At 34.4% G+C, this 144,179-nt stretch overlaps 12 protein-coding genes, 1 long non-coding RNA gene, 1 other non-coding gene and 1 pseudogene across 38 annotated transcripts in view; 9 read left to right on the top strand and 6 right to left on the bottom strand.

Moving 5' to 3' along the window:
• The window catches only part of LOC100527354 (homeobox domain-containing protein), a 4,705-nt gene extending 3,943 nt beyond the window's left edge, over positions 1–762 (bottom strand). For 4 of the 7 annotated variants that reach the window (XM_041011794.1, XM_041011797.1, XM_041011792.1 and 1 more), the window contains exons 1-2: positions 574–762; positions 372–451 (exon numbers count right to left, since the gene is read on the bottom strand). The gene's annotated coding sequence lies outside the window, so the exon portion shown is untranslated. Of the gene's footprint in view, positions 286–371; positions 452–573 lie in introns of those variants that run through there. The other 3 variants (XM_014763117.3, XM_014763118.3, XM_041011795.1) reach the window with 2 other exon arrangements.
• A 4,559-nt stretch (positions 763–5,321) lies between these two features.
• On the top strand, positions 5,322–5,393 carry TRNAC-GCA (transfer RNA cysteine (anticodon GCA)). The gene has a single exon. It is a non-coding gene; the product is annotated as a tRNA-Cys (tRNA).
• Positions 5,394–11,015: 5,622 nt separating this feature from the next.
• Positions 11,016–14,022, bottom strand: LOC112998784 (uncharacterized). 2 transcript variants are annotated; one of them, XM_041011789.1, is made up of 2 exons: positions 13,890–14,022; positions 11,016–13,457 (listed from the first exon to the last, which is right to left on the bottom strand). In XM_041011789.1, exon 2 carries the CDS (start codon positions 13,064–13,066, stop codon positions 12,452–12,454), a length of 615 nt encoding a protein of 204 aa, XP_040867723.1. In that variant the 5' UTR covers positions 13,067–13,457; positions 13,890–14,022; the 3' UTR covers positions 11,016–12,451. The 2 variants fall into 2 exon arrangements, with proteins under 2 accessions (XP_040867723.1, XP_025980914.1); XM_026125129.2 differs by lacking the exon at positions 13,890–14,022 and having other exon boundaries at positions 11,016–12,418; positions 12,541–13,685.
• Positions 13,730–17,067, top strand: LOC112998782 (uncharacterized). Of its 2 annotated transcripts, none has more exons than XM_026125126.2 (2): positions 13,730–15,002; positions 15,152–17,067. In XM_026125126.2, the coding sequence occupies exons 1-2, from the start codon at positions 14,480–14,482 to the stop codon at positions 15,184–15,186; spliced, it is 558 nt and encodes a 185-aa protein (XP_025980911.1). In that variant the 5' UTR covers positions 13,730–14,479; the 3' UTR covers positions 15,187–17,067. The 2 variants fall into 2 exon arrangements, with proteins under 2 accessions (XP_025980911.1, XP_025980910.1); XM_026125125.2 differs by having other exon boundaries at positions 13,730–15,008.
• Positions 17,068–17,362: 295 nt separating this feature from the next.
• On the top strand, positions 17,363–19,247 carry LOC102659564 (uncharacterized mitochondrial protein AtMg00810-like). The gene is made up of 2 exons (XM_006575759.1): positions 17,363–17,675; positions 19,093–19,247. The coding sequence occupies exons 1-2, from the start codon at positions 17,363–17,365 to the stop codon at positions 19,245–19,247; spliced, it is 468 nt and encodes a 155-aa protein (XP_006575822.1).
• A 12,448-nt stretch (positions 19,248–31,695) lies between these two features.
• On the top strand, positions 31,696–34,193 carry LOC100785926 (THO complex subunit 4B). Of its 2 annotated transcripts, none has more exons than XM_003518605.5 (4): positions 31,696–31,980; positions 32,074–32,205; positions 33,082–33,335; positions 33,735–34,193. In XM_003518605.5, the coding sequence occupies exons 1-4, from the start codon at positions 31,855–31,857 to the stop codon at positions 34,003–34,005; spliced, it is 783 nt and encodes a 260-aa protein (XP_003518653.1). In that variant the 5' UTR covers positions 31,696–31,854; the 3' UTR covers positions 34,006–34,193. The 2 variants fall into 2 exon arrangements, with proteins under 2 accessions (XP_003518653.1, XP_025980909.1); XM_026125124.1 differs by having other exon boundaries at positions 31,709–31,980; positions 32,056–32,205.
• A 17,695-nt stretch (positions 34,194–51,888) lies between these two features.
• LOC100791584 (uncharacterized) lies at positions 51,889–69,179 on the bottom strand. Of its 3 annotated transcripts, none has more exons than XM_026125116.2 (18): positions 68,720–69,179; positions 67,238–67,317; positions 66,655–66,705; positions 65,214–65,744; positions 64,817–65,074; positions 64,050–64,115; positions 63,238–63,417; positions 62,214–62,265; positions 61,845–62,129; positions 60,013–60,123; positions 59,538–59,726; positions 58,659–58,934; positions 57,434–58,057; positions 55,866–56,365; positions 55,704–55,764; positions 55,552–55,620; positions 52,477–53,153; positions 51,889–52,296 (listed from the first exon to the last, which is right to left on the bottom strand). In XM_026125116.2, the coding sequence occupies exons 1-17, from the start codon at positions 68,921–68,923 to the stop codon at positions 53,067–53,069; spliced, it is 3,624 nt and encodes a 1,207-aa protein (XP_025980901.1). In that variant the 5' UTR covers positions 68,924–69,179; the 3' UTR covers positions 51,889–52,296; positions 52,477–53,066. The 3 variants fall into 3 exon arrangements, with proteins under 3 accessions (XP_025980901.1, XP_006574860.1, XP_040867721.1); XM_006574797.4 differs by having other exon boundaries at positions 52,576–53,153; XM_041011787.1 differs by having other exon boundaries at positions 51,889–52,225; positions 52,576–53,153.
• A 4,925-nt stretch (positions 69,180–74,104) lies between these two features.
• Positions 74,105–82,610, bottom strand: LOC100791059 (phospholipase D gamma 1). Its single transcript, XM_003519977.5, has 10 exons — positions 80,456–82,610; positions 79,617–79,730; positions 78,865–79,059; positions 78,100–78,348; positions 77,922–77,990; positions 77,654–77,801; positions 76,888–77,036; positions 76,206–76,385; positions 75,607–75,804; positions 74,105–75,032 (listed from the first exon to the last, which is right to left on the bottom strand). The coding sequence occupies exons 1-10, from the start codon at positions 82,178–82,180 to the stop codon at positions 74,739–74,741; spliced, it is 3,321 nt and encodes a 1,106-aa protein (XP_003520025.1). The 5' UTR covers positions 82,181–82,610; the 3' UTR covers positions 74,105–74,738.
• Positions 82,611–83,457: 847 nt separating this feature from the next.
• LOC100790535 (subtilisin-like protease SBT1.1) lies at positions 83,458–89,933 on the bottom strand (annotated as a pseudogene).
• Positions 89,934–90,638: 705 nt separating this feature from the next.
• Positions 90,639–93,726, bottom strand: LOC100790006 (subtilisin-like protease SBT1.1). The gene is made up of 2 exons (XM_006574795.4): positions 93,687–93,726; positions 90,639–93,193 (listed from the first exon to the last, which is right to left on the bottom strand). The coding sequence occupies exon 2, from the start codon at positions 93,186–93,188 to the stop codon at positions 90,870–90,872; it is 2,319 nt and encodes a 772-aa protein (XP_006574858.1). The 5' UTR covers positions 93,189–93,193; positions 93,687–93,726; the 3' UTR covers positions 90,639–90,869.
• A 16,761-nt stretch (positions 93,727–110,487) lies between these two features.
• On the top strand, positions 110,488–117,104 carry LOC106795546 (uncharacterized). 12 transcript variants are annotated; one of them, XR_005889560.1, is made up of 15 exons: positions 110,490–110,656; positions 110,725–110,942; positions 111,197–111,364; positions 111,452–111,511; positions 111,614–111,746; positions 112,073–112,259; positions 112,752–113,505; positions 113,598–113,805; positions 114,016–114,121; positions 114,720–114,988; positions 115,253–115,357; positions 115,526–115,600; positions 115,708–115,765; positions 115,968–116,048; positions 116,959–117,104. It is a non-coding gene; the product is annotated as an uncharacterized lncRNA (long non-coding RNA). The 12 variants fall into 12 exon arrangements; XR_001384305.2 differs by lacking the exon at positions 116,959–117,104 and adding an exon at positions 116,189–116,431; XR_001384310.2 differs by lacking the exon at positions 116,959–117,104 and having other exon boundaries at positions 111,474–111,511; positions 115,968–116,431.
• Positions 117,105–119,329: 2,225 nt separating this feature from the next.
• On the top strand, positions 119,330–120,095 carry LOC121173219 (uncharacterized). Its single transcript, XM_041007628.1, has 2 exons — positions 119,330–119,647; positions 119,733–120,095. The coding sequence occupies exons 1-2, from the start codon at positions 119,330–119,332 to the stop codon at positions 120,093–120,095; spliced, it is 681 nt and encodes a 226-aa protein (XP_040863562.1).
• Positions 119,491–121,326, top strand: LOC121173218 (protein MAIN-LIKE 1-like). Its single transcript, XM_041007622.1, has 3 exons — positions 119,491–120,392; positions 120,473–121,069; positions 121,144–121,326. Exons 1-3 carry the CDS (start codon positions 120,135–120,137, stop codon positions 121,324–121,326), a joined length of 1,038 nt encoding a protein of 345 aa, XP_040863556.1. The 5' UTR covers positions 119,491–120,134.
• Positions 121,327–125,371: 4,045 nt separating this feature from the next.
• LOC100789474 (heat shock cognate 70 kDa protein 2) lies at positions 125,372–128,074 on the top strand. Its single transcript, XM_006574794.3, has 2 exons — positions 125,372–125,499; positions 126,107–128,074. The coding sequence occupies exons 1-2, from the start codon at positions 125,475–125,477 to the stop codon at positions 127,840–127,842; spliced, it is 1,761 nt and encodes a 586-aa protein (XP_006574857.1). The 5' UTR covers positions 125,372–125,474; the 3' UTR covers positions 127,843–128,074.
• A 7,693-nt stretch (positions 128,075–135,767) lies between these two features.
• On the top strand, positions 135,768–137,791 carry LOC100784512 (uncharacterized). Of its 3 annotated transcripts, none has more exons than XM_006574792.4 (2): positions 135,768–135,962; positions 136,717–137,791. In XM_006574792.4, exon 2 carries the CDS (start codon positions 136,812–136,814, stop codon positions 137,505–137,507), a length of 696 nt encoding a protein of 231 aa, XP_006574855.1. In that variant the 5' UTR covers positions 135,768–135,962; positions 136,717–136,811; the 3' UTR covers positions 137,508–137,791. The 3 variants fall into 3 exon arrangements, with proteins under 3 accessions (XP_006574855.1, XP_006574856.1, XP_006574854.1); XM_006574793.4 differs by lacking the exon at positions 135,768–135,962 and adding an exon at positions 135,970–136,288; XM_006574791.4 differs by lacking the exon at positions 135,768–135,962 and having other exon boundaries at positions 135,970–137,791.
• Positions 137,792–144,179: the final 6,388 nt, after the last annotated feature.

Below are 144,179 nucleotides of genomic sequence, written 5' to 3'. Positions count from 1 at the left end.
ATAACCAATAAAAAAAGTTTATTACGAATCCACCAACTGGCATCGAAATCTCATTTGACGAAAAGCAAGTAATAATCACGAAAAATCAATGAAATAAACAAACAAGAGGAGAGCGAAGAGAGACAGAAGCAAACAATAACAGAATCATACGAAAAAATATTAAACATAAACAAAGGACGAAAATCAAATAAAGCAATCGAACAAGACAAACGAAATAAAAAAGAAAGAAAAGGAAAAAAGTTCATTGGATCTAGAAACCACACAATCATTACAAAATAAAATACATATATATATATATATATATATATATATATATATATATAGAGAGAGAGAGAGAGAGAGAGAGAGAGATTAAGAGAAGAGCACGTAACTGGTTGGATAAATCGATTAAAATGCAGCAACGAATTACGCTGTGAATGCCTTCAATCAACCAAAAACAAACGCAAAGAATCTGAAAATTTTAAAATAAATAATAATCAAAAACCGAAAATTAAAAATGATACAGAAGAGAATGAATCGAACGCTGCATCAACGATACGAAGGTGAAGAAGAAGAAGAAGAAATCACGCTTACAGATACGAAGGGGAAGAGAAAACGCGTTGTTTTTGTGAGAAGGGGGAACGGATGCAAAGCAATAGCAAAACCCTAGAAATCGAAGAGAGCGATTGTGTTGTTTGAAGGTAATTCAGAAAGAGGGTGTTGCCTGTGGGTTGAATGGTCCCGTAAAGGTGCGAATTAACAAAATCCTTGATATACGCCAGGGGATTCTATCTCTTATTTCCTTATATATTTAGGATTTTTTTCATATTTTTAATTTCCATACTTTTTAACATTTGTGATTTATTTCTTATATATTTAGGATTTTTTCAGTTTGATATTATTTCTTATTTTCTATTATTTTGTAATTAGTTTTCTAAATTAGCTAAAATTATTAGCATAAATAAGGATAAGATTTTTTATATATAAAAAAAATAATGAGAATAAGCATATCCTGGTTGAAATCCAAACTAGGTTTTTATTTGTTTGATGTATAAGATAAATATTTTTTATATTTCAAAAAATTAAACATTTCTAATGTCAAGTGAACAATTGAAAAGGAATGTAAATTATTATAGAAAATTAGATAAGTAGTAAGAAGTCGTAATATTTGTTACTATTTATTAATTTTTTTAATTGAAGTGATAAAGTATTTTATGAGTTTAATTTAATTTTTTTATTTATAATTTGAAAATCGTATATGTTTTTTTCATTTTATGACTTTGAAGTCTTAAATTTTTTTATATATATTTTACGATTTTGAAATCATAGTTTTTTTGTAAAGTTTTTGTTTTAGATTTTTTTTTACTTGTATTTTCTTTGATTTTGCTTTCAATTTTTTTAAAAAATTGTAAATAATTTTATTTAGCTAATTATTAAATAAGTATTTTTAATTTTACTTATTATTATTTTTATTTAATATCTTGTATATATTTTTTATATGATTTTGTTTAATATGCTATATATATTTTTAATATTGTTTTATTTAAAATATTGTATATGTTTTTTTAATATTATTTTATTTAATATATTTTGTATATTTAAAATTTAGATAATTTTTTAATAATGTTATTGAATTTGATTTGTTTTGTAAATGAAATAAAAAAAAACTAACATAATGTTATTCAATATTTTTTAAAAATATTTGTTTTATTTAAAATACTTAAACTTTAAAAAACAAAAATTTTAAAACAAATTTTAAAATAATTTTTTACTAATATTAACTTATAATTTATGAAATAATATTATTTATTTTGTATAAAGAAATTTATTATTAACAACATCTAATAATTTAGTAATAAAAGTAGTTGTTAAATTAAAAACAACATGATACATTAATATAAAATGAACAATATAAATTAAAGAGAAACATAAAAAATAAAAATTATATTAGTTGTTTATTTGTTTGCATGAACAGTTATTACGATTATGTTATTCACTTCCACGCAATGAACATTTTTTAGACTTATTTAAAATTGGTTCGTCCTATATGAGTAGTGGTTGACATTTTCTCTTTACTTTCAAGGGAATGAAAGTTATGTGAATAAACTTTGAAAATGGTTTTCAACTTGCATAGATGGTCAACAAAGTCATCATAATCACATGACCATTCGTTTGCATGCCATTACTCATCAACCAAATTGCATATTTGTAATTTCTTGAACCTTAAGCTCTCATATTCTTCAAACATACATGCGAACATAATGCAATGTTGCAATATGTCGATTTTTGTTATCATGACATATACATCTTTAGAGTACCTATGTCCTTTCTTTATCATATTCATGATTTTCATACGCATGAATTATTTATTTTATAAAATATTTAATGATTTTCATGTCATTAGTACCAATGTCTTGCCTTTTTATTTCTTTTAAAAACAAATCAAATTCAATAACATTATCAAAAAATTATTTAAATTTTAAATATACAAATATATTCAATAAAAAATATTCAAAAAATATATACAATATTTTAAATAAAATAATATTAAAAAAATATGCAACATATTAAATAAAATCATATACAAAATATTAAATAAAATTAATAATAGGTAAAATTAAAATATTTATTTAATAATTAAATAAATAAAATTATTTACAATTTTTTAAAAAAATTGAAAGCAAAACAAAAGAAAATATAGGTAAATAAAAAACCTAAAACAAAAAACTTTACTAGGAAAAAAACAAAAAATTATGACTTCAAAGTTATAAAATATAAATAAAAAAAAAACTTACAACTACACAATCGTAAAAAAAAACATAATATATATATATATATATATATATATATATATATATATATATATAACTTTAAAGTCATAAATAAAAAAATTAAACTCAAATCATAAAAAAAATTTATAATTTCATTATAAAAATAAAAAATTAATAAATTATAACAGATATTATTATTCTAACTCAAAAGTCACATACACATGTTAGAATTTACTGTATTAAAATGTACCCATATGAAAAAAGAAAAAAGATTTGTCCTCATTTGTTTAAAAAGCCTTCTCTGCCCTCATCTCGGTCGCGTCTCTCTAATCTATCATTTGAATTCTCGCGCTTAAATGCTAATTACCTTGTTAGTCAAATACTCAGGTGTCCTCATCTTATTTTTAAACTTCCTAAAGAGACTGCAGAAGACTAGCTTCCTCACTTGCTCGAATAAAATGTTTTTTCTTTTTACATGATTCACTGAATAAAATGTATTAATTATTATAATTTTTTAACATTATTTTTAATTTGTATAGATAAAAAATATTCTTAGCAAGAAATTTAAATGGATTCTATATGAAAAAGATAAAGAGTTTTTAATATATGCTTATTCTTTCCGTGGTTTTTTTAGATTTCACGATATAAGAACATATTATTTTAAAAAAATAATTTCAAGATTAAAAAATTATTAAATATCTTTAAAAATAATTAGATCAAATGTCACTTACTTCTTTTGTTAAAATTCTTAGTATACATTTTTGGTAGCAAAGAAATGGAAGGAAACTAAGGGGAAAAGAAATGAAAAACAAATGAGAAATGAGCCTTGTTTGATAGAGTAGAAATAGATAGAGATTAAAAAAAAAATGTAGGTTTCACTTTGTTATTTTCTCGCTCAATTATGTGAAAATGTCACAATGAAAATGTTTATAAATTACTTTTGAAATCGTAAAAAATGGTGACCGAAAGCATTTGTTATTAGTTTGACGTATTACGAACATTTTTAAAGTACTATATATAATTTTTGGTTAAATTCTATTTTTAATTCTTTCAGTTTTTCAAATTCATGATTTTGATCTCTTGTATTTTAATTGTAACATTTTATCTTTCTAATCTTGTAGATTAATAATTTTGGTCCTCTAAATAGATTATTAATAAATAATTATGATTAAATAAGTTACTAAATTAATTATAAATTAATCAAAATTATTTATTATTAAAAAATTGAATAAATAATAATAATAATAATTTTTCACAAACATTGTATTTCTCATCTTCTTTGCAACACACTTCTTCTTTCTATCTTCATTGTCACACTTGAATCCACCCACAATAACATCACATTAAGATTAATAGTCATTTATTAAATTTTTTAAAATTTTATTATTAATTTAATATCTCTAATAATCACAATTATTAAGTTATTATCTATAAAAAGATCAAAATCGTAAATTTATAAAATTAAAAAGATCAAATATTACAATTAAAAATCAACAAAATTAAAATCATGATTTGAAAAACTTGCGAGAACAAAATTCAATTTAACCTTAATTTTTTCTTTAAAAAAAGTCAATCAATTTTGGTTGTTAAAAGAAAGTCAATTAATTGTCAACCCTTAATAATATATTTTAATTTTTAATCAATCTTGTAATATTTTATTTATTTATTTATTTATTTATTTATTATTTCACTCAAGTCAAATACTCCTAAATTTAATCTTATTTTTTCCATATTTTCGTCCACATTATTTCTCTTCTTATTTTCATCCACTTTTTTTTTCTCTCTTGCCAAATAAGCTATTAGATTAAAAAAATGTACTAATAAGTTGAACTCTTTGCTTTGAACACTAAGCTAGAAAATCTATGAATTTGGCCTCTTACCTTTTTTTCATTTTTTTTTTTACTTTTTTCTTTTGTGCTAAAGAGGTTGGATATAAACAGATAATCCAATTTGAAAATCCTTAGGTGAATTACAAGATACCAACACTTCTTTGAAAATGTATTACAATTTGATAATCCAACTTTTCACATTTCCTTAATGTTCTTTGTAGTTATATCAATTTTTTTTAAAAAAAATAGATGTAATATTTCAATATTAAGGATATGTTCTTAACTTGGGCCGATCATAGAGCTCGATTTTAGGTAATGATATAAAATTAAAAATTAAAAATATCAAATTAAAGCATGCAACTATTAAGAGAGTAAGTATTACAAAAATACTATTTATGTCAAAAAAAAATTACAAAAATTCTAAAAATTTACTTATAGATGAAAGTTCTTTTTCATAAGCGCGTGACAGGTAATATTTAAATTTTATACTTCTCTTTTTGTTAATATATATTTTATAAGTCTCATTTATTTAATATTTTTTATTTTTTTATAAATAAAAAATAAAATACCAGACCAAAATGTAAATATCAACTTAAAAATTCGACACGGCAAATTCATTTTCATTATCTCTAGTCACATTGATACAACTCAGTATAAATTGGTGTTTACAACTGAATTTGTAGATCACATTGTCAATTGTATTTATATTTTAATATATTTTAACAGAAAAATTAACAACAAAGGGTCCATAGCTCAGTGGTAGAGCATTTGACTGCAGATCAAGAGGTCACCGGTTCGAACCCGGTTGGGCCCTTATTCATTTCTAATTTTTTTCTTTACTTTTATTTTGTGGGTAAATTTTTCCAATTTTTTTCTTTACTTTTATTTTGTGGGTAAACTTTTCCAATTTTTTTCTTTACTTTTATTTTGTTGGTAACCCTTTCCACGCTTTTGTGCCTCACTACGTAAACGAACACGAACACTTTGGTTCCTCTACTATTCTCAACCATAATTCAAACAACGGGGGAGTAATGATCTAAGGAAAACACGTACCATATAAAATCACAGATTAGAACATTTTCTCGAACACGAACCAATTTATTGGAATTAGACAACAGGTATTAAAATCACAAATAATGAAATAAATGTTAGTTTTTAGCAATAAAATATATAAATTAAAATATAAAAAATGCGTTTGAAATGTTTAGTTAAAAAAAACATACTAAATTAGTTTGGTAACATCTAGTAATGATTAAAATAATTAAGGAAGCTAAAAATTTCTTTTCATTGAATTTCTATTTAGAAAAAAGATTTAATTGTAAAAATAGTCCTTCCTATTTATCTGAACTTACTAAATTAATTTTCTTATATTTTGATTCACTATTAGATTTTTTTTTTCAAATTAACTATTTAAGTCCCTAAAGTTAAAATTAAATATTAACCGTCACATGTTAATATGTTATTATGTGTCATTATGTAAATGAGATGTTGTCTTGCTATTTCTTCGTGACAGCATGTTTTTGGCGAAGCTAATCAAGCTATAGATGCACTTTTAAGTATGGTCTGTCTATAGACACTAGTTGTATATTTAATGTTAATCTGTCCTTTATCATTTTAAAAGTTATTGTTGATGTAGCTTCCACGGTCTTTTTTAGAGGCTTTTAATATATCTCACAAGAGGATTTCCCTCCCTGCATCACCAAAGAAAAGGATGATTCTGCTTCCAATAATGAAACTCGAACTTATAATATTAAAGTAACTTTACAAAAAAAAAATCATCAAAAAGATAAAAAGAAATTACCTTGAGAACAGAAAAGGCAATTTTGACTATCTGTGTTCGAAGTCAAGTTTTGATTTTGAACATGTATTTTCTAATTTTCACATCAAATTCGTATGAAAACGCAAAAGCTATAAATTCTTGATTTAAATTGGACGTCGATACATGGTTGAAAACACAGAAACAGGCACCCACTAAAATTTTGGATGATAATTTGTTAACATATTAAAGGATTAATTGAAAACTGGATCTGACTGATAAAATGATACTTGTATTTTAATCCGAAGTTTCTTATTAAGAGGGTAATTATGAACTACATTGCGCATTAGTAGCTTATACAAAGTATTATGTTGGGTTTTTTGGACTTCTTTTCTATGTGGAGAAAATATCTAAAATGAGAATATAAGTAAGTCTCACTTATTTGAGTAAGTCTCACTTATTTGAGTGGAGGGGATGAGATTAGAGATTGAGAGGAACTCATTTGAGAGTAAAAAAGTAATTACAAATCATTGAGAGAGAAAGAAAAAGAGAGAAAATTATTGTGATTTTCGCATATCACTAGAGAACGTTTTTCAGATTACAAATGCGGATTCGTTCACCGTTGGATCAGGCTGATTTTTGGATAACAAGTTCTACGCGCGTGATACTTCAAATTATTCAGTTGAATCGGGTAAAAGATATCTTGAGAAAGATAAGTGTTTCACATTATCTACTCTATATTTTGAGATTTTATCTTCTTATCTCTATTAACAAGTAAGACTTTGTTTTGATTCGACCATTTGTAGCACGTTTTAGTGCACTCGTTGAAGGTTCTCTTGTATCTTTAGTGAAGTTATTTCTTTGGTCTGGATGACCCATGATTTTTATTGAAAGATTTTTCATGTTAACAAGTGTCTCTGTTTTCTTTACTTTCTATTTTGCGTTCTATATTTTATCCACAGGTTCTTAGAAGGGAAATTTATATTCATTGCTTATTATTTTTATTATAAAGTTTATTATTATATTGAGAGTAAATAGGCATTTTGGTCCCTGACTTTTGACCCCTTTTGCAAATTAGTCCCTATCTTTTTAAAATGTAAAAAATAGTTATTATCTTTGCATAAGTTTTGCAAAATAGTCTTTGTCGTTAAATTTAAAAATAACGTCGTTAGTGAGGTGCATTGTTGGAAATTTTTAGTGCCACATAGACTATCCAATGTGACAAATTATCCCAAATTGTGACACGTAGACTGTACTTTGATGTAAAATTTAAAAAGTTGTCAAATATTTTCTTCTTCACTTACTTCTTCTTCCACAAATTAGGGTTTCTAAAGCTTCTCTCTATGCCCTTTTTTACTTTTAGTGCCTTCTTTACGAAATATTTCACACACAGAGACATGTACTTTTGTAGCCAAATTTCATGGAAAAACTAACCAATGAAAAAATAACGATCCAGATAATAATAGGTAACATTGTTTTTCCTCTATCCATGTAACACTTGCAAGTCAACCAGATATTTAATGACTGTTAGGCAATTGGCCTAATTAACCTTGTATTCAACTAAACAAAAGAGAATGTAGGTGCTACCATTAAGTTCCAAAGCATATTCGTATGTAGGAATTTCATCCTTAGAAACAATTGAAAAAGAACACCTGCCATGTCACAACAAAAGCACAAAAAGTTTAAAATTTCAGCCAATATCTTGATATATTTTTACATACAACACAGTCCTTTTAGAATACCTAAAATCACCTCCACAAAATCTACAGTCTGCCAGTAAATTATGTTGGGCTGGTATTCGAATACTGCTTTGCTTTATGTATATAATTATTCATTGAGTCATAGTCATATGAATTTATGCATTTAGAAGCATCAAAGCTTTAGAAACCCTAATTTGAGGAAGAAAGAAGCAAGTGAAGAAGAAAATATTTGATAACTTTTTAAATTTTGCATGAAAGTACAGTCTACGTGTTACAATCTGAGACAATTTGCCACGTTGGATAGTTTATGTAGCACTAAAATTGCCAAAATGCATCTCATTAACGGCGTTACTTTTAAATTTAACGGCAAAGACTATTTTGCAAAACTTATGTAAAGATAGAGACTATTTTTTACATTTAAAAAAGATAGAGACTAATTTACAAAATGAGTCAAAAGTCAGAGACCAAAATACCTATTTACTCTCCTACATTTTGGAAACTGTCAAGCTCAGGAATTGTCGTATTATCATTTTAGATAGGTGCTAACTCTGACATACTAGCATTAACCCCCTCCCCCCCCTTCAATGACTATTTTTTAAAATTTCCACTAATGCTGGTTCTCAACTAGAAAAAAACTAACCTTTAATCTTGTTCTTTTTTTTTGGCTCGTGTCACTTTAATTAAAAAAATTGTAGTGTATGACCGTGTGCTAATCCCGTGTATAACTTGTATAGGAAAAAAAGACAACGCGTTGTCATCTCACAAAAAGGGTGAGAGAAGGAATCAGAAGAATAACACCAACCACGGTATCTGTGGTAACGGTCTACAAAATTCAATGTCCAAAATGTGATACCACCATGCCCAGCATAATAACGGGGAGGAAAAATGCTAGCAACTCAATTTTGAGACTCAATTTTGACACTCTTTTTCAACACTATCGGATAAAACCTCATGTTGGTCATATAGAGGAATAAGTTTGTAACTTTTATTTGGACTAGCGTGAGTTACTAGGGAGTTGAACGGGAATTCAGATTCAACGAACTTCACATGCCGAGAGGTGTAGATCCTTCCTGTTGTGGGATCGAGACACAAATATGCATGTTGATCAGCCGAGTAACCTACAAAAACACACATAGGAGACTTTGGTGCAAGTTTATGGTTAGCATATGGTTTAATCCAGGGAAAACACAAACATCCAAAACACTTTAACTTATGATAATCCGGACTAATGTTGAGCAATTTAGAATAGGGTGATTGGTACCCAAGAATTGGAGTTGGGAGGCGATTTATGAGATAAGCGGCGGTGGTCATGGCGTGAGGCCAATAGGTGAGGGGCAAGCCCGAGTGATGGAGAAGAGAGAGACCGGTTTCAGCAATGTGACGATTCCGGCGTTCTGAAATTCCATTATGTTCAGGTGTATGAGGTGGCGTTGTATGATGACTTATACCACGATTGAGTAAAAAAGGGCGAAGACCAATATATTCGCCACCATTGTCTGTGTAAAGAATTTTTATTTTGTGATGATAGAAATTTTCAACTAGCGATTTAAATTTGGGAAATATAGTTTGCACATCAGATTTTCGTTTCATTGGATATAGCCAAATATAGCGAGTAAAATGATCAACAAACATGCAATAATAGCGAAGACCATCAATTGATAAAATAGGAGAAGTCCAGACATCAGAGAAAATTATTTCTAATGGATAACAAGATTTAAGAGTGGATTCATGGAATGGAAGTTTATGACTTTTGCTAATTTGACACGAGTTACAATCGGATTGCGGAAATTTATTAGAGCCTAAGGAAAAATGTTTCTGAACAAATTTGAAAATAGAAGATGAAGGGTGCCCAAGCCTATGATGCCATGATGCAGAGGATTCTGTTCGAACCGTGTGGACGGAGGGTGAGGTGGCGGGCCAGAGATAGAGTCCATCCACACATGAGCCTTTATGGGTTGTGTGACCCGTCTGCAAGTCCTTCACATAAAAAGAGTTTGGCAGGAAAACAATAACAGAGTTGGTTTGTTGGGTAAGTTTAGAGACAGAGATTATTTTTTGTTTCATGGAAGGAACACACAAAGCATTAGACAAGGATAAATCATTAAGTAAAAGTGTTCCAGAATGAGTGATGTTTAAACCTGAACCATTACCCATAAACAGTGAGTCAGGACCAGTGTACGGATGATGAAGCGCCAGATTATCGAGATCATTGGTTACGTGATGTGTCGCTCCACTGTCAAACAGAAAATCATGTTGCGATGGGCCGGCAGTTGCAGTATTGACCTGAACCTGTCCAGTGTGAGCCGAAGAGTTACGAGGTGGCGGTGGGACACTAGGATGCTGCTGCTGGAAGGTTTTGCACTGAGAAAGAACATGACCTTTGATGTTGCACCACTGACAGCGGCCGAGAAAAGGTTTGCGAGATGCTTTGGCATAGGTGTTTTTGAGAAGGATCCAGAGATCATGCGAGGTCTTGGTTTGAGACACCAGGGAGGCCACTTCATTAGAGAGAGTGGTGAGGAGAGCACCATATATAAGGCGGTCCTGTCGACGCCAGGTTTGGTAAGCAGGATTCTGAGTTGTTACCGGGAGTGATGCAGTGGTGGGGATCGTTTCCGACGGAGTCGGCGTCGAAGATGTTGGAGCGGTGAGGATCGTTTCTGACGGCGCAGGAAAAGATCCATCTGGATATTGGAGGAGATCATAGCCATCAAGGAGAGCTTCAACTTGTTGTTTCCAATTAGGATAATTGTTGTGAAGAAGTTTGGTGACATTGGTGAAAGTGATGCAAGCAAGGGGTTTGGATGGCTCATGGGGGTTGGGAATGAAGGAGTTGTTGTCGGCCATGGGAGGCAAGGGTGGGGAATGACGTCCTTAATTGAAGAAATAGGGAATGGGTGGATCGTTTAGGCTGATACCATATAGAGGAATAAGTTTGTAACTTTTATTGATAAATTTGATATTAGTTTACAGTGATATATATACAAGTGAACAGCCCTAATATGTAGTGAATCAAGCTACCAATCTCCTAATAATTCTCAACAAATCAGAATTGAAAATAATAGATTTACACAGATTTGCACGGCTAAATAATTATTATGATTGATAGGTCATACTTGTATAGGGATTGGGTTCGAGTTATTTAGTGATGCCAACACAAGATTTCACCTAATAACAATAAAATGTTCAAAAGTGTCAACGAGTAAGTTACCAGCATTCCCCAATTATGGTGGAATGGCCTTCACATGTCTTAGTACTATTCTGTTTCCCATTTTTGTGTGTAGGATCGGGCATGCACCAGTGAAGTAGGCTAACATCAATTATAAGAAAACGGGGAGGTGGGGGATGGAAAACAAAAGGTGAGATGGCAAAAACAGAAAAGATTCACTGTTCCTATAAAGTTTCATAACCTATAATTTGTTTGTGCCTGCACCTAAAAACTCACCAGACATTGCCAATGTACTCATACCTTATATACCTTCCAGAACAAAAGTTCGATATAGGTTCAACTCTCAAACACCTGAAATTTCTTTGTCATTAGAACTGCTTCCAAAAGGTGGAAATATTGTATGATTCGAACAAATTTCCCGTGAGCAATTATGTTGATCCTACCAACCTGACTTTCAATCGGTTCCTAAATCTTTAGTTAACAAAGTTCAATACCCCTTTGTTTTGCTGCATCAACAACATCTTTTCCATCTCCACTGATCATATACAGCTAATAGAAGGATTTCCACAACATGATAGAAAATGGGTACACTGATAGAGCCCTTCTATAAAATCTGTCACATATTGTCTCAATGCCCATAGAATTGTGCAAAAGCTCTGCAGCTTCCACCCAGACATATTCAGGTGGTATTGGCATGGCATCCAAAATTGCATTTAGCAGGCTTGAACAAGCCCAAAACCATAGACTGGCTGAGTTTGAGTCAGAATTGTATTCCTTGGTTAGTAGCTTGCAAACAACAATAGCTAATGGGAAGTTGTGAGGAACAACCTCCATAATGGCTTCAACAAAATCCACCAGATGTTTGGGGTCACTAACAGTTTGTGGTAAAATAGATGAACCAAACCATAACTGAAGTATCAAATTTAGCAGAGAACAGTCAAATGAAACTGGACTTAATATGGCTGCACTCTTGGCTTCTTGATGCTGTCAACAAATTTTCTGGTCAACACCTTGGGAACTAGCAATGCTTGAGAGGAACCATCAGCATACAACTCCAAATTCTTCTTGATGGCACCATCAGAACCATCCTCCTTCAAGCTCCACGCATCATAAACCAGAAACATTACATATGTCTTTATACATTGCTCTAAACCTCCAAAACTAGCAGTACTCTTAGCCTTGTCCAAAGCAATGCATGCTGCTGTTTTATCATTCTGTAAAAAATTATAGAAAGACAGATTAAGAAATCAAAACATCATATCTATCTGTTTATGATCATAACTGGATCTGTCTGAAACAGATTTTGAATCCAATCCCAGGGAGCCACAAGAATTACCATCATCAGTGATCTCCATCCCTCCATTTGGGAGATTTTGTACTTGTACTTGCCAAATAGATTTGAACCACCAGATTGTAATTGCTTTTGCCAGATCAATTCTTCGATTGTGGATAGCATTTTCAATGTACTGATTCCAGATGCACTGGATTCCAGGAACTTCTATTGACCATCTGTTAATGGCTTCCTCAAATCCCATGAAACTATCAACATTAATATCCTGTTTCTGTATAAGAGCTGATGCCAGGACCAATTCTATGCAGGAAGGATACTGCTCAACATATTTATCCAGCAAATCTCTAAAGCATTCTTTGTTATCAAGGGCAGCCATGCATCTGAGATGATTGAGAGCAAAAAGTTGAGCAGACCTGAGATTAACTTCACTTTTTACAGATTCACGATAGACAAAAGAATCAATAGATTCAATAGCTGTTTCCACAAGTTTAATAGCCATCTTCAGATAAACTGACAAAGGGCCATTCATTATCAAGGAGACCTTTCTCTGATTCAAACTTCTGAACAGCATCAGGCAGTCTCCTGTAAATAACTAAGTAAACACAACAAACCCAGAATACACATTTGTCAGAAACAGTTAAGCAATTGAGTATTTCTAAGAGTGACAGATGATGAGACTCATTGGATTTTGTTGTAGTAGAGAATATTCCATAACTTCTTTCAATGGCCTTCTCAACATTCCCTGACATGCATAAGCAATGCATCATTTGTAAAAACAGGTCTAAGATGCATGCACTTTCATGTATTATGCCCTAGGGACTGGCAGATGTATGTTGGCAGAGCACTGAGAGAGCAGAATCATAGGCAACCAATCGGTCAGCAAGCTTCCCCCGACTATTGATGTACATGAGCCACAGTACATAAGATTCTTCACAGAGCTTAACCTGGAAAACAACAGTTGACTGTTTTCACAGCACAAATTCAGTTCTCAAAAGGAAGGAATAACATGCTAACAAAAAGTTAAAAAAGGATTAAAGTAGAGACCAAAAAGATAACAAACAAGAATTATAGATGATTGCGGAAATTGGACAGAATCATGCGATTTTGATTGTACAACTATAGTTAGGATTTGTTATAATTTCTTTCCTTTCTTAGTTACAACAATTATAGGGATTTGGGTTCTTGATTTTTAGCTCTAAATTAGTGTACAGAATAACCCTATTTATACACACCATTGTACCTTTTTCAAACATAGAAAAATACACTTCATTTTTCTATATGGTATCAGAGCTCGATCTGATACTTCCCTAAACCTAGCATTGGTCCTACCATGGAAAGGGAGAAAACAGAAAACGCAACCAAAGGGGAGACTGACATGTTGCTAACCAGCTCACCTGAAGGGATTGCTCTCCCTATCACATGCCACAAACTGAATGGGCAAAAATTCATCCAATGGGAGAGGTCAATCCGCATCTTCCTCCAAGGAAAAGGAAAGGGAAGGTATATCTCGGGTGACCCCAAACAACCAGAAAAGAGGGATTCCAACCTTCAAAAATGGCAACTAGAAAACAGTTTGGTGATGTCGTGGCTTCTCAATACCATGACAAATGAAATTGGGGAGAACTTCATGTATTATGACACCGCAAAGGAGATATGGAATGCAATGAAGACAACACTTCTGCCATATTTGAGATCAAGAGCCTGCTCCTGACCTGCGACAGGGAGAAAAATTAGTCACTGAATTTTTCAACACCTTGAGTAGATACTAGCAGCAATTGGATACCTACGAAGGAATGGAATGGAAGTGTCCAGATGACAAAAGAAATATAGAGAGTTGGTGGAAAAGGACAGAATCTACAAATTTCTTTTGGGGCTTAATAGGGACCTTGATGAAGTACGTGGAAGAGTACTTGGAACCAAACCAGATCCAAAATTACGGGAAGTATTCTCAGAAGTAAGAAGAGAAGAGAGTAGAAGAAAATTTATGCTAGGGAACATTACGCTAGCCCCATACATTGAAAACTCAGCATTGGCATCAGGAGGGAATCAGACCCGTCCACCACAGAAGAAGAACCGCCCCTGGTGTGATCATTGCAGGAAACTAGGCCACACCAAGGAAACCTGCTGGGACATCCATGGTAAACCACTAGATGCAAAGTCATTCCGGAATAAGGAAACTAGAGGCAACACAACTTATAACACTTCTCAAGAAGGAGAGGTAAGTTCTGATCCAAGTCCCTTTAGCAGGGAACAAATAGAATCCCTGCAGAAACTTCTCCAACAAACCTTGTTGAGCACAAGGAAACCTACTAGTACAACAAAAGTAGCTCAGAAAGGTAATTTTTCACATACTTTAAACACCTCCAAAGGAAAAAGAAGATCCTGGATTATAGACTCTAGAGCTTCAGATCACATGACTGGAGACATAACTGTTTTTGACAACTATTCTCCATGTCATGAACACTCTACAGTTCGGATAGCAGACGATACACTCTCAAAAGTTGTTGGTAAAGGTTCAGTTGTGATTTTAGAACATATCACTTTAAATTTTGTACTTTATGTACCCAAACTTGACTGCAACTTGCTGTTCATCAGCAAATTGATAAATGATTTGAACTGTGTCACTAAATTTTCCCATAATGTGTGTGTTTTTCAGATTTTGAGGTCGGGAAAGACGATTGGCAGTGCTGAAGAATGTGATGGGCTCTATCTTCTTCAGGTTAAAGATTCCAATAAGAAACCCGAAGCTAATTCATGTATAGTGATCCCTTCAAAAAGTGAAGAGTCTGTAATGTTGTGGCACTATAGATTAGGCCACCTAAATTTTATGTATTTGAAAAAAATGTTCCCATCATTATTCAATAAAAGACTAAGAAATTTTCATTGTGAAACTTGTCAATTATCCAAGCATACTAGGAGCACTTACCCCCCACAACCTTACAAACCTTCCTAACCATTCTCGCTAATTCATAGTGATGTATTGGGACCATCAAGAGCCAGCAATATTATCGGCTCTAGATGGTTTTTGACGTTCATTGATGACCACACAAGAGTCACATGGGTGTTTCTTATGAAGGAAAAGTCAGAAGTAGGACAAATATTAGAGATTTTTCATACAATGGTGCAAACACAATTCCAGACCAACATTAAGGTATTGAGAATAGATAATGGTCGTGAATACTATAATTCCATGCTGAATTTCTACCTACAGAAAAATGGAATTGTGCATCAGAGTTCATGTGTAGACACTCCACAACAGAATGGAGTGGCGGAGAGGAAAAATAGACACCTACTGGAAGTGACGAGATCACTGATGTTGGCCACAAATGTACCAAAACAATTTTGGGGAGAAGTTGTATTGTCCGCAACCTATCTCATAAACAGAGTGCCTTCTAGTGTCCTTAATTTCAACACCCCTCACACAGTCCTTCAGACCACCTACCCAACCAACAAAAGCCTCACCTCAATTCCCTTGAAAGTGTTTGGTTGTTCATATTTTGTTCGCAACCTAGACCCACACCGTAGTAAACTTGATCCCAACTCCATCAAAAGCATATTCCTAGGATACTCACCTCACCAAAAGGGGTAAAAGTGCTACTCTCCCACAACCAGAAAATTCTATCATACAATGGATGTGACATTTTTCGAGCATCGGCCTTACTATCCCAAAGTTGGCATTCAAGGGGAGAAGATGCCAGTTTTGACTGACATGACAGAATTCCAACTTTTAGACTTAGAAAAGGATGAGATGGCTGCACCTTTGGAGACTACAGAAACTGCTCCTGCAGAACCAGAGATTGAAGAAACTATATCAGCAGTACTAACAGAAATTGCTTCTGCGAAACCAGAAGAAGCTCAACCAAGGAGTCAAGATCAAAACTGGAGGGTTTACGTTAGAAAAAGGAGAAACCAGAAGGCGGTAAAGCCAATCATAGTTTCAATGTAGATCCATGAATCTGACCAGGCTCCTGAAAATGAAATTCCCACAGGTAACTCTATTCCTATCTCTGAATCTATTCATACTAATACAAGTAACTTGGATATGCCTATTGCCTTGAGAAAAGGGGTGAGAACCTGCACTCAACACCCCATTGAAAAATATATATCCTATGGAAAATTATCATAGGGATACAAGGCTTTTGTAGCATTGCTTGATAGCACTCATGTCCCAAGAAACATTCAGGAAGCTTTCCAACATCCTAAATGGACTACAACAGTGAATGAAGAGTTTCAAGCATTGGCAAAGAATAACACCTGGGAGATCACTACTCTACCTAAAGGAAAAAGACTAGTTGGATGCAAGTGGATTTTTACTATCAAGTACAATGTTGATAGTAGTATAAACCGGTACAAAGCCAAGTTAGTGGCAAAAGGATTCACCCAATCATATGGGGTGGACTATGAAGAAACCTTTGCACCAGTAGCCAAACTCAACTCAGTTTGAGTTATTTTGTCATTGGCAGTAAACCTGGATTGGCCCTTGCACCAGCTGGATATCAAAAATGTCTTCCTAAATGGCGAGTTGGAAGAGGAAGTGGACATACAGATTCCTCCAGGTTGTGAAGCAGCCAACACCTCAAATAAGGTATGCAAACTCCGGAAGTCATTGTATGGTCTTAAGCAATCTCTAAGAGCTTGGTTTGAGAGGCTGACCCGAGCTGTCAAGAAAGAGGGGTTCACCCAATGTCAGTCAGATCACACAATGTTTGTTAAACACTCATTGGAAGGGAAGGTAACACTATTTATCGTCTATGTTGATGACATTGTAATCACGGGAGACGACCATAACCAAATCAATCCCTTGAAGAGTTTTCTGGCTAGAGAATTTGAGGTAAAAAATTTGGGGTAGCTTAAGTATTTTCTAGGGATGGAAGTGGCTCGAACAAAGCATGGGATCTATATGTCTCAAAGGAAGTACACCCTAGATCTACTCCAAGAAATAGGGATGCTTGGGTGCAAGGAAGCCAACACCCCTATAGAACCAACCAATCAGAACAACTTTGAAGATGATAGTCCTCCATCTGATAAAACCAGGTACCAAAGTCTGGTTGGAAAATTAATCTACTTGACACATACCAGGCCGGACATTGGTTTTGCAGTAAGTATGGCAAGTCGCCATATGTCAAATCCCACAGATGTTCATGAGAAAGCTATGAGGAGAATCCTACAATACCTTAAAGGTACCCTAGGCAAAGGTCTCTACTTCAAGAAAAACTCAGACAAGGGCATTGAAGTATATACAAACTTGGATTGGTGTTAGAACTATTGACAAGTACACCAATTTGTTCAAGTAGTAATTAAAATGGTAAGACCGAGTATCGTATCAACAGAGAATTTCTTGTACTTCAATGACGCATATTCAGTTTGTAAACAATGTTTAATTGTAGTAAAGTGAAATGAAGCAGCTCATTCATGTCATCAAGTGAACTGTAACAATTTTTCTCAACTTAAGAACAAATGCTAGAAATAAACGCTGAGTTGTGAGATGAAACAAATACCGAGGTGGATATGTCGGAGAGTATTCTACTGAACTTTTTCTTGATGTGACTAATGAAGTTTTTTTCTATCTAACATTATCCTAATGTTCTTTGCACTGTCAAACTTACTCTAACTGCAATATCTCACATGAAAGAGCCTAGCCCTCCTAGTTTCATTCTTGATTCCTCAACAAATTCAGTCTAAGCGAGCCGCATTATGGATTAGATGCAATTTCTACTAGATTACTTCACACTATTCCTAGAAACGAAGGCTTCAAGCTGTTCTACCAAGTTCTAAGGACTAAAAGCATTTCCCAACACTTAAATCCTAACAAAGCATATAAATGGATGATCAAGTCATAAATATGATAAGTAACCACAGATAGAAGCAGAGAACACTAGCAAATAATATTAAATAGATAGTTAGAGTTTTTACATCAAGAGTGCTCAGTGGAAAAACTCCTCAACAATGAAGTGTTTAGTCCTCCATTAGCATGGAGAGCTCAATACAAGGCTAAAAACAAGATTGAAATGGAATGGTGAAGTGAAAGTATGAAGAAAGCAGCTTCCTTTCCTTCCCTCAGCCTTGATGCTCCGTTTTCTTCTCTCCTACGCTACATGTGCCCCCTAGTTTCCCTTTCTCTTCCAGCTTTAAAGACTTTTGGGTTTCTTAGATTAAGAATGCATGCTTAGCAAGCATGTCTCGCTGAGCTAGAGTTAGTGACTGGGCGCTTAGTGGATGTGGACGCGCTAAGCGTGAGAAGCGACAAAGGTTTCGCTGGGCGAGCTGGCTGTGCCCTTAGCGCGCTGCTATCTGACTTTACATTCTCTAGGGTTCTTCTCTCATTGGGCGAGCTGGCTTCCTCGCTAAGCGGATTAGCCTCGCTTAGCTAGTCTGGCTCGCTGAGCGAGCTCTTTAACAACACTTCCAAATCTTCCTTTCTTAAACCTGAAAATCCAAATATTAACAATCTCAATCATCAAAATGAAGCCTCCACTGTGTAAAACTCAAACAAAATCAGTTATTTACAAATCTTACACAAGAAACCATAAAATTAGAGGCACATTGCTACTTTTTAATGCATTTTGTACTCTTGAATAGCAATTATCAATTGGGCAGGTTGTGCTTTTGACAGGAAATCAACTACTGGTTATTGCACCTTTGTGTGGGAGAATCTGGTAACTTGGAGGAGCAAGAAGCAGTCCATGGTAGCTAGGAGTAGTGCAGAAGCCGAACTAAGAGTCATGGCACATGACATTTGCGAAGGAATTTGACTGAAGAGGATTTGGAAGAAATCAGGATTCCCACCTACTCTACAATGAAGATACTATGTGACAACAGAGCTGCCATAAGCATGGCCAAAAATCCAGTTCATCATGATCGAACAAAACATATAGAGATTGACAAACATTTCATTAAGAAAAAAATTGACCAAGACATTATAGTTGTTACCCATGTTCCATCATGTAACCAAACAGCAGACATCCTAACTAAAGCTCTTCCAAGACACTCATATGAGGACATTAGAACCAATTTGGGAATGATAAATATCTATCACCCAGGTTGAGGGGGTGTAGATGATTGTGGAAATTAGACAGAATCATGTGATTCTAATTGTACAACTATAATTAGGATTTGCTATTATTTATTTTCTTTCTTAGTTACAACAATTATAGAGATTTTGGTTCCTGATTTTTAGCTCTAAATTAGTGTACAAAATCAGTCTTGTAACCCTATTTATACACACCATTGTACCTTCTCAAACATAGAAAAATACAGTTCATTTTTCTATAAGAATTGCATTGAATTCTCTCATAATGGCCCACTTTCCTACTAAGACTATTTGTCCAGAAAGATTTTTAATTCATCCATTCACACCCATCACTACATGAATATACTTGCCAGCGACCAGTTTTTATAAAATGATAGACTGGTTCCAACAATTTATCAATTTAAAATAATGGGCCAAAATAGTTCTGCTGTACAACTCGGTTTTCCTTATGATATTTAAAGTAATGGACAACATGTATTTTAGACTAGTGTTTTTACTTCTATGTGCAAAAAATAGAAGCAAGTAGGAGAGGGACTAGTTATTACACAAACCAAACCACAAGACCTAAAAGGTAATTCATAAAGTCTCTAGATTTCCTGAGTTTACCATCAATAACAATATTCTCAAAAACTCTTCAGATGAAATATTCTCCAGGGCACACTCCACATAAAAGTAGGAGCAAAGAAAAACATACCGCAGACAAGAACATGTCATCCTTTTCATTTGGCTTCAAATTTCCATAGTAAATCAGTAGATAAACAAACCAGAGTACCACAGATGATGGATCATTGTCCAGAGCTTTTGACAGCACAGACAGAGCCTGAAAAATCCAAATTTTGAGATGAAGATCGATGGACAAATCGTAACACTAACCATCCAGACAGTGCATATACAACTGTTACCTTTCTTACACCCTGCAATTTATTAATTTCCTGGTTGAGAATAAGAAGAGCCATCTCAACAACTTGTTCACTATCAGCCGTAGCCTGCTTAATTTGATTCTAAGTATTTATCCAATAAATAAAGGGGAAGTTAGCATGAATAAAGAAATACAAAGAAACCATAAATTTGAACTAAGTTATGCAAGCCAGATTAATCAAGATGCGTCGACCAGGGCAATTGTTAAATACATGTTATAGCCATTAGCCAATAAGAGGAAAAGGAAGTTCTTGATAAAACTGGTGGGGAGAAAGAACTCCTTATACAAAACAAATACTTTCCCACTCCAAAGTTCTCAAATTAACTCATTTAAAGTTCCTAGAAATATAATCACGACTAGAAACTCTTTGGCTATTTCATTAAGTTACACAAAAAGCCAACATATTGTATGTACATGCACTGGCATGCACAGGTACAGAAAATATAAGAATGGTTATATTTCAAATCTTAAATTTAAAAAAGTGGACCATTGAAATATTCAAAACCATAATCTCATAGCTAGCATGGGAGTGTGACACTAGAAAGAAGCACAAAAGGTATAAGAAAAAAAAGAACTAGATTTTCTGGCATCTGACATAGAATCCACTAAGTAGAAACTTTGAATTTACCAAAACAAAAGGAATTTTCTTGGAATAATATAGATTGCTATAAAAATAAAAGTTTTACAAATAGTTGGTCCCTCTACAGGCACCATAAAACTTCTTGGCAGGCATGCACTTTTCCAGGACTTCTCAATAAACCATCAGAAGTATAACCAAAAATAAAATCCTAAAAATGATTCTACAAAACCAAAATTAAATCATTAAAAATCAAACTAGAATTACAGTTGACCCATTTTGCTCACTTCTGCATAGTGATAACCTTGGAGCCTCGAACTGAAACATAATTAAAGAGATAAAAATGGAAAACTAATAGAAGTGTACTAAACAAGGGAAAAAACAATAGTTAAAAGTAACAAATCCCTGCTCCATTTCTCCAGTGAAAAGAAGATAATTGTATGTTACATGCCCCATGGACCTCTATGCGTTCATCACCACCATGCAATAATGGACCATCAGCAGGTAAATCATTTCCAATCAGATTTGATGTAGCTAAAGTAAGGGTGAAATGCTTCTGCCAACATTGAGCATTTCTATGTGCCACAACAGGTTTATAGGCAAATTGATCTGCTTTCAGAGTATCTAAACCAACAAGGTAAGTTGGCAGAATCGTAGCTTTGTGACACTTGGGAACTTTTGCCACACCATTACAGTTTTAGTTGCTTAACTAGTGCCAACTCCCAATATCTAGTACTCTTAAATAATTGCGAGATGGGTTCATTTGGATTTCATACTAAACTACTAAAACTACTAATTGACATGCGAAAATGGCTTCTTTATTCTCTACCATTGACTATTAGTGATGTGCCATCATTTTCTTCTATTTTCTAAACCCTTTTTGCACCATTTTAATTATTGATTGGTCTTAATTGTCAATTAATTAGGCAGTTTTATAATTTGGGCTCATTTAGCTAATTTGATGTTTTTAATCTAATTTCAGGAATTAATGAAACATTGGGCTTACTCCGGATTTTGGTTGTGGACTTGAAGAGGGCAAATAAAGCAGCGCTTACCTTAGTTAATTTCTAATTAGGAAATTTCGCAATTTTATTTTATGTTGTTCAGTGTTTATTTCGTTTTGGGCCAGAGTATTGTAATAGGGCCCAGTGACTTTGAGTGACTCTTTTTAAATAGTTGCCTTGGGATTCGTGCAAGGCATTCTATTCTGTTATGCTATTCATTATTCAGAGCTTTGTTTTAGGGTTTTTCGTTTCTCTGTTTTGCTGCTTCTGAGTTCGTAATGCAATTTTACGTTTTCTGCTTCTAATTACAATTTCGTTCTTGCTTCTTCTTTTACTCTCATTTACGTTTCTGTTCCATTTTACATTTCTGTTCGTTTACGTTTCTGTTCATTTACGTTTCCGTTCATTTACGTTTCTGCTTCATGTTTCAATTGCGTTTTCTGTTTGAATCCATGGAAGGCTAGATTTTCTGGTGTTGTTTCCTTTTGAGGACGAAGCCCAACTCTCTTTGAGGTTTCGCTTGTAATGTGGTTTCCTGGCAGTTTTCCCTTCACCAGTTATCCCAATTTCGTGAATATTAATCAGTGCACGCTTCGTGTTCGATTAATTGCCTCTGAGCCTAACTTGCGTTCATGCTTAATGGACGAAGGGCTAACTGGTGTATGTGGTGCCTAATAACGTATTGAAAACCCTAAGTTGATTTTCGCTTAGTAAATTGAAATAGGGTTGGATTAAGTGGTTGATTGTTAGGGACGAATTCTCCATAACCCAGGATAAGAGAGTGGCTTCTGAATCAGAGGAAACAACCCGTTTTTAATATTAGTAGTTTCGTATTCCATTTTATTTGTTCTGCTCTTTAATTACCAAACAACCAAACCCCCCCCCCCCATCGTTACTGTTACTGCCAGCATATTATGAACATTTGGCTTGTCACTGCTCGTTGGGAAACGACCTAGGATCACTTCCTAGTTACTGCATTTTCATGTTTATTTGATTCGGGTACGGCCTCGATCAATTAGCTATGAGCAGATGTTAATATTGGTAAATGGAATTCCATTACAAATTATGAAGTATGATTTTATTTTGATATCAGCTGCTTTGCAATAGTTTCTGATATATTATTAAGATTTCTTTTCTGAAGACATTGTTATACACTATTTTGGTAGATTGTCAAGGTAGATTACCATTGCATCAACAGCAAGAAAAAAATTCATTATATAAAAAATTAACTATATTTGTTTTATTCAATGAAATTATCTTTAAAATATATTTCATTTGATTGAATATCAAATTCTAATATATGATAGTTTAGGACAAAATTATCTTTTTTGAAATTATCTAAATTTGTTAATGAGTGTGAAATAATTTATTTCACTTATAAATAAGACCAGATGTATAAAATGTACAATCATGAGGGAGAAAGAGAAGAAAGAAAACAATTTGAAATGTAAAAATTTGGTCTGGCAAACGCATACAATAAATCATGACATGTTATCAGACTGACCAACCATTCTTAGGTCCATATGCAACGTATTATTTTACTATTTCATTGTAATTATAATTTTTTATTAACTACCAAAACTTGTCGTTTTGTCAATGGAAATAAAAGGCATTAGAAGTTGGTGGCTCCCAAAGATGTGTGGGGTGTATGCAATTATTAATAACAAGATGAGGTATCATAAGGAAAGAGAGAACTAAAACAACTCAGAGAAAAATGATCAGCTGCAGCTCTTGCTTTATTCATCAATGGCGGAAGCTTATATACATGAGATGTAAGGTTGTTATAACCGAAAGCTAACTAACCTAACTAACTTCTCCATAACCAACTTAACCAACCTAACTAATGCTGTTAAGAGCCCCCCTCAAGCTGGGAATGGATATTCATCATTCCCAGCTTGTTACAAAGGTGCTGAAAGATGGCAGGCGTCAAGGCCTTGGTGAATATATCCGCGAGTTGCAGGGATGATGAAACTGGAAGGAGTTTGACGAGGCCCGAGTTAATCTTGTGACGGACAATATGACAATCTATCTCAATGTGTTTGGTTCGCTCATGGAAAACAGGATTTGTGGCTATTTGAATTGCAGACTGGTTGTCACAATATAAGGTTGCTGGTTGAATGAATGTGGTGCGAAAGTCCTGAAGTAGATAAGTCAGCCATTGTAGCTCGCAAGTGGTAGAAGCGAGAGCTCGATACTTAGCTTCAGAGGAGTTGCGCGACACGGTTGATTGCTTCTTTGATTGCCAAGAGACAAGGGAAGAACCAAGGTAAACCAAGAACCTCGTAGTAGATTTTCTGGAATCTTTGCACCCTGCCCAATCCGAGTCACTGAAAGCTTGAAGTTGGGGAGTGCCCGTCGCAGCGAAGAAGAGTCCTGAGCTTGGTGTACCCTTGAGGTATCGAAGGATGCGAAAGGCAGCTTGAAGATGAGTGTTGGTAGAAGTAGCCATGTATTGGCTGAGTTGCTGAACTGCATATGCGATATCTGGGCGTGTGTTGGTGAGGTATATGAGTTTGCCTATTAATCTTCTATAGGAGGATGAAGACTCAGTCGAAAGAAGGTTTCCTGAGTTCATTTGCAGCTTCGTGGAGTAATCCATTGGTGTTGAGTTTGGTTTGCAACCTAGCATACCTGAGTCACATAAAATGTCCAAGGTATACTTATGTTGACATAGATGGATGCCATCAGAGGTGCGTGCAATTTCGAGCCCGAGAAAGAACTTCAAATCTCCAAGGTCTTTAATTCTGAACTCTTGATCCAGGAGGGTGATTATGGTTTGTATTTCAGCTATGCTGTTTCCTGTGAGGATGATATCATCCACGTATACTAAGAGTATCGTAGTGATGGCTCCTGTGAAGCGCAAGAAAATGGAGTGATCTGCATTGGATTGTTGAAACCCGTGAGAGGTTAAGAAGCTAGATAACTTCGTGAACCATTGTCTGCTAGCTTGTTTAAGCCCGTAAAGAGACCGTTGAAGACGACATACAAGCTGCGGATTATCAACCGAAAGATCTGGTGGGATTTGCATATACACTTCTTCGTCAAGTTCCCTATGGAGAAATGCATTGTTGACATCCAGCTATCGTAGATGCCATCGGTTGAGTGCAGCTAATGCAAGAAGAAGACGGATTGTAGTGAGCTTCGCTACCGGAGAAAATGTGTCGAGGTAATCTAACCCCTCCATTTGGGTGTACCCCTTTGCAACTAATCGCGCTTTGTGTCTTTCTATGGAACCATCTGCCCGATATTTGATTTTATATATATGCATATCCATCTGATAGCTGTCTTGTGAGGAGGAAGAGGTGTGAGTCTCCACGTGTTGTTTGACTGGAGAGCCTGTAACTCGACCTTCATCGCCTTAATCCAACAGTCATGGCGAGAAGCTTCGGCGTATAAGGAGGGTTCTGTTGTTGATGAGATGCTCAAGACGAAATTCCTGTGTGCAGGTGAGAGACGTGAGTATGAAAACACTGAACTTAGAGGATAACGAACAACCGCCGAAGCATTTGATGTAGATGAAGCAAGGTCTCTGTGATAGTCTTGGAGATATGTCGGGGCATGTTTTGCTCGTGTGGAACGCCTAAGGTGTGGAAGAGGTTGCTCATTTGAAGGTTCATTAGATGAGGGTACTGATATCGTGGGTCGTGATGGGTAGTTTTCTATTGGTGGGTCAAGGTTCTTACCGGAAAAGGATCCCGGAGATGGAGCTGAATTATCTGGGTTTAAATGCTGGATTTCAGAATAATATGGGAAATGATCTTCATAAAACATGACATTTCTAGACACTGCAACATCATTAGAATGCAAATCATATACAAGATATCCTTTTGTATGTGTTTTAAAACCAATGAAGATGCATGGGTGTGCCCTAGCATCAAGCTTTTGTCGATTTGCTTTGAGCGTGTTGATGTAACATAGACATCCGAAAACTTGAAGGTTAGAGATATCGCATGGATGCTTATGTAATTTTTCGTAAGGTGAAATATCATGCAAGTATGGTGTGGGGATGCAATTGATTAGGTATGCGGCATGTGGCAAGGCGTAACACCAGAAATTAGGTGGTAGACTCGCCTGAAACAAGAGTGCTCGAGTGATGTTGAGTAGGTGCTGATGCTTTCGTTCCGCGACACCATTTTGTTCTGGAGTTTCGACACATGTAGTTTGGTGTATAATTCCTTTCGATGCATAATAATGATGCATGAAGAACTCAACCCCATTATCACTTATGATTTTAACTTAGCCATTATACTGTGTTTCAATGAATGCAATGAAGTTCATAATGACATGTCGTGTTTCAGCTTTAGATTTCATGAGATGTACCCATGTAAAACGTGAGCAATCGTCAACAATCGTTAGGAAATACTTGTGACCATGCATGGATAGTTTCGAACATGGGCCCCATATGTCCATGTGAAGTAAATCGAAAACATGAGATGCATGTGAATTGCTAGAAGAAAACGACATTTTCTTGTGTTTTGCATAATGACATATGTTGCATACAAAGTTTATGTTATTAGTCAGAAGATGTAACATCCCAATTTTTGTAATCTAGATTAAAAAGGATTGTTATTTATAAATAAATAAAGTTTTAGAAAAATGATGAGATTTTATAAATAAATAAATAAGGAGATATAGTTATTAATTAAAATAATAATTTGAGAGAAAATAAAAAGGGTATTTCATTTATTTGTTTGATAGAAAATAAAATAGAGTTCCTTTTTATAAAATATTAAAAATAAATAAATAGAGTAATAATAAGTTGTGTGTACCCTAGGTATAAATAGCGATGTTAGGTCAGTTTTTAGACTGACGATGTCTCTTCTTTCCCTCATTTTCGTTTTCCCTCTCCTCCTCTCCAAAACCCTTTCTTTTTCCCGCAGCCCACCAAACCTGTCTCAGAAAAATAACGATCTCGGACTCGTTCACCGTTGGATCGTCGTGAAATTTGAGTACCACGTTTGTAACCCAATTTCGAACATTCTCACCGTTGGGAATTTCAAAATCATATCTGAGCTTAGAGGAAAACCCTTCGCATTGTAGCATTTTAATTTCCCACAGAAACCCAAAACTGTCTCGGTAAAACTACGATCCCGGTTTCGTTAACCGTTGGATTTTCATGAAATTTGGATATGTTATTAGAAATTCAATTGCGCACACTTCCACCGTTGGGATTTTTGAGATATTATTCGCGGAGGGAGAAAAAGAAATCACATGAAAACAGTACAAGTGGAGGTTTTAATCTCTTCTCCGTCTCTCTGACGTTTGGGAATTCTATCGGAGCATTCGGAGGAATAACTGAAGGAATCTCAAGGAACTGCTAGAGATGTTACTATCGCTGGCTGAAGACACGTGAGTCCGCTCAGAGGTAAGGGATGAGGTTATCGCAATTGGGGATTAGAATGAACATGTGTAGGGATCCTTAGAGAACTAAATTTGGGTTTATTTTGGGATGTTTATTGAATTATAATTTTCTCTTTATGATTATAAATATAATATTATTGTGTTCTATGTACCAATTGATGTCCTGATGAGAATTGATTGATAAACTTGAGTGCTCTTGATGTCTTTGTGTTTAACCCATGAATTTGATTAATTGATTTTGATATAATTGTGAGAAACTATTTCAAGGATTTTACACTCCATGTTGTGATGAAATCTTTTGTATAAATTGTTATGTTGAGGTTATGAAATGATGATTCAAACTGTGAGTATGTGATAAATTGAACATGTGACGGATGATGAAATACATGTGTATTGAGATGAGATGTGTGTATTGAGTTCTGAACTATGAACTGTGCAATCACACAATTGTAAGACCCTTTAAGGGCGACGAATATTGGGATGGGATCCACTGTGGGAACCCGACGAGTTAAAATGATTTTGAAAACAATTGAGTAGATGTGTGTATTGCATAGTTCATAGGTAAAATGTACATGATTCATGAGGTGTGATAACATGTTAAATTGAGATTATACCATTGTGATTGGGATTAAGTGTATGTGATAAATTGAGTATGTATATGATTGAGATATATATGTGCATTGAGTTGTGAACTATGAATTGTACAATCACACGATCATAAGTCCCTTCAAGGGTGACGAGTTAATGCTAAGTCCCTTTTAGGGCGACGAGTTGATGTTAAGTCCCTTTTAGGGCGACGAGTTGATGCTAAGTCCCTTTTTGGGCGACGAGTTAATGTTAAGTCCCTTTAAGGGCGACGAATTAATGATAAGACCCTTAAAGGGCGACGAGTTAAAATTATTTTGAGAACAATTGAGGAGCCGTGTGTTTTGTACAGTTCATAGATAGAGTCTGTGTGCTAAAATAATTTTAGGGGTTGGACCTGAATCAGGAGGGAGAGGCCCTGACGGACTCTTCGGAGTGTAGGCCTTGGGGGTCACCGGGTTTAAGTGCTCCTTTAAGCCTATGTTGATCCCATATGGTTGGAGCATTCTTGCAAAACATCATGACCCTGACTGGTCTCCCTATGATCTTACTTAGTGAGAGTGACCTGACAAACCCATTGTGTGGTGTGTCTTGTTATGTACTCCTAAGCGCCCCAGGGTGGTTTTTCACTGACATGGTACCACATTGCATATAGGCTTGAGTCTTAGCATAACTGTCGCATACGCTTGCTAATTGTTTATTATGAAATTGATGTGTTATTATGTCTTGATCGGAGTGTGTGATTCCTGTGTATAATGATTGATGATTGAAAGGTGTGATTGATGGATGAAAAGTGTGATTGATGAATGACAAAGTGATGAAATAATGTGAGATATGCTAAGTAAATTGTATTTGGCTACTATATGTTGTGTTGTTTCTCTCTAGTAGTTAGCAATGTGATAACTCACTCCCGGTTTGCTGTTTGTGTTTGGATCCTATGATGATCTTGAACTTTGTGTTCGTGGGAGCAGATGAATAGGTGGATGACTATGAAGAACCTCATGCTAGAGGACACGGGAACACCACGCTCTGATAGGATGTGACATTAGGATATAGGTTCTATATTAATTGTATGAGACTTATATGACTTTCTTTGAGTCGAGATGACTTTATTATTTATTTGGACAAGTTTGAATATGATGTAGAAGAAAGTGAATGTGAGCCTTTTACCCATTTGAAAAGCTTGTATTTAAAAATGTTTTAAAAATACTTTTAATTAATATTTGAATTTTTATTCCTTTATTAATATATATGTGAAGGGTAGAGGGTGTCACAGAAGAGGATAATAGGTTTTCATACATTGTATTCTTTCAGCTGATGGGTGACCCAACCTAAAGTACCAAAGGTCTATGGGAATTACATTGCATCGAGGATGGATGATGGTAGAGTTTATAGCTTTGGTGGTTATCTGGTTTGGTATCAGGTGATAGAGACCATGCTTTGCTTCAACTATACCAATATTCATATGGTTGTTCGTTTCCTGCAATACGCATGATGTGGAAGAAAAGATTAATTCACAATTAATGGAAGATACAAGCTTTGATATCGAAATAAGATTGAATGTGAAAGTGGGTATATAAAGAACATTGTGTAAGGTTATGTTGGGCGAGAGCTGAATTGTTCCTGAATGAGTGGCATGAACATATTGGCCGTTCGGAAGTTTTACTGTGATTGGGTTGATTCGTCTATGGGAGTGAAGGTTATGCAAGGAGCTAGTCACATGATCTGTAGCCCCTGAATCTAGTATCCAGGAGGTGGAAAGCGCACTGGTAGAAGGTGACATACCTAGGTTTATTGGAGTATTGACGGTGCATGAAGAAATTGATGCAACCTGTTTGGGTTGATTGGGTGTCGTGTTCTCGGCGGATGGCTCCTGGATTAAGGCGAGTAGTGCCTTGTACTGCTCAGGGGAGAAGCGAACGAACTCATGGGACTCATGATGCTGAGCTTGATCATCAGTGGCTTTGCTTTCTACTGTCACTACGTTGTTCATGGTGGTCCTTTCATCGTAAGGCTTGTATCCCGGCGGGTACCCATGTTTCCGATAGCAGACATCCACTGTATGTCCTAACTTGCCGCAGTGGGTGCACGTTTTTCTTCCATTGTTACTCTTATTTTTCGCATCGTAATTAGAGGGCACTCCATGCTTCTTATAACACACGCTTTCCACATGACCAATGCGTCCGCAGAAATCGCAAATGGTCTTCGCGGCGTTAATGGAGATGTCTTTGGGTTCGAAGTTGATACCTGGTCCGGTGTTACCTAGCAATTGCCTTTCCTGTTGAGCTACATAGGAGAATATTTTGGATATGGCGGGTATGGGATCCATGAGAAGGACGTGAGAACGAATGTTAGCGTATTGTTCATTCAAGCCTCGCAGGAACTGCATAGCTCTATCCTCGAGCTTTCGTTGCGCGATAATGGTGAAAGCAGTGCAGGAGCACCTGATATTGCAGGAATAGATTGGATCAGGTCTAAAGTTCTCAATCTCATCCCAAATCATGCGTAGACGAGTGAAATACTCAGTAATTGTAAGTGAACCTTGCTTCATCGTTGAAGCTTCTTGCTGGAGATCGGAGATTCGCAAAAGATCCCCCTGTGAATACCTTGATTTCATGTCGCACCAAATTTCCTCAGCTTTGTCCATCCAAAGTATACTTTGCCGTATGGAGGTAGCCACTGAGTGAACTATCCACGAAACAACCATATTGTTGCACCGGCGCCACGCTCCATGCATTCTATCCGTCTTCAGTGGTTTAGGCGCGCTTCCATCTATGAACTCCACTTTGTTCTTGGTACTTAATGCAGTGACCATGGACCTACTCCATGAGTGGTAGTTAGTTGAGTCTAGGACTGGGGAAACAAGGGCAATGGTCGGGTTCTCGCTCGGATGGAGGTATAGGTAACTCTCCGTGTTATTGATTGATGCTTCATTCATGGTGGATTATTGAGGGTAGTGGAAGAAGGAATGTCAGCGCAACAGAACTCTCCACCAGAAGAGCTCTGATACCATAATAACAAGATGAGGTATCATAAGGAAAGGGAGAACTAAAACAACTCAAAGAAAAATGATCTGCAGCTCTTGCTTTATTCATCAATGGCGGAAGCTTATATACATGAGATGTAAGGTTGTTATAACCGAAAGCTAACTAACTTAACTAACTTCTCCATAACCAACTTAACCAACCTAACTAATGCCGTTAAGAATTATGTTTTTTCATCCTCACCTCCATTTGCTAGAGCGACGCAAAGAAGCTATGCACGATATTTTACCGTAGTTGAGTAGTATCATTTCCCAACTATAAATAAAATCAAACGTTGCTTCAGGCTAAAATAAAATAATGTTTCGGTAACTTCATAATTTTCATTTTAAAAAAAAAATAAAATAAAATGCTTTACACTTTTGAATCAAGGGTTGATAGCACGAAATAATGATCAGACGACCTCGAATTGGTTGTTTTCTTCACACGCTGACACGCGTCAAAATATCAGTGGAACTTGATCAAAATTCGTACACAATATGTCAGAATCCATCACACCACAAACAATCTCCGTCGTAAACACGATTCAGTGCAGCGCACCAGCTACAATATTTTGACGCACTCACATATTTGTCGCGTATATAATCGCCTGATGAAGATCAGACGGTTGGGATCTTAAACGTGTGGTTCGTTTGATCTATCAAACGACTAAAATAACTGTAGTATGATTGAGTACGTGGGATGGCGAAAACAGGGAATTGGAGTCCTCTTTCTTCTCCCTCTCGCACTGCGCCATATTCAAATACACTCACTCACTCAGTGGCACAAAAACACGCACACTCACTCACAAACACTCTTCCCAAAACCCTAAACCCTCACTTTTTTTTTTTTTTCCGACGAGAATGGCCGGCGGCATCGACATGTCCCTCGACGACATTAAGAAGCGTTCAGCCGCCGCCGTGGCTTCTCGCCGCCGATTCACGGTTGTTCACAACCCGGCCAGAACGACGCCGTACCCGATTCCGCAGGTGAGTTAGGGTTTCATGCTTTCCTATTTTTCCCTTATTATTATTATTACTAAGACGAAGAAAAGAGAATGTTAGTGTTTGATTGGTTGTCAGGTAAGGCAACAGAGCATGGTTGCATTATTTCCAGAAATGGTTTTGGAGGAGTCAGGCGCGGCTAAGATTGAAAGTGGCACCAAGCTCTATTTATCTAACTTGGATCATGGAGTTACCAACGATGATATCAAGGTTCATCATCATCTACACTAGAAATTCTGTTCTGCTTTATTTTTCCCCTACTTTTTTACTGTTTTACTTTGTATGTGTTATGATCCATTTTTCTTTGTACGTCTCGTGACAATAGTAGTAAATGTTCTTTCATCAGGGTGATACAAATATAGTTTTAGGTCCTTCAGTTTTCTTTTCAGTCAAATTTGGTCATGCTCCCTGTACTTGTATTTTTTATAAGTTATTTTATTATTAATTAATTTCTTCACTCGCCCTAGTGTCTTATGTTTCATAAAGAGAGATGAAAATAACAGATTATCAAAAAAAATATGAGAATCAAAGTTATTGGTCTTTACAGTATTGGAACTTAGGTCAATTTGGACTGAAAATTGAAGGACCTGAAACACGTTTTACCCTATAATTTTTATCATTTTGATTCTTGGTAGTGTTTATGCTTACTATATTTTGTTTATTTTGTTTTTTTTTTCAACTTTTGTTCTTATCCGTGTCATAATTTTGCTCCTAACTTCAAAAGTGTAGCATGCTTGAATCTCTGTATTCCGAAAGTTTGCGTCTGTGGAGAGGTGCAGAAAATGTCACAACTTGCTACTGTTTGCTACGTATTCGATTGGTTTCTATATCTTTGTTAATGTTAAATTTTATGTCATTTCTGATGGCAACCCTGTCATTCTTCTGGTTTATGAAGTCAAAGTTGTCACATCTCAGTTTTTTCCCCTCCTTGTCTTTGGTTGAGGTACATCGGGCTACATACCCAAATGGCTTGTGTCAAACATCAAATATACATTGAAAAAGGGAAAACACAAATTGTAGTAGCCCTATTTCTTTTGGTCTGTCAAATAATGCAAAAAATTGAAAAATTGTGTCTGACTTTCACAGCTGCTGTTCTCGGAAGAGGGTGAATTGAAAAGCTACACTATTCATTATGATCAGAGTGGAAGATCAAAGGGAACTGCAGAAGTTGTGTTCGTGAGGCATTCTGATGCTTTATTAGCCATCAAGAAATACAACAATATGAGGCTTGATGGAAAGCCATTGCAAATTGAGCTTGTTGGAACAAGTTTGGCTACTCCTGCTGTCGCTCCTCTTTGTCAAAATAACTTGATGGGAAGACCAAATGATGTCCATTTTAGGTGTGAAATTCTGATTCTTGATCGTTTGTGCTTCTCAGCTTTATATATTTCTTCATCTAGTCTGAATTGTGAACCTATCATATCATTTATCCTTTGAAATACTCGATAACCTTAATTTGAACTTTGCAGTTTCTCACTTGTGTTACCTGAAATCACAGGTTATATTTAGATAGTCCTTGGTTCTGACTTCTGAGTATATGAATATATAATTGTTTTTCAATAAATAAATGTAAATTCATGTGGAGTGTACATGCTGCATATGTTATTATAGTGATACCCTGGAATTGTGCTTAACTGCTCATACATGGCAGGTTTTATCCTCCATGTCCCTTTTCTTAGATATCTTCTCTGTTACTATTAATTGCAAGTTCTGGAATACTGTACTACTTTTTTATGCAGCACACGAGGAAGGGTTGGCGATAGTGGGTTTCACAATGACTTTGCACAGGGCTACCTTCCAAGGGGCCGTGGAGAAGAGAAGGACCATATTCGAAAGGTGTCTTTTAGAGATCTTGATCATAGCTTTGAGAGGTTTCACCGCACTCAGAGTCAGAGAAGCTACGCAAAAGTAAATGGCAATTTTGGAAAGGTGACTGCTAAAGATCTTGATGATGACTTGGAGAGGTATCACTTAGAGGCTAAGCGGATTAAAAAGCAAAATGGAAAGTGAGATAATTACTGATAGCTTTAATGACTCATTCTGAGTACATACGACAGACAAGCATTGTTTATAACATAATGGTAATATGTCTGGGGTTTCTGTTTTCTAATTTTTGTTGCAAAATCTTAACATTCCCATGTAGCTCCTATAAACAAGGAAGAGACAATTGAATGCAACAATGTAGATTTACACCCTAACGCGCTAATTAGATTTCTAAGCACAAAAAACTGACAATTCTGATTTCATCCAATTCCGTGTGTCCCGTTAATTGCATCAAGGAACTATATAAAGTCTAGAAACTCTTCCATGCAAAGAGTCACAATTAAGTTATCCAAAATTTTAAGGACTGCAAAACATGTTGGTAGTTAAAGTTAATTTCATATTTCTAGGTTTGTTTCAATCAGGTCAAAATATTGTGATGTTTAACCAACACGTTCATCATGGCTATTGCTAGGTGCATCCAGCACTATTGTTTGTGTATCTAGCAATTTAAGTAAAGTGACAAAAATGTACTTTACTTAAATTTTAAAAACCCTCTCCCTCTTATCTTCCTCGTGGAGTCCATACTCCTTCTGTCACAACGCGTCTTTGTCCTCCTCCGTGTCTGCGTCTTTCTTGCCACGCTGTCATCATAGTTAGCCTCTGTTGGCTCCGTTGAGGCCGTCTACACCATCGTCGTGGTATTTCGTTGTCAAGGTAAGTTTTTTTGTTTTGTTTTCGTTGTTCATTAGCGCATTCGTATCTTTGTAATGATGTACAGGTTACATAATTCGTATGCGTTATACGAATTAATTAATCTATATAACGCGTATGGATGTTATACTAATTAGGTTAATCCGTATGTGTTATACGACAGATTACCTAATACGGATTAGTTAATCCGTATAACGCATCCGGATTATGTAATTGTATCTTTTTTAATTATCAATAAATTCATTTTATTTATTTTTTTAATTAGTATTTTTTTTATAAAAAGTATTATTTTGATTTATGTTTTTAAATAGTTGTTTTTTTATTAAATATAAATATAAATTTTTTTGTTTGTAAATAGTTATTGTTTATTTTTTAAATAAAAAATAGATTATTTACAATTATTTTTTTAAATGGTAGTTGTTTTTTTTAATTGTAAATATATTAATTTTATTTTTGTTTCTAAATAGCTATTGTTTCTATTTTAAATAAAAATAGTTTATTTTGAATTATGTTTTTAAATAGTGATTTTTTAATTCTAAATGTATTAATTTTTTTAAATAGATATTGTTTATTTTTAAATAAAACATTTATTTTGAATTTTGTTTTTAAATAGTTAATTTTTTAATTTTAAAAAATATTTTATGAATTATGTTTTGAAATTGTTATTTTTTTAAAATTAAAATATATTATTTTCAAATATGTTTTGAAATAGTTATTGTTTTTTCAAATGAAAATATATTATTTTCAAATATGTTTTCAAATAGTTATTGTTTTTTTAAATTAAATCAAATATGTTTTCAAATAGTTATTGTTTTTTTTTAAAATTAAAATATATTATTTTCAAATATGTTTTCAAATATTTAGTGTTTTTTAAAATTAAAATATATTATTTTCGAATATGTTTTTAAATTGTTATTTTTTTAAAATGAAAGTATATTATTTTAAAACATGTTTTCAAATAGTTATTGTCTTTTAAATTAAAATATATTATTTTCAAATATGTTTTGAAATAGTTATTATTATTTTTAAATGAAAATGTATTATTTTCAAATTTGTTTTGAAATAGTTATTGTTTTTTAAATGAAAATATATTATTTTCAAATATGTTTTTAAATATTTTTTTAAAAATAAAAATATATTAATTTCAAATAGTTATTTTTTTAAGTATAAATATTTTATTTAAAATGTTTTTTTAAATAGTTAGTCTATTTTAATAAAAAATAGATTATTTTCATTTTTGTTTTGAAATAGTTATTGTTTTATTTTGTAATTATAAAATTAATTAAAAATAAAATTTGAATATATATATATATATATATATATATATATATATATATATATATATAATATTTTTTTATTTATGAATGATTGCATTGTAATTGGTTGAAGTATTATTTGAATTTTGACATAGATTTTTATGTATGTTCAAATTTGCAGATTATGGTTAGAACTAGAGGTTTATGTCGTGCTTTAGGCAAAGTTGTAGGAAGAGCCCTAGGGAGAGAAGATAATCGTGATTCAGATGAATCTCTCCAACAGCGAAGGCCAACAACATCTGCACGTAGGCATCGAGAAATTGCCGCTGTTGCTGAGGAGAGTCCTCACCTGGATGACGCAGCTGAAGAAGTCTTCCAACAACCTGAAGGAGTAGTTGTTGATGATCAGGGTTTTCCAGGCGGGCCGCGCGACACATCAGTTCTGACTGCCTATGCTGATCATGTTGTAGTCATTGTTTGTAATGGAGAGGTATTTATAGTTTTAAAAAATTATATTTCAACAAGTTTTTGTTATTATTGTTAAAATTATTTAATTCTTTTTATGAACGTCCAAAATTGAAGTTATCCTCCTATGGAAGACAAGTTCATAAATTCGGGAGGCCTGCTACTGAGATTGAAGGGTTAGTCGTTGCCACAAGATTAAGTCCTTTGATCGCATGTTCATTGGACATTGTCGATCAAAAACTTATATATGTTTTTACGGAGAGGTGGCATAAGGTGTAGAAGCAAAGCTTTCAAGATTATTTTGATGATGCCAAAGATTTTTAAAAAGATACATTAAAAAAGATTAAAGAAATCAAGAAGATTCAAGAGAAGACTCAAGATATGCAAGAACCTCAAGAAAAGCATCAAGATAAGTATAAAAAGAATTTTTCAAAGAAAAGATTGAATAACACAATTTGTCCAAAAGAATTTTTCAAAATCTTTTACTAGAGTTTTTACTCTCTGGTAATCGATTACCAGAAGCCCAAAAATAGTTTTATAACTGTTTTACAAAGTAGTAATCGATTACCATGGGCATGTAATCGATTACCAATGTTTTTGAACGTTGAATTTCAAATCTCCAGAGTCACAACTTGTGACAAAATATTTTCAAAATAGTGTAATCGATTACACAATATTTGTAATCGATTGCCAGTGGTTTTTGAATGTTGGATTTCATACCTCAATGAAGAGTCACGACTTTTGATAAAATAAACTGTGTAATCGATTACACCATTATGGTAATCGATTACCAGTGACTGATTTTGAAGAAATTGCAAAAGAGTCACAACTTTTAAAGTGATTAGTTTTTGCCAAGAGTCAAAACTTTTAACATGGTTCTTCAAGAGTCATTAAATGATTATAAATATGTGACCATGACACGAATTTCAAATATTGATTAACACTAATTCTTAACATCTTTCTAAAAAGTTTTTGTTTAACACTTGCTTTGTCAAGAAAAGTTCATCAGGCAAAAACTTGTGCTATTCTATTTTCTTCCTCTCCTCAATTCTTACAAAAAGTTTTTCAAGAGATCTACTCTTGGTGACTGTTTTCAAGATAAGGTCTTCTTGGTTGCAAACACTGAACACAAGGGACCAACGTTCCTTGAGTTCATTGCAAGAAGCAGGATTTGCTTCTTGATTGATCACTGGACACAAAAGACCAACGTCTTTTGGGTTCATTGCAAGAAGTGGGTATAACTTTTTGGTTGTTATCACTGGACACAAGGGACCAACGTTCCTTGGGGTTCATTGCAAGAAGTGGAAACAACTTCTTGGTTGTAATCACTGAACACAAAGGATGGAAGTTCTTTGGGGTTTATTGCTTGTAAAGGATTTTACAAGGATAGTGAAAATCTCAAGCGGGTTGCTTGGGGACTGGACGTAGGCACGGGTTTTGGCCGAACCAGTATAAATCCGGTTTTGCATTCTCTCTTTCCTTAATCTCTTTTACTTTCTATTGTGTTTATATTTCTTTAAGTTTACTTCTCCTTATTTGTTATTCAAGTAACTTACAATTAAAGAAATAATTAAATCTAGGGAATATCTAAGAAAGAGAAATTTTCAATTAAGAATAGTCAACGAAATCTTAATTCAACCCCCCCTTCTTAAAATTTCTTAGGCCACTTGTCCAACATAAGGAAACTAGCAGTTTCCATCTTCCAGTAGGAGAGGTCGTCATCACCCTCAATGATGTGGCCTCTTTGCTTCATCTGCCCATCATAGGCGCATTCCACAGCTTCGAGACTCTTCATGTCGACGAAGCAGTGTTGATGTTAGTGGAGTTACGTGAAGTCAGTGAAGATGAAGTCAAAGCTCAGACAGTACAGTGTCATGGGGCATATGTAAGACTATCATGACTACGAAACATTTATCATAGCAAATGTGAGGCCGAACACTGGACTATAACAGCTCGAGCTTATCAGTTGCATTTTCTAGGTTGCACTTTTTTTGCTAACAAGAGTGCAACACACGTGCATGTGGTGTTCTTGGACACCTTTCGAGACCTCTATCAGAGTGAAAGCAACGCATGGGGAGCTGCCTCCCTAGTGCATATGTACAATGATTTGAATAATGCTTGTAAGAGTGACAACATACAACTTGTTGTATATATCACACTATTACAGGTAATTGTCATTGAATTTTATTTAATATTTTTTTTTATGTTTTGATTTGATATTTTTTTTTGTTTTGAAAATTTGTGTAGTGTTGGATTTATGAGCATTTTCCATCTGTTGCTGAGGGTTTTACGGATGAAGACTATGATGAAAGGTCACCATGTGCCTACCACTGGACCTATACGAAGGCATTACCAGCGTCAACGTATCGAAAGCGTCTAGATCGACTGACGACTGCTAATGTTTGTTGGATGCCTTATGGTGCCATCATGCAGTTAGAGACTTTGACCCGATTTCATGTTTTTCTAGACATTTTCGATGGGATCCCATTGTTGTCATACACTGACCAGAGAGGGTTGTGTGGTAATTTGGGTATGTTCAGACGATTCCTCCATACTTTCCGGGTTCAAGATTATGCGTGGAAGATATTGACGATAGATGGATGCATTTCTCTGACTACCTTGCACCGGTTGGCTAGATTTATGTTGTGCCTGGAAATGTGCACCAGACTATATGGAGTGGTTCTACATGATTTTGCATCCATTCATGAGGCTGACACAGCTTGGGGATCCACCCAAACATCCACCTATCGTGCAAGATGAGACATATGTCGAACCAGATATGCCTCAGTACTTGGTGGTGGCAGCAGCTATGGAGGAAGCATTTGCGCATGCACCTTCTGATTTGGAGCAGCCTAGACATGCAATGGTAACATATATATATATATATATATATATATATATATATATATATATATATATATATATATATATATATATCCTACTTTTAATTTCATTTAATTTAAACATGCAATATGGTTATACCTTATCCGTTGTTGTGAATGTCATAGGAGGCTTGTCAAGCAATAGCTGAAAGGTTGGAGAGGTTGTTCAACCTAAGGATAGTGACTGAAGGCACAAAAACATATGTTGTCATGCAAGATTGCCTAAGGATCGCTAGAGGTGTCACTGTGGATCACAATGTATATGTGATGTCGCGACGAAGAGGTGTACAGATCACGCATGTAGACATTTAGAATTTTTTAGGAAAATTTATAGACTGTTTATCATTTTATTTTATTTGACAACATTTTTCTTTTAGCAATTTTATTTGAATTGTTTTTTATATTACCATTGACAAACATAAATTATTTAACAACCGCTTATATCAACACACGTAAATTAAACTTTCCACACTTTAATTTTTTTTAATAACTTTCGAATTAATCTTAAAGCGTAACACTAAACCCTAGTCTGCAAAACCCCTAGTTTTTGATGTTATACTAAACCCTAGTTTTCACGTCATAGTTAACTCTAACAATGCACGTAACACTAAACCCTAAGTATTATAGTAACCCTAAACCGTTTTAACATAAGGTGTAATAAATAATTATAAGAATTTCCAATGAAACAACTATATATTATTGTAGTCCATGACAATGTCATAGGTACCTAAATGTTCGCTCTTCACTTAAATCAACATAGTATCTTTTCAACATCATCAAATTTTTGCACTGCTGCATTCTACTAATATATGGAGTTGGTCACTGCTTTTCCTGAGGATGACAATTTCTAGACCATAACAACGTTAGAGGCGGTAAGGGACAACGGTCTCTTAAATAAAATTGTTACACATGCACAAACAATTTCACGTTATGATAACACAATTAATTTCATAAATTTAAAAACGGGATTATGATGAATCTACCTGAACAAAATGATTGTCATACACATGACCAATACATATTACGCGATGTACAAAAGAATTTGTTGGTGGTTGACTTCTAAGAAGAAAAAATGTCATGCTTTGTTGTAGAGACAATGATACAAGGATAACATTATACCTTGATGTAATGACATATCTCATGTCGATTATATCTATCCACTTATCCATAGTAACCTGCATGAACTAGTTATATGGATTATATTTATTTAAACTAAATTTTAAATAAAAAAACAAAACGTAAATTACATACCATGGATAATCCATCAATAAATAGGGATCTCTTTAATTCTTCAAATCTATCTATGCCACTAAGGAGGTTGATATACTCATCAGATCATTTGACAAGTTCTTTAAGCAAATGTTTGCGCACCAACGACCATGAATCCTCACCCATACCTAATAAGGCAACAATTGCACAATATCCACAATTATTGTTAGCTTTGACATCGATAATGTTTTCAATGAAATCGTGAATGAACGGATGGAATTGATTCAACATCGGCATAGTTCTTCTTGGAATTGGTTGGTCAGATGATGATCAAACTTTGTTGATCTTTGATGTTTGGTCATCGGTTTCTTTTGAGCAACTTTGGTGTTGACATTTTCTGGAGGAGGACACATAGAGTTTAGATCAGGATAGGCAATTTCCCGGAATTTACTCTTTAGAGTAACTTTGCCACAAACGTCAATCTCTTCAAATCACTTGGATATGGTTTCCATCTCTTCGGTTATGGTCACTAGGGGCTTAGATAATCCTTGGTCTGAAAAACTTAGCCTCCACCAAAACATATGGAGTGTCTCAAGTGGTATGGTACCAACAACATATTTAGATAGCTCACATGCATCTGGAAGACCGTGATTAGTTCTCATGACACATCCGCGACGAGAAGGGTTTTTGCCAGCATAATGTACACACTCAATGAATATACTAATCCCGTTCAAGAAGCTTCATTAGATGTTGCATTTCAGTATCACTACCTCTTATGGAAAAATGGTATTCACTTCTTGCATTGTATAACTATTGACATTGTGTTCATTCAACGTTAACAGAATATTTCTTGGTTTCACCATTGACTTTGTCATATCAGCAATAATTGTCTTTCATCCTTAGTCAATCGATCAACGTATGGATGTCTAACTAATGACTTTTCTATTTCATGATTATGACTCCCACACATTAACTTCACCATCCATCCTTGGCCTCCAATCACTGGTTTCCCACGAAGCTTAAAGGGACACCCACATTTCCTACTATCAATATTTCTTCTTTCAAAATCTTTCTTCCTAGACCTATATTGGTCACTTCTTTCACAACCAATTAAGACAAATAAAGTCCTTCCCCTTATACCACTGTTTGTGTCTAACTTCATAATCACCGCCACAAATCCAACTTCATAAGCAACAGATGGAGCCCATTGCAAAACATCATCTCGGGTAGCAAACACTTACAATGCAATTCATACAAGTTTAGTCTTCAAAGGGACATTCATTTTATTAATTTATTAACAATAAATCACATTAATACCTAAGAAGTATTGAATGCATCAGAACAGTTAACATGTTCTTTATTCACATCAATTTCGTCTTCATTTTATTCATTTATATCAACTTCTTTAGATATTATACTATTATACATCAATTGATCTTCGCCCATCTTAACAACACATTCAAAAATTTTAACATCACAAACAAACAACCCCTAACCGCACCATACATATATTATCACACAAAATCCTATGTAATTTTTTACTGCATATAATATTATAAAGCATTAAAATTGATAACCCTATATATTAAAAACCAATAACATCAAATTTTTCTACTTACAATTCATAAGCATATAATACATAAAAAAATTATAATCGAACCATATGTAGTAAAATAATTATTTTATTCAACTTAATTCTAATTCCTAAAATTATGACCACACAAAACAATCAATTTTAGACCACAACAACTCAAATAAATTATACATAAATTACAAGGGTAAATTATCTTACAATTAATATCATTTCCAAAATATAAAAATAAGTAATTACAAATTGATTATCAATCTACACTTATTTAAAAATATTTAAAACAATAATACGAATTACATTTAAAAAAAACAAAAAAACAAATAAATGTTTTATACACATTAATTTATTTTTTTTAACAATCATGCTAACATATTTATAATTCAAAAAAAATTAAAAAAATTAATATTTATTTTAATTTAAAAAAATTAAAAATTCGTATAGTTCATACGGTACGGAGTACCAAATCCGTATAAGTCATACGAATTAGTTAATCCATATGACTTATACGGATTAGGTAATCCGTATAAGTCATATGAATTAGTTAATTCGTATGAGTTATACTGATTACATAATATGTATAAATCATACGAATTAATTAATCCGTAAGTTATAATAAAATTTACGGATTAATCAATCCATAAGTTTTATATAACTTACAAATTCTTTAATCTGTATGTTATGCAAAAAAAAAATAATGGTGACGTACCCAGACGTATCTCCATTAACAACCAAACCAACCATCGCAACAACCACCACTGATGTACCTCCGTAATACTTTCACCTCGACCGAAGCGGCATAATGCACCTCTCACAACAATGAAAAACCAGAAGAAACCGAGAAAACGAAGGAATGAATGTGTTACTATAAAAAAAAGTAACTTAAAAGAAAGAAAAAAACAATAAGGACATTTTTGGAATTACATTTTATTATTGGGTGTACAAACAATATGGCTGTTGTAGCTAGCAACACCCGTTCATCATTCATCATCTTGATTTGGTTTGGGTGATGACAAAAAAGAAATAAAAAACTGAAGAATCAAGAACAAAACCAAAGAAAAATAATCATTTCTTTGGATTCTGTTTTCATCAAGAAACAAGAAGCTGGCCCATAACCAACTTTAAGTCCGTTTAAGTTGTGAAAAATAGATGTCCAAATAGAAAACTTGTATACAGTGATGCAATCAAGAAATTTTACACACTCTGTCAATGGTGGCACTGTTCTCATGTGAGCCTAAGTACATTATAGCCTTAATGGGAGCTTTTCAAGCCAGGTGATGCTAGGTGCACCTAGCATTATTGCTGGTGCACCCAACATCCTTGTGCCGCTGTTTCATTTGCTTTGGTTGTGCCGTTGGAGCTTCTTCTTTGTTGGAAGTTCGAGCTTCTTCTCCTCCATTGGTTGTCAACATTGAGGACTTGCAACTTCATTGTGTTGTTCCACCGTCGAGGTAAGCTTTTTCTCCTCGTTAATGGCTGCCCTTTCGTTTTTGGTTGTGTTGTCATACAAATCTACATGATCTGTGTTTGTAATAAGATATGTATTACTCATATGGATCAACTTGATCCCTATGAGTCATAAGGATCTAGTTAATCCGTATGACTCATACGAATCTACTTGATCTGTGTGAGTCATACGGATCATCTTGATCCATATGACCCTTTTTAATTGAAAAAAAATAGGTATTTATGTTTTGAAAAATGTTTTTAAATAGGTATTTTATTTGTTAGTTTTGTTTTAAAATTAGGTATTGTTTGTGTTTAAAAAAAAAATATGTATGATTGCATGGTGTTATGAAATAGTTTTAAATTTTAATAGTAAATATATGAATTTTGTAGTTGCTTATGTTTATTTTATTTCAATGAAAATAGTCATATATTATTTAATTATGTAGTTGTTATTTTATTTATGAATTTTGTGTTTTAATTATGTAGTCATATATGGTGTTATGAAATAGTTTTAAATGGTGTTATTTTATTTCAATGAAAAATAGTCATATATTATTTAATTATGTAGTTGTTATTTTATTTATGAATTTTGTGTTTTAATTATGTAGTCATATATGCTGTTATGAAATAGTTATAAATGGTGTCACTTTATTTCAATGAAAAATAGTCATATATTATTTAATTATGTAGTTGTTATTTTATTTATGAATTTTGTGTTTTAATTATGTAGTCATATATGCTGTATGAAATAGTTATAAATGGTGTCACTTTATTTCAATGGAAAATAATCATATACTATTTGTAGTTATAAATTTTGTAGTTGTTTATGTTTATTTTAATAGTAAATATTGAATTTGGCCAAAAAATGCATGTGTCAAAATTTGTAGATTATGGTTAGAACTAGAGGGTTAGGTCGTGCCTTAGGCAAAGTTATAGGTAGAGCCCTGGGGAAAGAGGATCATCATCATTCAGGTGATGTTCCCCAGCGGCGAAGGCCTACAGCAGCGCACGTAGGCAGCAGGAAGCTGCTCCTGTTGTTGAGGATGATCCTGTGGTGACTGAAGACTTACATGCACATGCTGAAGAAGCTGTTGATGATTTTGAGGGACTTCCAGGTGGACTGCGTGACCCATCAGTGCTGACTGACTATGGTGACCATGTTGCAGTCATCCTATGGAATGGAGAGGTATTTAAAATATTTAATTAAACTTATTTGTTAAGTATTTGTTATTATTTAAATTTATCATAATTTTAATTATTATTTTTATAAGTTGTCGAATCATTTAATTTTTTTTGTAGGAACGTCCTGAATTGAAGTTATCCTCCCATGGAAGGAAGGTTCAGAAATTTGGGAGGCATGTTCCTGAAATTGAAGGACTAGTCGCTGCCACAGGATTAAGTCCTTTGATCCCATGTTCAGTAGACACTGGCAATTGAGGACTTATATCCGCTTTTATGGAGAGGTGACATAAGGAAACTAGCAGTTTTTATCTTCTTGTTGGAGAGCTAACCATCACCCTGGATGATGTGGCCTCTTTGCTTCATCTTCTAATTATAGGCGCATTCCACAGCTTTGAGACTCTGCATGTCGATGAAGCAATCTTGATGTTGGTGGAGTTACTTGAAGTCCCCGGAGAGGAAGCTAGAGCTGAGACAATACAATGTCATGGGGCATACATACGCCTATCATGGCTACAAGATATTTATCAGAGTAAATGTGAGGCCGAACATTGGACTGTTGCAGCTCGTGCCTATCTGTTGCATTTTTTAGGTTGCACTCTTTTTGCTAACAAGAGTGTAACGCATGCTCATGTTGTTTTTTAAACACTTTCTGAGACTTGAGTCAGTGTGGAAGCTATGCATGGGGAGCTGCTGCCCTAGTTCATATGTATGATCATTTGAATGATGCTTGTAAGAGCGGCGGCCGATAGCTTGCTGGTTACATTACCCTATTACAGGTAATTAATATGTTTTTAACATGTTAATTTGGACTATGTTTTTAATATGTTAATTTGACATTTGTTTTATTTTGATCTAATCTTTGTAGTGTTGGATATATGAGCATTTTTCCTCTATTGCTAAGTGTTTGACTGATCCAGACTATGATGAGATGTCACCACGTGCCTGCCGGTGGATTGCTACGAAGGCTTCTTCGAAGTCATTACCAGCATCGAGGTACCAGAAACGTCTAGATGGACTGACAATTGTTGATGTTTGCTGGATGCCATACGGTGAGCACCGTGGAGTGCGGAATTTTGATTAGATTTCGTGCTTTTCAGGACATCTACGATGAAGTCCCATTGTCGTCAGACACCGACCAGAGAGGGTGGTGCGACAATTTGGATATGTTCAAACCATTCCTCCACAGACTACGGGTTCAATGTTATCATTTGAAGATATTGACGACAGGTGGATGCATTACTCTGATTATCTTGCAGTAGTGGGGCAGATTTGTATTGTGCCAAGATAGTGTGCATCAGATTACATGCATTGGTTCTTCATGATTTCTCATCTATTCATGATACAAGCACAGCCTGTTGATCTGGCTAGACATCCACCTGTGACGCAGGATGACACATATGTGGAGCCACATATCCCTGAGGTCCCAGTGGCACCAGCAGCAGCACCGACACATGCCCCTTCTGATGAGGAGCAGCCTAGACATGCAATGGTAAATAATGCTGCATTATTGTTCTATCAAATGTCATTTAGTTCAATTATTGTAATACTTTATGGGTTGTTTTCAATATCATAGGAGGCTTGCCAAGAAATCGCAGAAAGGTTTGAGCGTTTGCTCAACCTAAGGATAGTCAATGCAGGCACAAAAATACACGAGGTCATGGAAGACTGCTTAAGGATCGCTAGGGGTGTCACAGTAGATGGCAATGTTTATGTCAGGTCGCGACGAAGGCAACACACGGATCAGCCATAGACGTCATCCATTTTATATTTTAATATTTGGACTATGTTTATAATTTTCTTGTATTTGACAATATTTTGGTTTTACCAAACATTTTGTAAATGTTAATTTATTTTGGTTTATAATTTTTAGTCTATGTTTATGCCTCTAAATATTAGGGTTAACGTTAACAAATTATTTTAAATTACGTAACTGTTAAACGTACCAGGTAACCCTAGTAATGACGTAACACTATATCCAGTTAACGTTAACAAGTTTTTATACTGATGCATTCTACTAATATATGGAGTTGGCCACTACTTTGCCCGAGGATGACAATTCCTAGACCATAACAATGCTAGAGGCGGTAAAGGATAACGATCTTTTAAATAAACTTGTTGTACATGCACAAACAATTTTATGTTATTATAACACAAATGATTGCATAAATTTAAAAATAGGACTATCTTGAATCTACCTGAACAAAATGATTATCATAGACGTGACTGATACATATTATGCGATGCACAAAAGAATCTGTTGGTGGTTGACTTCTAAGAGGAAAGAATGTCATGCTTTGTTGTAGCGACAACGATACAAAGATTACATTATACCTTGATGCAATGATATATCCCATCTCGATTGTATCCATCCACTTATCCATAGTAACGTGAATCAAACAAATATACACATCACATTTATTTAAAGTTAATTCTTAAAAAGCAAAACATAAATTACATACCATGGAAAACCCATCAACAAGTAGGGACCTCCTTAATTCCTTGAATCTGTCTGTGCCACCAAAGAGCTTGATATAGTCATCTGACCATTTGCCAAGTTCTTTAAGCAAATGGTTGCGCACCAAGGACCAACACTCTTTACTCATACCTAATAAAGCAGGAATCACACGATATCCACAGTTACCGTCAGCTTTGACATCCACAATGTTGTCAATGAAATCGTGTATAACAGGATGAAATTGATCCACCATCGGCATGGTCCTTCTTGGAATAGGCTGGTCAAAAGATGATGCATTACGCTTCACTGAAGAATTACTATTTTGCACAGAATGTAAAACATCAACATACTCCCAGTAAGACAGATCACGCTTTGTTGATCTTTGGTTTCTCTTCATCGGTTTCTTCTGTGCACCTTTAGTGTTGACCTTTTCTGGAGGAGGACACATAGAGTTTTGATCAGGGCATGCAATTTCCCGAAATTTACTCTCTAGAGTTACTTTACCACAAACATCAAGTTCCTCAAATCTCTTAGATATGGTTTTCATCTTTTCCTTTATGGTCACTTGGGGCTCAGATAACCCTTGGTCTGAAAAACTTAGTCTCCTCCAAAACATATGAATTGAATATAGTAGGATGCTACCAAGAACATATTTAGATAGCTCACATTCAGAAGGAAGACCATGTGTAGTTTTCATGACACAACCACAACAAGAAGGATTCTTGCCAACATAATGTACACGCTCAAACTCAGCAGCAATTTGATTTAAACAACACCTTGAAACCATGCCAAGAAGCCTCTTATATAAGGTAAATTTAAAAAGATGTCCAATCACATGTGTACTTGTTTCAAAGGATGCTTTAATTTCAGTGTGTTGCAACATGATCATGTTGTTCATGGCATCCCAAACACTACATAAGTCTCCAAGGCTATTTTGTAATACTCTTTTTAAAGCCCAATGAGCAGATTCAACCCTACATTTGAAATACACAAAAAACAAAAAATAAATACAATAATTAAAATCCATCAATTCATCAACCCTAATAGAAAAACATGAACATTTTCATACCTGTTTGTTGTTGTGTTTCCTAAGTGCATCACCTTATTCGTCCAAGCTATAACAAATTTTTCCTTGTGGGGGATTATCCATGTTTCGTTAACATAGTTAACAAACATTGGCTAGTGTGAACAAGCAATTTCAAACTTCTTAAGGCAATCATCAAACTGATGTTCCAAAGGACAATCAACCAAACTTCCCCAGGCATCCATCACATATTCCCAAGCATTTTTTTGACCAATTAGGGATTTATATTTTTCCTTGACATTCTTGTCGATGTGAAACCTGTACAACAAGCTTGTACACTCAAGGAATACAATTTTCACTACATTCATCAATGCTAGGTTTCTACCAGTCATAATAATTCCAGGGAAGGCATCACGTCTTAGAAATAAACCTCGAAGCCGTTCTAAAGCCTATACCACATTATTAACACGTTCACCCTCCAGATATGCAAAACCAGCAGAGAATGTCATCCCTGTTGGTGTTACACCAACAAAGTCAAGTAGTGGGAGTCTGTACCTGTTTGTTTGTAGGTACTATTTATCAAAAACACCAAATTACATGCATTGCATAACTTCACTGCATCAAGGTGACACCAAAAGATATCATGTACCATATCTTTATCCTTTAATCTATGCCAATGAATATATTGATCCCGTTCAAGAAGCTTCATTAGATGTTGCATTTCAGTATCACTTCCTCAATGGAAGAACGATATGTATTTCTTGCATTGTATATTTGTTTAATTGTTGTACAAATATTGGCATTGTGCTCCTTCAACGTTAGCAGAATGTTTCTTGGTTTGACCATTGACTTTGTCATATCAGCAATAATTATCTTTTCATCCTTAGTCAATCGCTCAGCGTATGGATGTTCAACTAATGACTTCATCAATTCATGATTATGACTCCTACACATCAACTTCACCATCCAACCTTACCCTCCAACCACTGATTTCCCACGAAGCTTGAAGGGACACCCACATTTCCTACTCCCAGTATCTCTTCTAACAAAATCTTTCTTCTAGACCTATACTGACCACTCCTTTTACAACCAATACCAGTGTTTGTGTCTGACCTCATAATCACCGGCACAAATCCATTTTCATGAGCAACTGATCGAACCCACTGCAAAACATCATCTCGGGCATCAAACACCTACAACACAACCCACACAATTTTAGTCTTCAAAGGGACATTCATTTTATCAATTTAATAACAATAATGAAGATTATTACCTAAAAAGTATTGAACGCATATGAACAATCAACATGTTCATTCACACCATATTCTTGTTCATTTTCATCATCCATATCAGTTTCTTCAGACATTATACTGTCATACATTCATTGATCTTCGTCCATCTTAACAACAAATAAAAAATTTTCACATGAAAAACATACAACATCTAACTACACTATACATATAATATCATACAAAACTCTACATAATCTTTTACTGCATACCATTTTATAAACACTACAACTCATAACCATATATATTAAAAACCAAAAACCCTATATCAATCTACATACGAATTATTTCAAATACACATATAAACAATTTTTTTTTTTTACAAATTTACATACAAACATATTAATAATTAAAAAAATTAACTTTAAACAATTTTTACAAAATTCAAAATGTGTAAACCATACGGATCAACTTGATCCGCATATTAAAATTACACATACAAATCAACTCACTCACCTAGCAACACAACTCGCGCGTACTTGGTGAACCTCCGACGACGAACTAGCCACCGCAACAACCACCAACCACCGGTAACACTTTCACCTCTACCCAAGCGACACCTCACTCAACGAAAAAAACCAACAGAGCACAAAGCAGAGCGCAAATGCCACAAACCAGTAAAAACCCAACAAAAAAAGGCTAAAAATAACTTAAAAAGTAAGAAGAAGACTCGTAGGGTTAATTCTGAAATTACCAAAAAATGTTGGGTGCACAAACAATAATGCTGGTGCACCTAGCATCACCCTTTCAAGCCTATGAACATGGTGCTAAGAACATACTTGCAATGTTTGAGAGGGTCCAAGCCAAAGCAATGACCAAGGTTGACGAGTTGGGCTGAGTGTTGGTACAATGCATAATTACCATTAATGCAATTAAGAATAAGAGAAGAACCTATGGACCTATGAACATGTTAATAGAAAAGTTAGTTATAATCTCGACTAAATCCACTGCTACTCAGAAAAAGTAAGCATATTTAGACAATATTTCACTTGGGGTTAATAAACGGAAACTAGAGCTGAAATATTAAAATACCTAATGGAGAAGTGAGTGGTTTTGTTTTTTTTTTTTTTTTACAAAGTTTCTTTAATCCTTTGTTAGGTTGTGAGAAAAGAAAAGGAAGAGTTGAAAGAAAACACGTGAGGAAAAAAGAAAAGAGAAATATGATGAATGATAATATTTGATTGAAGAGAAATAGAATGAAATAATGAAAAAAATATTTGATAGATAAGAAAGAAAAAGAGAAATTAATATTGAAAAACTATATTATTATTATTATTATTATTATTATTATTATTATTATTATTATTATTATTATCTTTTCTTTGCTATTCAGCAGAGAATTGTTTTTTGCAGGCCGCATTAAATACACTTGAATATTTCCCTGCACTTCAATTCAACCAAGCAACACTCATTTTCACTTTCTTTCCTCATCCTTCCTCTCCCCCTTTATTCTACTACACCAAACTGATCGCAAATTTGCAGATTCAATCTGATTAGAGACATAACAAAGGTATAGTGTATTGCTACTTTGAATTAAGGCTGTAACTGTACTACAGAAACCAATTATGTATATGTGATATACAAAATTAAGAAATAAAATATTCTATTTAATGCCATATCTCTTGTATTGTTCTACCATTTTCTTTATTTTTTTTTAGTACGTGTTCTAACAATTATCACTTGTCTACTAAATGCAATGTAAATGAAAAGTGGGACACATACATAGTAAAGAGCGTTGCTGACATTTCTTTTGGTAAATTTAGACACATAAAACTTCGGGTTAATTGCAAACATACTAAAAAATATGAAATCTAAGTGTCTAATTAATGTAGAGTTTATTGGAAATTGATTTTTTTTATCACTAAAATTTAGGTAGTTTAAATGCAAAATAAAAGATTATATTTTACTATATAAACCTTAGTTAAATGGATGCAATAAAAGTTATTTTTGTTTTAACTTTCAAAAAAACTTATTTATTATAGTTGGTGACAAATTTCACTATAAATAGAGAAAATATTATTGAAAAAATACAACACATGAAGAGAGAGTGTGTGACAAGAGAGATTGTCAACAAAAATTACTTTGTTAAGAGAAAAGTGTATTTATGTGAGATTATTATCATTTCTTGTAACTATTGAGTGCGATACTCAGATTTGTAAAGTAATACACTATTTAGGATGAATTACAATCTTATAATCATTTTGTGATAGTAAAAATATTTGAGACAGTTGCATGGATGTAGACAAGAGATGCCAAACCACGTTAAATTCTTATTTGTTATTATTTTTCCTACCGTGTAATCTTTGTGTATTCTCACGATTCTTTGTGATGTGAGTAATTTTATTTGTGATAACCTTGATTACCCAAGAGTTACATGACAAACTGTCCTACACAACCGTATCCATCATAAAACCATGTGTACTATTTAGATAATCTACATTAGTACGTATTAATTTCTCAATTCATGTTACAGTTTTCGCAACAAGGGTGGGATCAAAAGGGGAAAAAAATAAAACAACATATTTACAGAAAATGAGAGCAACTTGGATGCCTCTAAAAGTAGACATCCCAAAAGCCCCTAACAGGATTTTGTTGGACCTGTGATGATATTGACAACGCACAAAATTGAGTTCTTCCTTTTCCCATGAAAGGTCCTGTATGCCAAGTAAAAAAGAAAGCATAGAGGCAGCCTTCATGAATGAAAAAAACTGAAGAAGGCTCGGTGGGAATCTACGTCCTGTACAAGAGAAACAAACTTGTGTAGTTTCTGCATACATTTAGGTTGGAATGTAATGCAATCATCAGCAACTGCATGCACACAAAAAGATCACGTCAAAATGAGTCAAAAAAAAGGCTACAAACTTCCCTTCATGCAAAATCAAATACATGAATTGTTTAATGTGGGAACAATCTGATACAACTACCGAAAAACAAGTTAGATATAGCAAGATTAGAGTATATCATCAAGTTTAGCTGGTCTATCGATACCTATTTTGGCCTGCACTGATAATCTCGACTGAAGTGTCAAGACTATGTAGGTGTCAATCTCCCCAACAAAGCAAGAGAAAGAGGGAGAGGGGTCTCTACCTGGTGACACGCCAAGATAAGCAACATTCAGCAGTAGAGTCAAAATCAGGGACGTTCAAAAGTATCCCTCAACAGAACTCTGGCTTCCCCCAATAGTTGAAATACATGTAGAAGATATGGAAGATACAAGTATACAACATGGCTCTCCAAACGAGTAATATCACTGAAGAGATCAATGAGAATTGGTGGCATGCAGTATGTTTCCTAGTTCGGTTAATTACTTCTCAAAGTAATCAATTAATATCAAGAGTTCACCCAAGTCCACTGGCTCTCTTTCTCTGGACGCAATTGTACTTTGCAATTTTGACAATCAATCACAATTTTGTTGCAGGAATGAAACATTCAAACTAGAGTATGTCCTGGATAGGCGTTTCAATCTGAGCCAATCGAATAATGGAAGTTTTCCCTGAGAATCAATAGCAATAATTCCTCAAACCGATGCAGATGTCCTACCCCGTATAACAATCTCCCAGAAAGTCACGCCTTGAAGATCATAGGTCAATCCCCAGATCATTTGCCAGTTGAAGTATGCCACACATTTGAAGATACGGATTCTCTAACAGTTTTTCATTGTTACTCTACATTGCAAATACAATGCATAATCATAATCATAATAGTAAATATTAAATTGGCCAAAAATACTATATTATTAAGAAAACTGCAAGAAAAACGAACTTCTAGTAAAATTACTTTTATTTTAAGAATATAATATAATAAACTGCACAAAGCCCCTGGTGTTTTTTGTTTTTGGTAAAGAACAACTCCGTAGAGATATGAACAAGATGTCTGAAGTCGGAAGAACTAATTCGCAACAAGTAACAAGTCAACAAATGCTTGTTGCGCCATCTCTACAGGGCGCATAACTTTCACACATATGGAAACTTATCAAGCACTATTCATTAGCTGCTACATACTTTTGCTTAAACTCTGAATGGGCTTAATCAGCTAAGCAGTAGTAGTACACCAAGATATGTTATACTCATATTTCATTTGAACCAAAAAGGTATTAGGCAATAGCTATATACATCTATATGTGAACATTAGAAACTTCGTATTAAAATGGCCGTGGTCTTCTATGAACAATGAAACAACTTAGTAAACAATTGACTGCCTTTTCACTAGAGGAGACCACATTAGCAATTGAATTCCACTACCAACATGTATAGTTTACAGGTTAGATGTCGATTCCACTACCAACATGCTGATGGAAAGCGAAATAGACTTGGCTGCAAAATTTTTATGGAGGATAAAGAGGGTCTAGTACCACAAGTGCAGCAACAGGACACATGGAGATGGGAGGGAGAGACAAATGGAAGATATACAGTGCGGAATGCATATAGGTTGCTTGATAGGGGGTCGCCTAATGAGAATCAGGATGGAGTGTTTAATATAATATGGAAGCTTAAAATTCCTATTAAGGCCTCAATCTTTGCTTGGAGATTAATCGGGGATAGACTACCAACAAAGTGCAATCTGAGAAGGAGAAATATCGAAATCTACGACATCAGCTGCCCTTTTTGCAGGAATCATGGCGAGGATGCATCTCACCTATTTTTTAACTGTGACAATATTCTGCCATTAGGGTGGGAATCCATGTCCTAGTTAAACAGTGTGGGTGTATTCCCAAACACTGAGGGCCCATTTCCTCCAACACTCATACTGTAATCTAGAGGACATTAAGATACAGCGCTGGCAGACTTGGTGGATATCCTTGACATGGTGTATTTGGCACCATAGAAACAAAATCATTTTCTCAAATGACAGCTTTAATGCCTACAAATTGATGGAGGACGCTTTATTCCTCTGCTGGACATGGCTTAAGAATTTGGAAAAAGGATTTCATACTCCATTCCACTTCTGGTCCAGCAATATTAGGGAAGGGCTCTGTGTTTAGGGGGGGATTAGCACATAGCTTTTTGGTGTTGGGGTGCCTAGCCTGTGGTCAGACCTATGGTTACCTAATTCTTCATGTATTGCTAGTATTAGGTCACCATAGCTCTGCAGAGTATGATGCTAGGTTGTATATATAACAGTACCACTTATACTGATCTTCATATTATACATAATTCTACTATATTTTTGCTGATAAAAAAAAAAAAAAAACACAAGACCATAATCAATGATAAATTTAGTGTGCAACTTCTCACTAGACAGCAATATATTTCTCATTAAAATTATAGGGTTGGATGAAAAAGGAGAAAAAGTGATGAAGAATTCTAAATATATAATGCATGAGATGAGTGAATACAGAACACTAAACCTAATGCTCCTATTTATTATAATAACATAAGCCAGGTACTATAGTATACAACTAGTACAAACCCATTCCAATATGACTACGAAGTTTACAAGACTCAACACATGAATAACCCTAACATTCTAATACAAACCATTACTTGCAAGCATGATCCCAAAATCTTGTATTTTAGCCAAACAGAACTTGAATATGAAGCTCTTAGAATGTGAGTTAGGCCCAAACTCACATTCTAAGAATATAAGATGGTATCAGAGCATATGCAAGATTAATCCAAAGGGTCACTCACCATTGTTATCCACGCACCAAGCCCAAGAAGAGCTGGGCGCGAGGGGTGTATTGGGAAAAACCCAAGTCCCACATCAGCTAAAAATAAAGTCAAGTTAGAGTTTATAAGTGAGGGACAACCCTCACCCCTTTGAGCTAGCTTTTGGGTTGAGTGTGTGGATAACATGTTGGGTGGCTCTTTGAATGATTCTTGGATATGCTCTGATACCATCTTAGAATGTGAGTTTGGACTTAATTCAATCCCAAAAGCTAGCTCAAGGAGTGAGTGTTATCCTATCCCTCACTTTTATACTCTAACTTGACTTTATTTTTAGCCAATGTGGGACTTGGATTTTTCCCAATAGAAGCTCATCCAGATGCAAAATTAATATAGAATCTCAGCTTTGCTAAATAGTATATGGACTTCAAGCACATCATTAATAAAATGAAGGTACCTGTTGTGCCTTAACAACAAGATTCTGAAGCATGTGTTGATATTTCTCTGGCTTCTCGGTCATCATTCGCTGCAGAAATGAGAAAGTATTACAAAAGGTGATATAAATGGATCTAACACATTTTTAACACAAAAATCAATTAAAATCCATGCCTTCAGAAGAAAAGCAGAAGAATAATATGCCACTCTTGAATCTGTGTCATCCAAAAGTTCCCTGCAAGATGCAAAAACGTTCATGCTTTATATGTCAATGTATAAAGGTGAATAAGTAAGAAAACCAACTAATTCAAAAAGAGCAAAGAAGTTTGGAATCACCTAAAAAATTGTTCCTGACCAACCTCCCGGAAGGCAACAGGATCTACTGTGCATTTACCAATAAGTAGTAGAAGAAGTGTGGCCCGAATATCAGATGTAGCACCAGGCAGGTTTCCTCTTCCTTTACTTCCAACAGCAACACCCAAAGCAATATCATCTGTTGCTGCTCCAGCCAATTGAATTAGTGGCCAATATAGTATGGCAGCAGGGACGCGTGCAATTAATTGCATTGGGACAACGGCTCGTCCTTGGAAAAGTGCTGCCATTGATGCAGTCTCGTGATCCAGGTGGTAGTTATTATGGTAGCCGGATCTTCTATTTGCTTCTTCCTTGTGTCCATCCCAGTGAAAAGTATCTTGTTTGGCATGATTATCACCATCAAACCTTTTGCTTAAATTAACGTGATTGAAATTTCTGCCATGTCGCACATCATCTCCAAAGGGCAGAGATGCAGCAGGAGGAACTCTAAGGCACAATTGAGAGAATAGTATGTCGCACATCTGTTTAGAAACAGAGGAAAGTGTTGAAAATATCAGGTAATGAACGCTAAGTCAAACAATACTTAAATAGAAGGCCCAAACATAAAACCGAATAGAAATTCTACTAACATTGTTCCAAGGGATTATACAAACAAATTTCTTATAAAATTATTATTCTAAAAAATCTGTAACAGTAATGGGTGAGTTTGTTTAAATTTAAAAAAAGCAACTTTAAATAAGTGTTTTTTTAAGAAGCAGATAGGATTTGCTTCTTAAAATAAGCAGAAACTGTTTTTTTAAGCAGAAGCAGTTTAAACAAGCACACTAAAAAAACATAATACTGTTTATTTTATTAAAATAAGCACTTATTGCAAAAAATAAGTTTAAACAAACTGACCCTTAATTTATTATAAAATGCTTCTCCAGTTGACAAATAAACCCATTTTAGATCATATCACAAAAAACCATGCTCTATCAGCAGTTTACTAATAAACGAAGGGTGGCCAAAAGTTCCTTAACAATTCCTCAAACTAAATCCAACTGGCAAAGCATTCTGTTCTTCCTTTTCTTTGATCAGATAAACAACATGCAGATTTGCTTGCTACATTTTTTCAAAATTTGCATGGATTGCAATTAATGAGGATGCCATATACAAGATACAAGCGGGAGGGTTAAAATGGAGAAAGGCATTGGCGTTATTTGTGATCACAAAATACCTACCAATCTAAACAGAAAGTTTTATCATACTACTATACATCTAGCTATAGTCTATGGTACTGGATGTGGGGCTTTAAGGGGACAATAAGAGAAAAAGGTTGGAGTAGTATATAAGTGAGGGGCAATCCTCACCCTATGAATTAGTTTTTGGAGTTGAGTTAGGCCTAAACCCACATTCTAAGAATGGTAAATAATATCTCCTAAGATTTTTAGTCTTTGACTGAGACTAATGTTATCATGTGATTCAAGTAACTGATTCACCAAGTAGAATAAGGCTTTTGTTGTTTTGTAGTGTGGGTTGCAAAGACTTGGACATTTAATGTTATGACACGAGCATATTATAAAAAACACATTGAGTTCAGAAACAATTACTTTTAGAATATTGATGCGATCTGTTTCATTTATCTGAAACACCAAAGACAAAGCTCCACTCATTATGTCAATAATTGCATTGGCTTTCTCAAGATGCCAATCTTTCTTTCCATGACCCAGATCTCTGTTGCTTGTTTGTTGCATTTCATGCTCATCTAACAAAAATTTGCATCTCATGAGAAGCCTTTCAAGAACAAACAAAAATCCCCATCTAATGTAGTTGTATTTTGATTTTAGAAGGCCACACATAAGTAAAATAGGCAAAGGAACATCTGATGTATTTGAAGAATCTTGAGTTCCAGCTTGAGCAATTTTCTTCTGGAAGTATGTGATACTTGACCATATATTTCCATCTCTTTCTCCATTAATTTGAGCAATAAGCAGATCACCTAACCAGATATACCCATTTTGACGGTAAGAAATTCTTTCAGAATGAAGAAGAGAATGTAAAGTAGCCCAGGAGTGCTTTGCCTGCAAACCAATGCCATTTCTCATAACCACACCTTCCATATTTTCCAGAAACTTGAGAGATTTGGTTATCTGATTCATATGAGAGAACTCTTTGTCCAAATGAGTAAACGTACTTATTACAGCATCAAATTTCTCTGCTACAACTTCCAGTAGCTGCAAAGATTTAACATATATGAGGAAATATATTAAAATTAAAAGTGACAACAACTTAATCTTTATTAAGGAGTATAATGAATGTAAAATAAACTTATATTTGAACTAAAACAAGTGAAGTGAAGCATTATCCTGATATTAGGTAGTGAATTAGAGCAAACTGTAAGGTAAAGGCAGATGCAGCTCAGTGAAAACAACACTTACTTTTTACCTATAATGATTTCATTATCTTGTATATCAGAGCTTTTCTGTTCGCTGAAGGTATTACACATGCCTATATACAAAGCTATGAGAAGCACTAGACAAACTGTTTCACATGCTTTCTCCAGAGCCCAAATGGTTAAATGTTACCTGCCTTTACAAACTAATCCAAGTTGATTTTTTTCCTCTCTGTATTTTACAAAGAAACTTATCTTGCAGCTTGTTGACATTAAAAAAAAGCATTTGGACTTATAATGTCCATCACCCCACATAAAAACATCCACAAAGGAGAGGGGAAGAAAAGGAAGGAGAAAAGGGGAGGTGCTCACTGGAATCATGAAAAAAGAATAGCCCTAAAATATTTAGACAACCAGATAAGAAAAGAAGAACATGGAAGTACCATATTTAGTCGTTCACTGTTGGGATATCTGGACAGTGCTGATGCAATTGATCTTCTCAGAATCTCTCCAATACCTTCTACCCCAAGTTTAACAGAAATATAAAATGCCTCAGGTGCATTTGTTTGAGCAAGAAGAGCAGCAAGAGGTTGGATCTCATCATCACTATAATCATTGACACCAGTAGCTATGCATGTTTCATTTATTTGATGCAGAATGTAATCAAAAAGCACCGAATACAGATTTTTCCTCTCTTCTCTTGAGTTTGCAAGGGAATACTGTAATCAACATAGCAAAAAAGCAGGGTGAAATCATATAATTTAAAACTAACACTGTAATTAGGATCTTGGTTTAGGGATTTATCAACATTTTATACTACTTTGAAAAACCAAAAAGCAGGAATCTTATCAATTAAACGAAATGGTAAATCTATATTGGGCACATCAAGCAATCACAATAACAAAAGTCTTGTTCCATTAGGATCAAGCAATCACAACACTAGCTTATTACCAAACAATTAAAGCATAATTCCCCAACATTCTTTTACAATCCTAAAAGCCAAATACATATTCTGAAGCAGGCCACTGCACAATTTCTAATACTAGTTTTGCTATTTCAACATAATACATTTGTAGAATACTGCAAATATAAAGAACACTGTATATCAACCATAATATACTTGTTTTTCTAGGGATTGAGGAGCCATTATTAGTTAAAAGTTCAACTGATGAAGAAACATGTTGAGCATTGTATATTTAACATGGATACAATAATTATAGAAAGCAATACTGTTGGTATTCAGTATTTAAAGGGTCAAAAGTATTAGTGATAATAAACACTATTGGAGGTATATCAAGGTTGAGGTTAAAAGATATGCACACCTCAATAAAAATAAATTGAACTCCTCCAATCAGATCAAGTTGATTCACAAGAAACTTGGGTTTGCCAGATACAGACTCAGCAACTTCAGCAACTTCATAAAACATGTTGGTTAACATGGAAATAAGCTTACAGTGAACTAATTCTGCCCAGGAGTTCTCCCTACTGATTCTTACAAGTGCCTTCAGAACCTATGGGCAGATTGGAAGTAACTAAATTAGACAGTTATATCATAATTAATGACATAGAACATTAACAATTTATAACAAAGTAGTGAATGAATGGCTATGTATTAAAATAGATACAAAAAAATTTCAAAATTCATTAATTGGCAAGCTTCCTCTCCCCTAACACCCTGTCCAACCTCCCAAAAAAGAAGCAAAACATTTACCCAGCAGAATGTGGAGTGAAACAAAAAATGGAATTTCAATGAAATACTGGTAGAATCAAATAGGAGAGGGGGATATTATTTCTCACCCTTATGTCAAGACCATGCAAACGGTTTCTCTTGATCTTTCCTCTATCACAGACGAAATACAGCAAACAGCTGAGAGCAGATGCCCAAACAGATTCATCCTTTTCTTCAGACTGTATAAAACAATTAATCAGCATAAATTTTAAGTTATGACAACAGCATGATTAAACCATTATTTTTGAAAAACAGAAAACAGAAAAAGTATACAGACAGATAGCATAATTGTTTTAAGAACATTCATGTGAAATAGATGATAAAAACTTTTTCTTTATCCACCTAAGCAGAATCAATCTCAGATTTTGAGATGAAGTACAAGATATGTGATTGAAACTAATGCAAACCCAATCAGAAACATTAGTAATACCTCAAAAGAGTTTTCTTTTTTTATTAAAAAACAGTAATTGTCAAAAGATGCTTCCACTATCTACAAGTATACCAAGCATTAAGGTAACACCTATGACTACAGCAATTACTCTTCAATTTCATTCTGTATTCCAAAGATTTAGCCCCCAGTGTTATTATACTCTACAAATTTAACAAATTACAGTGCTGCATTACACTACAAGTCATATATAGTTAAAAACAAGATATTGATAAGATCTTCAGGAAACAGTTACTTCTGCTTAATATAGCTAAAGGGGATTTATTTAGAATGTGTACAAGATGGAAGGATGAATCAATGGTGCATATACATTTAGAGAATTTAAATCCTATTATTTTAGCTTTTACAGTGATCCTATCAATTTAGTAGTCTAGAGGGAGATATGCATGACAGTGGATCCCCATGTACAATGTCTTCTTTCTATATCTTTAAATGACAAGGTCATATTAGGATCTGTAATGTGAGGATCCAAATTCATATTTACACTATAAACACTAGATTACATTTTTACAATATACTTCTATGCAATATTGAACAAAAAGGTTTCATTGATACGTGTGTGCACACATATATGTATGTATGTATCATATAAAAAAAGCCAACTTTTGAATGTATTATGATATTATATCATAACTTTTTGGGGAAAATGCAAGTCCCACATTGGCTAGAGATAGTGTCAAAATATAGTATATAAGTGGAGGACAACTGTCACCCTATGAGCTAACTTTTGGGGTTGAGTTAGGCCCAAACTCACATTCTAAGATGGTATCAAAGTCTATCCTAGATCCACTCACAAGGTCATCCACCATGTTATCTACGCACCAATATAAAAAGTATTGAGAAAAACCCAAGTCCCACATTGGCTAGAGATAGTGCCAAGATATGGTATATAAGTGGAGGGCAACTATCACCCTATGAGCTAGCTTTTGGGATTGAGTTAGGTTCAAATCCACATTCTAAGGTAATTGAATTCAGAAGTAGAATTTAACTGTCCAGGTGGGCAAATCATCTAGAAATTTTTTACAATTATCTGATAAAGAGTCTTCTTTCTAGTCATACGAAATATATTTTATAAAACAGCATCAGATAGACTAATTGTTGCTTTAATTACTCCCAAGCAAATGCTAATATCACCACAAATCCATCTAACTTTGCTATCTAACTCTTAAAACAAAAAATAAAGCAGCAAATTCCTGGTCTCAATGCTGTCAAAAAAACAATGCAGTCTTGTCATGTATTCTTATATTTTCAATCTATTTAAAACTTCCCCTTCCTCATTATAGTTCTCCAATGGCAACTCATCTACACCATATAATGTAACAGAAATTAATATATTGTGAAAAGTGTCAAAGATAAAATATTGACACCCATCAATCAGATGATCCCAGCCAAGAAAAAATATTAAGAAACACAAACAATAATCTATTTCAACAGTTTCATTTTCAATGGTACCTGAACAAGAAGAAGTAGTATCTCATACAGAATATTTAAAATCCAAGACTCAAACTTATCAATTGCAGAGCCTGTGTCTGATTTGTTCTGAGAACTTCCTTTTCTGCTTCCTTGCACCATAACTTGAGTGTCACTGTCATAATAGGATTCTTGAGAATATTCTTCTTCAATAGTGGAAGCATCATCAGCAACTATCGGTTCTAGGAGATGTGCATGAACCGCAAGGTTTAGAATTAAATCAAAAGCACGAACCCTGCATGCTGTTTTAGAAGAACTAAGCATATCCTGAAATATGCATTTGAAATAAATTAGTACCCAAAAAAATTACAGATGGCATAACAGAGAGAAAGTACTTTATTTATGCATCACCTCAAGCATAGAAAGAATGAGAGGAGCAGCTGTCCGAGAATCTAAAACATACCTACAAAATAATATCGTATGACCATCATACATAACTGAGTCGCAGAACAGTGTAAAACCATAGAAATGCGAAATAACATACAAGTTCAATCAATCAATTGGCCAGAAAATTCATTTGTGGTTAAGGAATCTGACACTCAACATGATATTTTTACCCGACATTGAAAAGCTTAATCCTCAAAGCTTTGAAATACCATGTAGCCATATCTCGGCAATGCTTTCATGTAACAATGTATTAACAATAGGTTATCCAGTGACCCATTCTATAATCAACTGGACAATAGCAAAATACCAGCCAATGAGTTATACATTCATACACCTCTATAAAACCCTCCTTACTGTAACAAAACAATAGTTCCTTCAATTGTGAAGGGCACACAGCAGTCTCCCCATTGATAATTAACAAATTTTCAGGGAGATTGTGGAGGATATCCAATGCTAGGAGTATGAGTGTTGAATGGCTACTTGTAATCTTTGCAGATCAGAGAATTATATTTGTTTCATGGCTTTTGCCACGAACCTACAGTTAGCTGTAGGTTAAAACATGTTAAACTGTCTATTTTTACTCTCCCTCTGTTTGCACGCCCAATTACAACAGCTTCTAAGCATGGCATTCCTCAAATTGGTGCCAAATTGCAAGAATTTCTGGCTGATTTTTGGAATATAATTTTACTTGGGAAGACGGGGGGAGCAACTTCAATAAAAATACTTTCTAATTTGAAATTTTAACTCCACTATTTTATAAGTAATAATCCCATAACATTTTTCTTTGATTTTTCAATATCAATCCCTCCCACTTTCCTCTACTTTGAAAATTAATTCAACTCATCCCAGTTTAGAATTTGTGATTAAAAATTTTGATCATAGAAATTAGGAATATATAGTAAAACCATGGGAAAATTTATTTGGGGCTAAGCAAATGATAACCAGAAAAGGAATAAAACATAAAAGACAACAATTAATTGAAACATACATGTCAATAATTAGTTTAATAAGGACGCTCACAGCCACATCCGTTGATGGTTTTCCACTGTTATTACTTAGTCTAGTTGATGCTGTAGTAACATTGGTATTTGGGGAATAAGCCTCTGAGCAAACTGCAGCAATAACATCTTGTACCTCAGCAGGGTTCAATCGCAGAGGTTGTTGCTCACTGGTCAGGCATAAGAGAACATTTAGATGTAGAAACACAAATAAATCAATTAAAACAGCTAGAGTATGATAAAAAAAAATTATAATTCTTCACTGAATACATATGCAGTATGTATGTTTGGAACCCAGGAAAGAAAAATGAGAAAATTTATATAAACAAACAATTTTATTGAACAATTGAAATAAGAGAGAATTCTCCCTCGAGGGTTTCTCCTTCATCATCCCCCCCCCCCCCCCCCGCCCCCAAAACCCCCCAATTTGTCCAACTGATCCACTCCAACTAACTGCTCTAAAAGACCCAAACAGTTTTTCCCATCCCTTTTGTCCCAACAACAATTCAAATTCAGGCAAATACAAAATCATTTATACCAATGTAAATCTTGGAAATCACTTAAGGAAACTTAGAAGCTTTAATTAAATGAATGCATTTCTGATGCAAGTTACAAAAACAAAAACAGAATAACAAAAAAAATCTGAATCAAAATTGGAATCACAGCAATTTGACTTGCAACAATGCAAGATTCAAGCTAAAACTTGTATTATTGCATGAATTTTCAGAGGTAGTAAAAACAGGTGCAAACATTTGCTATCTAATTCCTCTGAAGATTCTCTAAAGTCAATAATGATCTAAACCTGTAATGACGATACTGGAAAAGCTGTCGAGCTCTGGGACGGAATGTAGTAACAGGAAAATCCTCCCTGTAGAAATGGAGATGTCCAGAACAGCAAATCAAATCATGAAAAGCATTCAGCATGCCAAAGTAGTGAAAAAATAAACAGATTTTTTATGCATCTTGTGGGTAAAAAGAGTATCAAGCATTTATCCCCAGAGAGAGAGCGAGAGTATCAAACTGTAGAGTAGCTATTAAATACTTATCACATAGGCGTATAAACAAATGATAAGTCATGGAACATTACAGTCCTTATGGGAACGAGTGGTTAATGAACCAAACAGAACCCCAAACTACTGCATAAAGATTACTTGCTCTATTTCTTTGAAGAATAAAAAGATATTATGAAGAGGGAAATAACAAGATCAATCCCCCTCCCCCCGAAACACCACACCAGTCAATTAATCAATAAGAAAATTTCCGTTCATTAACAGCAATGGATAATTATAATTCTTATACTAAAATTTATTTTTATTTTCATAGAAGCCTACAGGACATGACAATGTAATACATTTGTCCTTTTCTGGCTAATCAAATATTCTATAAACCAGTGGTTTTAGATTGTAAGTACTTTAATTTCACAATAACTATAAACTATAATGAAAGTGATCATTCAACTTTTTTATATAATATTTGGCTAAAAAAACAAATTATGTAAGATTTGGCAGAACTTAAATATGAAAGAATTAAAAAAGAAAAATATCAATGCAAGTTGATAGAAGAACATGCCAAATCTGACGAGAGCCCGGTTTTGTGCGTTTAGATGCTGTTATTGCTCTCAAATGGGGGCGAGCAGAGTCAGAATTAGTTATTGGTGTTACAGGCGAAGACTGCAATAGCTGATCCAGGTAAGGCATATCATCGGTTCCAAAAAATTTCCATGGTTGCCCCTTCATCTTAGATTCTATATCTCCTACAAGTAGAGCTGCAGCACCTATTTCTAAGAAACTATGTGCTGTCATGTCTTGAGAATTCACAGCTCGATCACTGCATTAAAACATGTCAAATAACAAAGTCAATTTCTGAAGCACTATATGATGGGGAAAAACTAACAGGTAAAGTAGAGATATAAACTACAGTGGTCACTACCAAGACACCTAAACCAACATGAAGCATAGATTATTACTTTTCAGTCCCTATAGATGATGACTGTGGTTCCTCAAGCCAGCGCCATTTTAGAACATCATGAGCAATGAACCCTAGTTCTTCCGTTTCATCAGCTTTTTCAATTTTTGATAACCTTGAAACAGATAGAGCACTTGAATCCTTCTCTAGTGTTTCTGGAACACTTGCAGAACTTTGTGTTTCTGGAATACTTGCAGGAGTTAGTTGGGAATTGAAGGATTTACTCAGCAAAGATGACAATGTTGGTAGTGACTGTCCTGATGAAGGTGGTCCAGCAAATGAAGCTGGTTGAAAAAGCCGTTTTGGAATGTGTTGAGCCACTAGGGAACGCACATAACTTAATGACTTTACAAGGGACTCAGAGGCAAAGGTAGATACAGGTAAAGGAGATGTATTTGTGGATGTGGTTGATGCACCAGATTGTCGATTCAAAGCTCGTGACCACGGCTGAGTTGGGTTAATATCACATTCAGCAATTATGGTTGAACAAAAACGATCTATCTGAACTAATGTTTCCTCACTTGGTTTGTATCTGTAGGAAGAAGTTGTGAATACTTAATGAGTAAATAACAACTATAGCAAAATCGTTTATTGTCCAATAAGCAGTCAAATAAGGAAATCATGTCAGACATTAGTACATCTTTGGATTAGCTTATTTTTCTTTCATGAGTTTGACAAAAGCTTATAATCAAATTGTTCAAGAAAGAAACTGACTGAAAAGTTAGTTTTGAGTGTAAAATAATCAAAACCCAGCAAGCACTCATTTGACAAATAATGAGGCATTGCCATGTCATAGAAAATAAATATGCTAGAACACATTAATCTTTACAATAAGGATCTACCATATTACTCCATTAGTTTATTATTACGAGTGCTTGTATGCCCATTATAGCATATATATATGTAAGTATATCAGAAACTTTAATACATTAGAGCAGTAATTGAAAGAACCCATTTCCACAAAAAATCAGAACATCTTCCTGTAGAATCTAATGAAGCAACGAGATAACATCATACTCTAGCACTTTTTTGTGGCACCTTTAATCATCATTGTTTAAATAATGGACTTTATTGACACCAAATATACATCAGCGTCCTGTTTGTAAAATTGCTAAAACTAAATAATATTCTTCCAACAATTTAGTACTTGAGGAGTAGAAGCTCAACTTCAGCACAAAGTTTTTTAGAGCTCAATTTCAGCTCAATGATTGAAGTAAAGCAAGCAAAACAGAAGATATACCAATGAATTTTCATCGTTGATGAAAAAACCTACGAATACTCTCCTCTATTTTGGCATTTTATCCACTTACATAAAGATTGTGACAGCAAATTGTGTAACTATATGAAATGAGAGTCGAACAGCTAGAGTAATAGATGATGTCTCAAAGATAGAAATCTTGTAAACTGTTGAGTATCTACATATTTAGTAACTGGCAACAAACCTTAGGAGATACCGCTTCAAAAGTGCCACACACCTTGAGACTACCGCAGGACTGAGAAAATAGTGTCAAAGTTAGAAGCTGCTGGAATTTGAAATGGTCCGCATAATGCTAACAGGCAAAAGGTAATAAAGAAATAGAAACAATATTTGAGGTGCCTAACAGATACTAAACAGCAGCCTAAGTGGCTCAGCTGAACAAAATACCAGTACAAAGCCAATTACAATAGTTCAACTGTGGGAAACATTAACAGATCCATAGCAAATAGGAACTAGATCTTGGATGAATTGAAAGGAAAATCAGGTTCAATCCCAGAACAGAATGAACCGACAAATACAACACCATCTGCTTGAACAAATATGCATTACCTTCTTATCCAAGAAAAGAGAAAAAAGAAAATTCTAAGCTACTATCGAATCGAAATTATAAGGATGTACTCCACATGTTTCATCCAACAAAATTAGTTTACTTAGTGCATGACATTGTCTTAGGAAAATAGCAGAATAGTAATAGTGCTATGGTTTTAACAAATCTGGGTAGTATCACCAACTATCCCACCACATCAATAAATAAATGCGACAATTACCTGCGCTCCCTCTCTGCAATAGTATGTTCCAGAATTGCATTATAAGCCAAGTCTGTGGTTGCAGGGGCTTTCAGATAATCCTGCAATAATATATTTAAGCTATAAAATAAAAATAAAATCGGTAAAGTTTAGACTCTAGCTGCACCATAATTTGCAGTCAAATGGAATCTCAGTCATAGTACAACAAGAATGGCAGTTATGCATAGCATTAAATTTTGGTTATATTTTAAGCTACACAAATATGTTTGAGAGTAAGGAACCCCAATAATAGGAAGCTAGTGCTTGCGTAATCAGCCTACATGTACAAATACTTGACTTACTAGTTACCGCCGATAACAATCATATCTTTTGGATACGATATATGTTAGCAATCTCAGTACAGATGGTACAAATACAATAAATGAAAGAAAAAATTGAACATGACATCTGCATCACAAGCTATGCAATAAATATTAAATTTTTCCTGCTGATACACAGACTGCATCACGAATTGAAAACAAAGACAATAATACTCATTTATTCACACAATACTTTCAAAATTTGTCGTACCTGTGCACAGCGTTACTCAGCCGTTTAAAATCGTTAACTTACAAGCAACAAAATTAGGAGAGACTTTTATTATCACATATGATAAAGAAGCAATCATTAAATTAAATAAGAAAACCATATCAGGAATCCATCACAGCCTAAACTTAAAAAATTAAGGATGTGAGCACTGAGCAGCAGTTAACTAACTTCCAGAACTTCACACATGGAGTTGCTATGGTGCCTATCATGATGGGTATGGCAAGCCAGGAAGACTTGTCAAGCATTTACTGAATGCTAATTCTATAGTTAATGTTAAAAAATCCTATCCAGGCCAATTTGAAAAAAACTTCTCGATAAGCACTTCTAGAAGAAGAAAATAAGGAGATAAAATTAATTAACAGAGATGATATGCATAGAAACTCCCTTGTTTAGCTTCTCCAAAAGCTTATTTTAACTTATGCATAAGTCAATTTTAACTTAATTCAAGTGTTTATTGAAAAGTCCAAACAGGACCTAAAAATAACTAGATAGGTAAGGTAACATAGCCCGTATGTAAGAGTGTGTACAGGAGTAATGCCCCTTCCGACAAGTTAAACCCAAACCGGCCTCAGGACATTGACCAAATTACCCCTTCCCCAACTCACCCAGTAACAAGATTTGCATTCAGCCAAGTACGTAAAAGAAGCTAAGCTTACTCGATCCCACTCTCTTCCCCCAACCAACCACAACAATTAATAACTTCCTATTTCCACATAATAATAATAATAATAATAATAATAATAATAATAATAATAATAATGATGATGATGATGACGACGAAAGAAAAAACAAGTACTATAACTAACGTGTAATTTTTTATTTAAATAATAATAAAAATAATATTCAGCAAGTGTGCGTGTGAAATTCATTTTCTACATCCAGTGCGAAACACGAATCACGAAGCGAGAGAGAGACCTGAAGTGTTCTAGAAGGTTCATTGGAGGGAGAGAGGGGCGAGGAGAGGCAATCGGCAATGGAGCGGCGCAAGGGTTCCGGCAGCTTCTTGACAACGGAGGATCTCAGGCGGGAGACGGGGATTAACTGCAGCGGCAGGCACGAGGAGCTGAAGCTGGAAAACATTATTGGATTGGTTTCGATTGGATTCGGAATCATCAGCATCAGCGAATCTGGAAGACGAAGAAGGAATTATTGCACATTTGAATTGAATGCAATTGAACGATTCGAGAATCGAGAGATTGGAAGGAGCAAGCAAGTGCGAAGCCAAGTACTGCGTTGTGTTCCGTTAGTAAGTGCCTTTTGTTTTGTGTTGGATTTGAGATTTGAGATTTGAGAAAGGAAGAAAGAAAGAAAAAAAAAAAGGGAAAAAATGAATGTTGTTAATTTTGGGGAGTGTTGTATTAGCTGTACGTAGCGCCGTAGTTTTATGAACACAACACTTGGGACTGAGCTGGCATGCGCTAAATACTCTATATATAATTATTACTATTAAATTGAACAAATAAATATATTCTCTATTATTTTTGGTAAGCCAGTTTCCCTTTCCGTTTCAAATCTCTTCTTCCTAGGGTTTCTACACTTTACTGTATATTTCATTTTTTTTTAAAAAAATAATAAAATTCATCTATGATAAAATGACAAATTAATCTTTAAAAATAAAAAATAAAAATTTAATTCTTAAATGTATAAAAAATATGATAAATTAATCTTATTGTTAAATTTGTAAGATCATTTTGTATTAAAGTGCAATGTTTAATAACTAATCTGATAATAAATTATATTTTTTAAACATTAATTTTACATTAAATTATAACGTTAAGGAATTAATATTTCATTAAATTATCTATTGGATTAATTTATTATGATTTTTATACATTTAAGAATTAAATTTAAATTTTTTATCTTTAGAAATTAATTTATTAACGTCTCATGCCTGCCTTGAGAAGAATTTTGTTTTCTTTTATGCACATCAATCTTTGAAAATTAAAGTTGTGATTTCCACAATCGTTCGGCTGGGAATATTTTCATCAGTTGTTAAGATTTCTTAATTCATGAACCTAACATAAGTCAAGAAAAACAAACCACTATGTTTAGTGGTGGAAATTCCATTAAAAATTGAATGGTGGTATAAATTTAGGTAATTTACGTAAAATCTTATGTTCAAATTTTAGAACTGTCATTGTATATTATTCTTGTTTTTATATACGAGGCTCTTTAAATTAATTTACAAAAATTAAGAAAAATAATTAATTTAATTAATAATATTAAATTTGTTAACAATTTATATATTTTTTAAATTACTCTTGAGACTACTTAGACTGATCATCTCATTCTTGTCATCTAATTACTTTTCATTTAATTAATTATTTTGTTAACACATAATAGTAGTTATGCATATCATCTCATTAATTTGTGGTTAGTAATCTTCCTCAATACTCACACGAGAGAAAAAGTTTATCTTATTAATTTACAATATTTGACGTTTTTTAATAATACAATATTTAACTTTTATAGATTAAACATATTATAAATTAATTAAGAGTATTTGATAAAAACAATCATCCATGTGAAAGATAATTTAAAAGAAGTCTTGTAAAAATGAACAAGCAAATTTCTTAAAAGATCCTATATATTTAATGGATTTAATATAAAGAAAGTTAAAAAAAAAAACAAAAATGAAAAAGGTTTTATAAAAAAATATGCTTATTTCTTTTAAAAAATTACTTTAAGTAATTAAAAATATATAAACATTCTCTAACTTTTGCAATGTTACCTAATAGAAAAGCTCTTTTTTATAATCTCAATTCAGGTATATGCACTATCTCTACTTAATTTAAAGTCCAATAAATGCTATTTATAGTTTACTCAAGATTTAAGAAATATAAGCTAGATAAAATTAAAATTCAATAAATGTCATCATGAGTTTTTAATAACTCATTTTCTCCTTATAATAAACAGTAATATAAGCATGAAAAATATTAAACTTCAAATATTTTAATTTACTTTGGTCCATAAATATTTTAAATGAAGAATGCCACAAAATTAAAACTTTCCATGCATTATTACAAACAAAACCAAGCATCATTAAAAACGTCTCGAACATGTGACTTTCGTGTTATTAGTATAACATTTTAACTCATTGGGTTAATATGTCAATTATGTTAAAAAATATATAATATCACTATATATAACAATAAAATTTCTAATATATATTTAATACACTTATAAATTTATATAATAAATTTTATAACAATTAATACACATATAACATGTGACATTTTAATGTATTTTTTTACATATATAAATTTTAAATAAAAATCATAGGTTTAAATAAAAATCATAAGTTTAATAAAAAAAATTATACATGTAAAAAAAATATATTATTAGATCAAAATTAATTATGTAAACTTATATGTGTATTAAATATACATTATAAATTTTAGTGTTATATATAGCGACATTAATTATTTTTTAACATAATTAACTTATTAGCTTAGTTGGTTAGAACAGTTTGATGATAACACAAAACTCATTGGTAAGTGTTATGTATACTTAGTTTGTGCACTTAAATTACATAGTAATTATCTAATTTCTTTTCTTTTAAGGCTTCTTTTGACTTAAAAAGATAAGAATTTAGATTCTTTTGAGTTTTTATCATAAGAATGCTAAAGTTAGTAAATTTACAATATTTTGTAGAGTTTCAATACATCAACAAAGAATTCAACGATGTATGAAGAATGAGAATAGTGCACTTAGCGCGTTAGTGCACGCTTAGTGCGAGAAGCCAATCTATATTGTGCTTGGACGTTAAGGGCTTTGTTGGGTGCTTAACAAGTGATCACTTAAGTCAATTGTATTATGCATGTGTGCTAAGCATACATCCACTTGGGAGCTCTTCTTCTTTCATTCTTTTTCATTTCCTTTGTTTCATCTCTTATTTTTGAGTCTCTTATGACTATGAGAGACTAATCTACTCATTGTTGGGGATTGAATACCAAAAAATCTTTGATGTAATGATCTTTACTATTCATTTAATGTTATTTCAGTATTATTGCCTCCTTTCTACGTTTATTGCTTTGTTTATGGTTTGATCACCCATTTACAATATGTTATAGGGTTTTAATAATTGAAAAATGTTTTTACTCTAAGAACTTGAAGAAACTTCTAGGTAACCCATGTCTAGGGATGAAATGGTGTTCTTTAGTCTTATATATGTATCTTTATTCTTAAAGCAAATTACCTGGTTTAACTTTCTAAGTAATTAGGAGTGAAATCAAGTGATTTAGGCTTTTTCACATTAGAGATCATGGTTAGAGTAGTTTAGTTGATAAAGGGAGTAGTTGGAAAAATTTTAAATGGTGAAAAATCCTTAACATTACATCAAGAATACTTTTGGTAGGACAAACACCTAATACTTCTACAAAAATCTACACCAAGTATTTTTTTTTCATACCCAAGTATTTGTTTTTCTTGTCTCTTGCATCTTGTTATGTTGTTTTTATATCCTTTATTAGTATTGAAGTTGACATTTTTGCATTATCACTCTGAAAAAATATTTGTTTTTAGTCATTCCTTGGTTTAAAATTTGGTATGTACAAATTCTGAGTACATTCAAAGTCACTATGAACTTGACATTTTGTCTTATCGTTTAATATTATTTTGATAAATTAATATACTTGTGAAGGAGTTAACAATAAGTTTGAAAAAAAATATGTATGAAGATAAAAGACAAAAAAATATTTGAAAATTTTGGGAATAAATTGAGAATAACATGTTTGAGGGGAAAATGTTTGAAGAATGATCATAAACTATAATTTTTTAGAGGCATGAAAATAACTTATATTTAGAGAGAAAAAAAATATTTTTTTATTAAATTTCCATTGATGTTCCAAATATGTTGTTAGTAAAAATCTTAACATGTCAATTGTTCCAAACAAACATGTGTTGCCTTCAATCATGAAATATTATTAATTAGTCTTTGACTACCATCTTTCTATGATCCTAACTAGGGGTGGAAATAGGTCAGGTCGGTCTACAGGGGTCTACGACTTGGCCTACATAAAGTCTGACCTGAACTGACATATTTAATTAAAAGGTTAGGCTCAAGCTTTTTTAAAAGCCTATTAAATTAAATAGACCAGACTTAGACTCATTAAAAAACTTTATAAGTCTGATAGGCCGGCCTATATATATATATACTTATATTATTTTTTGGATACCAATATATAATATTATTTTTTGGATACAATTAATTTTTTTTTTTGAAACTATCAGACTTTGATTACACATTACTGCTTCATAACTTCTATTCCTATAATCAAGGACTATAATTACAATTTAGGTGTGAGTCATGTGCCCTTTTATATTCCTCATTATTTTGATTGACTTTCCTTTTTCTTTAACTTTCCTATTACGTTCCTTTTCCATAAAATATTAAATATTTATTGCGAAGAAGACTTTTAAAAAGGCTATCAGGCCAGACCAAACTTTTAAAAAGGCCAAGCCGAGCCAAAATAAAAACCAAAGATTCATTGTAGGCTAGGCTCAGGCCTTTCAAAGCCTGACCTGACCTATTCCCACCCCTAATCCTAACTAATATCTATGTAACACATAATTAAGTTTTTCAATGATAAATAATTAAAAATATTCAATTCTGTATCACCTAGAAATTAGTTGAAACCATATAATCTTAAACCATCTAATATAGTTTATCATTCGTAACAACACAACCAAAAAAAGTTTTATCATTAAAAGCAAATATGTTTTGTTTCAACTTCAACTTAAGCTTTACTCTGAGCTCAAGAAGAATGAAACTTGATTCAGGCAAGCCTCTAAGTTGCTTCATGTCCCAGATATTTCTAAAAATTTACAGTTTTTGTTTAAAATGGAGTGAAAAGATATTAAAAAGTATTGAGATAAAAATATCAAATTTCTATAGTTTTGTGTTAAAAGAAATATAAGAAGGAGAAATATTGCTTTTGTAGGATCCACACTAGAATGAAATGTGAGGAAATAATATCTCTTTTACATTTGTTTTGTTTTAATTTATTCAAAAGGTAAATAACTTTTTTATAACAAATTTTTTAAAATATTAAATAATTTATATCAAGAAAAAAATAATATAGTAAAAAATAATTTTTAATTAGTATAAAATTATTTGTACTATAATATATTTATTTATTTTCACGCTCTTTTTCACTCATCCAATTAAGTGGAGATTTTTTTCTTTCTTTTTTCCTTCTTATTTTATTCTTTCAAACAACACTTTTTTTTTCCTTTTTATTTTACTCATAATCTAAACAAAACATTAGTGTCTCAAAGTTTGCAAAAGTCAAAAGACAATGAAGGAGGCCCTTTAAAAGTTTTTCTCTGACATTTCCTCAGTTCAAGTCCACTCAGTTTGTCTCTCCCACTGCCAACCATTTCACTCATAATCCAAGCAAAACACTAGTAACTAACTTGCCCCCTTAAATTTTTAATTTCAATATATATAAATTGGCAAGTGTGCATATAGAAAGAAGGAAGCATGCACAAGACAAAATCCAGCATTGGAATGAAACTCTATTGTTATTGCAGCAGTGTGTTACTGATAAACTAATCCTTTTCTGAGAGAATGAGGCATATGGTCTGTGAGGAATATGTTGGAGGACAAAACAATGATGAGAACCAAAGGGTAGTTGCTGATGTGCCTGAAATTGCTGCACTTGGTCTCCGAGTGGAAGTAGTAGACATGCAAAGCTTGTAAACGTCCCATGAAAGAAAGATCAATAGAACTTAGCTGTATATTTGTACATCATCTTCACTTGGTCTTTTTCAGTATGGTGTCTTTATTTGGTTGGATTTTGGGTTGGTAATTGTTTCTTCAACTATCATGCTTTTCAAAATTGTTTCTATGTTGTAATGTACATACATACACCATATCCTATTGGCTAGCATAATGTGAAAACACTCAAACTAATAAGTAATAAACTCAATATCAAATGGTTAGGTTCTCCTTCATAGCAAGAAAAGATCCAACTATTTTTCCTCCCACATCCGGGAACTCTTCACAGTCCTGAAGGGGTCTAACCTTGCCATTTCGATCAACTTCTACCGGGTATTTCAGTAGATGCCCTTTCATCTCTGTTGCTTCCTTAGCTGAAAATTGTTTCCAGTTCATTTCACCCATTGCTTTAACCCTTCTTACACATTCAAGGCTCTCGGGTTGCAAAAAGCACTCTTCAATTGTTCCTGTATGTTCTGCCCAAAGTGACATCCTATATCCATGGATCTACATAGCACAGTTTCACAAAGAATTGCTGTTAAGTTATAATACACGAATACAAGTTAATGGGTTCGATAATGTACTTGCTGAAAAATCAAATCAAAATCAAACTATTATCTTTTTTTAATTTTTTTCAAATTTATATATGCTTGAGTGGCTGAGTCAGGAAGAGAATACAGTCTGACTTGACAGACTGTAATATAATAAGGATTAATTACATCATTCTACCTTGTAAATATTAATTATTGAGATATAGCAGTAGACCATTGCATGATATGCATGCAAAACCTCATTTGACAACCCAAAAACAATACTAATGAGTGTTATATTTCTGAGAGCAGCGAGTTATCTTCTGCATTTTAAACAAATTTTTTTATGGCAGTGAGTTATTCCCCCTTACTATGCTGTCTCGCATTTGGAATTTAATAGAGGAAAATTCTATCTAATATTTTTACATCATTATGAATTATTATTTACTGAAATTTTGCAATTTCATCTTTTCAGCTTGAATAACACAAGTGAAACATGAAATTGGAAATATCTTAGCAAATATCAATAATGACAATGTAGAAAAGCTTACTTGTCCATGTGGATAAGATTGTTTTCTTGCCCACGTATGATGAGGTTGATAAGCTCCCATTGCAATCTCACTGTCCCTTGTTCCTTCCATGGAGCGTTGGTTGATGTTTGCAGACCCCAATATCACATATTCATCATCAACTATCATGCCTTTTGAATGAACATAAATCATGAAGCGTTGGCTATTTCGGCTGGCTGCCTGAAAATATAGCACATGTGTATAAAATTTTTTTACTATTGCATTCACTAAATAAAGATTGCATGCCATTAAAAAATATATTATAAAGACTGTCAGGAAAATAACATTCAGGAAATTAAGTGAAAATTATACGACACTTGGATAGAGCATTAGAGTACTATCTGATATGCAACAACCTGTTGTGTTCCGAGTGTCAAGGAGCAGTTTACATGCTAACATATTAGGCACCTACCCGGAAGCATTTTTTTTTTCCTAATATCGGTATTTGGCAATATAGATGTCTTGAATTCTATATGGACTCCTTATTTCATATGATGAGATTCGTAACATAAATGTGGTATGGTAGCAGAAAAATGTAATTTGGAAGAGTATAAAAGGGAAAGGGGGTGTTAGTAACATACTTGTGGACTATTTGCTGGGGGAGGAGCTCCAGTCACACCGGCATTATCATACAAATTCATGGCCTCTCGATTACCAAGACAGAAAAAGTTCAAATAATCTTGTGGAGAAAATGCAGCTTCAAGCCCTGCCTCAACCAAAGCCTTGTAAATTGTCTCATACATCATTTGCATTGTTTTATTCTGCAAAAATTAAAAAAAGAATTTCACATTAACAAATGAAGTAACCAAGTACCAGCAGGTGCTATAACTTTTTCCTCTGACATTTGGAACCTAAAGTTTTGAACAATTGAGTCTTACTACTCATTTGACAGGCCATAAAGATCCCTTAGTTTAAGAATAATTTGAGAGTCCAATTTATTTTTTCTTCTATACCTCAGTATTTGGAATGATGAAAGAACAACAATTAAATGGAAAAGAAAGAAGATGCTATTCTAGCAATTTAAAATTATGATGGCCGCAATGATATTCTTTATTGCATTGCATGACTATCATCATAATCCTTTTCAGTTTTCAGTAAAACAACAACCTGAAATAGGAGGATAGAATAGGAAAATGATCTCGAGCAGAGACGCAATTTGATGATGTTAGAGTGAACCATTTCAAATTATGACAAATTCATTAGTTCAATCAAATCCTTGCCAAAATTTGAAGTTTGGCTTTCACATTGTGTATTGAATCATACCTGCCAAAATAGAATCCTTTGTGTGGCAGCCCCTGTTGGAACACCTTCTGGCCACATTGGAATAACAACATACACTGCAAATCTCTCGTTTGCTTTTATCTTTTCAGCAATCTTTAGAGCAATTTCCATTGGGATTAAGTTATTAGCACCTGCCAAAGCAAGGAAATTAACATATAAAAGAGAGTTTCAAAATAAATTTGTGGCACTTCATTAACAATGCTTACTCCTTATTCATCCAATAAATGATGGAGAACATAGAAAAAATACAGTTGATAGAGGCTTGCCATGGGCATTCCTATTGTTTATTTTTCAACAAGTTTTTTCTGCAAAGCCTAATGTGTAGAATTGAACATTAGCTGTTTATTTTATTTCATCAGGGCCAATTTTGTTGCATTTTATTGTTCTTGTATCTTACCCCTACCTTAGGAAACTAATCATGGACCTTAGCCTATGATTTGTAAGGCCTTTGTACAGAATATTCATTTAGAATTTAGAAATATAGAATTTTTTCCCTTTCAACATGAAATTAGAAAAACAAACAGCCGTTGAAAATTTGCAATTCAACATAATATGATCTAGATATAATGTATATATAGGTTACTCAATTAAATTAGTGAAAGATTAATTCTCCAAGATGGATTCTGGTTTTGGATGATTTATCCGCACTGAAGTTGATACATCATGTTATTTTATGTTCTACACAGTCTCCAGGATAGTATTGGGTGCAATTATAAGGAACAATTATGCATAAAGAGGAGTTCCATACCTAGGTCTTTATGTTGACTCCAATTGTAAGAAGAACCGATGAAATATTGATTCTCTATATAAATGTAATGTTGTGCAGCACGAATGGCCTTAACATATGCTGTATGTATGCTCATGTCAATCAGCACATTCTTTCCACAAACTAGGTTCTGTAAAAATACATTTAACATTTAACCTTCTGACAGTACATATAGCACAAATTGGTTAAGGTTTGATAGGTTAAACCAAGTCTGACAAACAAAAATTGAAACACAAGGCTTTTCATTCACCTTGCTCGTTGCATCTTTTGGATCCTTTGGAAACCCCTTAACGGAATTTGAATCAATTGAACGAAATATCTACATTCCAAAGTAGACATAATCGATAATTTCATTTTAGAGTAAATGAGAAAATAATTGCTTCTAGAAAATCAAAATATTTATTCAGCATTATTAGATAACTAATTACCTGAACATGCCAAACTTCAGGATTATCTTCACCAACACTTGGAGCATCATTGATGCCAATAACATCTGGAATTCTTTCCAGCCTTAGCAAAGCATCATCATATGAAATTTTCAACTTTTTAATCCCGTGAGGTTTCGAAGCTTTTAACCAGCGCTCCTCAAAGTTAGTTAAAACATCATAAGCTGCTGGACCATCAATTTTAGAATGCAAATCATGCCATGGCTCCCGCGGACAACCACCAATATTACCCTGTCATGATATTTAGTCATATTATAGGAATTAATTGGTCTGCGTATTTCAAATAATAATACTTAGAAATTGCACCTTACTGATTCCTAGCTACACATTCCACCACGATTTAAATTGTTTGGCCTGTAAACCTTATACAGATTTCACCACTTTCTTCATAAATTGTGGTTTTTATAGACAAATTTCAGTTGTGCAATTAGGGTACGTGAATATAAATAACTATTTTTTTTAATAATATGCTTAACATATCATCGCTAACTTTGTAGTTCAATGCATGCTGCGGTATAAATCCACACAACATTTAGTGATAAAAATTTGATCTTCCTTATAAAAGAATGAAAATTATTTCTTGATTATGCTTTGACTTTATTTAGAACTAATGAAACTAGATTTATACATTTTGTAGCTATATTTTTCTTTTACAGATTCTTTCATTCATCCTTTGCTTATCATATCAAGAGATTGGCAGAAAACTCTAGATGGTCTTGATTGATCAAAAATGGAGATAGAGATTACCGTAAAAGTAGGGTTGTGGTAGTCATCCTTATGTATTGTATTCAATGTTCTAAAAAGAGGATGGTGGGGAGTATCATATCGCCCATCACACAAATCAAGTCCACCAACAAATGCTATAATTTTTCTTCTATTATTTCCAGCATCAGCATCCACAATCACGGTTTTCTGATGATGTGTATATATCGTTCCAACTTCCTAATAATAAGAAGACAGAAATTCAATGTTGAACTCTGAAACCAAAATTCTGTAAGTATGTGATAACCTACCAAGATCAAACACAAAAAAAGCAGATATAAAAGTTGGAAAAATTGAACCCTGTCAAAGTTTTACTTTTCTAACTGATTTTTCTTTTCCTTACTGCATAAGTAATGTTATTGCATGCTGCTTTTAACTATAAATTGCATCTATGCATAAGCAGAAACATTAAATTCCTATAAGATATATGCATTGCAAAGAGTTCTGTGTAAAATTGCAAATGACATTGCATATATCATCAACAAGTAGAATACTACACTTGAAGATTGTATAAGTCATAGCCAATGGTGTTTTATTTTGTATAATTAGGTAAGCTACCAAATTGGATCACGTTATCAGTAGTAAATCACAATACATAAGTTTAAATCCCGAAAATGCAAGGTTTCAAACAATGACTGAATTAAATCAATGGGAAACAACACTCCAGCTCAATTTGTAGACAGTTGAGCATAAACTAATAAAAAATATTTCAATTAAAGTAGTTGTCAAAACCTAACCTTTTGCTTGATCCAGCTATGTCGTTTGCCACTGCGAGGACAAAGAAGCACTTGCACTGAAGAGTGCTTAAAAAATCTACGAGTTTCCTCATCATGAGTTGCCATGACACCATCCTGATCGTAAAGTCCAAGAGTGTCTCAAAACTAAAGCTAAAAGGGAAAATCATAAATATTATATTTGTATTGATAAAAAAAATCACTTAATAATCTTAATCTTACTTGAAATAAAGTAAAAATCAGTAGTCATACATGAGAAAGTATTAATGAAGAGGGTACAAAAATGGATTGCAGGGTAACTTGTTTTATTTATATTACCATCTAATCTATCCAAGGGCATTGACAGATTAACTATCAAGCTAGTGTGACTTTCAAGACAGATTTTAGGCACAGGATCCTAGTTACAGAATAAGACAACCTAAGTTATAAAATGTCCCATGTCCAAATGTATACAAGTTTTAGAAATTCAACCCTGATTTATTTAAGGCCACCATCAGGCAATGGAAGGTCAGAAACAAGTTTTATCAATAGTTATAAAACTAGTAACCAAGAAAAATGTGTTGAGGAATCAGTACCCTCCACTTCTGCTGTTCACTTACCCAACAACAAGTATCTCATTGTCTCTTGAACTACATTTCATTGCCAAAATCTAATTCTTTTCATTGCCACAATTCAAAAATAGTTACAACAAGTAGCAAAGTCCAAAAAGATATAAAAAGTGTATCGATGATAACAACATAAAGCAAGGGTTTGCATATGCAGACAATTGCCAATCAATTCCTACCAGCCATACCAAGCATGGAAATGCAGAGATATGTAACAGAAAAGGTTGTGTTACTTACTGTTTTATAACCAAAAATGCTTCTTGACGTAGGATCATCCCAGATAAGGAGAAGAACTCTTACTCCTTCCTGTGACTTTGACTTTACAAGATCACCCAAGGTATAATCTGAAGCATAACCAGCAGCATCCCTAACCAACCTTACTTTGTGCCACACAGACCATCCTGTAATATAAATCAAACGCCGAGCTTGACTTATGGAATCAAAGATATCTTGCCAACACTTTCCATTCACATAATACATCCCACTGTCAAGCAACACATTAGGGAGGCTGCCATCTGGAACATGAGCATCTTGGTACAGAGTAACGGTTCCACCCCTCCTCAAAGGAAAATATGTGCCAGGAACCCCAATGTATTCTGGCCCTGCTCCAACTCCTTGGTGATAAATGCTCAATTTCTCCATAGGTATGTACTGAATGGATAGGGTCAGGACAGCACCTTGCTTACAAGGCTTCCCATTATTATTCAGGATAGGAAAGGTTCCTTCAACTACTGCTCCTGAGTATATTTGCTCCACTGGAATTGCCACAATGCCAATGAGCTGTGAACCCACAATATCGTTGTCTTTAACAAGAAAGTGCACTTCAGCAGCATGATACGCAACAGGAACATAGAAATGTTGCAACCAAACAGGATTTTCGGAGTTGCTAATGACGTAAGTCCTCCCAATAACAGCATTGGATACTGAAATTGATACATAAGGATCACTAGTAATCTTCTTATTCATAGTTCCTTCAATTTTATTGCCCACACTACCAGGTAATTTACCAAACATATCTCCTAATGTTTTGTGAAACATGTCCATATTTGGAAGGTTCTTGGCTTCATGGATCCATATATCTAAATTTCCATGTAGCAGCAAAACTCTCAAGGACCCTTTATTCTGCACTGGAACAATCTGCAAACTCTGACTATGCATTGATTCATTAAATGAGCCAGAAAAATCAGAAAGCCTAGACGAATCCACCTGACTGTGGTAGGAGGATCCCCACCCCGAGAAGGAGTTATTCGAATATCCATAAAATTCCTCTCTCTTCTGTTGCAACTTTGGAACTGAAATGGAATGCATAAATGGTTGCCTTGCAGGTGCAGGTGGCGATGCAGGAGCAGTTGGCTGGCCATCAGACAACCGAACATTGCTCATAAGATCATCCAAAGGCGGGTAAGCAGAACCCTGAGAAGGCTTGGAACTATCACTAGCTTGTGACACTTCATCTGCTGCAGTGCTTGTGTTCTCCTGCCAGTAGGGACCAGAGTAGCTATTGGTGTGCGAGTGGATATCAGGTTGGACTTCAGGAGCCGAAGCTGAATAGGCCTGGTTTGGTTGTTGATAATAATAATGAGATGATCCATGTTGGAAACTAGCATGGTATGAAAGGGAAGGCTTGGAAGGATCATGATTTGGTGGAGGAACATGGTAGGGATAAGGATAAGATGGAGGATGAGCATAATAAGGTGGAGGGGGGTAGGGAAAATCAGAAGGGTGAGGAGGAGGAGTATAGGAATACTCAAAATGGCCAGAATGTGAGGAAGGTCTAGGAGGTGGAGGATAGGAATAGTTGAAGGAATGTGAAGAAAGGTAAGGATATGGTTGATAAGGAACATGCTGTGCATATGGATCAGGAGCTGAACCTGGAGGAGGAGGGTACGGTTGATGAGGATTGGGAGGGTACATATATGGGCTTGGATACCGGTAAGGAGAAGATGATCCATAATTATCCATTCAATTCAATACAAAAATTATCACCCTTCTTATAAATAATATTATAGCTAAAATCAAAACTTGATTCTCAATACAAAAGGGTCATAGAAGAAGACATAAAATTGGAGGGAATCAAACAAGAACCGTGCCAATTGGATTTGAATTGATACAAAAGACATATTTGAAAGAAAGAAAGTGAATTGCAGTGATTGAAGGGTGATAGTTGAGAATGATCCTATAGTATAGCTACTGAAAATTTTGGCTGATTTGGTGGGAATTCGATCAAATGAATAAACTTAGTTGAAAATTTTGGTGGGTATTTTATCAAATGAATAAACTTAGTTGAAGGAGGAGACTTTTCTTACCTTTGTTTCGGAAGAAGAAGAAGTCCGTTCAGGGAACGAAAGTCCACGTGGAATACTAGCATGGCACGTTACCTAAACCTACCTTCTCTTACACTTTTCCAGTTTTCCTAGATCGGTAGATTCAAACAGTTGTCCATGTCGTTGTTCCACGTGGACAAACTTGATTGGATATCTTCATGGACATGAGCACCTGAGGGAAGAAAATTTTAACCTTCTCGAAACTGAACAGCGGAACTTGCGGGACTAGTAATAATTTTTTCATGCAATAAAAGTAAAACTATGATTATAATTCCAAAACTTCTTATATTATATAAGCCAAATATACAATACATGTATAGTTTAATAGCATTGAATTGGACAAGGGGAGATCGGTCGCTATAAAATATTAACTACACGTTGTTATCGTTACCAATAAAAAATCAACCAAAAAAATCATTATCGATAAAGTAGATTACTAGACTAATTAGATTGGATTCTTCCAAGAAGACACATTGATTAAATCTTTAGGACCCAATTATTTGATTTTGCTTTATTTTTAACAAAGTAGCTTTGTGTTTGGAATATTTTTGTTATATTCTAGAATTTGTCGCTCTCATTATGCTCAAATTTTATTTCTATTGCACATTATATATTCTTTGAAAAAACTCACATAAACATCGGACAAGAAAAATACTTGTGTAGATTTGTCGGCACAATTTATAATCTGAAAAATACTTCAAAGAGATTTGCAAATAAAATGTGATTTACATCGATAACATCATTAAATTATAATTATATATTACATTCATTCATTGTATGCATTAAATTTTATTAAATTAAACAACTATAGGTATATAATTATTTATAGTATAAGTCTAGATAACAAAAATAACTACCCATAAGCAATTTAAATTATCTTTTTGCAAACTACAAAACTTATTATGCATGTGATATAAGTCATATAACTTGCAACAATTATGTAATGGGTCATCAATAAATCCTGATTCTTCTTTCAAATACTACCCATTAGAAAGATTTTCACTATTTCCAGGTTACTGCTTTAGGATTTCTAACTTGATATCTGCCAGATACCCAAATCAGTGACCCAAATGATGAGGTACCCGCAACAATTTCTTTTCAAACTTCAATACCCTTGGTTCAAAAGTAACTGATACTCCATTAGGCTGTTCCACTTTAACTGCATAACCACTTTGTGGTTTTCCAACATTTGTGACAACTCTCGTGTATGTGATGTTAAGTTATTTTAATTTAATATTAACTCATATAATTATAGAATGATTTTAATGAAAAAAATGTCTAATGTAATGGTCGTTAAACTTAAATGTATTAAAGTTATTGGAGATTATTTTTAAGTTATCAAAATAAATCTCTCTCTTCTCACTTTATTAAGGGCAATTTTGACATTAAGAAAAAAATATTTTGAAAAAAGAAGTTACATTTTGAAAAATCAGAGAAGAAAAGGTCAAAATAAAAAATCACTACATCATCATAGGAATCAATTAAAGGAAATCAGAAAAGAGAGAAACATCAAGAGATTTGCATGATGGATCCGAGTAAGTCTTTTGAATCCTCTTATGTAAATCAGAGTAAATAGTAGTGAAAATATGTTATCCAAGATCATGTAGTGTAATTTCTTGCATATTGAACTTCAAGAAATTACACATGAAAGTATAATTTTGCAAACATGTCACACTAGCATTTAAGGCACTTTTGCCAAATAGAACAGCAAATGATGGATAGTTCAAGTCACCAGCGTGAAGAACTGCTTTCTTAGAACATACAAACTTACCTCTTGATAACAAAGCAAATTGGGAAGAGGTATACTTTAGGCTGCATAAATAATTAAAGTAATCTCAGTGCTGATATCATAGACCAACCACTTACAGGGTTAACATGGTCTGAACCAAATGCAAAGGGGGTGGCAAATGCTTTGTTATCTGAGGCCATGTATGAAATTGGAGCTCCTTTGTTGTTCAATGTGTAAGCAGTAGTCATCAAAGCAGATTTGATAGCTGCAGGGGACCAATCCTTGTGCAAATATTTAAGAAGTGTTGCTATGCCACTAACATTAGGACAAGACATTGAAGCACCCTAGAGAATGTTAAATAGTACTTCTCTTTTGTCATTCATGATAAAACTTGGGTTAGTTTTTAGTGGCCAAGCAACCAAGATATTCACAGCTGGGTCAGTCACATCTAGTCCCACTATACTTGGTCCTTTAGAAGAAAATGCTCTCATTACTGGTGCAGGGTCACTAAACTTTATTCCCATAAAGGAAACTGAAGTTGTTGGTTTCTTATCAGATTGAATATAGGTTTTAATAGTCTTACCTACTGAGGCTCCTAAGGAAGTGGCTAGCAAAATATGAAGATCAACATAAATTTCTTCAGCTTGATTTTTAGTATTAAGTACTATCATTCCCGCCCCATAAGCCACTTTCACTACCTCTCCCATCTTAGTTCTTCCCTTTTTACCTCTTTCACAAACAACTATTTTCCCATGCACAAGCTTTGGATCAAGGGAGCCTTCACTGCAATGTTGTGCTTTCCTTTTAATACCTGCAGATTTGCCAAATACAAGGGGCAATTGGTTTGTCTTGTTTCCTTGATATAAAGATGTTCCTTTGAAAAAAATTTAATTTCCAAGCTTTACTTCCGCTGGAAAGCTTCGGTCAGTGGAGCTGGCAACAACTGTCATGATCCATGGAGCACCATTAGAAACTGTTGATGGAGAGGGGCCTTCTTTGCATGTGGAGCAAGTAACAAAAATCCCTTTCTTGGTTTCCCCAAATGAAGCTATGGCGATAAAATCATCATAAAAAGGTTTAGGATCACTCCCTAAAGAGAGTGACAATACATCAACCCCATCAAAAACTGCTTGGTCCACCGTGGCTAATATGTTAGAGTTAGCACAACCTTTTGGCCAGCATACTTTGTAAACTGAAATTCTTGAGGTATACCTCATTCCACTTGCTGTACCTCCAGCCCGACCATAAAGGCTGGCATTTTCAACCACATTACTAGTTGCAGTTGAGGCAGTGTGTGTGTTAGCAACAACAATAACAATACCAGCAATATTATGCAAGTAGCATTCCACGAAGGGAGACCCAAGAGAATTACTACTAGGCCAATCTATTTGAATGACTACAACACGTAGACCATTTCAGCACACCTAGTATAGGTCATAACAGAATCTGTTAGAGCAATTTTGTTATGCAGTAGTGCAATTCTGTTAGGAAGAATATTATTGTTATATGATTTTCCCACTAGCAGACAAACATATATCATGTATAAATAAACACTGAATGAATAGAAATGGCAGAGAAGAATTTCAGTAATTTACCTTTTGCATACGGAGGTTCCCTTGTCCTCGAAACAAGACTCTCGTCCTCTGAGCATGTAACATTTGGTTCGACCTTCCATGGCTGACCATAATACCCGTAAGACCACCATAGACCGTCTCGAAGAAGCTATTTCTCGCTTTTCTCTTCACCATGAAAACCTCTCTAAAAAATACACAGACCTAGCCTATACTGTCGAAGTTATCCTTGGTCGTCTGAACCACCTTACCCCGACACCCTCCCCTCCAGCATCCTTGCCCAACCCGCGACCACACCTCAAACTCGAGATTCCTAGATTCGACGGTACAGACCCTGTCAGGTGGATCTTCAAAGCTACCCAGTTCTTCGACTACCAGGGTACACCGAATGAGGACCGAATCACGCTTGCCTCCTTTTACATGGATGGTTCGACTTTGAGTTGGTTCCAAGGGATGTTTCGTAATGGATTCATCACATCCTGGAACGCACTCCTTCAAACGCTAGAATCTCGTTTCGTGCAATCGTTCTACGACGACTCGAAGGGTACTCTCTTCAAACTCACACAACACAGTTCAGTCAATGCATACCTGACTGAATTCGAGCGGGTGGCTAATTGAATTGTTGGACTGCCACCACCATTCTTGTTGAGTTGTTTCATCTCCGATTTGTCACCAAACATGCGTTGTGATGTTCAAGCGTTACAACCAATTTCCCTACCACAGGCCACCGCGCTGGCGAAGCTTCAAGAAGACAAGATGTTCGATCGTAAGCGCAACCACCATCCACCACCACCACCATTACCCCTCCCTCCCCAGCACCGAAGCCATCATTCATTCACCATACCCTAGAGGACATGGCCTTCCGCAGAGAGAAGGGTCTCTGCTACAATTGCGATGAGAAGTGGAACTCGCAACATCGTTGCAAGAGCCGTATTCTTCTCCTCATCGCTGACACACAGACCCACGACCCTGACCCATCCCTAGACTACTCAGAAGACCCACCACCTAACCCTCCTAAACCCGACCCTAACCCGCCACTCACCACTTCCTTCCCACACATCAGCCTCAATGCTATTTCCGGTTTAACGGCACCAGAAACGTTCCGCGTTTATTGAACTATAAACCATGCTCGCCTGACCATCTTAATCGACAGTGGCAACATGCACAATTTTATTCAACCAAGGGTTGTGTGTTTTCTCAATCTTCACACCAAGACCACCCAACCTTTACGCGTTATGGTCGACAATGGTTCGATGTTGGATTGCCACCAAATTTTCCCCGCCACTGTCCTCTGCATCGAGGGACACACCTTCATAGTGTCACTTCGTGTTCTACCCATTTGCAACGCAGACGTCATCCTTGGCATTGTGTGGATAAAGCTCTTGGGCCCAGTAATTACTGACTACACCACACTCACCATAAAGTTCAATCACTTGGACATTCCTGTGCAACTAAACGTTGATGTTACAAATGGGCCTACGTCGGCACTATTCCAGCTCACAGTGACCCAAACATCTGCCCCTGACCCTGACCCACTACCAGCCCACCCCATTCCCGATATCCAATACCTTCTCGACACTTATAGCTCCATCTTCACTCAACCTTCCACTCTGCCACCACCTCGCGCGATTGAACACCATATTAACCTATAACCTATCACTTCCTCTGTCAATGTCAGACCATATAGATACATTTACTTCCAGAAAGCTGAGATAGAAAAACAGGTTTCAGAACTCCTCAAAGCTAGTTTAATTCGCCCTAGTAGCAGTCCATTTTCCTCTTTGGTGTTATTAGTGAAGAAGAAGGACAGTGGATGCCACATGTGTGTTGATTATCGAGCACTTAATACGATCATAATTCACGACCACTTTGCTATGCCAACAATTGACGAGCTCATGGATGATCTCGGTCACGCTTCATGGTTCTCTAAGCAACAACAATAACAATACCATCAATATTATGCAAGCAGTAGTCCACGAAGGGAGACCCAAGAGAATTACTACTAGGCCCATCCATTTGAACGACTACAGCACATAGACCATTTTAGCACACCTAGTATAGGTCATAAAAAAATCCATTAGAGCAATTCTATTATGCAGTAGTGCAATTCTGTAGGAAGAATATTATTGTTATATGATTTTCCCACTAGCAGGCAAACATATGTCATGTATAAATAAGCACTGAATGAATAGAAATGGAAGAGAAGAATTTTAGTAATTTACCTTTTGCATACGGAGGTTCCCTTGTCCTTGAAACAAGGCTCTTGTCCTCTGAGTATGTAACAATGTGTTCCATGCCCTTCGGAATAGGTTCTTGTACCAATAAGCTTCTTGTTGTAATTTGAGGCAGAGAAATTAGTGCCTTGTTCACAAATACCTTTCCAATGAGAAGGTATTGGGTACAAGCCTGAGTCTTGGAAACTGATGTGTTTAGGCCATATTCCTGAATCTATAACACCAATAATAATGTCTCTGCCAAGTTAGAAGCACTCCAAAGTGCACTTCCATTATCTAGGCCAAGAAAGTGAGGGTTGTATGTTGTGTGGAGGGTTGATAGCTCATCAGGTATGGCTAAGAGGAAGCCATCCACTTGGTTCAAGTATTTAAGGTGTTTCTTGGAAAGCTGGGCAACAGAACCAAACATGGTGGTTTCATAGGTGTAAAGGAGTTAAGGGGCTAAAATCTCTTCTTTTTCTTCTTCTTCTTCTTCTTGCATTGGAGCGTCAGAAATGAAATCAATGATTGATTCAGACCATGGTTTTGAGTTGTCATGAGAATTAATTGAGGCTTTGAGCTTGGTCTTGTCCATGTGTACTAAGTATGTCTGTTGGTCTGCGATAGCTATTGAATTTGTCACCATAAAATCCAGAAATAGGAAAAGTATCCTAAAGATCATAATACCTGCAAAACTAAAGAAAGGGGTTAAAACTTCATGGCTGTTAAGGACCTAAAATATATGCATAAGAATCTTCAATTCAACAAAAAATAAAATAGGAAACAAAGGTATACCATTTCCAAACTTCTATAGACTGTTTTTCTTTACCAGTTTTTGTTACATTTTCCTTTCTAGGAGAAACATAGTTTTTAGTTACAAGCTGATCTCTAATCTTAAAATATTGTGTACTTCAGATATTATATATAATTAAAAGAAATTTTTACTTGTATTGTATATGTATGCAAACTATGAAATGCAGTGAGATAGAGATCGTAGATAGATTGAAGTTGTGTGTGTTGCAATCTGTGCCTGTGCTGGGCTTAGTACAAGAGCATGAAAAAGTTAATGGAACAATGAGTGCTAATAAACTTATCACGTCAGATCTTAAATATGCAATGTAGTTGTAAGCTTTAACTCAATGTATATCCTCATTGCAATTACAAAAGAAGAGTTTACCTTCCCTTTACTACTCTTCAATCTCAAGAAATGTAGATCAATTGATACGAAATTGTTTCGATTTGACTAATGATCAATACTAAATGCTTTGAATTACATGAAAACAATCCAAAAATCTCCAAAATAAAAATCAATGACGGATCCAGAAAATCAATATAATGGGGGGGCAAAAATTATATAAATAAATTTATAACCATAAAAGGTTAACATTTTTATTATCTAACATAAAAAGTTAATATCTTGGGAGTTAATTAGTACAATAATACTAGTATCTCAAAGTAATATTAAAATTTCTTAACATTTTATAGAGTGGGGGCAATATATATTTTATAATATAATATTTAGACTTAATTATCTTTTTACTCTTAATTTTTAATTTTTGACGAATTTTATTTTCAATTTTTTACTTCTCTCCTACTTTAAAAATTAAGAAATATGGATCAATTAGTGCGAAATGGTTTGAATTTGACTAATGCTTAAGATTCTACGTTTTAAATTAGATGGCAACAATCCAAAAATCTCCAAAGACATATATAGGGAAACAGAGGAGCAACAAGTTAAAGATGATTTCTTACTAATCAGTAATAAAAATTATATTGACTGTACATACTTATTAAATTGAATACATATGTTATATAAATTAAATTTAGAAAATGAAGAGTTTAATAAGTATATACGGTCAATATACTTATCTTACCCATTATTAACGATAAATCATCCTTTGAATAATTTTTAAGGTAATTTTATAAAACTGAATAACATCAAATACTATATTTATTAAATATAATTATAGTAAAATGATTATGTATATAAAAAATAAATAAATTTATCAAAACATATGTCGTAATAATTAAATTTAGAAATAAAGAATTTAGTATATGGTCAAAATTTTATTACTAATTAGTAAGAAATAATGTTTTGTATGATTTTAAGGTGATTTTATAAAAGTCAACAACATTGAGTACTATATTTATTAAATTAATATGTAGTCACATGATTAAATATAAAAATTAAGAAATAATTTGATAAATATATTTATCATTTTGTTAGTATTTTTAGATTTTTTAAAACATGCTTTGGAAGCTAATTTTTTAAACATATATTATATTTAAGAAATTATCCTTTATATGATTTTTAAGGTGGTTTTATAAAATTCAACATTAAACACTATATTTATTAAATATAATATGTAGTCAAATTATTAAGTATATAAAAATATAAAAATATATTAAAACATATGTTATATTTATTGAATTTAAGAAATAAAGAGTTTAATACGTATCAGAATAGTTTTTTTTTTACTAATTATAAAAAACATTCTTTGTATAATTTTTAAGCTGGTTTTACAAAAGTCAACAATCTCTTAATGCTAGGAAGGGAATAAGTTAATACTTCAAGAACGGAGGACACTTTATGAGAAATACAAAGCCTATTATAAAATTTAGAATTACATGATTATAAGTGTACAAATACATCATACTAAAACAATATGGAAAATAACAACCAAGAAGCAATTTAAATTACCGTTTTCCACAACTGAACTTATTATGCACATGATGTAACTTCCAACAATAATCTAATGAGTCATCAATAAACTCTCTTATTCTCCCAAACGCTACCCTTTAGAAAGATTTTCACTATTGCCAGGTCACTGCCATAGGACTTCTAACTTGATATCTGCCAGATACCCAAATCAGTGACCCAAATGATGAGGTACCCGCAACTCTTGCTCCTCCAATTGACAAAAATGTCACCTTGTAGCTCAATTTCTGACCCACTTTTTCAAATTTCAATTTCCTTGGTTCAACAGTAACTGAAACTCCATTTGGCTGTTCCAATTTAACTGCATAGGCACTTTGTGGTTTTCCAACATTTGTGACAACCCTCCTGTATGTCACACTAACATTTAAGGCACTTTTGCCTAATAGAACAGCAAATGAAGGGTAGTTCAAGTCACCAGCTTGAAGAACTGCTTTTTTAGAACATACAAATTTACCTCTTGATAATAAAGCAATCTGAGAAGAGGTATAGTTTATGCTGCATAAATAATTTAAGTAGTCTTTGGTGCTGATATCATAGACTAATCCTGGATCAGAAGCACTTACAGGGTTAACATGGCCTGAACCAAATGCAAAGGGGGTAGCCAATGGTGAATTATTTGAGGCCATGTCTGAAATTGGAGCTCCTTTGTTGTTCAATGTGTAAGCAGTAGTCATCAGAGCAGATTTAATAGCTGCAGGGGACCAATCTTTGTGCAAAGACTTGAGCAGTGCTGCTATACCACTAACATGAGGACAAGACATTGAAGTACCTGAAAGTATGTTAAATAGTACTTTTCTTTTGTCACTCATGAGAAAGCTTGGGCTAATTTTGGTTGGCCAAGCAGCCAAGATGTTCACACCAGGTGCAGTCACATCAGGCTTAATTACATCTGGTCCCACTAGGCTTGGTCCTCTAGAAGAAAATGCTGCCATCACTGGTGCAGGGTCACCAAACCTTGTCCCCATAAAGGAAATTGAAGCTGTTGGTTTTTTAACAGATTGACTGTAGCTTCTAATAGTTTTACTTGCTGAGGCCCCTAAGGAAGTGGCTGGCAAAATATGAGGGTCAGCAAAAAGCTCTTCTCCTTGATATTCATTGTTGAGTAGTATCATTCCTGCTCCACCAGCCACTTTAACTTCCTCTCCCTTCTCAGTTCTACCATTTATACCTCTTTCACAAGCAACTATTTTCCCATGCACAAGCTTTGGATCAAGGGAGCCTCCAATGCAATACTGTGCTTCCTTTTTTGCACCTGCTGATTTTCCATAGACAAGGGGCAACTGGTTTGTCTTCTTACCTTGATATAAAGATGACCCTTTGAAGGTTTTTCCATTTCCAAGCTTTACTTTTGTTGGAAAGCTTCGGTCAGTGGAGCTAGCAGCAACTGTCATGATCCATGGAGCACCATTTCCAACTGTTGATGGAAAGGGGCCTGAATTGCCTGCGGAGCAAGCAACCAAAACCCCTTTCTTGATTGCCCCATATGAAGCTATGGCAATGCTATCACTATAAAAAGGTTTGGGAATACTCCCTAAAGAGAGTGACAACACATCAACACCATCAGAAACTGCTTGGTCCATGGCTGCTAATACGTCGGCATTAGTACAACCAGAAGACCAGCACACTTTATAAACTGCAATTCTAGAGGTATACCTCATTCCACATGCTGTGCCTCTAGCCTGGCCAAAAAAGTTGGCATTTTTCACTACATTACCAGCTGAAGTTGAGGCAGTGTGTGTTCCATGCCCTTGGGAATCTCTTGGAGAAAGATAATCCACTGTTTCATTGATTTTTTTCCCAAAAAAAATTTCATACCCCTTGTAGTAGGCTCTTGCACCAACAAGCTTCTTGTTGCAATTTGAGGAAGAGAACTTGGTGCCTTTTTCACAAACACCTTTCCAATGAGAAGGCACTGGGGACATGCCTGAGTCTTGGAAACTGATGTGTTCAGGCCATATTCCTGAATCAAGAACTCCAATGATCACATCTGTGGCCAAGTTAGAAGCACTCCAAAGTGATCTTCCATTCCTTAGGCCAAGAAAGTGAGGCGTGTATGTTGTGTGGAGGGTTGACAGTTCATCAGGTATGGCTGAGAGGAAACCATCAACTTGGTTTAAGTATTTGAGGTGTTTCTTGGAAAGATGGGCAGCAAAACCAAACATGCTGGTTTCATATGTGTAAAGGAGTTGAGGGGCTAAATTGTCGTCTTCTTCATCTTCTTCTTGCATTGAAGATTCAGAAATGAAATCAATGATTGATTCAAACCATGGTTTTGTGCTGTCTTGAGTGTGAATTGAGGCTTTGATCTTGGTCTGGTCCATGTGTACTATATATGTCTGTTGGTCAGCGAAAGCTATTGAATTTGTCACCATCAAAGCCAGAAATAGGATAAGTATCCTAAACCTAAAGATCATGATGCCTGCGAAAAATGAAGAAAGGAATTAACACTTCATGGCTGCTAAGGTCCTAAAATAAATCCATAAGAATCTTCAAATATTCAAGATAAATCAAAATAGGAAATAATGGTATACCATTCACAAACTTCTATGGACTATTTTTCTATACCAGTTTTTGTTACATTTTTCTTTCTAAGAGAGACATAGTTTCAGCTACAAGCCGATCTTTAGTCTTAAATTAAACATTGTGTACTTTAGGAATGTAGATAATTAAAAGTAAGTTTTGCTTTTATATGTATGCAAACTATGCAATGCAGTGAGATATAGATCACAGACAGATTGAAGTAGTGGTCTGTTGCAGTCTGTTATTATGCCGGACTTAAGACAAGAGCACGAAAAAAAGTTAATGGAATATGAAATGCTAATAAAATCGTCACATCAAATCTTAAATAGGCACTAAAAGAGTAAAAGTGTATGATGTAAATATGCTCATTGCAACTATAGAAAAGAGTTTACCTTTTCTTTACTTTTCTTCTGCTTCAAGACTGCACGCTTTGAATTTGATGACAGCATTCCAAAGATATATATAGAAATGGAGGGGCAACAAGTCTAACTATGTAGTATTGGCTACGTTGCATGCGGTACCGGGTTAGGGGTATCGATAAGGGATTTTTCAAAAATTTAGGATATGGATTCGTTAATGTAAATTTTAAAAATATACATAAATAAAAAAATAGCATAAATATGACTAAATTGTATAAATGATGAAAAAAACACAAATAAACATAAATTATAACCTAAAATAAGATTAAATTACAAAAAAAATATCATAATAGAAGACTATAACACATATATATAAATGTTTAATAGTCAAGAAGATTATAACACCTAAGCATCACTATGATGCCACACTTTAACTTGTTCAATCTCATCATTTCTTTAATATTCATCGTCAGTAAAATAAATTACCTCTATTTAGCTCATCAAGAGAAAGAGTAACAATGTACTTAAAGAAAGTCAGTGCCTTAAAATGAATCTTATTCATCTTTAAATTGTTCACAGTGACATATTTGGAATGAGTTATACTTAATACTCACACTGACGTACAGATTCAAAAAGTATCATACTCAGTGGCAGATTTGGAAGGTCAAGATCAGAGATTTGAAAAGGTCACTCATCCACACCATACACGAACATGGACACAACAGCAATATAAATGAAATCAAGTAGGATCAAAGGACAAATGCAATTTTTTTCACTAGTACCTATATGTATTAAAATTAAGTATTCGAATTTTTTTTAGAAAATATTTTACTATGGAGCTGGTATTAACTGATACGTGTACAACATGACTTTAGGAGTAGCATGCTTGAGAGGTATTGGTTATCAAATGTAGAAACAACTTTTTGCAGTCTGGACCAAATTATTTCAATCACTTGTTTCCGGTTTTTCTTTTGGCGCACTTTTCCCTTTTGTGAACCTTTTTGTGTCTTATTTATGACATTTGTAAGCACAAGGTTGAGACAGCATTATGAGTCATGACAAATTTCGTGTGGCTTATCACAAGGGGAAATTTACACGTATTTTGAGTTTTAACTATATATTGACTTGAGGAGATTTATTTAAAACTTTCATCTCCACTTGTGCCCATGAAATGTCTTCTATAACCACTATGTAGAAATATGTTTAGCTTGTGATCATTCAAAATGCTTCTTGTTTAGTGTTTAATTATCTCCATAACTATCTGTTACTCAATCTTACATGCAGATCGCTATTTGGAGTCACTGGCTCAGTCCCTTAATGTTTGATGTGGTTATGAGAAACTATACAACAATAATAATAAAGCCTTATCTCTCTAGATAAGGTGCATATTTGGTTGCACTTAAATTTGTTGCGACAAGCATTCCAATGCAAGATAAAAGTAAAATGAAAGCAAAAAGAAGACTTCTTATTCTTTTGCAAAAGTACTTTTAACTCAAAAGTCATTTTTCACCTGATTTCCAAATATGCTCAAGGTCTGTTACATAAATCACGTGATGCCATTCGATTCGGTTAAAAACCAAATGTTAAGGGACTATGAGGCAATAAAGTTACACCCCATTGTCATTAGCTTTATCTTTTGACTTAGATGTAAGCATTAACTTATTATGATACTCATAAATGTATACCTAAAGCCATAGACTTAGTATGCATATTAAGCAGGGAAAGAATGTTCATGAACATTCATTGTAGCAGTATAGACACCTAACAGATCAAGGGGCTTCATACCATTTATTCAAAGTTAGTTGAATCACGTGGTAGTTTGGGGCTAAAGATCTTAAGGTGAGACCAGCGGATAGGAAGATAATGAATTGAAGTTTTTGATAGTGTTCTCGATCATTTCTCATTAACATGTTCACATTTCTTTCAATGCTGGCTTTATAATTATTGTTCATGTCACACCTAGCGTTCACATTATTGCCAATGTCACGGCTAGTGTTCATACTATTGGGGCATTGTTACAGATAGTGTGCATAACTTCATGCATATTATTGCCAATGCCAGAGAGTGTTCATAACTTCGATCATATATATTACTCTGCCAATGTTTTAACATTCTGAGTAGTACGTGTTAGCTATCAAAGACCCATAGTTGTTAAGGGACCACAGGTTTTTAAGACCTCAAGTGCTGCATAAGGCATGGATCTCAGGAATTTTATGCCCTCATTGAGATTTTGAAATCATTATGCACTTTCAGTTTAGTGACCATAATGTGGTTTTGTACTTTGAGTCCAATTTAAGGCACTCCTTTACCTTTTTTTTCTCTCTTTATTTGAACATTTCCGAGTCCGTAATTAAGCACAATTGTAACATTGTTCAAATTTATCAAACACAAAAATCAACAATTAATTGAATTTAAATGGAGAGACACATAAATGGAATCATTTTAATACTTGTAAAGATCATAAAAGAAAAACTTGAAATGATCATAAAAAATTTTCACTACTGAAATTCCTGAACATTAATTAATTCAGCACACTTCCAACTAGATCACACCAAGAAATCAAAAGCTTGAAAGAACCATTACTTACATTAACATAACAAAGGGACAATGCTTTTAGTTTCAGCTTTTGATAAATACTTTGAGTGAACCATCAATCTCTGATTAATGTAACGTAGGTTAAATTAGCCTTTGAAATTAATAAAATGGTCCTAATAATTAATTATCAAGCAATTTTGTGTCTAAAATCATAATGATTGTTCAAATTAGCTTTTAAAATAAAAGAATGATCCTTCAAATTATAAATCATATATTAATTTAGTCCTTCCATTTGGGTCACCTAATATCGTTAAAAAGGTTAAATTGGCACATTAAATAGTGATAGTCAACTAGACACAAATTTGATTGTCACACCGACGAAAATAACTGAAATATTTAATACTTGATTTTTTTTTCTTCCAACGTCTTTGTTTTTCTCCTGCTCATTATTTTTTTAATATTAAGAATCAATTTAACTATTAATTACAATTTTAAAAGCTAAATTGATTGATAATTTACAGTTTTAATAACTATTTTATCAATTTTTAAAATTTTAAAGATCATTTTAATCGATCATCATGAGCTAAATTAATGATTCACTCAATACCTTTTTTAACCATAGGTTTATACGAACAAAGTCCAGTTAAGATGGCATGCTTCATGGCAATTCGGTGATAGACTGATAGTTGGAACATAAATTCTAAGTCGAACTTTGGTGAAGGAACTATATGTGGCCCATGAACATAGATAGGTTTCTTGTTGAAAGAGGCGATGCATCAATGAATGAACTATATGTGGCCCATGAACAACTCTGTTCTCACATGGAAACATTCACATTAAAATTAAGATTGTTGTCGTATTGAATGGACTGCATTATTTACACTGACACAAAAACACACTTTCGGGTATCTCGCAATTTCTATGCTTTAGTTACCTGTACACTGTGGTGTCTTTTTCGCTTTTGTCTCTCTTCTTTAAATAACATCGGGTATAGAAACAAAAAAGAAATTGAGGAAAAATATTATGAAAAAAAAATTATGTGTTTCTAATTGACACTACAAGTTAAATTGGTTCTTAGAATTATGAAAAAAAATGTTGTGTGTTCAGAACCAATTTAATGTGATAAATCTATTCAACATTAAATTAATCTGCAAGTTCATAAACTATTTAATATTTTTTTAATTAATTCCTAAACTTGTATTTATTTTATAATTAGATCAAATACGGAACAAAATTTAGAAACCTAATTAAAATTTATCAAATAGTTCAAACACTTGCAAGTTAATTTAACCTTTATTAAATAAACACTTAATATTGTGAGTATAAAATATGATGAAAAAAATAAGTTATGAAATATGTATTAAAAATGAGTAAAGTAAGATATCTATATATATATATATATATATATATATATATATATATATATATATATATATATATATATATATATTATTTTAGTTTAATTTAAAAGAAATTACTTTAATCCCTTAAAGTATTCGTTTATTAAATCAAATTTATCCTTCCATTGATTTTTTGTAATAATAGTTTTAAATTTAGATGACACCACAAATAATATAATGGGTGCAGCTAGGTTGAGAACACATAGAGTTTGTGAGAGAAAATCTAGATTTGATCTTTGTCATCACACACCCCAGGTAACAACCTTCGCCACCTTTGATTCTAGCACCCATGTTGTGGGTCAATCTCTCTCCCTAACCCGTACACGTGTGTGACCCACCTCGTTACCTTCGAGTGCATGACCACGACACCACCAGATTTGTGAATTGTCACGTCGCCTTCACCATCACCAAATCCACCATTAACGAGCCAAACACCAACACAACACTAGATTTGCCTCCATTAGGCCCAAAAACGTCAGATTCATGTGCGATAGTGATAGTGGGTATGGTGATGTTGGCGACTATGGTGATATTTAGGGAGGAAGGAGGTGGCGGTGTAATGATGGTGAATAGTGTTTGTGTTTATTTTAAAAATAATAATAAATATAATGACATTTTAAAATTGTCACTATTCATAAAAGAAAATCATTGGTATTTATTACTGTTTTGAAACCTGGACCGGACTGACCGGTTTGACTGGGAATCGGTCATGTATCCAATCCAACGCTTCATAAAAATTGGTGTGTCGTTAAACCACTAAATTGGTTGAAAAATGATAATCAATAAAACCCAATGGATTAACCGGTTTAACCAATCCCGCTTAAAACTATCTTTTAAAAAAAACATTCAAAATGATGTCATTTTGATTTAAGGAAAAAAATAAATAATATAACTTATGACACTTTTAAGTGAATTTTACTTTTTATTATTATCAATTTATGCATATTTTCTTGTTTTTTATTCAATATTACTAGGATATTATATTAAAATATTTTTAAAAAATTATTAAAATCGATTTGACCCCAGTTGAACCAATGACCCTCGAACCAGTGCCTTCACTAGTTCAATGACTAGTCCAGTTCCAAGAATATTAGCATTTACAATCCTAACAACATCAACCCAATTCAACAAAAATGACTAAATTGATGCATTTTTAAGAATTAAATGACCAAATTAAAGTTTTTAAAACTTTGGTGACCAAATTAATAATTAAGTCCCATATAATCGGTATAAAACTCCAATAAATATTAACAGTAGGTAAAAGTTCTTATAACTCCAATTTTGCTTCTTTCACCCTATTACATTATGAAATGTCCAATATGTAATGTAATGGGGTGCTAGGAAGTGCATGAAGAAACAATCCAGCTTAGACACTAACCATTAGGGTTATTCTTCCTACACCATTCAAATTTTTTCTACACCTAACAATATTTTAAAAAATTCTAACTTTACCCTTTTTTACTTCTTCTTCATTCCTTCCTTTTTTTCTTTTCTTCACATAGCCTAATATGTTTTTTGGGCTAAAGTAAATATTTATAAAATTAATAATGTTGCACAATTAATTAGAGGTACCATTTTCTACGGGTTAGAGTGCTAATGCCTTTGTTGAGGTGTTTGACAAGTGCACCAAATCGCTCTAAGTAGTAATTCTCGAAAGTCCGAGTATCGTTTCCATAAGGATTTTATTGCACTTTATTGAATACTCTTCAATTTGTAAGTGAGAAATAAACAGTAAAAGCAGGAATAAATGCGAGAGTAATTTGCTACTACTAGATCAAACAATTTAAAAAGATAATTAATTAAGATGAAGATGCTAAGACCGGACAAACCTAATTGGCCTATGATTATGATGTTTCATTACCTGTGCAATTGAACTTGTTCTACCCACATATGTCAGTTTTACTTGCCCCTGATGCCTCACGATGACAAGCCTATTTTAACTACCTATCTCCCAAATGCCTTTGTGAAGACTCAATAATTAAAATGCGTTAAGGTTAAATTCTAGATGTTTGCTGAATGCGTGGGCATTGGGCCATCATTCTATGTCTAGCAATGTTGACCCAATGATTCTTTTCTTTATTTGTTCTATTAGGTGTTACCCTTTCTCAAGCGTATAACCCCTAAAATTGATGCATGCATTACCCTCTCCCGAGCGAATAAAAACCAAAAGAAATTTAAGACGTAAATGCAAGGTAAAAAGAAAAGAATTAGAACATAAAACCTGGAAGGAATTCTCTTTGCATTGATAACTCTTGAAGTACACCATACATCGTTGGCTTTTTAGGCCTGCCAGATCCTAGCTAGGGGATTAGTCACTCATGGCCATTGAGGGGCTTTACAACTGAGGGGTGAAAGGAAGAATGGATAGGAAAACAAAGAATATAGAGAGGGAGGGAGAACTCAGGCTTAAAATGCTGAGAGAAGTGCTCTGAGGCGAGGTGTGTGTTTCCCCCTGGACTGGCTCTCTATTTATAGCTGCTGAAATGGGCTTTGGGCTTTCGTAGGCACGCTTAGCGTGACACCCCGCACTTAGCGCGTTCAGATCGTGCGCTTAGCGTGTTCAGATCGTGCGCTTAGCGCGTGTTGCAGGCTTAGCGTATGCTTCTGTTGGATCGCTCGCTTGGCGTGTGCTCCGCGCTTAATGCGAGTAACGGATCCTGCGCCTTTGTGCTTAACGCCTCGCTTAGCGCCTGTGCTTCCTTGCCCGCTTAGCGCATGACGCGCGCTAAACGCGCCTACTGGATTGGGCCTACTTCCAATTTTCTTTTTTTCTTCAGTTTTTCTCTTGCTTTTGCTTGTTACACCTTCAACCTTTAATTCTGCAGCCAAAATCTAAACTTTATCAATTCTTTAAGTTTTAATTACAAATAACTGCTAAATAATTAATTTTAAGCCAAAATTTGCTTGATTTTCTATTATTAATTCACAATTATTTAGCAGTTATCAAAATCTCCCAAATTAAACTTTGTTTGTCCCCAAGCAAATAAATTCATAAGCAAGTTCTAAATGTTCCAACACTGTCAATGGCTGCAGTTCTTCAATTCCTTGACTGGTCCTTTCTGCATCTGTAATAATCTTAAAATGAAAGCACAAAAACACAAGAGTTGAAATCGACTAATTATCTGGAATTCAATCAAGTTTGGCTTGCCTTACTTTCCTCACAAGGCTGGTGTTTCCCTCTGCTCATAAATGTTTGGTTCAGTGTTTGCAATCTAACAATCTGCAAGTAAGACTCCAAAGTTTTGCACTTCATCTCAGTTAAGGTTATCTTTAATTACGTTCGGTGGATCACTAAGGACTTTGTTGGCTTGTATTGGGGCCTGGCTATAAAAAAATCATGGTTTTTCTTGGAAATTCAAATTTAGGATTATAAGAGAGCAAAACTTCAATTTCTGCCTAGGCCTCTTACGTAGCCCTTTTATTTCTCCACAACACTTTTCCTTGACACCTCTTTTTTCTCGGCCCTTTATTTAGAATATTTTTTATTTTTATTTTTTATTTTTTTATTTTTTTGGAAGGAATTGGGCCTGCAATTTGTAGAGGGTATCTTACTTTGTGTTTTTCTATTATCTTGGCCACTTATCCTTTTATCCCAAATCCCCCAAATTAAGACCTTTATAACCCTTTTGCTATCTTAAAATCCTAAAAAGGTCAGGACTATCAATTTTTGGCTCAAGGGTTAATTCAAAATGATATATTGGCTCAACATGGGTGCAAGGGGTAGAATTATGTTGGGTTGGCTTTTTGGCTAAGTTTCTAAACAAAATAAACATGGCCTTGATCATATCCACCTTACGTAACTAACCTAGCAGTCTAAGAATGATGCAAAACTAGGAGCTTAAGAATAGGCGTTTTCTCTCACAATTAAGTTCACACTCTCACTGGGACTAAGTAAGTATTCGGCATACCAGGTATGACCTCGTTCCATCAAGCTAACCTTTTTCTCTCTGTGGGGTTCATGTTCCATTTCTTAACCTGACTTTTGCTTCCAGAACCAGTGTTTCTCCAATGATCAGTAGCATCTCAAGTGTCAAACCTTTCAGAACAACCTAAAGAATTATGACTTCTCAAGTTATCATGCAATTATTATTCAGAAAACACATACTGAATTCTAATATTATTACTACTACTTTTTAAGTTCCAAACAGAATCTAACATAAGGACATCAACTACATTAAAAATAAAGACATAAAAACATAAAAAAAAAAATAAAGACATAGAAGCTAAGATCCTGTGCTGCCTCCACCCAAATCTGCCCATGGGCCCCAATCTGCTACTGCCAAATCAGCAATAATGTCTTCATCAACTGCAGCATCTCCCGAACCGGCTCCAGATGGCTCTCCCCCCTATCAGTAGAGGGTTGGGCTCCTGGGCATGCGACCTGCTGAATATAGGCCTCTGGAGTCATGAGGGGCGGATCCATCTTCAGATGAAGGGACAATCGATGCAGGTCCTGAATAATGATCTGCTAGCCCTGGTACAGGGACCTGAGCATCTGTCAGTGCATGTCTAGCGGTGTTGAAGTGGATGTGAGTGGAGGAAGAAAGGCTTGAGAGGAAGGCTGAGAAGGAGGCTGAGGAGGAAGAGGAGCCTCAGATGCTGATGTTGGGGCTCTGGTGCGTGCACGGCGGACCCCTGGAAAGGTGATAGAGGGGTCAGCGGGGTTCCAGCAGTTCTTCCGAATATAAGCAAGGTTGATCACAAGACTGAGTGACTCAAAGATTAGGGTATCAGAGACAACCCCCTAAATGTCACACAGCACTGTGATCAACGCTGGAAATCCAAGCCTGGAAGTGCTGGACTGGGCGATCTGTAGAGAAATGAGGTTGTCCAAGTCCAGGTCCATCTTCATCGCCAAGCCATATATGAGTCGGGCCCTGTCAACATTAATATTAGAAGTGTGAGAAGTAGGAGCAAGATTAAAATACGAAAGGACACTCCATGTCTGAGCGAGTGTCGTCAGGTCCTTCCACAACAACTTCTAGGGGGCACCATCAACATTCAGAACAAAATGTCCCCCTGGCGTACACAAGGTGGCAAGGATGGCTTCATGGTCTGGAGGGGTGCAGAGGTACTGGGAGTAAGCTGGGTACTCCTCCCCATCTGCCAGGATGACCGGGGTGTCGAGGAAGTCATTAATCGTCTCAGCATCGAACCTGACCACCTGTCCTCGAATCCAGCAAAACTTTGGACTTCGATCCTCTGGATCATATAAGTTGGAGTAGAACTCCTTCACTAGAGTGACATCAATCCTCTTCTCTGGAAGCCTGGTCAGGACCTGGTCCCAACAACACCTCTGAAGCTCTTGGAGGAACTCATCAAACATCCCAGGTGCAAGCTCGACATTCCTCTCTGGAAGAATGTTCCGGAGCTGAACGTTATCCTGATACCTGTGCCATGCTATCTCTGATGTAAAGCGGGAAGAGTCCCAGCTGGACGCTTCCCCAGGTGTAGGCACAGCTCGGTGTTTGCGGGAATTCATCTGGAAAAACAAAGAAAAACAAAACAAAGAGAAACAGACTGCAGTTAATAAACAGAGGGGGTACAAATAGAAATTCAGAAGGGAGTGTAAATAGTAAAATGGAGGTGCAAAAAGTAAGAAACGAGGGCTGAGGGCCCTAAGGCCCAGCCCCGCGCTTAGCGGATTGCCAATGTATAAGGCTTACGGATTGCCAATCTATAAGCCTCATACGAATCTGTAAGCTTCTCACTATTGGGTGTATTGGAAAAATGCTGGGTGCAGAAAGAAAATCCCAACCAACTATTAGACTTCAGAGCCCAACATACTAAGAATTACAAAGTGGCCCAATAAATACACCCAATGCAACCCAATTTATTTTATTCGGGTACACGAGCCCTTATCCTAAAAGGCTAAAGCTACGAAGTAGTGTATGAATCTCTCTTAGAGGCATCTTCAATGGCTTGAATCACGCAACCCGAAAAGACCTTCCAATTCTAAGCGTACACGTGTCCATACGATCCTCTCTTCATCAAATCAGTTGCTAAGGTGAGCGCAACCTCAACGCTCTCAACGGCATTGTCGTGAGCTGAGTCGATGATGTCGAGTCGTAGGGTGTGACACCATCTACTCCATGCATATATATATACTAATAATAAAAGGAATAAGAATGCAAAATTAATTAAAAGTTTTGAAACACATAAAAACATTTCAAAAGGGTAAAAATTTCACATTCACTTAGTGAAATCATAATAGAACTTGTTCAAATAAATGATAAAATTATCTCGGCTCAAAACAAGACTGCCCCTTCTGAATGAAGAGAAGTCACAATAAAGCGGAAAACATAAAACAATAATATAATTCATGGAATTATAACATATGAAATAAAATTCTATGCCCCGATGTCACATTTATCAGAGCATTTCCCTAGCACAGTTTAAGCCTCTCCATCTCCAACACGGAACTCATCATATGCTGGCTCACGTAAAATAAATGACAATCAGCACAAACACAAACACACACAGGGAGTAAGTTATTACATTTCTAAATAAAATACGGATAAACAAAAACATAAGCAAAATACATTATACAAATATTTGTAACATAACTAAACTTAATACAATTCACGTCATTTCACCACTTTATCATTTAAAGTTATTTTTCAATCATCTATCATATTACACCTGAATCAAACACTTGACTTAAGATGTAACAACACTCACAATTTCATTGTAAATAATTCACAGGCGTTATACAACAATTATACTAAGACCTAAGCCTATATGTAATGTGGTACCATGTCAATGAAAAACAACACCAGGACGCTTAGGAATATATAACAAGACACACCACACAATGGGTATGTTTGGTCATTCTCACTAAGTAAAATCATTAGGGGACCAATCAAGATCACTTTGTTTTGAGAGAATGCTCCAACCATATGGGATCAATACAGATTTAAAGGAGCACTCAAACCGAGAGTATTTAATCCCAAGGCCTAGACTCCGAATAATCTGTTAGGGTCTCACCTTCTTGATTCAAGTCTAACTCCTATAACAACTTTTGCACATAGACATTGCTAATGAATTATATAATATTCATGACTTGATACTTATTTTCAAACACGTTTAACACATTGTGTTACAATTTAACACCTCGGGTTACTAACTTGGAATCCTACACTTTCTTTTTAACACATCGTACATAAATATTTTTCTCAAGATAAACATGAGTTAGGTTATTGTATAATTCACAACTCACACACACAAGTAATATCACATCAAGTATTAACCATTCACTTATTCACAACCATATCTCATGCCCATAATTTAACAACTCACAAATTAACTAACTACAAAATATACTTAACAAATAGATAAATATGTATTATAATAATAAGATATATCTAACTTCAAAGCTTATAAATATATTTACATGTATCAAATATATATAACACACCACTATACAAATACATATAATACTATATATAATTAATAATAACAATAATAATAAACACATCATTAGATAAATATTATATATATATATATATATATATATATATATAAGTAATTAAACATATTATAAACATTAATATATACAAATATATTTTTTTACTAAAAATGGAATTATATTATTTCGTTGATGAATTGATGAGCAATGCAACTGAAGCTTGCTGAAAATCTATGAGACCAGCATGGAACCTACAAGTAGAAGCCCTAGCCAAACCATGCATGAGCCACTAAGTTGCCTTGTTTACGGATAAAACAAGCACGAATTGGATGAGCAATACTTTTTTTATTATTATTAAATACTACTTCTGTTTGTATATAAAAAAAAATAGTTAATAATCAAGATCAATAAAAACAGTTGAGGTAATTAATATTAATTTAAATTAATAATATCATAAATTCAGTGAATTTTATTATCGAAATAAATTAAACAATTTAAACGGTAACTATATTAATACATGCATGAAATGGACAATCATTATCATTTGTTAGATGTGACACCTTACCTAAAATGTCCCTTAGATACATTAAGGGTATAGAACTATATATATATATATATATATATATATATATATATATATATATATATATATATATAGTGTAAATATTTCAAACTTTTTTAAAAAGGTTTTTACTATGTCACTTTTTAAGTATATTCTTCTTTAACACATTTTTTTATATGGTAGCTTTTATTTCAATATTTTGTATATAAAATTAATTTCTTTAATATTTTTGTAAATTTTAAATAGGTATTGTTTCAAAGTTCAAATGAATGAATGCATACAAACATTTTTAATTATTTTTTAGCATGATATTAATGTAAAATATTTATTGATTTTGTTGGTAATTAATTTTTTTTAGGAAGAATCACCTTTAGTGTGATATTTTATCATAAATAATATTTTTTATCCATAAAATTTGAATTTAGAAAATTTAAATTTCATGTTACTTGGATCAGTACCATATTGGTTTTGATTTAAAGTAATTATAAATATTTTCTAATTACATATCATATTATTATTTTTTCTTTTCTTTTAAACAATATACTCTTTTGCTTTTGGAAAGGATTATCGGTTTCTGATTTTTAATTTTAAAATACAATAGAGACTAATACCACTACATTGACCATAATGAGTTTCTTTGTATAATTTGTATCACGATGAGTCGATACCACCCCTTTTAGCCGTTGAATCTGTTATCTTTTGGTCAAAATCGATTGGGGCCCATTGTATGGATTTATGATCACAATTGCAATAAGAATTGGGTTGTTGCTTTCTGTATCCCCATATTTTATAACCTACACCTCGTTATTTTAATATCCCAAAATTGCCCTTCCTTCTTCACCCACCTCCATTAACATCTACTACGTACCTCCGCCTGAAAGCCTTTGCCACCACAGTTGCTCCCTTTTCCTTTTGTCACAGTAATTCTAGGTAGAAGGCTTGGGTCACCCTTCGTTTCTCTGCATCAAAGTAACAATTAAAGGTAAGTTCATAATTTTTTTTCCAAATCCTCTTATAATTTCAGATTGAAGAATTTGGAATAACAAAAAACTTATGAACTTCTAAATTTCCCTTTCTGGAACAGTACATACACAATTCTAGAAAAGTAATCCATAATAGATGTTGTTTTTGGGATTACTTATTTCAAAATTATAAAATCTGGAATGACGTGAGTTTATTTGTTTTTTTAATCCGGATTTGGTATTCTGAAAATGATTTTTACATTGTTCTTTAAATGAAAAATAATAATATCGGATCAAGTGTTCTGGAACCAACCCAATAACCATGCTAGTTACCGCTTCTATGCGTTGAGAATTCATGAAGTGAATTTTTGCGGATTGTACCATTATGCAGCTCAGGCTTACAATTAAGCCCGCCCTTTGTAAAGAGGCCAAAGGATTTATGCAAACAATGAGATTATCTATATACTATATATTAAAAGAGAAGGCCAGGAAAATTATTATTGTGTCCATGCCTGAAAGTTTGACAGTCGTCCATTTTATTGGTTTGTTGGTTATTTTATGCCCCTCCAGCTTTGCCTTGGTTTTGTGTCACGTTTTCTGCCATGTTGAGTGTTTAGCTTTGGCCATTCCAGCTTCAGTGTTTTACTTTTGTTGGTGATGCACATGGCTTCTTCTCCAGCGTTTTCTGGTCATTTCCCTACCAACTTCAAACCTACTTCCTTCATTTGTGTCATTTCCCCACCAATTTGCTTCCTCCATTTTCATTCTTTCTTCTTCATTTTGGTGTCCTCTTCAGTTCCACTTTTTTCTTTTGTTTTCGGTTGAGTTTTAGAGCTGTGGAGGGCTTCCAATTTCATTCTATTTTTTGCGATTTTGGTTTGGGTTCGTTTTCTTTGATTGGTCTGATTTTTTGTGGTTTTATTTTTTAAACAGGCTACAGTAACAACGACGACTTTGGCAAAGAAGTTTTCGGAGAAGTTAAGAGGAAGATAGAGATTCTTCTATTTTAATTTTATTAAAATGGTGTTTATGTTTTTTTTTTGTCTGATTTTTTGGATGCTTCGTTGCTATTTTTTCCTTAAACTCATACTTATGATATTGTTCAAAGTTTTACGGGATAGTCTATAAGGTAAGCTATAATTTTTATGCATTTTCCTTAGTGCTTAATTATCTGGATTTGCATGCAAGCTCTCCACCTCACAATATCTTTTTTTTTTTATTTTTGCGATTTTTATTTGGATTAGGGTGTCTATGGCTCAGTGGTATTTCGGGTTTAATCGCTTACAATTGGTCTCGACTCAACATGAAAACTGGTGTTAAGATCATTCACCCAAGTTCCTGTTACGGGAAAGTTCCTGTTACTCGCAAAGGTTTTTTCTTTTCCACTCTTTTTTTCCTTCCTTCTATCTTTTTCAATAATTTGTCACAGTTTTTTCTCCGCAGGAAAGAGATTCGTGAAGCCATTCAAGGTTACAAAGGATATGGATATTGATCGTGTAAGCCCCTTTCACGAACCAACATCCAACTTTCTCTCCGAAACTTTTCCCAAGTCGAAGAAAAGTTTTGTTTTCATTTTTCAATAATGTATTTCTACTGTGCACCGATCTGTTGCATCTGATCTTTGTTCATGTGGAATCGGATAATGAAGATGTAGGAAAGCCTGTTGCAAATTATTTCTAACTGTATTGTAATTTCGTTCTTACGATTCTCGCTAAATGTTATTGTCTCCTATACACTGATAGAATCATTGACCCCATATAATTAAATTCCTAGGTTCAAAGTTCAAACATTTATTTCCTAATGGCATTTTTCTTTTTCACTTTTGATCCATAGGCTTGAGGTTCCATGACTTTTCTTTCTCATGGGTCTTCTCAAGTTCCTTTTTTTAATTGATTTGTAGCTTAGACTTCCCAATTTGCTTTTGACTTCATGTTCTGTTTTCAATGTGAGTTGAGTTATCTGAGGATGCATGCAAAGAAGTCAATTTAATCCTTTGCACTTTCTCTTTAGGATTTAATCCATGTGCTTAAGTATATTTTGATTCTGATTTCTGAATAAATATTCAGTGTGTGAATGATTTGTTTTCTTGCTTAAATATATTTAAGCATCAGTTATGTGTGTGTTTAGGATTCAATCCATGTGCTCCTGAATAGATGTTTGGTTGTTCATTGCTTAGGTGATTTGTTTCCGTCATATCCATCACTTTTGTCAAAAATCTAAAACTCTGAATTCGTGAGCTGTGTAGGATTCAATTTAGTTGTTATTCTTTCTGTTATTGTGTTGTATATATGGAAGCAAAGCTTTCCAAGTTTATTTTGATGATGCCAAAGACTCAAGTCAAGAATCAAGAGTCAAACAAGTTTCAAGAATTAAAGAGTCGTTCAATCAAGAATCAAAATTAAAGTGAAGTTTCAAGAGAAGACTCAAGATATGCAAGAACTTCAAGAACCATTAAGATAAGTATTAAAAGAGTTTTTCAAAATATTGAATAGCACAATTTTGTTCAAGAGAATTTTTCAAAGAAAAATCTTTTACCAAGAGTTTTACTCTCTGGTAATCGATTACCAGAAGGCACTAATCAATTACCAGTAACCAACATTCTTTTCAAACTGATTTACAAAGCAGTAATCGATTACCATAATCATGTAATCGATTACCAATGTTTTAAAACGTTAGATTTCAAATTTCAAGAGTCACAACTTGTGATAAAACATTTTCAAATCATTTCAAACTTGTGTAATCGATTACACAATACTTGTAATCGATTACCAGTGTTTCTAAATGTTTTGATTTTCAAATTTAAACATGAAGAGTCCCATCTGTTGATGTGTAATTGATTACACTATGATGGTAATCGATTACCAGTGACTTATTTTGAAAAATAAATTACCAAAATTTATAATTCTTAAAGTGACTTGTTTCTGAAGATTTTTTCAAAAGTCACAACCTTTAAGTGACTAGTTTTCAAAAGAGTCACAACTTTTAAAGTGACTAGTTTTCAAAAGAGTCACAACTTTTAAAAAGTGACTAGTTTTGAAGAAATTGCCAAGAATCACAACTTTTAACTTGTTTTTTCAAGAGCCATCAAATGGCAATAAATATGTGACCATGACACGAATTTTATAGAGAGAACTTTTAAATTTCTTTCATTCATTCAAAGCATTCTTCTAAGAGTTTTTGTTCAATATTTTCTTTATTCAAGAAAAGTTCATTGGCCAAAAACTTGTGCTATTCTTTTTCTCCATTCCCTCTTCCTCTTGCCAAAAGATTTCAAAGGACTAACTGCCTGAGAATTCTTTTGATTCTTCCTCTTCCCTTTAAACAAAAGATTTCAAAGGACTAACCGGCTGAGATATCTTTTGTTTCCCCTTACAAAGATTTAAAGGACTAACCGCCTAAGAATTCTTTGTCTTAACACATTGGAGGATACATTCTTTGTGGTACAAGTAGAGTGTACATCTACTTGGGTTGTAATACTGAGAACAAGAGATGGTACATCTCTTGTGGATCAGTTCAAGTGGAGGGTACATCCACTTGGTTGTTCAAAGAGAACAAGGGAGAGTACATCCCTTATGGATCTTTGCATGTAAAGGATTTTACAAGGTTATTGGAAATCTCAAGAATCAGTGGTTGCTTGGAAACTGGATGTAGGCATGGGTTGTTGTCGAACCAGTATAAATCTTGTGTTTGTCTTCTTCTTCCCTACACTCTTTACTTTTCCGCTGTGTACTTTTTATTTCCGCTTTATTTTTGTCTAAGTTATTATTTTTGTTCTTTACTTTCTCATAACTTAGTAGTAAAGCCTAATTGAATCTAATAATATTAAGAAGAATAAATTTTAATTAGTCAAGACACATTAATAATTAATTCAACCCCCCTTCTTAATTATTCCGAGGCCACTTGATCCAACAATATATATTTTATTTTTTTATTTCATTGTGATTATCTTGCAAAAAATTTCATGGACCAATAAAATATTGTATGTTTGGTATGTTAAGCTAATATCAGATTTGGTAGATTTGCTTAAGCTGATATTGTTTAATTTGTTGAGCAAGGGATACCAAAGATACCCGTAGATCATCAGAGAAAAATTCAATTGAAGAAGAGATTGAAACTTAAACTGCTGAAGCACAAACGTAAGTTTATTATGTATATAATTTCAGTACCATTTTTGTCATATGATTTTGGTTCTTGGGTATGGCAGATTTTCTAGCAAAAAATGGGGAAGAAAAGAAAGCACAGTGAGACAACTCATGATGAGGCACAACCCCAAAAGGAAGACGTCACTTCAAAGAGACCATCTAGGACCCTTTTGGGGTGGAAGGATAAGAATGAAGTCACTGATGAAGTTGAGGATAATTCACCTATGTTTAGGAGCAAAGAGAAGGTATTGGTCACTTGCTCTAGGCAGATTAATTACAGGTACAACTAAATACATAACCCATATTTTGTAGTTACAGATTTTGTTTTTCTGAATATTCTTATATGTTATCTTGGTAAATTAACAGTGATTTCCCGATAAAAACATTATTTTGGTTTTACCATTTTCGTTGCTTCTGTTGGTCGTTTTCATTAGGTAGTATTTGCAAGGTGTGTTCTTAGTTTTTATGTTTTGAGTTACTGTTCTATCTGAGAATTTATTTATTTATTTGATGTTGTTGGGTATTGCAATGCAGGGTTTGTTGTGGCCATTTAGATTGTTGCTGTGCTTTTATTTATGTCGGGGTGCTCCTAATAGAGCGAAAATATTGAAAGTTATCCTGGCAAAAGAGGAATTGTCTCCTGATGTTGATTTAGATGCAATAGCAAGTATGACTGATGGATATTCCGGAAGTGATCTTAAGGTTGTTGGTGTTCTTTTTCCTGTTACCTTATTCTTTGAAATTAATGTTACTATTATTCAATATTTGATGCTTGCCCTTATATTGTAGAATTTGTGTGTAACTGCAGCAGATCGACCTATTAAAAAGATATTAGGAAAGGAAAAAAAGGTATGTCTCTTCTTTATGTTAGTGTTATGCTTGGTATATCTTTTTTTCGTTTGTTAGTCATAGACTGGCAATATAGAGTATATTTGCTAATTTTCTCTACAGGAGCTGGCTTATTGACATTGGAGGATTTGCAAAGAAAGTAAAAATCACTACTCTATCTTTAGCTGATCAAATCAAGGATTGTGGGGCATATCGTGAATGTCCAAACTGTTCTTATCATATTGATAACAGTGATGTATGTTACAATTTGACATTATATTCATTCTATTTTCATAACAACTTACTCAAATTCACACATGCACTAAAAATGCAGTAATGTTAGAAGCAATTTCTGCTTTTACTGTAGAGCTCTTCATGTTACGATAGAGACTGTTTATGCTCCTATTCCTTTATCCTTCAGGTTTTTTTTCCTTGTGGTACACAAAATTAATTCAATTGTTTAATGTGCCTACGGGAAAGTTTGCATACTTTACTTCTGTAACAGGATTCATTTCTTGAAAAAGTTTAGCATGAGTTTGAATGATAGAAGATGTTTCGTTAGAAATATTTCTTTGCATGTAGGTTTCTACTGAGTGGCCTGGCTTTCCTCTTGGTGTAAAGTTTGATCCTTCTGATGTAGAACTCTTAGAACATTTAGCAGCAAAATGTGGCATTGGAAACACTCAGCAACACATGTTTATCAATGAGTTCATTCTAACACTGGAAGGAGACCAAGGAATTTGCTACACACATCCGGAAAATCTTCCAGGTGAGATTTCTCTGACCTTTTTGCTTTCAATTCAAATATGTAAACTTTTACCGCTCTTTTTATTATACTTGATTGATCAATGAACCTGTAAAACAAAGTCATTAACCAAACCACACAAACATCTGGAAGGAAGACTGATCAATGTAAGTGACAAGAGATGTCCCTTGTGGAACAGGTTATGGAAAAGTGCCATGAATGACACATCAATGTAATTTTACTGCCTTTTGCACCTTAGAATTCAATACATGTTTTTAAATTGATGTTTGAAAAATAAAACAGGACAGACCGGGAAGACGAGAAATTATGTTGATCCTCTTAAACAAGCTAGTATAAATTTTTTTTTTGGTATTAGCTTAAAGAAGTTTTAATTATGTTGATCCTCCCTGAAGTTTGTAGATCTAATGAGTAATGAGTACACAAGTGATGCAATAGTTTTACTTGACATTTTTTGCCATCTACTTGGTTTGCTAAAATTTACTTTCTATGAACTAGGATACCAAGACAATCCCTAGAGAATCACATGCTCCACAATCAGATATTCAGGATCAAGACTTTCCTGGCAATGCTGCATGGTTAGCTGGCGAATTGCGGGCTGAGGAAAGCACCAAATATGATGGCTGTGACAACATCTTATTGTGCAAGGAGATCTTAGATTCTTCTGCTATATTAAATGACCTTGGATTGGACTCCACCAATCTTGAAGACATTGCAAGCTATGCTACCCAAAGGGCTAGAAATGATAATGAATCTTGCGGAATTTCTGTCCTGGATTCACTGGAATTGGATACTCCTGATTTTGATCTTTTTGTAAGCATAATTTTAATATAATGTAAATTGGTTTAAAGATAAATTTTAATATAATATTAGAGTCTATAGTTCATTTTCTTATAAGGGATATTGAAAAATCTCACGTTACCTACCTAAATTCCCAGTGCCAAGTTATATACATGTTGGATAACTTTATGTAATGTCAATTGATTTTAAGATGGAATACAATACTCACATATTATGTTCATAAGAATACATGCAGTTCGATGGCAAAATCACTGCACCTACAGGCTCTGCAACTTGGGGCTCTGGTACCTTGCAATGGCTTGAATTATGAAAGTGTAGCAATATTACAATCAGAGGCAAAGGTGCCATTGATGGTCAAGGATTTGTTTGGTGGAATAATGACTCTCCCACTTACAATCCCACAAAAGTGATGCTGGAAAGCAATGGAAGACTTCCTAGCACAAAACCAACAGTAAGAGTCCTTTTGTATCGTTGAACTTCTTAACATATTGAAATTGAAATTCTCATGTGTTATGCTATTAATTACTTCTTTATTATAATTAGGCACTCATGTTCTATGGAAGTGATGGTGTAGCAATCACAAACATAACAATTCCGAATAGTCAACAAACCCATCTCAAGTTTGACTCTTGCACAAATGTTCAAGTCTCGGGCATTAGTGTTTCATCACCTGGTGATAACCCCAACACTGATGGAATTCACTTACAAAATTCTCAAAACATGGTTATCTATAGCAGCACACTTGCTTGTGGTAAGCATAATAATTATATATAGCCTTGCATCTATTTATAATTTTACCCTTCCTGACTACAAACCAATAACAGCAGTTAAAGGAACCTGGATAGATGGTGAAAGTCTCAATGATGTACTTCATCTATTTATAATTGGTTATGATGTTTCTTCACTTGGACAATTAACTTATTTTTTGTTCGAACAACGTTTGGGATGTTACCTCCTTCAGGTTAGAGGGTATATAGCAAGGGCATTAATGTACATGGCAGTCTGTTATGGGTTCCAACAACCAAGGGGAATTCCAGGCCTTCGCCTCTCGGATGCCCCAAATGTTGGTAGGTTCAACACTTGAACTATTGAAGTTCTCATTTGACAATAGTATTTGGGTTTTTAGCTCAAGGGGGAATATACATGCCTTACATTTACATGTGTTGATCAAATTATAAGTGAACTATCTTCCTTTTTATGCATTTGTTTATCAAATGATTAATTTTATCACTTGATGTTATGTAGTATTTCTTTTGATGACAATTTTATAATATCAAGCTCATGTTTAGTCATAGTCTCATAGATGTAAGAATCTTTTAAACCTGGCATCCAATACGGAGAGCAGGATTTGAATTAGGACATGTTTGATTACTCTTTTTAAAAAAAGTTTTTAGTTTTCTAAAATCTAAAATTACAAAGTTTTAAAACCTGTTTGATTCTTCATGACAATTTCTTTATTTTTATTTTTATGGTGAATTCTTAAAACATCTTTTCAAAAAAAGTTTAATTTGATTATTGCATTACTCTGCAAGTGTAAAATTTGACATCAACTTAAAACTAAAGTTTGCTCCGAGTCTGATGTTTAGTTTGTTATTCTTTTACATATTGCAACTCCTTTCTCGCTGCAGATATAAGGTAAAAATGATATTTACATCTTACCTGCAGAAAAGAGGGAGATGGGACTCCTTTCCACTTTATTAAAATGGAATGAAGTTGATCCACCTTCGAGGGATGAAAAACTGAGAAATGAAAGGATATGCAAATAGCACAATCGGAATCCATTTGTTAACCATCCGGAGTATGCCAACCTTATATAGAAGCAACCTGTTTTTCTCAAGACAGTATCCTTGATTGGATGGATAGGTTATGAGGTGCTCTATGTATGAAGTCCTTTTTGGTACCGAATCCAGAAGTTGCTCAATTCAATTGCCTGGGTAGTGCACCCTTTTTCTCCCTTTCATGCTTCAATTGCTGTGGTTTTTCTTCTTCTAGATGCAGCAAATATAGTGCATGAAGTTTTGGTCGTCATCATCTGATGGAGTTCTCTATTTCTTGATGATCTTAGATTTTGAACTCATTTCTGATTAAGTTGTTAGCCAGTAATTTTAATGAAGGGGAATTATTGTATCCTTTACAAAATATATGGGCTTATGATTAAAAGGAGCTAATGTATGCTTAATGTGTTTGATGCATGACAGGAACATGCTGCTGCTCTAGCAGAAGGGCAACCAGCTCCAGCATTATGCAACAGTGGGGACGTTAAAGATTTAAACATGGAAGACTTTAAATATGCTCATCAGCAGGTATGAAATGAAATTTCATTTAAGCAAAGCCCTCTCCAGTTTATTATTATTATTATTATTATTATTATTATTATTATTATTATTATTATTATTATTATTATTATTATTATTATTATTATTATTATTATTATTATTACTACTCAAGTCAAGTGACCATGACTATGCTAGGGTGTTGCCTACGATATTTCCGTGATTCAAATTTGTCACCATGAGCAGGTCAGGGCAACCACGGGATTTGAAGAAGTAAGTGTTCCTCTCATTTTTCACTTTTATTTTATTTTATTTTAATTTTTCATGTTAATATTATTATTATTATTATTACTCAAGTCAAGTGACCATGACTATGCTAGGGTGTTGCCTAGGATATTCCCATGATTCAAATTTGTCACAACCACGGGATTTGAAGAAGTAAGTGTTCCTCTCAGCTTTGTAAACATTTGTATGAGTATTTCCTAACAATGTAGCTATGGAGAATAAGATGTAATTCTGCATCTACGATTTACAAAGCTAACAGAATTGTTATTCTACAATCAATATTTGCTTTATGTTTGGAAATTTGCATTTTGAAAGTGGTTCATATTATTCTAATGCAAACTTTTTGCTGTTTTAGCTTAGAGCAAATGCCATATTGGCAATGTCTCTTGCAGTCTGCAAAGCTGGTGCTGTTGTCCTGAAAATTCCTCTTTACAAGGTATTTATCCATGAACTGTGGTACTTGATCATCTCAAATGAAAATGCAAAGGGAGAGAACAAAAAAAACTCAGCTAATACAGAAAATACAAGCAACGATTTATAGTTTGACACACATATTTTCTTGAACTACCTGCCAAGCCTGTTGAGAAACTTTCCACTGCTGAGATACAATTGGAGAAGAGGGGAGCAGAACGATCTATGGGAGCATTATGTTTTGGTTACTATTCTTGGCAATAGAACATTCAACATATTTTTGTTATTTAAATTTATATTGTGCAGAAGACTAGCTAATGTATCTTTACCGTTGCTCTTTGTTTACCCTTTGTTACCGTCGACAGACACATACACAAAAAATTTCAAAATAAGTCTAATTTTTCACTTCAATTATTATTATTGTTATTATTTTAGATGACCTGCAATTGAGAATTCCTGTTGTGCCATCTTTTTACATTCATCACAATAATTAGTTAATTATAAATATTAACTTTTTTCATAATTCACTTGTGAATTTAATTTTAAATCTATATTGTAATTTAAAAAAACTTGCAAAGTAATTTAACAAACAATCCATACATTTGCATGTACACGGGTTACATACTAGTTTAAGATAAAGCTCCAACTAAATAATCTTGTTGTATCCATGAGCTATTAAAAACAATGAAAGTATTGTACTTGTCATGAATCAACTCTCCAAAAGATTTAGGGTGTTGCTAGGTGCACCCAGCAAAATTGCTGGTGCACCCAACAATTCAATGAACTTCCAAAAATGCCCTTCGTTTAAAAATCAAAAGTTAATAATTTTTTTAAAAAAATGTTTCTTCTTCCGCGCTCCTTCTTCTTCTGTGCACCCAACAGTCTTCTCCCTCCCTTCTGCGCTCATTCTTCTTCATTGCTGTTCTTCCCAGCAGTCTTCTCCCTCCCGCAGTTTGTGTTCTTCGTTGGTCTTCTTCTCAATAGTCTTCTCGTCGGCCGGCACAAGCTTTGGATCTCCATTTTGGTTCCCTCCCTTCGTCTTCTTCATTGGCTTTCTGTGAGCATTTATTCCGCCATCGAGGTTAGTGTTCTAACCCCATTGGCTTTGGATATCTGTTAGAATTGCGTTAATGGCCTTAGGATAGACGACATTGTTGTTGTTTGGTGCTGGAGGTTGAAGACGAAGTTCTTCCGCAAGAAGAAGCTTCTTCCGCGCGTGTGTTAGGGGACGAAAATGGAGTCAGCGGAAGAAGGTGTTCTTCCGCGAGCTCCTGCGGAAGAAAGGTGAAAGGTTCTTCCGCTGGCATCTGCGGAAGAACCTTTTTAGTTTCTTCCGCAGGAGCCCGCGGAAGAACACCTTCTTCCGTTGGCTCCATTTTCGTCCTGTCACACTCGCGGAAGAACACCTTCTTCCGTAGAGTGCATTTTCTGCTTGCGGAAGAACCTGCCAAACTTCTTCCGCAGGATGCATTTTGCTGTATATTGGTTATTTTTCTTGAAAATTATGTCTGAACCAACAATTTATTGATATTATTAGTCAGTTTTATTTATTTATTAGGTGTTACAGAGTGTATATGGTATTTAAGTTACACAAATTCCCTAATTTTGTGTTTTTTAGTTGCTATTGGGATGTCTAAATTGAATTGTTATTTGCTGTGATTTGGTGTGATTGACTTATGCAATAGGATGTCTAAATTGAACTGTTATTTGCTGTCATTTGGTTAGGATGTGTAAATGACTGTATACACTACATAAATTGAATTGTTATGCGGAACACAACATGAAAGAGCAAAATTAAATTGGTTATCCAATTCCTTTTCACAGGAAATATGACACTATGGTGAGGAACCTCAGCTACAATTTAAAAGAACATGTTGTGCTATGCCTATTACGGGATAGAGATCGAGCATGAGACGAGTCTAGCTAGTAGCATCATGTGTTAGTAGAAGATAATATTGTAAAATACAACATAAATAGCTAGTTAACAAATTGAACACGAAATGATGGAGCACCTTGATTCCTCTAATTTGATGTATTGAGAATTTTGAATACAAAATGATGTGTTGAGAATTTTGAATACAAAATGATGCACTTGGCGATTACAAATCCAAGCACCCACATTTGTATTAGTTACATGTATTTGTATTAGTTACAAATCCAAGCCATTCCAAACCAAATGCACTCTAAATGGTATGAAAAAGTTTAGTAGGAATTTCTTTACAAAGCATATATGTTGACATAATTAGCTTAATTAAAATTTAAAAAATAAAAATAAGGCTAGAAATTGGCAGGAATTATGGGTAATTAGTATTACTAATACTCAATACAAACCAAATATCCTTATTTGGTGATAAAGCCTAGCTGTCTATTTTTGACCATTGAATCCCTTCCTTGACAAGGATGAAAAGCTCTTATTGAAAGAATAATAGACAACTAGGACAAATAAAATGACACATGTGAGCTATGTATCTAGCCCTTCCTAGTAAGAACAAATGCTTTGTTCGGGTGCTTACTCTTTTCTCCATACCTTACCATATGAACTAGAATATTGTAATAGTTCACTTTCATTGTAACTAAGATTCATGTGCAATTGGTGATTACAAATCCAAGCACCCACATGGATCCGCAAGCCTTGTGCACTTTTTGAATATTTGACCATACTCTATATTTTTATAAATTCTCAATTCACAATCAATCAAAGTGTTTCACTCCACATAAATGTAATTCAAAAAATCCACTCCTAAGTAATTTGAGTTTCAGGGCGGGGATGGAAAAACCCCGTCATCATGCCTACTTAAATAGCAGTGGCTCTGCTATTCAAGAGACACAAGGTTACCACTATTCAAGGCTTGTCAGAACCATTTGCACTATGAGAAATAGCTTAGTTAATGAAATTCGTGTGATGATATTAAGTTAGACAGTTCATATAATTTCTTTGATTTAACTTGAACTTAGAGATGAATTAAAGGAATTTATACCACAGTAATTGATTGTAATAGCAATGTATAAAGGAAAGAAAAATAAACCTTCTGGTTTAATAACTAGAATTGTGTCTTGAGAGAATCACGATGACAGGATTTGAGTTCTACTAATCAATTGAATTATATTTGGTGTGATTTATATATGCATTTGTTATATATGCATTTGTATGTCAATTATTTGGATAAATTATGTTGAACTAAATATATAATCTGTGGGTTTGGATAAATTATGTGGATTAGTTAGAATTCCAAAGCTTTGTTACACAAATTATTTGAGTGTTCTTCATGATTTCAGATCATGGTTAGAACACGAGGTCTACGTCGTATGGTAGGCACAGGTAAAGGCAGCGACCTTAGTCAGAATGTGGCTGAGGATGTTCCTCGCCGTCGTAGGCCCACTGCCTCAGCACGTAGGCAACGGGTTACCCAGATGGCTGAGGATGTTCCTCAGTTGGCTGAGGATGTGCCTGATGCGTCTGATGGTAGCCCAGAGAGGACAGGAGCCGCCGATGGTGCTGAGTCTGATCGAGTGGCTAGTGATGGGACAGCTGCTGATGATGAGGGGTTCCCCGGTGGGCCACGCGATCCATCTGTTTTGATAGGATTTGCTGATCATGTGGCACACAACATATGGCGTGGACAAGTACGTACATATTTTATTCCAGTAATTAGAAAGTAGTTTCTTTTATTTTGAAATACACAAATTTATAAACTGTTATTCAATTTAGGAGCGACCCGATCTCAAGTTGGTCTCCCATGGTAGGAAAGTAGATAAATTTGGGAGACCGGCTGCTGAGATTGAAGGTATGATTGCGGCCACCGGATTGGATCCATTGATCAGGTGTTCTGTGATCACCACTGATCCTGGACTCATATCCGCCTTTGTTGAGAGGTGGCATAGGGAGACGAGCAGCTTCCACCTCCCAGTAGGGGAGGTGACGATCACTCTAGACGACGTTTTATCGCTCCTACACATCCCAATTACTGGCGCGCTGCATTCATTTGGGCCGTTGGCTACATCTGACGCAGTTGCGCTGTTGACGGAGCTACTTGAGGTCACCGCAGACGAGGCTACAGCTGAGACACGTTAGGCAGGTGGGCCTCATGTTCGGTTGTCCTGGCTTTGGGACATGTGCAAGAGTAGGTGCCGGGCCAGGCAATGGGTTGTTGCAGCTCGGGCGTACCTACTTCATTTGGTTGGTTGCACTCTTTTCGCTAACAAGAGTGCAACCTATGTTCATGTTGTGCACCTGCAGGCATTCAAAGACCTGACACAAGCAGGGACATTCTCTTGGGGAGCAGCCGCTTTGGTACACTTGTACGATCAGCTTAACGAGGCGTCCCAGGCCCCTACACGGCATATGGCTTGTTACATTTCACTACTTCAGGTGACTATCGCTGCTTGTAATTTAAGTTAAAGTAAAATTCAATCCATGTTTGATTGCTGATGTTGACTTTCTGTTTGTAGTGCTGGATTTATGAGCACTTTCCATCAGTCCATAGGTCTGTTGTTGACGATGGTTATGCTGAGGCTAGCCCACGTGCCTGTAGGTGGCTTACGGGTAAGGCCCAAATGACTGGCATTAAGGGAGCCCCTTACAGAGCACGTATTGATGCCTTGACAGTCACTAACGTCTGTTGGATGCCGTATGCTGAGCATCGGGGAGTTCGGGGCTATGAATTGATCTCCTTGTACATGGGGCAAGTCAGATGGGGTCCGATCATCGTCTACCTTCGACCAGAGAGGGTGGTTCAGCAGATGGGGTACATTCAGACAGTTCCTCCGCCACCGGTTCGTGATTCATTGACAAGTACTGATATAGACGACCAGTGGGTACAGTTTTCAGATCATGTAACGTCTACAGGGGAGCTCTGTGTAGTTCCTGGGCAGGTGGCCCTAGACTACATGGAGTGGTTTTTTCAGATTTCACACCCCTTTGTGATGCCGACGGAGGACACTGCTGAACCCAGACCTGCGCCTCCCCTTCCCACTCATGATGATGACTTCGTGGATCCACCTGTCGCCCAGGTTCCAGTCACGTCAGATCCCCCTGCGCATTTTGTGGTAAGCTGTGTACTTTTTGTTAACTTTATTATTTTTTATAAATTCATACTCACTTGTTATTTTCACTGAGACAGGTTGGTTGCACAACATGTGTCAGGATGGGAAGGATTGCTGAGCATTTGGAGCGTGTCATCAACCTCAGGATGGTGACTGCATGGACTGACTTATATGATATCATGGATCTTTGCCTAAGGATAGGTAGAGATGACAACCCAGATGACAGTCTTAGGCCGCGACAGAGATCCCGCATAGATTAGGATTTATCTTTTTTATTGTATTTGTTTATGTATTTAAATTTTAGTATTTGTTTTTGTATTTGTTAAAACACATTGACTTAGATAATGTCTATATTTCTTTATGTATTTAAATTATGTTTTTACTTAAATTATGTCTTTATGTATGTTTTTACTTAAATATAATGTCTCTATTTCTTTATGAAGTTTGACATATTAAAAAATAAGTTAGAAATTTTAAAAAAATAAGTTCCAAATTTTAATTGATTGAAACAAATAACTTAGAAATTTTAATTGAATGTAATTAATTGGACAAAATAAGATAGAAATTTTAAGTTATACTGAAAATTATTATATAATTTAAACAACAATAAGTTAGAAATTTCAAATAAAGAAGTTACAAATTTAAAATAAATAAGTTAGAAATTGATTGAAACAAATAACTTACAAATTTTAATTGATTGAAACAAATAAGTTCCAAATTTTAATTGATTGAAACAAATAACTTACAAATTTTAATTGAATGTAATTAATTGGACAAAATAAGTTAGAAATTTTAAGTTATACTAAAAATTATTATATAATTTAAACAACAATAAGTTAGAAATTTCAAATAAAGAAATTACAAATTTAAAATAAATAAGTTAGAAATTTAAAATAATAAGTTAGAAATTGATTGAAACAAATAACATACAAATTTTAATTGATTGAAACAAATAACTTAGAAATTTTAATTGAATGTAATTAATTGGACAAAATAAGTTAGAAATTTTAAGTTATACTGAAAATTATTATATAATTTAAACAACAATAAGTTAGAAATTTCAAAAAAATAAGTTAGAAATTTAGAAAAATAAGTTAGACATTTAAAAAACTAAGTTAGAATTTTTTTTTAAAAATGAGTTAGAATTTTTTAAAAAAAATAAGCTAGAAACTTTAAAAAAATAAGTTAGTCATTGAAACAAATAAGTTAAAAATTTTAATTTTTACTTAAAATTATTATATAATTTAATCAAAAACAAGTTACAAATTTCAAAAAAATAAGTTAGAAATTTAAAAATATAAGTTAGACATTTAAAAAATAAGTTAGAAATTTTTAAAAAAATGATTTAGAAATTTTAAAAAAAAACTAAGCTAGAAACTTTAAAAAAATAAGTTAGTCATTGAAACAAATAAGTTACAAATTTTAATTTTTACTTAAAATTATTATATAATTTAATCAAAAACAAGTTACAAATTTCAAAAAAAATAAGTTAGAAATTTTAAAAAAATAAGTTAGACATTTTAAAAAATAAGCTATAAATTTTTTAAAAAATAAGTTAGTCATTTAAAAAAATAAGTTAGAAATTTAAAAAAAAAAATTTAAAAAATGAGTTAGAAATTTTAAAAAAGAAGCTAGAAATTTTTTAAAAACTAAGTTAGTCATTGAAACAAATAAGTTACAAATTTTAATTGATTGAAACAAATAAGTTACAAATTTAAATTGATTGAAACAAATAAGTTACAAATTTTAATTAAATGTAATTGATTGGACAAAATAAGTTACAAATTTTAATTTGCACGAACGGGTCACAAACATTTATTCCTTATAAATTTTTTGTCTAAAAGTTGATAATAAAACTTTTATTCCTTTTTCATACATACTACACATTACAAACGGATCACAAACATAACAAATTGACACACTAAGACATATTGCATCGACTAGAACATGATGGACACAAATTTAATTTGCACGAAACAACCTAACATTTAACTAGCATTCAATCATGCAAGGACGTAACAACATCGTCCTCATTTTCCATAACCACTTTACTAAAGAGAGCCAAAATTTCTATTGGCACAAATTGTTTCCAGTAATTAGACTCTACCAGCACCTTCAGCACGTCGTCGTCACATTTCAGCTCAACAATTTTAAATTTTAAAACTTTCTCAGAATACTCCAAATGACTAGGTTGTCGATAAAACAAACGCCTTTCAACTTGGGATTCGTGAATCCCATGAGGAGGATTCCCTTTAGGTGCTACTTGCTTGATCAAATCCTTTAGTTGATCTATGCTACATCCTTTTGGAATATCAAATTTTTTTGGATTTATTCCGGTGAACGCGTAACCCACAAAGTTGTTTTGGCGTGACATGTTCCACCTTCCGTTGTAATACAGAACCGCATCATGTGTAGGGATGCTGGGGCGTTCAAGTAAGTTTACAATTGCATCTGTTGTTCTACCAACGGTACATAACAACTCAATCGGTCCAACAAATGAAAATTGATCATTATACATTAACATGGTGTTCACATCCATGTCATTTTTCAATTGCATACTTTCAAAGTAAATGTTGTTACCTGTATCTTCCACTGGTCGCCGGTAATGAATTTCATCCACAACTTCATTGTTGTTTAGCCGAAGACTGTTGTGTATTCTACTTTTGAGAGTTGAAAAATCGCATAGGTTTGGTACTCGCATGGGCACTGGACCAGAACTTTGAAAATAAACCCCACACTTGTTGTGAATGACGGTTCCATTTCGAAAAATGAATGCCAACCTCGAGTTCACGATCGTCTGGGACGAAGTCTCTCCTAAGAATATCATTGTTTATCGAAAATTAATTTGACAAACTCTGAATACTAGTTGTTGTTGAGTACCATGGACATCCCCATCTATCATTTATATAAATGGCCCAGCCAGGCACATGGCTTCCCTTTTACCAGACCCGTGACTATTTTACATTGTGAAGCGTAAAACTAAAGCAACCTCCTATCACGTCGTTCATTGTCAGGTCACGTCAATCATTGTCGTCTGAGAAAAAGGTTGGTTTCGGGCCATGTAAACTTGCCTAAGTACCCCTGTTCGGGGTTTTTTTTAAATTATCTGGGAAAGTCGTGAGACTCTCCAAAGGTGGCCTGTCTCATGTTTGCACGTCAACGAATCCAAAAAAAATAACAGGAGACATCGGTTCATTCGAACAGGGCCTGCAACGGAAGGCCTAAAACTCAAAAAAGTTAGTTTCGGGCCATGTAAACTTGTCTAAGTACCCCTGTTCGGGGTTTTTTTTAAAATTATCTGGGAAAGCCGTGAGACTCTCCAAAGGTGGCCTATCTCATGTTTGCACGTCAACGAATCCAAAAAAAATAACAGGAGACACCGGTTCATTCAAACAGGGCCTGCAACAGAAGGCCCAAAACTCAAAAAAGTTAGTTTCGGGCCATGTAAACTTGCCTAAGTACCCCTGTTCGGGGTTTTTTTTTAAATTATCTGGGAAAGCCGTGAGACTCTCCAAAGGTGTCATGTCTCATGTTTCCACGTCAACGAATCCAAAAAAAATAACAGGAGACACCGGTTCATTCAAACAGGGCCTGCAACAGAAGACCCAAAACTCAAAAAAGTTAGTTTCGGGCCAACATTTCCTCTTGAGGGATGACACGTGACCTGCTACTCTGGCCCTTATCTGGCATGTCCATCCTTCTTGGCGCGACATTTAATTCGTCGTCAGAAATAACTGAAGGACACCTTGCTTGTTTCTCTTTTGGCCGCCACCGGTCTTGTCATCGTCGAAGGCGCCCTTGCGCTTGTCGGCAGAACCTTTTTCGGCGACCTCCTTGCCTTTTCCTTTGGCCTTGTTCGTCATTTCTACAGAGAATGCAATGAGACCAACGCCAATTGCATGGTTAGAGTTAGAGAAATGGAGAGAGGAAGAAGTGCGTGACTAGAGTGTGTGTAACTGTGAAGAACGACGAGTCCAAAATGAATTTTACTGTAAATAATTTGAGGAAAAAAGTGATCAATACATATCATGCGGTGCATACAAGAATCGGCCATTGGTCAACTTGTGAGAGGAAAAAATCATTTAACTAATACCAAATAATCTTAAAATTAATAAAATAATTTAACTAATTAACCCACGGAAGAACCTTCTTCCGTTGACTCTGGCGGAAGAAGTTCTTCCGCATAGTTCCATGGAAGATGGTTCTTCCGCAGTTCTTCTTTCGTTGACACTCGCGGAAGAAATGTTCCACGGGCGTCCGCGGAAGAACTTTCTTCCGCAAAGCTAAAGAGCATTTTTGCCATGTCGAAATCATCGCCAATGACCAGGGTAACAGAACCACGCCCTCTTATGTTGGTTTCACCGATTCAGAGCGTTTGATCGGTGATGCCGCCAAGAATCAGGTCGCCATGAACCCCGTCAACACCGTCTTCGGTAAGATCCCTAGCCGACACTTCGCCTTTTCAGGATTTGCATTGTTCCTAGATTTTTGGATCTGTTGTTTGAAACTCCACTTTTCTATTTTGGTAATTTTTAGTTTTATTTTGTAATCCTGCTGTTTATATGTCTTATTGTTATTATTAATCGTTGCATGGTCTGAACTGGTTTAGAACTCTACTTGTATTGTTTGTTAAAATCTTATTTGAAATCGAATAGTAATATAATTTTAATCGAATGGTGATATGCATAAACATCGTATTTGTTCGTCGAATTCTGGTTTTGAATTGAATAATATTGTTATGCACACGCCACTCGTATTACACATTGAAATCTGATTTTGAATTGTGTAACGTAATGCCCTGTTATTTGTTTGAGGTCTAGTTTTGAATTGAATAACAGTATTACGTACACTCATATTGTTGGTTGAAATCTGATGTTGAGTTGAATAGCAATGTTGTGTGCTATTTTATTATTAAGAGTTATTTGATCTTACTATTTTGACGGAATATGGTGTGTGGATAGTTAAGATCTGTTTTTTATTGTCATTAATTAATTATCGTGAGGATTGTTTGGTGATTGATGATATGTTGTCTGATCTCAGATGCTAAGCGTTTGATTGGAAGGAGAATTTCTGATGCCTCCGTTCAGAGTGATATGAAGCTATGGCCATTTAAGGTTATCCCTGGCCCAGCTGACAAACCTATGATTGTGGTCAACTACAAGGGTGAGGACAAACAGTTCGCTGCTGAGGAAATTTCTTCCATGGTTCTCATGAAGATGCGTGAGATTGCCGAGGCTTATCTGGGTTCCACCGTGAAGAATGCTGTGGTTACTGTTCCTGCTTACTTCAATGACTCCCAGCGTCAGGCCACAAAGGATGCCGGGGTCATTGCTGGTCTCAATGTCATGCGTATCATCAATGAACCCACTGCTGCTGCCATTGCTTATGGTCTTGACAAGAAGGCCACCAGCGTGGGTGAGAAGAACGTGTTGATTTTTGACTTGGGTGGTGGTACCTTTGATGTCTCTCTTCTCACTATTGAAGAGGGTATTTTTGAGGTCAAGGCCACTGCGGGAGATACCCATCTTGGAGGTGAAGATTTTGATAACAGAATGGTTAACCATTTTGTTCAGGAGTTCAAGAGGAAGCACAAGAAGGATATCAGTGGAAACCCTAGGGCTCTTAGGAGGTTGAGGACTGCCTGTGAAAGGGCGAAGAGGACCCTTTCATCTACTGCACAGACTACAATTGAGATTGATTCTCTTTACGAGGGTGTTGACTTCTACACCACAATCACCCGAGCCAGGTTTGAGGAGCTCAACATGGATCTCTTCAGGAAGTGTATGGAGCCTGTTGAGAAGTGTTTGAGGGATGCCAAGATGGACAAGAGCACTGTCCATGATGTTGTCCTTGTTGGTGGATCCACTAGAATTCCTAAAGTCCAGCAATTGTTGCAAGATTTCTTCAATGGAAAGGAACTTTGCAAGAGCATTAACCCTGATGAGGCCGTTGCTTATGGAGCTGCTGTTCAGGCTGCTATTTTGAGTGGTGAAGGTAACGAGAAGGTGCAGGATCTGTTGCTGTTGGATGTTACACCCCTTTCTCTTGGTTTAGAAACTGCCGGTGGTGTCATGACTGTCCTCATTCCCAGGAACACTACTATCCCCACCAAGAAGGAGCAAGTGTTCTCTACTTACTCAGACAACCAACCTGGTGTCTTGATTCAGGTGTACGAGGGAGAGAGAGCTAGAACCAGGGACAACAATTTGTTGGGAAAATTTGAGCTTTCTGGCATTCCCCCAGCACCCAGGGGTGTTCCTCAGATTACTGTTTGCTTCGATATAGATGCCAATGGTATCTTGAATGTCTCTGCCGAGGACAAGACCACAGGGCAGAAGAATAAGATCACCATTACCAACGACAAGGGTAGACTCTCAAAGGAGGAAATCGAGAAGATGGTCCAGGAAGCAGAAAAATACAAGGCTGAGGATGAGGAGCACAAGAAGAAGGTTGATGCAAAGAATGCATTGGAGAACTACGCCTACAACATGAGGAACACCATTAAAGACGAGAAGATTGCATCAAAGCTCTCTGGTGACGACAAGAAGAAGATCGAAGATGCCATTGAGAGTGCTATTCAGTGGTTGGATGGAAACCAGCTGGCAGAGGCTGATGAGTTCGAAGACAAGATGAAGGAGCTTGAGAGCACTTGCAACCCAATCATTGCTAAGATGTACCAGGGTGCAGGTGCTCCCGACATGGCCGGAGGCATGGATGAAGATGTTCCTCCATCTGGTTCCGGTGGTGCTGGCCCCAAGATCGAGGAAGTTGACTAAATTATTTTATGATTCAGATGAGATGGGTTTGTGGTGGATCTATTCAGTTTTTATTTTCTTTATTTTTTGGTTTAGAATATTAGCCCATTATTTTGGTTACTCACACTAGGTATGGTGATAATGTTTTTTGGTTTTGAATAGTTCCACCTTATGGAGACTTGTGTTTACTTTTTGGCAAAGGAAACAATATTATTGCCAAATCTTGCCGTTCCTATTTAAAAGATTTCTTAAATTTCGGTCTTTGATAGATAACGTTACTAGCGCAAATTGCGCTGTTCCTCTGGTTTAGAAGCATAAAAGGTTCTTCTTATCACGCGAGTAATTGACTTTTAGTAGAATGATGAAGCTAGAAATTTGTTAAAAAAAGAAATGTTACAAGAGGATTATTATTTGTTCAACTTTTAATTAATTCGAATCATGAAGGTTAAAGAAAATAATTCCTTTCTTAAGAAGTACCTCTCCTAATCTTTGGTTAATTGAGTTTCTTATAGACATTGGCTTTTAAATTTAATCAAAGTTTAGGTGAATTGAGTTATAGCTTAAGATTATCTAATTTGATAAACCAGATTTTCAAGTTGATATTGAGATTTAAACCATGAGAGTAGTCCTATCTTACTAATATCTAAACGGTCGAGCTTGTTTTCAACACTCTGTAAATCTTTCAAATGCTAATTAAAAAACTGAAGTACGCACGGTTGTCGTATTCGGTATTTGTTGCTCCACTGAATCCACAAATTACGTGCTGTATAGACTATAGAGACACAGCAGTTACTGGAACAACAAAATGCAAAATTTGCTGCAAATACTTTCTTTGTTGTCCCCGATTGTGATGCATTCTCTCTAGAGTATGTTTGGACGAGGAAATTTAAAATTTTAAAGAATTTTAAATTTTGAGAATTTCAAATGTTTCAATTTAAATTCGTTCATTTTCAAAATTTTGTGTTTGGATAAAAAAATTAGATTTCTTCATTTTTAAAATTTTGTATTTGGATAAAGAAATTAAATTTCTTCATTTTCAAAATTTTGTGTTTGAATAAAGAAATTGAATTTCTTCATTTTTAAAATTTGTTATTTTGATAAAATAATCAAATGTATTCTCTTTTAAAATTTTATATTTATTTAGGTGAACTGTTCTTAAATAACAAAAAGAGAACGTGAGTTAGATCCTTTCCTTCTTCATTCATTTCTTCCCGTAAGAACAATAAGTACTACATCCAAAAAGGTTAAAAAGAGTTTCTCCTTATTAAATTCAAGAAAAGTAAGAGCAAGAACTATGGAAGAGTAATAAAGACAAAAAGGAAATCACGATTCTCAGAAGAAAAATCATTTGTATTTTCTATTAATCACAAATCGGGTGCATATAAAACAAAATATACAGAAAAGATTACATGAAATAGCATAAACTAATTAATATAAAAAATAAACAAAACAAAATACCTAAACAACCGAATAGCAGAGAAAATCAGTAAAATCTTAAAAAATAGTAGAAACAAAATAGGAGCAATGTTAATATTCAAGATCTAGAGAATATGAACGTGAATATGAGAGAAAACTAACGGCGAAGAAGTGTCATCAACGAGGTCAGTGACGAGAATGGTGGAGCCAGCGATTTTGAGTTCTGCGGAGAGTATGAGAGGGAGCTCGTGCTTGGCTTTGTGCTTAGGGTTGAGCGTACGACCAACTTCCTCAGCGCCAAACACGACCTTGAAGAACAGAATGGCGACGTTGGCCTTAGGAGCTTCGACGAGGAGTTATGGCTTCATAGCGACAAACGACACCGTAGCAGCAGCTGCGGTATTCTTCGACCCGCCGTTTTAAGCGTCTTGCTGAGCCATTGAAACGGAGCGACACAGAGAACGATGAAGAGAGAAAACCCTATCGATATCTCCCTCCACAATGCCGCTGGCTGGAACCCGCTCCAGGAGGCGCTCTGCCTGCGCGCCTCTGCATCGTGCAGGTCCTCATCCGGCTCCACCACCGTGCCGCCTAGGCCAAGTGGCGCCGCCACCTGCCGCGCCTAGTGGTGGCTCTCCGTCGCATGCGTGATTTCTACATGGAGATCTCCTATTTTCGGGAGAAGGTGTCATGGAGATATCCTAAAGTACAAAAGAATTTCAAATTCTTTCATAAAATGAAAGAATTTCAAATGCTAATATTTAAGTTAATGAAAATCCCTTATTAAAATACTTAAATTTCAATTTCTTTTCAAATTTTTATCCAAACATCTTATTTAATTGAAAAGTAATTAAAATCTTTTAAAAAATTGAATTATCTTATTAAAGTTCTCCATCCAAACATACTGTAAGTGAATAAAGGGAGACACATTGCAATATTAAAGAAATGACAATTAGAATCATGTTGCTGCAATTTGAGGGGAAAATCCGGAAATTGTAGGCTCTTCTTATGCCTAGCTTTTTAGACTTTAGTTAGTTGCAGAATAGTATCCGCTATATATTCTATTATATGTGTTTCTGTCGAAGGTTAATGCTGCAAACTGATTGTTTCCCACTTTCCTTAATCCTTACGATTGCCTTTTCTTTAATTAATTTGGCATTCCATCTGATGTCTTCATTAACCTTCAAAACAATGAACAGTACACCCCCTGCCTTGTATCCTATCTGGCTATCTTATTTCACTTAATTTATTCCTTTCATTTAGGCTTGAATTTATAACAATACTTTATATATATATTACTTTATATATATATATATATATATATATATATATATATATATATTAGTTAAAAATAATTTAATCAAACAAAATAAATGAAGATGACTTTCGAGTTAAGAAGTTGAGCATGTAAAAACTTATTATTAGTTTAAGCTCGTTTTATTTTTGAACGATCAAATATTTCAATTTATTACTAACATACTCACGAGTTAACTCAACTCACTTACTTCTAACTAGTAAAGTCTATTTGACTTAATAAAATATTTGTTGTATTATTATTATTTTTATTAATAATAACCTAAGTGATCTTGGAAAAAATCACAAAGTTGCTATTCTTTTCATCTGCTTTTTGTTTTAGGTTTTTATGCATTTTTAAGGAAATAGTAAGAAACAACATATTATTTTAATTATTTCTTACTCAAATATTTAAAAATAAAAATATTTTTGTAATCATTAATAAAATTAAAACATTTTTTGAAATCAATCAGGTCTTGGAAATATTCGGCACAAACATTAGTTTGATGTTATGTTGAATCTAATATTTTATTTGCTCAATGTTAATCAAGTTAATTATTGATCCTTGCATGGTTCCTTACTACTAGAGTACGTACCAGGTAGCCCAACTAATATAAAACCTATAGTACTCGACGAAAATTGTTTGTAATTAAGAAAGTAGGAATCCTGCAGGATTGCAACCCAATTTATAATTCCCTTCCCTTATCTTTATGAGAAAATAATACTAATGTATTCCATTATTAATTTAACTTAATTTTGTATGTTTTATTTGCAAGAAGAAGAACACTGTGCCTACAACAAGAGATAAGATTGTCTCCAACCTTTTTTGTGATGAAAAATGTGTTGGAAAACAAGGGGAATGAGCTTGCAATTGCATTGCCAGAGTGGAGCTGCTCCTAACATGGTTGTCTCGCCATCTGGATCCACCCATGCTGGCCCCAACATCGATTACTTTAGATATCGTTTCATCAATTATATTCTTTATTTGTTTTTTTTATAAATATTAGTTACACCTATAAATGTTAAATTATTGTTGTTATTGTTTTTTTCGGCGAGGGAAGCAATTTTCATTGTTATTTACTTTCCATTATTCTCATTATTTCGTTAAATCATAATCTTTTGAATTGTGTGACAAAACTCTCGTACGTAGTTAGGACTTGAATTTGAGATGACTTATCATAATAATTTTTCATCGATCTGAATACTTGAATTTAAATTCATGTTATTAACACACTCTTTTTAATATATTTTAAATTAAAATATTATTTTGAACAAAATATTGTGCATATAGAGTTTTACAGATTGAAAACAAATAAATTATCATTTCTGTGGATTCATGTTAAAATTGAGCAATATCTTGTGTTTTGACAAGGTATGAAAGACTCTTTGTAACTATTTTTTTTTTTACAAAAGTGATTTGACACTTAAATTTTTTAAGTAAGATTTGAGATTCAAATTTTGGGGCTTGAGAATGAAAATGAAAACGTGACCAGAAATATTTCTTTACCTTAAAATTGAGTTGACCCGATGGAAGGGAATAATCATGTGTATTAAATGTAAACGACACTGATAGTACATATAAGTGTTAGAATTGAGCTAAATTCTCAAGTATAGGACCAAAATCTCTTATGAATAATTATACCCTATTTTAGTGTAGCAAGAAGGAAATTCTATTCTAGATTAAGATAGCATTAGTCGTAAATGAGTACTGGTTAATTTTCTCATTAATTATCGACACTTTGATTAGGGGTGGGAATAGGGCAGGTTAGGCTTTAAAAGGTCTAAGTCTAGCCTACGATGAATTTTTGAGGCATGAGTCTGACTTATAGCCTATCAAAGACTTTTATTTTGACTCGGTCTGATCTTTTTAAAAGCCTAGCCTGACCTGGTAGCCTTTTTAAAAACATTATTCATATTAAACGTTAAATCTTTAATATTCTTTTGCTCTGGAGTAGAAACGTAATAGGAAAGTTAAAGGAAAATGAAACATTAACAGGGATCGGAAAACCAATAAAAATAATGAGGAATATAGAAGGGCACATGACTCACATCTAAATTGTAGTTAAAGTCTTACTTGATTATAAGAATGGAAGTTATGGAACAGTAATGTGTAATCAAATTTGTTAGTTAAAAAAAATTAATTGTACCCAAAAAATAATATAAATATAAATTGATACGTAAAAAATAATATATATATATATATATATATATATATATATATATATAGCCGGCCTATTAGGCGTATAAGACTTTTTAATAAGTCTAAGCCTGATCTATTTAATTTAATAGACTCTTAAAAAGGTCTGAGTCTAACTTTTTAATTAAATAAGTTAGTTCAGACCAGACTTTATATAGGTCAGATTGTAGGTCCCTGTAGAACCTATTCCCAACCCTTGGCCAATATTTATTATTTTGGGCTACTGGCTGCCTATAGTGTATAGGCCTGGGAATCATTGTTACGGACCGGGCTCAAACGCAATTCGCAACAAATTTTGTTTTTGAAGTATTCCCCAATGACAAACTTACATATAACAATGTGGGGTCACATGTTCTCACTCAATTTTATTTCCATCTCATTATATTTTTTTTTTCTCATCTAAAGTAAAAAATGTTATCTTGCCTTCTCGATCCGTCATTAATACAGTATTCTTTTGTCTAGTGAGAGACTCATTGCTATTTTCTTTGTAGTCAAGCGCTAAAGGAAAATTCCCTTATAACACATTGCTAGCTTACATCTTTTTGTATCAACTGCTATGATTTGGATTACATCTTGAAAGGAGCTTGAGTACAAAGAATTGCTCAAGACCAAAACCATTAATTTTATAAAATTGGAGATTAAATGTCTTAATTTTGAATTTTATATTTTTATTAATATTAATATTTTAAGTAATATTTATTCTATTATAATAAAATTCTAAATTAAAAATTTAAAACGCGAATCTCAGTTTATTTATTCAATTTTGAATCAAATTGTTAGAAATTTAATTAACAAAAAATCGAATTTGAATACACACTAATTCATTTTCATTTTTCAAGTGGAGCAATTATATATATTTATAAGGATGCTCGTGAACTCCTTCACTCACTAGTCACTGCGTGTTTCTTTTTTATCTCAACTTCATGGGCATAGAGTCATAGACAATCAGAAATTGATAACCAACCAGTCCATTGTCCCCCATTAGTTTACGCCAGCCTCAAGAGTTCACAGCCATTGCCTTCTGTCTCCTTGGAACTAAATAAACATGTCGGTGGCACATGAATAAAACTAAAAAATACTATTAAGTATTGTACATTTATGTTAACATACATGTATTAAGCAGAAAATAATATCAACTTTTCACTAATATATTAGGAAAGTAATATGCCTTTGTATTGTACATTGTTATGTGTGCATGTGTGTATGTAGGACAAAATTTTACCACCTACTTTAATGGGAGAGAAATGTTTATAACTTTATGTTATCCACTGAGTTGTTCTTTTTATCCAATACTCATACTTAATAAAAAAATTAAGCACAGTACAAGTTTTTTGTGATGTCTTTGTTTCTTAATTTTTTTAAACTAATCAAACAACTCAAAATGTTGCACTTTATGTATTGGACAAGGAGATGCCTAAAATTAGCACAATATTTACATATCATGTATCTAGTTAATTGTCTGATAATGAGGTAGAAAAATCGCAAAATTGTGTAAAACAATAGAAAGGTCAAATGACAGTTAAGATCACTATTATTTCTGATTAAGTTACGGAACCTTGCTTGCCAAGCTCCAGAGTTCGCCTCCTCTTGTTTAATATATGTCATTGTATTTTAAATAAAATTATAAAAATACCTAGATAAAAATTATACTTAAATATGTTTTTGATTTATTAAAATATTATCATTTTATCACTAAATCATTTTATTCTAAAATTTTACCAACTACTTATTTTATAGTCTTTTTTTTCCTTTTTTATTTTTTCTATTAATTTTCTTTCTTAAGTTTGCTTCTTTTTTGTGGGGTCCAAAACTTTACCCTCAAGTGCTTCATATTTTCTTATTGAGTTAGAATAATTTGTAAGTGTCCCAACGTGGACTACGACGTCACCAACGTTTATTTAAGAAAAACATCGAAAAAAATTTAAACAAGGATAAAAAATGGTCTAAGGTTTGAGAAAAAGGTTTCGGAAGTTGTTTAGGCACAAGGAAGATGTTAGCACTCCACGTGTTTGTCATAAAGATGAAAATCTTTAATCAAGTGTCATAAAAATAAAGTAATTTTTAGTTATTTATCTTTCCTAGAAAACATGAATTATATTTTGTTATATTATTTTTTATTTAGAAAAGGAAATCAATTTTTTATTTTATTTTATTTTTTCTAGTTTTTATTGCACGTTTGCTTTTTTTTTTCTTTTTCTTTTCTTTTTTCCTTCTTTTCTCTTTTTTTTCCCTTTTGTTTTCTTTTTGGTTCTCTCTGTTTTTTTCTTCTTTTCTTTAATTTTTTTTCTTCTTTTTTTTCTTTTTTTTTAGGACGGGGAGAATTAGGGTCTCACAACAAGTTTAAACATTAAAATGAATGAAGCTTGAGTTAAGAAATTTTGTTCAAGTTTTTATTGAACTGAGCTTGGGTTAGATTCCAATTTAACTCCGGTATTTTAAATCAATATGTATAAAATATATATCAATTACATGTTACTAGAAGTAGAGGTTGCTTCAGTTCGTATCTGTTTGATACTCCATGCAGTGCAGCTAATTTATTAAGCATACGGCAAATAGTTTGATTAATTAATTAATTCGTTAGTACTATAAAAAATAAAATAATTCAAACAATATAAAATCCGCAACTTGGTTTGACTGACATCCTAGGGTTTTCTGGCCCATCTTCTAATACTAATTGAAGTGTTACCCATGAAATAAGGTAATGAATGAAGACGTAGGCCTGTCCCAAATGCAAAATATTCAACTAATTAATTAACGGCCAAATGACAATATCTCCCGCCATTTAATTTGTTGCTTTGAAGCATCATGATCTAGTGAACCAAAGGAAGCAATAGCAACGTTGCTTCACTTCCACATAATATTCTCCGTCAAAACAAAAAATCATGCTAGTGCTGCTAGGATAAAAAGCATTCAACAAAAAACATGATTAATATTTTTAAAACCGAAGCATAGTAGGAACCTTTCAGATATGGAATCATTGTCCCTCCAAATTGTCAGTGCATACATATTACATAACATAACATTAACATAACAGCAAGTAGTACCAACTAGTGTATGGGAGAAATGAAAAATCTTCCCTTATTTGAAGGATCTTACATTACAAGTTATATTAGATACTTTATTAGATATGCAATGACTTAGTGACAATGTGACATGTCACTTTCTGTATTTTTTTTTTCTGATCCCATGTGAGTCTCTCTCGAAGGAAGAGACCCCCCATCCATAAGCCAGACAGGTACATGCTCACTCTCTCTATAGTTATTTTCTGGCTCCTGGTTTTGGTGCACCCTCAAACTTAAAGTGGTTTATGGTTTAATGGATCTTTCTCTTTTCACCTGTTTAAAAGTGTTCCATTACATTCTTTGAGGGCAATTATGAGACTAATCCACATGAGGGTGTTTAATCTTAAATGGGGTTAGCTAGCTAGGTTAAAGCCAAGGGCCCATGGGCTCATGCTTATGATTTGCAAGTGTTGCTTTCAAGGGAAAAAAGAGAGCTTTTTCTTCGGTTGGCCCTTTTAGCAGATTGATGTTCTGAGAGGTTTTGCAATTTGAAACCAAGGTTTGTCATTATGTCATGCTTTATTGGTGGGGAGGGGATGTAGTCATGTTATGTATGTAGATACAATATTACATTCATACATTGAATTTTAGTCACAAGATATTATCCACATTTTCAGTGCTTGAATTCAGAATCAGAGGGTAAAAGTTGAGTTGAGAGTACTGTTAGTTAATTGCTCAGTAAGCTTTCCCTGAACACTTAAACATGTATCTTCTCTTCGATGAAATTTGATTTTGTTTTTGTAGTGCACTGGTCTGTTTGATGTGATTTTCTGGATCATAGAGATTAATTAGTTTGGACATTAAGTATTTTAGGAGGTTGAACAATTTCAAATTGTTTTCAATGTGATTTGAGGACAAAGATGAAATCCTTGAGTAGTGTAGGTCTTGGTCTGAGTATTATTTTTGGTTGTCTCTTGTTGGCTCTAGTAGCTGAGGTTTACTATTTGCTATGGTGGAAGAAGAGGATAACCAACAGAGAGATTGAGAATGATTATGGCAACCCTGTGAAGGAATTATTCTACATGTTTTGTTGGAAAAGGCCATCATCATCTTCTTTGAGGCAAACAAGTTTCACTCCTCCTGAGTTTTGTTCTTCAATGAGAATTGGTGACACCCTTGTTCATGACCCAGAACAAGTTCAGTCTCAAAGTGGAAAGGAATTTGTTTTCAAACCCTTTGGAGAAGATGGCACCGATGCAGAATACATGAGGCAACAGGACCTGTTACTGTTAGGCCCTCCAAGATTCTTGTTCACCATAGTAGAAGAATCAAAAGAAGATTTAGAATCTGATGATGGCAAATCCAAGTGTGACAAGAGTGGAAAAGGTTCAAGGGGTAGAAGCTTGGGTGATTTACTAGTTGTGGAGACACCATATATGACACCTACAACTTCTCCACCTTTCTTCACTCCTCCTTTCACTACTCCTATCAGTCCCTATAACCAACGTGGATTCAACCCTCTATTTGAAACAGCAACTGATGCTGAGTTCAACAAATTAAAGTCCTCACCTCCTCCAAAATTCAAGTTCTTACAGGAAGCAGAAGAGAAGCTTAGAAGAAAACTACAAGAAGACGAAAATAAGGGAAATGGAGATGAGGTTGATGGTTCTTTCATCACAATAGTAGTTGACAAGAAAACAGAAAGAGAGGTTAATCACCAGCCTCGTCCACCACAGTATCATTCAAGCACTTCACAGGTACTTCCCTTAGCTTCTTGACACATTCACCAAAAACCAGATGAAAGAAGCTAGCTAACACCAAAGTTCTGTCAAGTCAATTAAGAGTTTATTTCTTCATTAATTTTTTCTACTTACATGTTGAAGAATTCCACTTTTTTTTTTGTTATGGGAATTTGTTCCCCCCCCCGAGTTGTTTAGGGATGCAGTATGGTTTAATCTGCTAAGCCAGTTGTGAAATGTACTACCCTCAATGTTTCAAAACATATGGGGGACAATATTTTCTACTCATAAATGCTTAAAGGTGGGTCTGATGCAATTGGAAAGTTTATGTTTGTTTTATTAAAATTTCATAGTTTTAGTTGTGTGCAAAAGGGACAGGAAAACCAAGAACAACTTTGAGGAAAGTTGTTAAAAAAGATGTTATGTAAATAATATCTCTGAAAATTTAGTCTTTAATTAAACCTAATGACATTAGATGATTTCTTGTAATCAACCACGCTTAATAGGGTAAAGCTTTTGTTTCTTTTGTGTTTATTAAAATTTCAATGCTCACAAAATAACTTCCATTTTGTTGATGCATCAGAGACTATCATGGTTATTATTTTCAATTTTTTTTAGTGATGAGATGGTCCTACCCTACCTCTTGCATACAAGTAGCTGTCTAAGGGTCATTGAAAGAATTCTTTCAGGGTCTTTTCCATTTTTTTTTCTCTCTTTACTAGCCTGCCAGTGAATGAGACATATGTTAAGCCAACATTGTCCCATGTCATGTTTTTCTGCTTCTTTGTCTCCATGTTTACACAACTAAACTTTTAGTGTAAAAAAATAATATGTGCCGTGTGATCAAAATTTGATGAAGATCAAAGGGTCTTGTATTGAGCCACGGTTAATGAGCACATTGCTCAGACATTCACCAATTCACCACTCAACAAAGTGACAAATTTGGTAAAAAGAGAGGGTCTGCTTTTGTGGCTTTTTGCAAAACAACAAGAAGGGGTGCAATTGCCCCGTGAATATGTCTGGTGGGTCATGACCGAAAATGCCATCTTTTCTAACCCCACCACCACGTTGAAGAATCATAATAGGTCAGAATAAAGAATAAAATATGGTTTTAAGCATAACCTTTTGTGAGTTCCTTTTTGTGTTGCATATTGAAGCTGCACATATATGTCAGCCATTAAGCTTCAAGTAAACACAATGTTTAGATTTTTTAAACACATTATTACTGATATTATCTATGTTGGCCCTGAGTTTTTCGCTCCTCCAACAAGAGATGGTTCTTTTGGCCCTTTGAATTTGAATCTGTCTTGTCTAATTTAACGCAGATAAATGACAAGTGGTGGAACAATAATTTTACAGAAATGATAGTAACGGGTGGGTTTGTTTGGTTATAAAGGAGGGAAAATATCTTAATTAATAAAAAATAATTGGATTTGTTTGCCATACATCTATAAATAAAAACCTTTAACAAACTCGAATCAAATTAATTTAGTGAAGAATAGTTTGGTTCGATTTGGGTGATGAGATTCACAAACTATAGATGTTTTTTAAATTCAAATTCAACAAATATTAAAAACCATAACTTTGTTGTAAAAAATAAATAAATTTATCATACAAAATAATTAATAACCTTGAATTTGGAATGCTAATTAGAATATATTTATCAACATGAGATACTAAAATAATAATATAATAAATTGATTCATCCTCGAACGAGATTGACACAATAGTTTAAAATCTTAGTACATTCATATGAGTAAAAAAATATCTATTTCATAAAGAATTTGTGTTTTTCTTGAACTAGCAGCAATCAGCAATCAGACACCTCAAACGAGATTAGTATCTAACTCAGTGAATTGGAAAACATCCATAATTTCTGATCTAAGAAAAAAAAGAGTTGATTCAAATAGGTATGGCTTTAAAATATAATGATATAAGTTTCATCAATTCATAATTATTTGAAAGCCGAAAAAAAGGACCAATTTAATTGAATGACTTTAGTTCATCAAGTTTGACCCAATTTAATGAACATCATTTATAATATATTTTTTTTACAAAAAAATCTTGTATTTATTAGAGTGAAATTCTGTCCAATGCTTTTTTCGTTGGTTTCACGTCAATTTCCCCTATAGTAAAAGATGCATTAGAAAAATTGTGTTAAAAGACTTTTTTTCTTTCTTCTAACATACAATTCAAATTGCACCCTTTTAGCCTCTTGTATTATCTTAAAAAAAAAAAAGAAGAAGAGTTATTCTTGCTATTACCGAAAGAGAAAATAGTTGGAACTTGGAAGCATTGAACAGCAAAAAGTAAAGCAATAGTTTCATGCTAGAATATACTATTTTTTTTCCCTCAAGATTCTCGAGCAACAAAGGTGTTTTATTCTACTGACAAGTGTAGCTTTAATTGATGTTTAATATTGTGGTGAAAATTTGTAGTTGAAAAAATAAGAATATGTATGGTAAAAATAACTTGGAAAGGTACTGGCACTATGGACAATTGAAGATTAGAGAAGGCCAACAAAATTGACAAAGATATTGATTTTCTTGTTTCAGAAACTTAACTTGGCCCCTTGTTGTCCTTTTTTTTTTGCTGACTCTCACTCACAGAAAAAGTCAGCCTCGGTCACAGATCCGTGGCTGCAGCTGCACTGTCACCTAAATGAATGGAGGGAAATTCTAAACAGAATCTCACTCAATAACAAATACTACAATGAATTGAAATTTTAGATATTGTTCTCTGAACAGAATTGACATTTTATTTAAATGATTCGTGTTGATATTATTTAACGCAAATCTTTATTAAACTGATTGCCGAGGTTTACTCGTAACTCTGTTTCGAAAAAAAAAAATATAAAAATTTTCAACTAGTGAACTAGTACATGAGGTTTTTCGTATAAATTAGCTCCTAATGTTAAAATGAATATTAATCATTAATAATAAATTTGACCACCACCATTCACAAAGATATGAACGGCCATGGAATAGAAGCTTGAAAGAAGAAAAACTCAAAAATGATCAGAAACAGCTTAAGCAACTTTATTAAGCATATCAGTATCCTTATATACAAGTGAAGCTTGGTAGAGAAGCTTGTTAGTTACAACAGAAAACTAATCTAACTAACTTCCTAATTGAATAACAGAAAACTAAGCTAACAGACTTCCGAACTGAATTGCTGTTACTGTTGAGAGCCCCCCACAAGCTAGGAATGGATGTTCAACATTCCCAGCTTGGAGCAGAATCCATGGAAAAGAGATGGAGAAAAAGCTTTGGTAAAAATGTCAGCTATTTGCATAGAAGAGGAAACTGGAAGAAGCTTGATGAGACCAGTGTTGACCTTATGTCATATAATATGGCAGTCGATTTTGATATGTTTGGTGCGTTCATGGAAGACAGGATTCGAAGCTATTTGAATGGTGGAACGATTGTCACAGTAAAGTGTAGCTGGTTGAACGAAAGGTACTCGAAAATCTTGGAGAATGTAAGTGAGCCATTGTATTTCACAAGTAGTGGATGCGAGAGCCCAATACTCGGCTTCAGAAGAACTAGGTGAGACGGTGGATTGCTTCTTCGACTGCCACGATATAAGAGAAGAACCAAAGTAAACGGAAAAACCAGTAATGGATCGGTGAGTGTCCCGACAGCCAGCCCAGTCCGAGTCACTGAAAGCACGAAGTTGAGAAGTGCCATGAGCAGAAAAGAAAAGACCTGATCCGGGTGTGCCTTTAAGATAGCGTAACACACGTAGAGCAGCTTGATGATGAACATTGGTTGGATTAGTCATGTACTGGCTTAGTTGTTGAACGGCAAAAGCAATGTCGGGCTGCATGTTAGTGAGGTAAATGAGGCGTCCAACCAGTCGACGATAAGAAGAAGAAGAAGCATCTGATAATGGAGTACCCGAAGAAGCCTGTAACCGAGTGGAATAATCCATGGGAGTGGAGTTTGGACGAGAACCAAGCATCCCCGAGTCGGCAAGAATGTCAAGAGTGTATTTGCGTTGACATAGATGAATCCCTCGAGAAGAGCGGGCAATTTCAAGCCCAAGAAAAAACTTTAAGTTGCCAAGATCTTTAATCTTGAAAGTTTGATCGAGAAGGGTGGTGATGCTGTGGATTTCGTCGAGATTGTTACCTGTCAAAATGATATCGTCAACGTAAACTAAAAGGGCAGTAGTGATGTTACCATGGAAGCGCAAGAAGAGAGAATGATCCGCTGAAAATTGATGAAAGCCATGTGAAGTGAGAAAAGTCGATAAGCGGGTGAACCATTGTCGACTCGCTTGCTTAAGCCCATATAAGGAACGTTGAAGACGACATACCAAGTTTGGATTCGTAACTGTGAGGCCTGGAGGAACATGCATGTAAACATCTTCAGTAAGCTCACCGTGAAGAAAAGCGTTGTTAACATCAAGTTGTCGTAAATGCCATTGATGAAGTGCAGCCAAAGCTAGAAGAAGACGAACGGTGGTAAGCTTCGCAACTGGGGAGAATGTATCTAAGTAATCCAACCCCTCTGTTTGTGTATAACCCTTCGCGACCAAGCGTGCTTTGTACCTTTCGATGGAACCATCAGCGCAATGTTTTATCTTGTACACCCATCGGCAACCAATAGCTGTTTTGTGAGGAGGAAGAGAAGTGAGAGTCCAAGTATGGTTCAGTTCTAGAGCTTCTAACTCGGCATTCATCGCCTTAATCCAGTAGTCATGACGAGAAGCTTCAGCATAGGAAGTGGGTTCTGTGGTTGAGGAAATGGACATAACAAAATGGAAATGTGAGGGAGAAAGCCGAGAATAAGACAAGACTGAGTGGAGAGGATACCGAATAGTAGTGGAAGCATTGGCAGTGAGTGAAGTGAAGTCACGATGATAATCTTGGAGGTAGGTCGGGGCATGCCTGGTGCGGGTGGACCTATGCAACTGTGGAGGGGACAAGTTATCTGAGGGTTCGGAATTGGAAAGAGTCTGGTCTAAGGTATGTGGGGCTGTGATCTCAACAATTGGATCGTGGTGGTCGCCGGAAAAAGATCCCGGAGCTGGTGCAGGGGGGAATAAATGTTGAAGGTAGTGTTTCATGAAAAGATGGAAAATGATCTTCATAAAATATGATGTTTCTTGAACAAGTGATGCTATGCGAATGAAGATCATAAACTAAGTATCCCTTAGTGTGTGATTTAAAACCAATAAAAATGCATGGATGTGCTCTCGGATCAAGCTTTTGACGATGTGATTTAAGAGTGTTAATGTAACATAGACAACCAAAAACTCGAAGATTAGAAATATCACATGGATGACCATAGAGTTTTTCATAAGGAGACATGTTATGTAGGAAAGGAGTGGGTATGCAGTTGATTAAATATGCAGCATGAGGTAGGGCATAACACCAAAAGCTGGGTGGCAAATTAGCTTGAAAAAGAAGAGCTCGTGAGACATTGAGAAGATGTTGATGTTTGCGTTCAACAATCCCATTTTGTTTGGGTGTTTCTATGCATGAAGTCTGGTGAATGATTCCTTTTAAAGCATAAAAATCATGCATGAGAAATTCTGGACCATTATCGCTTCTTATGGTTTTCACTTTAGTTTCAAACTGAGTTTCAATGTATGTACAAAAATTCATCACAATTTGGCGAGTTTCAGCTTTTGTATGCATGAGATGAATCCATGTAAAACGGGAATAATCATCAACAATTGTTAAAAAATATCGATGCCCATGCATGGATGATTTCGAGCAATGCCCCCATATGTCTAAATGCAGGAGATCAAAACTGTGAAGTGCACGAGAATTGCTAGAAGTAAAGGGTAGCCTTTTGTGTTTTGCATAATGACATGTATTACACGTAAAATTTTTATTATTTCGCAAAAAAGGATAATAAGATTGCATGCATTGTAATCTTTCAGAAGATGGATGACCCATTCGAAAGTGCCAAAGATCTATGGGGATGATATTACATTTAGGATGTATAATAATCACGCCATATTTCTTCTGCTTTGTCCATCCATAATATGCTTTGCCTGATAGAAGAAGCTACCGAATGAACAATCCATGACACAACCATATTGTTGCATCGACGCCATGCTCCATACATCCTATCGGTCTTTAAAGGTTCTGGTGCGCTTCCATCGACAAATTCGACCTTATTTTTGGCGCTTAACGCTGTGAGCATAGATCTGCTCCATGAATGATAATTAGTTGAATCCAACACCGGAGATACAAGCGCGATGGCTGGATTCTTGCTCGGATGCAGATATAGGAAGCTTTCGATATTGCTGAGTGTTGTTTCGCTCATGATGAATGAATGAACGAAAGAAAAAATGAATAGGAAAAGAGTGCGCAGCAGAGCTCTTTGAGCTCTTTAAAGAAAGAGCTCTGATACCATCACAAAGATATGAACGGCCATGGAATAGAAGCTTGAAAGAAGAAAAGCTCAAAAATGATCAGAAACAGCTTAAGCAACTTTATTAAGCATATCAGTATCCTTATATACAAGTGAAGCTTGGTAAAGAAGCTAGTTAGTTACAACAGAAAACTAATCTAACTAACTTCCTAACTGAATAACAGAAAACTAAGCTAACAGACTTCCTAACTGAATTGCTGTTACTGTTGAGAACCATCATCACGATTATTACTATTTATTATTATTCACTGAAATAAAATTGTAATCTTTTATTTATACTCCATAATTTTACATTTACCAATCATTATGCTGAACTTCA

Source organism: Glycine max, chromosome 2 (assembly GCF_000004515.6).
Source record: "Glycine max cultivar Williams 82 chromosome 2, Glycine_max_v4.0, whole genome shotgun sequence".
Classification (NCBI taxonomy): Eukaryota; Viridiplantae; Streptophyta; class Magnoliopsida; order Fabales; family Fabaceae; genus Glycine; species Glycine max.
Note: the sequence above shows the minus strand (reverse complement) of the source record. Positions and strands in the feature narration are given on the sequence as shown.

Coding starts and splice junctions, on each gene's coding strand:
- LOC100791059 (XM_003519977.5), bottom strand. CDS start 82,180: ATGGATAATTATGGATCATCTTCTCCTTACCGGTATCCAAGCCCATAT. Junction 78,349..78,864: donor ACCACAACCCTACTTTTACG/GTAATCTCTATC, acceptor ATATCATGACAG/GGTAATATTGGTGGTTGTCC. Junction 77,802..77,921: donor CAAAAGATGCAACGAGCAAG/GTGAATGAAAAG, acceptor GTATTTTTACAG/AACCTAGTTTGTGGAAAGAA.
- LOC100785926 (XM_026125124.1), top strand. CDS start 31,855: ATGGCCGGCGGCATCGACATGTCCCTCGACGACATTAAGAAGCGTTCA. Junction 31,981..32,055: donor CGCCGTACCCGATTCCGCAG/GTGAGTTAGGGT, acceptor AGAGAATGTTAG/TGTTTGATTGGTTGTCAGGT. Junction 32,206..33,081: donor TTACCAACGATGATATCAAG/GTTCATCATCAT, acceptor TGACTTTCACAG/CTGCTGTTCTCGGAAGAGGG.
- LOC112998782 (XM_026125125.2), top strand. CDS start 14,480: ATGCTAGGGAACATTACGCTAGCCCCATACATTGAAAACTCAGCATTG. Junction 15,009..15,151: donor CTCAAAAGTTGTTGGTAAAG/GTTCAGTTGTGA, acceptor TGTGTTTTTCAG/ATTTTGAGGTCGGGAAAGAC.
- LOC100791584 (XM_026125116.2), bottom strand. CDS start 68,923: ATGCTGATGATTCCGAATCCAATCGAAACCAATCCAATAATGTTTTCC. Junction 63,418..64,049: donor TTCCAGTATCGTCATTACAG/GTTTAGATCATT, acceptor ATGCCTGACCAG/TGAGCAACAACCTCTGCGAT. Junction 53,154..55,551: donor TTGTTGTTAAGGCACAACAG/GTACCTTCATTT, acceptor TTTGCAATGTAG/AGTAACAATGAAAAACTGTT.
- LOC102659564 (XM_006575759.1), top strand. CDS start 17,363: ATGGAAGTGGCTCGAACAAAGCATGGGATCTATATGTCTCAAAGGAAG. Junction 17,676..19,092: donor AATCCTACAATACCTTAAAG/GTACCCTAGGCA, acceptor TCAATTGGGCAG/GTTGTGCTTTTGACAGGAAA.
- LOC100784512 (XM_006574791.4), top strand. CDS start 136,650: ATGAAATCCTTGAGTAGTGTAGGTCTTGGTCTGAGTATTATTTTTGGT.
- LOC100789474 (XM_006574794.3), top strand. CDS start 125,475: ATGAACCCCGTCAACACCGTCTTCG. Junction 125,500..126,106: donor CCCCGTCAACACCGTCTTCG/GTAAGATCCCTA, acceptor GTCTGATCTCAG/ATGCTAAGCGTTTGATTGGA.
- LOC121173219 (XM_041007628.1), top strand. CDS start 119,330: ATGGTAGGCACAGGTAAAGGCAGCGACCTTAGTCAGAATGTGGCTGAG. Junction 119,648..119,732: donor ACAACATATGGCGTGGACAA/GTACGTACATAT, acceptor TATTCAATTTAG/GAGCGACCCGATCTCAAGTT.
- LOC100790006 (XM_006574795.4), bottom strand. CDS start 93,188: ATGATCTTTAGGTTTAGGATACTTATCCTATTTCTGGCTTTGATGGTG.
- LOC112998784 (XM_041011789.1), bottom strand. CDS start 13,066: ATGCTGTTCAGAAGTTTGAATCAGAGAAAGGTCTCCTTGATAATGAAT.
- LOC121173218 (XM_041007622.1), top strand. CDS start 120,135: ATGTGCAAGAGTAGGTGCCGGGCCAGGCAATGGGTTGTTGCAGCTCGG. Junction 120,393..120,472: donor GTTACATTTCACTACTTCAG/GTGACTATCGCT, acceptor TTCTGTTTGTAG/TGCTGGATTTATGAGCACTT. Junction 121,070..121,143: donor ATCCCCCTGCGCATTTTGTG/GTAAGCTGTGTA, acceptor TCACTGAGACAG/GTTGGTTGCACAACATGTGT.